This window comes from Oncorhynchus masou, chromosome 24 (assembly GCF_036934945.1).
Source record: "Oncorhynchus masou masou isolate Uvic2021 chromosome 24, UVic_Omas_1.1, whole genome shotgun sequence".
Lineage (NCBI taxonomy): Eukaryota > Metazoa > Chordata > Actinopteri > Salmoniformes > Salmonidae > Oncorhynchus > Oncorhynchus masou.
In genome coordinates this window covers 35,723,881-35,845,776 of record NC_088235.1, presented here as the reverse complement: position 1 = coordinate 35,845,776, position 121,896 = coordinate 35,723,881, and the positions used below count along the sequence as shown (strand labels likewise).

Genomic DNA, 121,896 nt, shown 5'->3' with positions numbered 1-121,896 from the left:
GATCTGATTCACGCAGTCTCCTCTAAACAGTTGATGTTGAGATATGTCTCTTACTTGAACTGTGAGGTGCAATCTGAGGTGTAGTTAATTTGGCGATTTCTGACGCTGGTAACTCTAATGAATTTATCCTCTGCAGCAGGGGTATCTCTGGGTTTTCCTTTCCTGTGGCGCTCCTCATGAGAACCAGTTTCATCATAGAAAGGTTTTAAGACACCATCAAGCGCTAAGGCAGGCGTTCCGCCGGAACCCCTCGACAACATTCCACTGAAAAGGCAGCGAGCGAAATTCAAAAATATTTTTTTGAAATATGTAACTTTTACACATTAATAACAGGTCCAATACAGCAAATGAAAGATAAACATATTGTTAATCGACACATCGTGTCCGATTTAAAAAATACAGCGAAAGCACAACATATGATTATGTTAGGTCCTAGCCAAGTAAAAAAAAACACACAGCCATTTTTCCAGCCAAAGATAGGAGTCACAAAAAGCAGAAATATAGATAAAATTAATTACTAACCTTTGCTGATCTTCATCAGATGACACTCATAGGACATCATGTTACACAATACATGTATGTTTTGTTCAATAATCTGCATATTTATATCCAAAAATCACAGTTTACATTGGCGTGTTAGGTGCAGTAATGTTTTGATTCCAAAACATCCAGTGATTTTGCAGAAATACTCATAATAAACATTGATAAAAGATACAACTGTTATTCACAGAATTAAAGATAGACTTCTCCTTAATGCAACCGCTGTGTCAGATTTCAAAAAAACTTTACGGAAAAAGCATGATCTGAGAACGGCGCTCAGAGCCCAATCCAGTCGGAGAAATATCCGCCATTTTGGATTCAACAGAAGTTAGAAATACACCATAAATATTCACTTACCTTTTGATGATCTTCATCAGAAGGCACTCCCAGGAATCCCAGTTCGACAATCAATTACTGATTTTGTTCCATAAAGTCCATCATTGATGTCCAAATAGCTTCTTGTTGTTAGCGTGTTCAGCCCAGTAATCCATCTTCATGAGGCGCAGGCACTTCGTCCAGACAAAAACACGAAAAGTTCCATTACAGTCCTTTAGAAACATGTCAAACGATGTATGGCATTATTCTTTGGATGTTTTTAACATAAAACATCAATAATGTTCCAACCGGAGAATTCCTATGTCTGAAGAAAAGCACTGGAACGAGAGCTAACTCTCTCGTGACCGCGGGTCATGAGACCAAGGCACTATGCCAGACCACTGACTCAAACAGGTCTCATGAGCCCCTCATTCAAGTTTCTAAAGACGGTTGCCATTAAGTGGAAGCCGTAGGAAGTGCAACATTATACATATCCCACTGTGTATTCGGTAGGCCAAGCTTTGAAAAACTACAAACCTCAGATGTCCCACTTCCTGGTTGGATTTTTCTCAGGTTTTCGCCTGCCATATGAGTTCTGTTATACTCACAGACATCATTCAAACAGTTCTAGAAACTTCAGAGTGTTTTCTATCCAATACTATTAATACTATGCATATATTAGCATCTGGGACAGAGTAGGAGGCAGTTCACTCTGGGCCCGCTATTCATCCAAAAGTGAAAATGCTGCCCCCTATCCCAAAAGAGTTAAAGTAATGATGGACTTTTGTTTCTCTTCGCTTATTTGAGCTGTTCTTGCCATAATATGGACTTGGTCTTTTACCAAATAGGGTTATCTTCTGTATACCAACCCTACCTTGTCACAACACAACTGATTGGCTAAAATGCATTAAGAAGGAAATAAATAAACTTTTAACAAGGCACACCTGTTAAATGTAATGCATTCCAGGTGACTACCTCATGAAGCTGGTTGAGAGAATGCCAAGAGTATGCAAAGCTGCCATCAAGACAAAGGGTGGCTACTTTGAATAATCTCAATTATAAAATATATTTTCATTTGTTTAACACTTTTTTGGTTACTACATGATTCCATATGTGTTATTTCATAGTTTTGATGTGTTCACTATTATTCTAGAATGTAGAAAATAGTAAAAATAAAGAAAAACCCTGGAATGAGTAGGTGTGTCCAAACCTTTTATTGGTACTTTATATATATTATTATTATTTTGGTTGGAAAATTGTCCGCGGGCCTACAAAAGGGGGAGGGCCACCAGTTGCCCAAACCAGTAGCCTTTAGCAGCTAGAGCCCTGTGACCGGTGCTGGCCTATCCTGTATTACCATATTACTGTTGCAGCAGGAGGAAGAACGGAGCTGTTTCGTCGCTACTCTGCCAATAACACACTATAATGACTCACTCGCTGTTTATTGATAAAGGGTTCTATATGTGGTAATGTAGGCTATAGGGTGTTTTAATAATAGTATTTTGTAGGTTTCATGAACAATAGCTGTTTAGATATCTTGCTATGAGACTTTGAAGGACAGTAACTGTCCGTCTTGGTCATTGTCTATTGGTCAGTGTAATCTCCTGGGCTAAATTTAGAAATGTCGGCTTTTGTTGTGAAGGGGAAGGGGAAGAGCAGAAGAGGGAGGAGAGGACAAGATGGGAGGGGAAAGGGGGAGGGGGCTGGAGGAGACCACAGAAATGACAGGAGAGGAAAGGATAGATATGTAGGGGTGGAGAGAAGGAGAGAAGAGGAGAAAAGGAGAGAGGAGGGAAGACAGGAGAGGAAAATAAAAGACAGGAAAAGGAGGTGGTATTGATGAAATTAAATGAGAGGAGGGGAAGGGAAGGGAATCAATAGGAATTGAAAGACGAGGAAAGTCAGAAAACCAGGTCAGCTTTTCCTAAATCTGGAATGTCGAACCCTTTTCCACTGCTACTTACATGGTCAGTTCAATACAGTCCTGAGCAGGGCCAACATATGCCGTAGAAATACGGAAAAAGTTGGTTTCTTGTCATCCAAGTAAAGCACAAATGAGTGAAAGGTCAGCAAATATATACGTTTGGTTCAGATTTGGTCCGGTCTGGACTTGATTTCAACGTCCACAGACAAATATAGACATAGACAAACATAGACGTCTATAATTGGTTCAGATTTGGTCCGGACCGGATCAGATTTGAACCAATCATAGACATCTATGTTTCACAACAGCACAATACAGTACAGTAGGGCACAGCATATTACAGTTCAGTACACAGTACAGTAAAGACAAGTACAGTACAGTACAATACAGTAGAGTACAGTAAAGTATAGTGTACTGTACCCTACTTTACTCTAATGTATTCTGCTCTACTGAACTAAACTGTACTATACTCTACTGAATTAAACTATACTGTACTGTACTGAATTAAACTGTACTCTACTCAATTACACTCTACTGTACTGTACTCTACTGAATTAAACTCTACTGTCCTGTACCATGCCATACTGTACTGTGATGTTCCAACTTGTGAAACAGCCTAAACGTCTATGATTCATTCAGATTTGGATTTCGGTCCATTTGGATATGTGTTTAATATGAATGTGTGAATAATACCCAGCATGCTTTGCATGTGTTTGTTTGTATATTTATATTTTTGTCATTCAGCAGACGCTCTTATCCAGAGTGACTTACTTACAATCAGTGCATTCCACTAAGGTAGATAAACAACAACATATCACTTTCATAGCAAGGAGAACATCTGTAACCATTACTGAGAACGTTATTGTAGTCAATAAAATAAAATAACTGATTATGGACTCTTGGAAACAGCAGAAAAGGCACACCAAAGGGGCTGCAGTGTAGAGAGTTGAGAGTGGCATGTTCCTTGGCATGCACATTATTGAGAACCTGAAATGGTCCCTCTATACTGACACTGTGGTGAAGAAATGTGTCTTGGCACCTCATGAATTTCTACAGATCCACCACTGAGAGCATTTTGTGACACTATATCACTGCCTGGTACGGCAACTGTACCGCCCACAACCACAGGGCTCTCTAGAGGGTGGCGCGCTCAGCCCAACACATTACTGGGGTCACACTGCCTGCCCACCAGTACAACTACAGAATCAAGGACCTCAGCCACCCGAGCCACAGCCTGTTCACCCTGCTACCATCTAGCAGGTGGAGACAGTACAGGTGCATCAAAGCTGGGACCGAGAGAATGAGAAACAGGCTATCAGACTGTTAAATAGCCATCATTAGCCAGCTTCTGTCTGGTACCCTGCCCTGCACCTTAGACACTGCTGCCCTAAGTACATAGTTATTGAACACTGGTCACTTTAATAATGTTTACATAATGTTTGTTGTTCTGAAATAGTTTCTGTAGTGAGATACAGATACGATTACCATTCATGCCATATTATTCCATTGACATTTTATTTGATCTCAGAGAGTTTCATCAAATTGATTACTCACTTTATACGTACATCAAATCAAATGTTGTCACATACAACAGGTGTAGTAGACCTTACTCGAAATGCTTACTTACAAGCCCTTAACCAACAATGCAGTTTTAAGAAAAATAGTAGTTAAGAATTATTGAGTAAATAAACTAAAGTAAAAAATAAAAGAGCAACAATAAAATAACAATTACAAGGCTATATACAAGGGGTACCGGTACCGAGTCAATGTGTGGTGGTACAGGCTAGTAAAGTGACTATGGATATACAGCATAATAAACAGTGAGTAGCAGAGCTCCAAATAAAAAAAATGCAAATAGTCCGGGTAGCCATTTGATTAACTTGTTGAGGATCTGAGGACCCATGCCAAATCTTTGATTAATTGTTCAGCAGTCTTATGGCTTGGGGGTAGAAGCTGTTAAGGAGCCTTTTCGACCTAGACTTGGCGCTCCGGTTTCAGCTTGCTGTGCGGTAGCAGAGAGAACAGTCTATAACTTAGGTGACTGGAGTCATTGACAATTTTTTGGACCTTCCTCTGACACCGCCTAGTATAAAGGTTCTGGATGGCAGGAAGCTTGGCCCCAGTAATGTACTGGGCTGTATGCACTACCCTCTGTAGTGCCTTAACGTCGGATGTCGAGCAGTTGCCATACCAAGCGGTGATGCAACTGGTCAGGATGCTCTCGATGGTGCGGCTGTAGAACATATTGAGAATCTGGGGAAGCATGCCAAATCTTTTCAGTCTCCCGAGGGGGAAAAGGCGTTGTCGTGCCCTCTTTCCTGACTTTCTTGGTGTGTTTGAACCATGATAGTTTGTTGGTGGTGTGGAAGACAAAGAACTTGAAACTCTCAACCCACTCCACTACAGCCCCATCAATGTGAATGAAAAAGCAACCAGACCTGCATCCTCTGTATTCTACATCTTTTCTTCATGCGAATGACAGGGATTTGGGCCTGGTCTAGTATCTGGAGTAAATGCTTTGTGTCTGACTCGTTAAAGAACAAATCGTTGTCCAGTTCTAGGTGAGTAATCACTGTTGTCACAGCAGATTTCCTCCTCTTCCTCTGAAGAGGTGAAACAAGGATCGGACCAATATGCAGCATGATAAGTGTCCATGGTATTTAATATGAAAACTTAACATGAACACAAATCCAAACCAACAAAGTGAACTGGCAACGAAACAGTCCCGTGTGACACTGACACAGGAAACATTCACCCACCAAATACCCAAAGAACATGGCTGCCTAAATATGGTTCCCAATCAGAGACAATGATAAGCACCTGCCTCTAATTGAGAACCAATCTAGGCAACCATAGACTTACATAAACACCTAGAAAGGAAACAGCCCCATAAACATACAAAACCCAGAGACAAGATAAAACACATACATCACCCATGTCACACCCTGACCTAACCAAAACAACAAGGAAAACAAAGAACACCAAGGTCAGGGTGTGACAGCTGTTTTGATATCCAGAAGCTCTTTTCGGTCATAAGAGACGGTGGCAGAAAAATTATGTACAAAATAAGTTCCAAACAACCACACAAAATAGCACAATTGGTTAGGAGCCCGTAAAACGGCAGCCATCTCCTCCGGCGCCATTCCCAATACATGCTGTATTCTTGACATAGCTCATCCTATGTAACTACTGCTGTACATACATTTTTCCTACTTACACTACCATTCAAAAGTTTGGAGTCACTTAGAAATGCCCTTGTTTCTGAAAGAAAAGCAAACTTTTTGTCCATAAAAATAACATCAAATTGATCAGAAATACAGTGCAGACATTGTTAATGTTGTAAATGACTATTGTAGCTGGAAATATCTGATTTTTAATGGGATATCTACATAGGCGTACAGAGGCCCATTATCAGCAACCATCACTCGTGTGTTCCAATGGCACATTGTGTTATGTAATCCAAGTTTATAATTTTAAAAGGTTAATTGATCATTAGAAATGATGTATTATTTTAGCACCGCTGAAAACTGTTGTTTTGATTAAAGAAGCAATAAAACTGGCCTTCTTTAGACAGGTGTGTGACTTTCCAAATCATGTCCAATCAATTGAATTTACCACAGGTGGACTCCAATAAAGTTGTAGAAACATCTCAAGGATGATCAATGGAAACAGGATGCGCCTGAGCTCAATTTCGAGTCTCATAGCAAACGGTTTGAATAATTACGTAAATAATGTTTTCCTGTTTTTTTTTTATTCTAAAAACCTGTCATTATGGGCTATTGTGTGTAGATTGATGAGGATATTTTTTTTTACTTAATCCATTTTTGAATAAGGTGGTAACGTAAAAAAATGTGTAAAAAGTCAAGGGCTCTGAATGCTTTCCAAAATGCTCTGTATGTGCAGTTGAAATTTGGTCATAGAATCAATGACCGAAAAATCGTATTTTCAACGTCTGTAAATGATGTATTTTCAACATCTGGAAAATACGTATTTTTGACGTCCGTAAAATATGTATTTTCACTTTTCATTAAGCACCTAAAATGCACCTTATTTCAAAGTCCGGAAAATGCTTATTTTCAACGCCCAGAAAATATATATTTTTGATGTCTGGAAAATACATATTTTCACTGTTCATTTAGCACCTAAAGTGCACCTGATGTCAACGTCTGTGTGTACACTATGTTTGAAACAATTGTATTGACTGTAGTCATCCATTGCCCTAGTTTGAGCCCAAAGCCTTTGTCCTCTGCTTCTTCCTGTGTGTGTCTGTCCAGAGGATTACCTCGCCTGCCTGTCCTGTCCTGTCCTCCCAGGTCTGCAGATTGGCAGCAGCGTTTTCCAATACCTAATGCACCCGTTTAGACTGTAATTACTTTTTCATAATTTAAAAGATCTAGAAGCTCTTTGCTGCTGTAACCTATTTACTCCTATTGGTGACACAGCTTGCATACTGTTTACAGTATAAGGCCAGGAATATTTCCTGTTGACGGATTCAGAAAAAAGCTCCTGTACCTTACTATATGAAATAATTAGGGCGAGGAAAACTTTTCCTGATCACATGAGCTGTCCTGGAAAAACTTCTGACCTTGTACAATTTACCAGCATAATGGCATTAATTCTCAACAACAAATCTTCTTTTCAGATTGGGCTAAGTCCTTGGTTATTACTGTCATATGGTGCATTTTAATGCCGAGAATGGCTCATAGGGAGATTGGTCTGGACAGCCTGAGCTGATGTGATTCTGCCAGTCAAATTCCCTATGAAGAGATGAGACAGTGTGTTTTTGTTTTCCCCTGATGCTAAAACCCTGTCAGTCTGTGTCTGGCTGCTGCTTCTGACCCCACATACACTCCCAACGCACACCCGCCTCACACACTCTCACCTTAAACTCACCACACACACTTGCAGCCACTCTGGACACCCACACACACTCGCCAGACACTTTGGTGGCTCCGCAGACCGCACACTTCCTACGCACACTCTTGCGGCAGCTCCTGACACATCTCATTCCAGCTTGTCTCTAAAGCCAATCCACAGCTGGTTATGGAACTAATTGGTGTTGCTCTCGGAACCTATTCTAACGAAATTCTTTGGACTATGATTCAATTACACCTCGAGACCGAAGACGAAAGCTCATTCAACGAACTCTGTGACTGTGAGAGGTCGCCACTTTTTCTCTCTTGCTTTATCTCTTCCCTTAACTCTTCCATTCTCTCCTTCTATCTGTCATAAGTATTCTTCTTTCTCAGTCGACGAGGAAGGGAAGGGCTTAATATTTATTTTTCAAATGGTAAACGTTGGGACGACGTGACAGAGGAGGTGTTTGTGTGTTCCAGGACTATCATGGGACCTCACGGCATCAACCGGGCCATTGAGAGATTGGAGTTCTGTGACTGCAAGAAAGGACTGGGTCAGTATAGAACTTCACCTCGTATGTGATGTGCATTATGAATACATGTAGCTACAGTGAGTGTATACATGTATAATGTTTTATCAGTCTATAACTGGGGCCCAGAGGTTTCCCTGGTCAGGTTGTGAAGGAAAAACTCTTGGCCCTAGCAATGAATGTTTATTATAGCAAGTTTAAGAGCGACATTTCCCCCCGCAAAAACTAGCTAACATACAGCAACTTTCTAAATAATGGTAGCTCCGATATTGTACCTCGAAATTGCCCTAAATGTACTATCTGCTAGTTAGATAGAAGACCCCATAGATTTTATCTACTGGTGGTTCATATACACTACCAGTCAAAAGTTTTAGAACACCTACTCATTCAAGGGTTTTTCTTTATTTTTACTATTTTCTACATTGTAGAATAATAGTGAAGACATCAAAACTATGAAATAACACATATGGAATCATGTAGTAACCCAAAGATTGTTAAATGAATAAAAATCTATTTGAGATTCTTCAAATAGCTACTCTTTGGCTTGATGACAGTTTTGCACACTCTTGGCATTCTCTCAACCAGCTTCACCTGGAATGCTTTTCCAACAGTCTTGAAGGAGTTCAAGACTGGGGCGGCAGGGTAGGGTAGCCTAGTGGGTAGCCTAGTGAGTAGCCTAGTGAGTGGACTGGTGAGTGGACAGGTGAGTGGACTGGTGAGTGGACTGGTGAGTGGACTAGTGAGTGGACTAGTGAGTGGACTAGTGAGTGGACTAGTGAGTGGACTAGTGACCGGAAGGCTGCAAGTTCAAACCCCCGAGCTGACAAGGTACAAATCTGTCGTTCTGCCCCTGAACAGGCAGTTAACCCACTGTTCCTAGGCTGTCATTGAAAATAAGAATTTGTTCTAAACTGACTTTCCTGGTTAAATAAAGGTAACATTTTAAAAACACACAAAAAACATGCTGAGCACTTGTTGGCTGCTTTTCCTTCACTCTGCGGTATGACTCATCTCAAACCATGTCCATTGGGTTGAGGTCAGGGGATTGTGGAGGCTAGGTTGGATGCAGCACTCCATCACTCTCCTTCTTGGTAAAATAGCCCTTACACAGCCTGGAGGTGTGTTGGGTCATTGTCCTGTTGAAAAACAAAGAGTCCCACTAATCCCAAACCAGATGGGATGGTGTATCGCTGCAGAATGCTGTGGTTGCCATGCTGTTTAATGTGGGCCTTGAATTCTAAATAAATCATGACAGTGTCACCAGAAAAGCACACACACACCATAACACCTTCTCCTTCATGCTTTATGGTGTGAAATACACATGCGGTTGATCATCCGTTCACCCACACCACGTCTCACAAAGACACGGAGGTTGGAACCAGAAATCTCCAATTTGGACTCCAGACCAAAGGACAAATTTCCACCGGTCTAATGCCCATTGCTTGTGTTTCTTGGCCCAAGCAAGTCTCTTCTTATTAATGGTGTCCTTTAGTAGTGGTTTCTTTGCAGCAATTCCATGAAGGCCTGATTCGCACAGTCTCCTCTGAACAGTTGATGTTGAGATGTGTCTGTTATTTTTGCTGCAATTCCGGGGGCTGGTTACTCTAATGAACGTATCCTCTGCAGCAGAGGTAACCCTAGGTCTTCCATTCCTGGGGCAGTCCTCATGACAGCCAGTTTCAACATAGCACTTCATTGTTTTTGCAACTGCACTTGAAGAAACTTTCAAAGTTCTTAAAATGTTCCTTATTGACTGACCTTCACATCTTAAAGTAATGATGGACTGTCATTTCTCTTTGCTTATATTTGAGTGGTTCTTGCCATAATAGGGACTTGGTCTTTTACCAAATAGGGCTATCTTCTGTATACCACCTTTATTTAACTAGGCAAGTCAGTTAATAAGAACAAATTCTTATTTTCAATGACGGCCTAGGAACAGTGTGTTAACTGCCTGTTCAGGAGCAGAATGACAGATTTGTACCTTGTCAGCTTGGGGGTTTTGAACTTGCAACCTTTTGGTTACTAGTCCAACACTCTAACCACTAGGCTACCCTACCACCCTCAACTTGCCACAACACAACTGATTGGCTCAAACACATTAAGAAGGAAAGAAATTCCACAAATTAACTCTTAAGAAGGCACACCTGTTCATTAAAATGCATTCCTGATGACTACCTCATGAAGCTGGTTGAGAGAATGCCAAGAGTGTGCAAAGCTGTCATCAAGGGAAAGGGTGCCTATTTGAAGAATCTCAAATATAAAATATATTTTGATTTGTTTAACACCTTTTGGTTACTAGATTGTTCCATGTGTTATTTCATAGTTTTGATGTCTTCACTATTATTCTACAATGTAGAAAATAGTAACAATAAAGAAAAACCATTGAATGAGTAGGTGTTCTAAAACTTCTGTAGTATAAAGTTTAACCTTACTTCTGTCCCTTGTTTCTCATCCAGGGTTGAAAATAATAGGTGGCTACAGAGATCAAACACGGGAAGAGTTTGGGATCTTCATCAAGCGGGTGTTACCGGGAGGTCTGGCTGCTCAGGATGGTACGTTAATGTCTGGTTGTTGTTGTTTTTTGTTTTGTATCATTTACTACTATGTTGATAATAGGGCTGTCAAAGATAAAGCATTATTTACAGTTAACTTTTGACATGTTTAATGCTGTAATTTTTTTTAAAGCTGTTAATGGCATCTCCATTTCTTCACCCAAGTCTGTTTACTCATGGACCCTTTTAAGCACAGCACACACACACGCTCTACTGTGCTCACCGAGGTGTAATATTAACTGGGTCCAAGGTATGGACCATCTATATCCAGGTTGCATCCAGTTTATACAGACAAACATTTTAATTTAGCACTCAGTGCGCACAGCGTGAGCAGCAACATCATCCCAAAAAATGACAGACATTGGATGAATATAACATTTTAATATCTTCGAGTGATGGAATTTTTTTTTACCTCAGTGACAATTATTTGAATAATTCAATGGATGTTTTGTGCACAAAAGTGAGGTCTAAAGTGTCTTATTAAGGAATTTTCTGACTTCTGACTTCTCTATGTGGCCGTCTATGGAAATTGTCTTTCTCGGCCGGGTGTCAGTTAAACTGCAGTACCGAAGCAAAACTGTAGGAGTAGTCTAAACCGTGCTTCTAGACCAGAACACTTGGCTGTGCTGTGTGCTCTTAGTCTTGGCAGATAACAGCTCCTGGAGAGCTGCCACTATGCGTGCAGCTTTTGAACAATTTCAAAGGAAAACTTAAAGAAAGTTCAATCAACACATTCCCAGGTATTTCTTTGAATAACAGCAAAAACATAATTTACACAGAAGTAGCTAACTAGTTATGCTAATGTTAGCTAGGTAGCTAACCAAACAAGAATGTTTACAATGCCATGGCTTCTTGATTTAACTAATTTCCCACAAATATTTTAATCAGAACAGGACATCCATTCCATTTAGCTACTGCTTTTGTTGTAGTTCTCAGGTCAAAACATTTAAAGTAACTATCCAGTGTTTCCACATTTCTATGAAATACCAAAGGAAATAAAAAATTAGAGTGATAGTTTTCCCTCCAATTTTGTATTTACTAAGTATGTTAAAATCTGCTTTTCTGTGTTGGAATGGTGTGGCTGTATCCCAACAACAGAATGATGTGGGCATATACCGGTCATAAAAAATATTAACGCAAATAAAACACTGGCCAGCTCATCCTCCTCAGGAAGATGACATTGTTAAGGTTTTCTTCCGGTGAAGGAGAGGCGGACCAAAATGCAGCGTGGTTATTTTGATACATGTTTAATAAAATATAAACACAAACAATAACCGTGAAAACCTAAAAAGCCTATTCTAGTACAAACTAACACAGAGATAGGAACAATCACCCACAAAACACTCAAACAATATGGCTGCCTAAATATGGTTCCCAATCAGAGACAACGATAAACACCTGCCTCTGATTGAGAACCACTCCAGGCAACCATAGACTTTTCTAGACAACCCCACTAACCACAATCCCATTACCTATAAAAAAAAAACCTAGACAAAACACACCACATAAATAACCCATGTCACACCCTGGCCTGACCAAAATAATAAAGAAAACACAAGATACTAAGACCAGGGCGTGACAGACATCATGAAACAGTCTGTTTGAGACCTGGGGCGGCAGGGTAGCCTAGTGGTTAGAGCATTGGACTAGTAACCGGAAGGTTGCAGGCAGTAAACCCACTGTTCCTAGGCTGTCATTGAAAATAAGAATTTGTTCTTAACTGACTTGCCTAGTTAAATAAAGGTAAAATAAAAAAAAGTTTGAGGTGGAGTTTTTTCTCCAATGTATGATTTGGCCACAAAAACGAGTGTAGGATGAGTCAACAGCATTATTTGGGTATGAGTTAACAGAATATGCACTTTTAAAAGTGTGATTTTCCCTGGACAATTACTTTAAGCAAATGATCCCAATTCTTGTAGTAGCAGCTTGTGACCTAGCTTAGGCTATATTTAATAGCTGTATTATATTACACCTGCCGAATAGTGCAGCTAAACTCTGTGTTCCTATGCGTCCCTATTGAGCAGTGAATGGGATATCAACCACATTCCCTTTTCTATGGCTTCACTAATGTGTCTAGTGTTACAATAGATAGTTTCAGGCTTTTATTTTGAAAAATGAGCCTGAACGACAACATTATGTCAGTGGTCAGCTGAAGGCTCTCAGAGTGATTTGTGCATAATAGACAAATGCGACCATTGTTTCTCTCTATCCTACTAAGAAGCCACCTGTCCCGGTTGATATATTATTGAATAGATATTTGAAAAACACCTTGAGGATTGATTATAAAAAACATTTGCCATGTTTCTGTCGATTATTATGGATCTAATTTGGAATATTTTTCGGCGTTGTCGTGACCGCAGTTTCCGGTGGATTTCTCAACCAAACGTGAAGTACAAACGGAGGTATTTCGGCTATAAAAATAATCTTATGGGACAAAATGAACATTTGCTGTCTAACTGAGAGTCTTGTGAGTGAAAATATCCAAAGCTCATCAAAGGTAAACGATTTAATTTGATTTGCTTTTCTGATTTTCGTGACCAAGCTGCCTGCTGCTAGCTAGGCATAATGCTATGCTAGGCTATCAATTAACTTACACAAATGCTTGTCTTGCTTTGGCTGTAAAGAGGAGGAGATCTGCATGAAGGAATGGGCCAAAATACCAGCAACAGTGTGTGAAAACCTTGTGAAGACTTACAGAAAACGTTTGACCTCTGTCATTGCCAACAAAGGGTATATAACAAAGTATTGAGAAACTTTTGTTGTTGACCAAATACTTATTTTCCACCATAATTTGCAAATAAATTCATTAAAAATCCTACAATATGATTTTATGGATTTCTTTCCCTCATTTTGTCTGTCATAGTTGAAGTGTACCTATGATGAAAATTACAGGCCTCTCATCTTTTTAAGTGGGAGAACTTGCACAATTGGTGGCTGACTAAATACTTTTTTGCCCCACTGTATATCACCCTCGTCACACCCTGACCTAACCAAAATAATAAAGAAAACAAAGAATACTAAGGTTAGGGCGTGATAGGGGGTCAATGTAAATAGTCTAGGTGGCCATTTGATTAATTGTTCAGCAGTCTTATGGCTTGGGGGTAGAAGCTGTTAAGGAGCCTTTTGCTCCAAGACTTGCAGCTACGGTACCGCTTGCCGTGCGGTAGCAGAGAGAACAGTCTATGACTTGGGTGACTGGAGCTTTTGACATTTTTTGGGGCCTTCCTCTAACACCACCTAGTATATATGTCCTATATAGAACCCGGTGACGTACTGGGCCGTACACACTTCCCTCTGTAGCGCCTGATGGTCAGATGCAGAGCAGTTGCCATACCAAGCGGTGATGCAACAGGTCAGGATGCTCTCGATGGTGCAGCTGTAGAACGTTTTGAAGATCTGGGGACCTATGTCAAATCTTTTCAGTCTCCTGAGGGGGAAAGGTGTTGTCGTGCCCTCTTCATAACTGTCTTGGTGATAGTTCATTGGTGATGTGGACACCAAGGAACTTGAAACTCTCGACCCGCTCCACTTCAGCCCTGTCGATGTTAATGGGGACATGTTCGGCCCGATCAGCTCCTTTGTCTTGCTCACATTGAGGGAGAGGTTGTTGTTCTGGCACCACAATGTAAGATCTCTGACCTCCTCCCTATAGGCTGTCTCATCGTTGTCGGTGATCATGCCTACCACTGTTGTGTCGTCAGCAAACTTAATGATTGTGTTGGAGTCGTGCTTGGAATACCTAGGATAGGATAAGTAATCCTTCTCACCACCCCCCCCCCCCTTAATGATTTAGATGCACTATTGTAAAGTGGCTGTTCCACTGGATGTCAGAAGGTGAATTCACCAATTTGTAAGTCGCTCTGGATAAGAGCGTCTGCTAAATGACTTAAATGTAAATGTAAATGTGCTTGGCCACGAAATCGTGGGTGAACAGGGAATACAGGAAGGGACTAAGCACGCACCCCTGAGGGGCCCCAGTGTTGAGGATCAGCGTGGCAGATGTGTTGTGCCTACCCTTACCACCTGGGGGGCGATTAACTCAATATTATTTTTTATGTCGTTTGACAGCTCTAGTTGATAAGCATCCTCTGTTGCTGATGATGGTAAAATGCTCTCTCTCTCTCTACTCCAGGACGGCTTAGAACGGGCGACCTCGTTTTGGAAGTCAATAATATGAGTTTAGGAGGACGAGTAACCAACGAGAGGTAGGTCAGTAGTGCACAGTGGTAGACTCTGAACCTAAGGTGTGAATGACGCTATACTAGATTTCTTGTTTATTCTTACTGATCCTTAACTTATTAGTCTCTAAAGCATGTTTCATTGACTTTTGTCTTTCAAACATGTTTTCAATCAATCAAATCAAATGTATATATGAAGCCCTTTTTACATCAGCAGATGTCAAAGTGCTATACAGAAACCCAGCCTAAAACCCCAAACAGCAAGCAATGCAGACATAGAAGCATGGAAATAATCTACTTGAATGCCACACGTTGCATAAAAAAACAACTGGATTATGTACATAAAGGTCTATGATGTGTATGTCTACTGTATTTACAGTGCATTGGGAAAGTATTCAGACCCCTTGACTTTTTCCACATTTTGTTACGTTACAGCCTTATTCTAAAATGGTTTAAATCGTTTTTACTCCCGTCATCAATCTACACACAATACCCTATAATGGCAAAGCAAAAACAGGTTTTTCAAGATTTTTGCAAATGTCTAAAAAAATTGTTTCCATAAGTATTCAGACCCTTTACTTTGTTGAAACACCTTTGGCAGCGATTACAGCCTCGAGTCTTCCTGGGTATGACACTACATGCTTGGCACACCTGTATTTGGAGAGTTTCTCCATTCTCTGCAGATCCTCTCAAGTTCTGTCATGTTGGATGGGGAGTGTCACTGCACAGCTATTTGCAGGTCTTTCCAGAGATGTTTGATTGGGTTCAAGTCTGGGCTCTTGCTGGGCCACTCAACGACATTCAGAGACTTGTCCCGAAACCACTCCTGTGTTGTCTTAGCTGTGTGCTTAGGGTTGTTGTCCTGTTGGAAGGTGAACCTTCGCGCCAGTCTGAGGTCAACAAGTATCTCTCTGTACTTTGCTCCGTTCAGATTTCCCTCAATCCTGACTAGTCTCCCAGTCTCTGCCACTGAAAAACATCCCCACAGCATGATGCTGCCACCACCATGCTTCACTGTAGGGATGGTGCCAGGTTTTCTCCAGATGTGACACTTGGCATTCAGGCCTAAGAGTTCAATCTTGATTTCATCAGACCAGAGAATCTTGTTTTTCATCATCTGAGTGCTTTAGGTGCCTTTTGGCAAACTCCAAGCAGGCTGCCATGTGCCTTTTACTGAGGAGTGGCTTCCGTCTGGCCACTCTTATCATAAAGGCCTAATTGGTGGAGTGCTGCAGAGATGGTTGTCCTTCTGGAAGGTTCTCCCATCTCCAAAGACGAACTCTGGAGTTCTGTCAGAGTGACCATTGGGTTCTTGGTCACCTCCCTGACCAAGGCCCTTCTCCCCCGATTTCTCAGTTTGGCCAGGCTCTAGGAAGTCTGCTGCTTCCAAACTTCTTCCATTTAAGAATCATGGAGGCCACTGTGTTCTTGAGGGCCTTCAATGCTGCAGACATTTTTTGGTACCCTTCCCCAGATCGGTGCCTCGACATAATCCTGTCTTGGAACTCTACGGACAATTCCTTCGACCTCATGGCTTGGTTTTTGCTCTGACATGAACTGTCAACTGTGGGACCTTATATAGACAGGTGTGTGCCTTTCCAAATCATGTCCAATCAATTGAATTTACCACAGGTGGACTCCAATCAATCTGTAGAAACATCTCAAGGATGATCAATGGAAACAGGATGCACCTGAGCTCAATTTCAAGACTCATAGCAAAGGGTCTGAATAATTATGGAAATAAAGTATTTCTGTTTTTATTTTATTTTTTAATACATTCGCAAAAATGTCAAACTGTTTTTGCTTCGTCATTATGGGGTATTGAATGTAGATTGATGAGGATAAAATTTGGAAAATATCAAGGGGTCTGAATACTTTCCGATTGCACTGTATGTCTGAAAGTGTTCCAAATGGCATCCTATTCCCTATGGGCCCTGGTAAAAAGCAGTGCACTATAAAGGGAATAGGGTGCCATTTGAGACACACAGTTTCCTGAACCTGGGTGTTGTGTTAAAACTGCTCTCCTCTCTCCTGTGGTCCTATAGGGCGGTTGATATCCTCCGATCAGCGTCAGCCTCCAATCACATGTCTCTGATGGTTGCCAGGGACGATGAAAGCAGGTAACCAAGGCTGACTTTATTTAATACATTTATTTATTTAATATATATTTTTTTTTTTTGACTTTTTTCTCAGAAGTTTTGCCGTTCTTGGTCTTGGTTGAAATTATTTATACTTTGGAGCATTTAACCAATAATTTCAAACTCTTCTTAAAAGTTCCAATCCTGACCTCAAAGCACAGAAAAGAAAAATGCAACACACAGTCTTGTCTGATTTGTGCTGTGTCACTGTGTGAAGGAGTAACACTATGATAATCACTGGACCTTTTTGCTCTGAAATGAACCTGAGAGACCTCAAGTGTGGAGTCTATGCCCTACTATTTTTACAGTAACTTACATGCAGCTTGGTGGCTGTATTTCACATTATAGTACACCTACTGACATTTTTTTTTAACTTTTTGGACAGGGAGGTGTCTTTTCCACATGAGCCCTGTATAGCACAACAGTGTGTAATATAAATACGGTCACTTCAGCATGTACTATGTAATGACATACAATACAATACCGTCAGATTGAAGGTATTATACTTTTAAAGAAGTATACACATAGGAGTAAAATTGGTACAGCATTCTCACTCACAGGTGCAACAAATATTGCCTCTTACAAGGCACGCCTCAATATGTTCTAAAAATATGGTACAGTACTGTGTTCTGTGGGGTGGAATTACAGTACCTTTCGAAATACAGCAATATTCTCACAATGCGCCATCATTTTACAGCATGCTGTTGTTAAACATTTTAAAATGTTTTATGGTTGATAATATCTAAAATTACGGTATAAATGACAGTTTTCCATTGCAGTGTAGTGCTTAGCCTCTGTGAGGTTGTATGTAGTAGATGTACGGTAGGGTGCACTATATCAGAGTACTTCATCATTGTTGTCACTACTGAACAAGGCTTAATCTTGTTAGGAGCTGAGTGGTGATAAACCCCTTGATTTGTTTTTGATCAATCTAAAAATAGGGTTAATACAGTAAGAACATTAAGGGGCTTTGGTAGTGTTCGCTCATAAACAGACAAGGCGTCCCAAATGGTGCCCTATTCTAAGATTGTATTGTCAAATATAATGTAATAATAATATTATATTCTTAACCAGAGCCCTGGTCAAAAATAGTTCACTATATAGGGAATAGGGTGACAGAAACAGAGAGTTTAGGGAAGAAAGGTAGAGTGTTGCGTAACAGTGTTTGAGGCCTTGATGTATAAATAATATAATACTACATGCCATTAACAAGACACTTTTATCCAAAGTGACTTACAGTCATGTGTGCATACATATGTCAAATGCGCAGATTCAGAAAAAGGCTTATGACAGGACAGATAAAGCACATTAATTCATAGCTGCAAGGGTGTTTGCTTCTATTGCATTTGGCACTCTTTTCAGAATACTTCATAGTTATATTCGAATGATGCAGTTACCAACCTGTGCCAATGAGAGAGAGAGCCAAAGTGATCTATATAAACAACTAAAGTTCATCAATCAAGACTTGATCTGAAAGCAGAGCTGCTCTGAAGCAGAGCTCAAAGCAGTGTTGTTTTTGAGACCACCTAAAGTGAGACCGATTCAAGACCAAGACTGGAGCAAATTGAGTCGGAGTCAAGACCAAGACTGGAGGGGGGTGAGACTGAGTCATGACCGAGACCAGAAAAATGCAAATTCAAGACCATGATTGCAATTTTGTCAAATCACCACCATATTAAGAGGTCAAAATGTCCAGTATTTCTGTGTTCATATTTCAGAACAACATGGATTCTTTAGACATTTAGAACTCTACAAATTATTACTAACCCAAACACAGTGGGGAACAATGGGCCTTCTACACCTGCAGAGAAGGGCTAAGGATTTATCAAACAAAAAATGATTATTATAATAATAATAATAATAATGATAATTATATTATTATTTTCAATGATGTTCTGATTTTATCTCTTCAGTTTTTGTTGGAAAGGGTTAACACTGAAGAGAGAAAAAAATCCATTCAGGAATTTCTTTGCTGGGTCTGGGGGAGATAAATCTAGCTTGGCCATCAGAAGCTAGATAAAGGCTCCTGCCATTCAACTGTATTAGGGCAACATTTTGGAGTGACAGTGGAATCAACCAACCACATTTTGACTTAATGGGTCAGACCATTTTTACAAAAACACAGTTTTTGTAATTTACCGTCAGATTTGCACTGATAAACGATGGGGAATTGTAGCCGCCTCATCCTTCTGCAGCTTGCCTGCCAATGCATGCTTGTCCCAACCAAGCACCCGAGCTAACTGGCTAAAGTTGGCTAGCTTGCTAGATAGCTACTTTTTACTGACTGTAAATAGCCATCATGAATTTGTGAACGCAAGAGATACGCTAACTGGATAACAGTCGATCAAGTTCTTGCTATCGAAATCAAATGACACCTGCATCTCTAGCTGTGTATTGCCACCAAAAAATGATATGAGGGTGGGAAAAGCCAGTCACTCACCCACTCCTCCAATGGCATGACATGACATCCTCCTAGCAGCTAGCTAGCTAGCGATCTAGCTACCATTAGGCTCCATGTTTTTAGCTTGCTACATAGATACGCTAGCATATTAGCCACATTATGACTGACTTGTGATCATTGCCCTTGCTAGTTTGATTGTATTAACATTCCCAGGATTAGTTACATTTGTCTGTTTTTGTCCAGAATATCGAGTCATTAAAACTGAAACGATGAACCATGCCAGCTATGATTTACAACCTAATAGCAATATTTTTTGGACTACCAAGAAATGTATTGGTGAATTATATCAATCATGAATTGAACTGCATCCATCTATTCTGCCAACAATGCTTTAGTTTACCTCATGGAATGTTGAATCAAACAACCTATTTTTAAAACATCTTATAAAGTTAGTTTTGTAGCATAAACTGGGAATTTGATATTTTTGACTGATATTATGATTGTTTGTTTGTTTGATATCTGCAAAGAAGTTTAAATGCTGTCAGTTCTACTTTAAACTTCAGGTCACCAGTTACTTTGTGTGCTAAACTTGACATGCTTTTTGCAATGGGAATTAATAGTTGTAAATTTCGATTGGGAAATGCTTAATGGTCATGTTTTTATATTCTTATGAATGGAACCTATTGGCTGATTATGTCTATGCTTATGGACTGCTTATCCTTTAACATCATGCTGTGTGTGACTGCTGTCTTTCCATCGGTCCTATGTAGTGGTGTAGTGGTGCCTGGAGAAGTGGGTATACTCTAATTTCGCCATAAAGTTCCCAAACGGCCTGCCCAGTGAAGGAATGGCACCCTGTGTGAAAAATCCTATGCTTTCCTATGTTTTTTCAATGTTATTTCCATTCTCAACAGCACTTTTTTTTAATAGACCATAATTTTTTTCCTTTTATGTCCACAACAATACCACAAACAACATCAATCAGGTTGGGTGGGCCTCTGTCCACCCAGGCCCATCCATGTCTACGCCCCTGATGCACGCAACGCATGATGACAATTGCGCATAAAAAATAGCCTACTAACCAACACTTTGCACTAAACTTTTTCAATACCTGGTTTGCATACTGGTATATATAATTTCCTACCCTACCGGCTACCGATGTCATTCTTCTGTGAGCTGCACACTTGCTGCCTGATAATGATATTCCGTTGAACCTAGGCTTTGTGTGCGGCGCGCATGTGAATATATTTCACGTCCTTTGCGATTGTGCGGGCTACTTTGTGCATGATTTCTCTTTTGTACTACATCATTGATAAATCGTATACCTCCACCACACTACTTTGATATGCATCCGTAAGGATTAAGAAGTATATACGCAAAGCCCACTGAAAAAAAGTGGGTATATGGTTTATAGCTGCTTATACCATCCACTAACGTTACACCATTTTGTGTTTTACAAAAAGTGCATTCTCCTACATGAGTGCGCTGATATTACGGTTGCTTTCTTTTTATAATCACGAATCTGTCACAACCCGAAGGCCTATAGGTTCGCCACTGCGCAAACGTCTATAATAGATATAACGGCTGTTTAGCTAATGCTTCAAGAAATACGAAGTTTTATGCGCTGACTGAACGGAAGCTGATAATTATGAGTTTTTTTACTCCGCTCGTCTCGGGAAGAAATTATGAGTCCTTATTGTCCAAGACCGAGTACAAATGTATCCGACACCGAGACACTCAATATGTGGTCTCGAGACTGGACTACAACACAGTCTCAAAGCCAGGTCAGTAATATTACCTCAGAATGCTGTGATGAGTCATTCAGCTGGTTAAAGTTAAAAATTTCCATAGCATCCTCTGTGACTCTAGTTCTAACTGCTGAGGAATGGTCTCCGTCCTCGGTCTCTGTCACGTCTCACCCTGCATTGTACACCGGGCCTGACATAAAGGGACCTGGCACTCTGCTAGGCTCTGTGCTTTTCATTGTTTGTCAGCCACATTACAGTCACACCCAACGGCCCAACCGCCAGACAGCTAGACATATACAAGCTGACATATTAGGGACAGAAGACTATCAGAAGACTATCCGGGCTCCTGAAGTGGAACCTTCTCATCCAGAAAAAAACAAGGTGAACAACCTACAGATTAGATAAACTAGAATGACAGTCTCATTCACCGTTGCACAAAAAGAGTTGAGTAAACCACACCCCAAAATATTCAAATAAGCTGCCACCCCTATATTTGAATTATCACGAAAAGATGAAAGAACCTGTGCAAACAATCACTGAAGGGCTCAATGGGTTCTTTGGGTCAGTATGGTTCCACAAAGAACTCTCAAGGAACCCTAATTTTTTTCGTGTCTATGACACAAAACTGAATCCCAGATCAGACAGTTGGTGGCAAGAGGTCAATCCCTCTCTCCAAGACATACTAATTAGGTTATGGCTGGGCTCCAACAAGGGCTCCAAGCACCTAGACTCTTTACCTGACAGTAGACTCTTTACCGCAAGATTAAACTGGATTAGCAGCATGATCTGATATAGCTCAAATAATCCTAATCTCAACCACTGACAAAGAAGTCACTTTTAATGAGCCCACGCCTGTCAGATGTCACTGGGAATCAATGTCTCTCTGACCATGGGAGGGAGACAGAGATCTACTGCACTGTTTCTATGGGTAAATTGACAGCGTGGGTCTGTGTTTGTGTGTGTCTTCCAGGCGGGAGTTCATAGAGTTGATGAATAAGTATGGTTCTCAAAGCAGTTTTAAAGGAAGCTCAGGGAGAGTCTCCCCTACACAGCTTTCTACAGGTGAGTTTCTGTACCTAGGACCTTTCAGTCCCAATTGGCTCCCATTTGGGAAAAGGGCCCTGGTTAAAGGTAGTGGACTAAATAGGGAATAGGGTGCCATTTGGGACTCATCCACTGTACCTAAGACCTTGTTGTCCCCCGTTCCCCTCCGCATCTCCATGTAACACTATAGTCTCTTAACCATTATCTTCCTACTTTCACACTCCTAATTCTCATTCATTTTCCCTTTCACAATCCTTACACTCATCCGTATTCACAATTGTTTTCACCTTCTCCAACTGAGTGCTGGCCCAGCTCCTCTCGCAATCCGCCTCCCTCTCCAAACATCCTTTCACCGACACTCAAATTCAACACGGCATTAATTTAAAATAATAGAGCACTGAATCCTACCTTGAGATATGCATGAGAACATTGGGCAACAATGTGGCTAACGTGTGTAGGTGTTTCTCTATGCTAATCAAAAGAGCTGTTTTTACACCTCACAATGTGTGATTCATTATTGGCTCCTGTACCAATGTATGTCATCGATCGGAAGTAACAAACCTCTTCTCTCTCTCTCTCTCTCTCTCTCTCTCTCTCTCTCTCTCACTTCCCCCCCAGGAGGCAAGACAGACACGGCCTCCTCCTCTTCCTCCTCCAGATCTACCAGTCCCACCAGCCAGCTCCTCAGCCCTAAAGAGGGGGTCACAGGACCCCCTTACACCCCTGGACCCCTCTATACCACTGGGCCCCCATACACATCGAACCCTAACACAACCCCTACACAGCACGTCTTCAATAAGTAAGTGTCAGGCAGAAATAGAACGAGACAGTTGAAGCACCGGGAATATTGCACTTGTTGTCACTGTCGGTTTGTCCTCATAATTTAAAATCCAGACAGAAGGTTTTTTCCAGAGAATCAGATAGATATATGGCCAGGTTATATATCCCTGATGTCCTTGTGTCACTAAGATAGATTGAAAGGTTGTAACAGTTTATCCTTGATATCCTTTTATATAAGATCTAGTTGTGTAACACAAAACAATATATTGAATGTGTGCATGATGCTGAACAGTCGCGTTGCTCTCTGACAGAAGAGAAACCCTCACATGTATAGAAGGAGAGAGCTAGAGAAAGATACAAATACAAAGGAAGAGAGATTTGTTCAGGGACAGCCTGAATGAAACCGATGTGTTTTTGTGTGTTTATTTAATCATGCTCACAGTCTGTGTGCTAGTCTGATATATACTGCACACTCTCACTTCTTCTCTCCCTGACAGCCCCTTTCTATCTTTCTCTCTTTCCCTGCCCTAATTATATACCTCTCTCTCGACAGCATCATTCAGTTGATATGCATCTCAAAGGGAACAGGCCTGGGCCTCATCATAAAAGGCGGAGCTAACCGAGCCGAGGGACCAATGGTGTTGATTCAGGAAATAATACCTGGAGGAGACTGCCAGAGGGTGACTTGTCACTATGTTTACCTTTTGATACAGGGGGAATCAGGTGTTATTCATGGGTTTTTACATGGGGTTTTGTGGGAAGACATAAAGTGTGAGACAGGAAATATATGTGTTGGTTCAACTGACAATGACCATGTTTATTATAGTCAAACTATAGGCTAATGATATTCTCTATCTGCATTCCAGGACGGTAGACTACAGCCAGGAGATCAGCTGGTGTCGATTAATAAGGAGTCGTTAGTTGGAGTTACCTATGAGGAGGCTAGAAGTATTGTGACACGCACCAAACTCAGGTGGGGCGCACCTGTATGACTTTACCTGAATATGTATTGACAGGATAAACCTCCTAAGGTCTACCACCTTGTTTTCAAGGGGTTCCTGTATAAAGAGAAGAAGAACAGTAGAAGAAGAGTAAACATATCTACTGTAGTAATTGTGTGAACTGTAACCTAGGATGCGTTCATGGCACCCTATTCTTTAAATAGTGCACCACTTTTGACTTGATTCCTATGGGACCTGGTAAAAAATAGTGCCATTTGGGATGTATCCATATTTACTATTTAAAAGTATTCCAATCCATTCTCATTTCTCTGTCCTTCTTCAGATCAGACCCTACGGTGGAGATAGCGTTTATGAGACACAGGTCTTCCTCCAGCTCTGCTTCCTCCAGCAGTGGCCCCCAGAGCCCTATCACCCCCCAGGGCCCAGTCAGCGGAGCCCCCGCAGTGCCCCCCATCAGGAGAGAGACCATGGCTGTGCTGGGGGCCCTGCCTCCCCCTGCATCACTGCTCCAGCACAGGAGAACCACACTCCCTGCAGCCCTCCCTGGGGTTCCCCTGGTGGTGCCCAAGATCACCTCCACCCCCAACCCCGCCAGCGAGACTCTGCCATCTGTCAACCTTAGCCAAGTTAGAGGCTGAGGCTCGAACACAAGTTCAACACACACACCCACTCACACCAGTCTTCTGTGAATATGGTTATTCCTCCTACATAGTATTAATGGTTGGTGTGGTTTGTGTGGTTGTGTCCTGCAGGTTCGAATGAGAACAGAACAGACGTGTGTCTCCTCCCCCCGTCAGAGTCCCAGCACCACAGATGCCAAGCCTGGTGAGATCTGTCTACTCCTCTATCATCTATGTGTCTCTGTCTCTGTTTTTCTCTCTTTCGCTCCTCCAATTATTTCTCTCTCAGCCTCTCTCTCTCAGCCTCTCTCTCTTAGCCTTTCTTTCTCTCAGCCTATCTCTCTCATTCTTTCTTCTTCTCTCCCTCTCTGTCTCACCTTCACAATATATATAACTATTCTGACATTTCTTAGTTGTTGATGTACATTTGGGAACATGGTGTCCCATGGCTTTAAGACATGTCCCAGTCCCACCCTCCCATACAGTACACCTACACTTTGAATGCATCACAAATGGCACTCTATTCCCTATGTAGTGCACTAATTTTGACCAGGGTCCATAGGGCTCTGGTAAAAAGTACTGTACTATATAGGGTATAGGGTGCCTTTGGGACTCACACCTCCAGGTGGGAACTATACTGGGAAACTGGTCACAGCAGGTGGTAAAGAAGAGATAATAGTCAAATGAGGGTGTGCCTTTTAGCCCTTATCTCTCTCCACAGGACAGAGCCATGTCATAAACTCAGTCAGTGAGTCAGGCAAACAACCAGCCCAAGTAATGATGTGACCTATACTTGAAACCTACATTTGAAACCAGTTCTAACATGATATCTTGTCAAGCACACACACACACCTCGCTCCACGTTTGTCTCTGTGTAATTTCAAGGGTTCACAACTGTTCTGTGCGTTGTTGTGTATCTGTTCTGTGTTATTCTTCTAGGCAGTTTTACTTCACTGAGCTGGGTTGTACAGTTCTAAAGAAATGTACTCTGCTCTACTCTGTTCTATACCACTCTAAGCAGTTCAAAGCAATTCTGTAAGGTTATGTGGGGTACCAAATTTCCCCCTTGTGAGAAAATGAAGTATATTCTACTCTGCTCTATAATGCCCTATGTTGTCTTCTAGAGTTGGCCATATGAGGCCTGGTCAAAAGTAATGCACTATATAGGGAATAGGGAGCCATTTGGGAACCCATAATCAGATATATCAGAGACTGTTGTGTTGGTACATAGAGAAGATACACAGCAAATTATCCAGTGTAAAAATTCACACTGAGAGTGTTACTATTTGATTCAGGCTTTACACTTAGCAGTGTGTTAATGTAACACTTCCAGTGCCTACATTTTCAGTGTTAATTTAACTCTGTTTGTTTTTTAACACTGGAGATTTGGCTGTGTAGACTGGTAGGACAGATGTAGCGTGGTGTGGCGTGCGGCCAGGAAGGAGGAGATCGAGTGAGGCGGGAGACGCTTCATCTGAATGTGTCAAAACAAAACATGTCTATTAGGTGGAAAAAGGCTAATCTGGCCTTGGATATTTAGTCTACACAGTCTAGGGGACATTTCGTCCCACACTTGGACCTGGAGGTGTCAAAAACAAGACACTGTCATCTTCCGGATGGAATCCCTTCTCAGAATAATGTTCTTCGAGCGGCTTCGGTATGATGAGTGATGTTGTCTGGATGTTCTGTGTTGCTCAACATGTTAATGATCAGTTGATACAGAGATGTGAATGATTGGCAGATAGTGTCACACCCTGACCATCGTTTGCTTTGTATGTTCTATGTTTTGTTTGGTCAGGGTGTGATCTGAGTGGGCATTCTATGTTGGATGTCTTGTTTGTCTGTTTCTGTGTTTGGGCCTGATATGGTTCTCAATCAGAGGCAGGTGTTAGTCATTGTCTCTGATTGGGAGCCATATTTAGGTAGCCTGTTTTGTGTTGGGTTTTGTGGGTGATTGTTCCTGTCTTTGTGTTTGTTTCACCAGATAGGGCTGTTTTGGTTTTGCACGTTTCTTATTTTGTATTATACATTGTTCAAGTTATCATCTTTATTAAAGACGTATAAAAATAACCACGCTGTGTTTTGGTCCGCCTCTCCTTCCCAGGAAGAATTCCGTGACAGATAGGCTTCCTTCAAGTGTTGCCCAGAATGTTAATGTTCAGTTGGTGCAGCCATTTAATCAGATATGACTCCTGTGCACACATTTTAAACGTTTACTGCATTTGTCAATGTAACCTAAAACTGTTTTACATACATTGTCTACCTTCTTTACCTATACTAATTACCTGAATTACCTTGATTCACCACTTTCAATTTGTTATAATAATAATAACAACATATGCCATTTAGCAGATGCTTTTATCCAAAGTGACTTACAGTCATGTTTGCATACATTTTACGTTCAGGTGGTCCCGGGAATCAAACCCATTATCCTGGTGTTGGAAACGCCATGCTCTATCAACAGAGCTACAGAAGACTATATCTGTATATGTCTGTCTTAGGACTGTTCAAAGGACTGCATATGTCTATCATCTTGCTATGTCGTGAGCTTGGTAGATTTTTAACAAATATAATGTGGGGGTTTGAAAAGCTGTGAAACAGAGCCGTCCATCAGAATAGTAATTTCCTCCCTCATTCTTTCTGTCTTTTCTCCTCTGTGCCTTTCTCTCTAATTATGCTGTCTGTTTACACCTGGAGTGTGTTCAGTTCACTTAAACGTTTGCTACATCGCTGAGCGTTTTTAACTGAACAACACATTTTCCACAAACTTTCTTGTACTGAAAAGACTTTGAGATACGTTTTCTCCTTTTGGTGGGTGTGCTGGGGTGTGGCTTGAAGCAACGAGTGATGCATTTAAAGAGCAGGTCTGCATTTTGAACCCATAACCCAACCCCTCCCCGTTTTTCAACTGGTTGTTCAGTTCAGTAACGTTTCCGTTCAATTGAACGTTCTATTCACTTTTATGTACTGAACGTAGACCTGTTCTCTCTCTCTCTCTTTCTCTCTCATGTAAATGCAATAAACATAAGTCATAAACGTCAAAGAAGAGATACATTAACACCTCACCTGTGTCCCGATACTCAGAATCCTACCCTGCCTGTCAGCCAAACAGCATCCAGCACACACCACACAGGAAGTGCTCCCTCAGCTCCATCAGTCGCCTCAAACTGGAGAGGCTGGAGCAGGTGTGTGTTTGTGTGTGTGTGTGTGTGGAAGTTTGTGTATTTGTTAGCGTGTATTGGTGAACTGTATGTCAGGTCCATAATGATTGGCACCCTTGATAAAGAGCAAAAAAGACTGTAATAAAAATGACAAACAATGAGCTATATTGTATGCACATAAATAAAGATGTTATACTAATACAATAGTTCAGAGAAAGAGCTTTTGTTTAACAAATAATAACTGTATAACTCACAGAAGGCTGGTGGCACCTTAACGGGCTTGTGGTAATGGCTGGAATGTAATGTGTGTAATGGTATCAAGCACATAGTTTCTATGTGTTTGATACCATTCCATTCGCTCTGTTCCTGCCATTATTATGAGCCGTCCTCCCCTCAGCAGCCTCCACTGGTATGACTGTATGTGCCTGTACCTGAGGATTTGTGAGTATGTGTGTAGGAATGTTTGTGATTGTCTTGGTGTGTCTGTAGATGTATGTGTACAGTATGGATGTGGTTTGATGCTAGGGTCATTGCAGTGTAATGATTGTGTTGACTTTGAACCCTCCATGCAGAGGCATTGCTCAATAAGCTATTACTGCTGCTGGCCAGTCATTTGCTCTGGCCTAATCAAATGGATGCCTACACTCTTAGAAAAATGTGCTATCTAGAACCTAAAAGGATTCTTTGGCTGTGCCCATAGAAGAACCATGTTTGGTTCCAGGTAAAACCCTTTTGGCTTCCACGTAAAACCCTTTTCACAGAGGGTTCTACCTGGAACCCTTTTTTTTAAGAGTGTACAGTCAAGCCAATGTGCATGTTACTGTGTGTGTGTGCGCACGCGTTGGGGTGCATGTTGTCCAAGCTGCTCCAATCCCTCTCCCACAACATCATTGGAAAATCGATAGGCACTATTCACATTCAGCACACTAGGTGTGCGTGTGTTTACTACTCTGTGTGTGTAGTCATGTGTGTATAAATGTGTGAGGGTAGGGTGTGTGTCTTTGATACGGTGTGTGTAAACTCTGTGTGTGTGTGTTGGCAGGCTCTGGATGCATTAGGACTGAATCCTACGGAGGCACAGAGACAGACGTTGAGGGCCAGACTGCGAACAGACCCTGCTGGGACCGTGGCCTACGCAGGTAAGACTACACTTCACCATAACCTTACCTGATCCTAACTCTAACCCTAAGCCTGCTGGGACCGTGACCTATGCAGGTAAGATTACACTTCACCATAACCTTACCTGATCCTAACTCTAACCCTAAGCCTGCTGGGACCGTGGCCTATGCAGGTAAGACTACACTTCACCATAACCTTACCTGATCCTAACTCTAACCCTAAGCCTGCTGGGACCGTGGCCTATGCAGGTAAGACTACACTTCACCATAACCTTACCTGATCCTAACTCTAACCCTAAGCCTGATGGGGCCGTGGCCTATGCAGGTAAGACTACACTTCACCATAACCTTACCTCACCATAGCTCTAACCCTGCTCTGACCGTGGCCTACGCAGGTAAGACTACACTTCACCATAACCTTACCTCACCATAGCTCTAACCCTGCTCTGACCGTGGCCTACGCAGGTAAGACTACACTTCACCATAACCTTACCTCACCATAGCTCTAACCCTGCTCTGACCATGGCCTACGCAGGTAAAACTACACTTCACCATAACCTTACCTCACCATAGCTCTAACCCTGCTCTGACCGTGGCCTACGCAGGTAAAACTACACTTCACCATAACCTTACCTGACCCTAACTATTATTCTACGCAGGCAAGATAACCCCTTACCTTACCTGACCCTTACACAGGTAACACATATCATGTCCTGCTATATCTAAACTATACTGTATAGATAAATGTGATTTTTTTTTTATTGAATGAAAGCTTTTAAATTGCTTTTGTTAAGTTCCCCAATAAGAAACCAAAAATCGTCGCTCAACAGAAATAGGGAACTACCAAATGACATTGAAAACCGAAACAGGTGGGGGTTTAAAATTGGTTCTGAAAGACATCCATGGGGGTGCCTACAGACTGGATTCTGACCAAGCAAACTTGTGTTAATGTGGTCTTAACACACACCCAGTAGATTTGCCTCATATCAGAAACTAAAGGAAAAGAAAACCCACACCAACGTAGGTAGGGGAGTGCAAATAACCCTGGAGCAAACCAAGCAGGTGAGACAAGACTTAAACTTAAAAAGGAAGAGCTAGTCGTATCGCTCTTCCAACATCTCTCATGCTAACTGGAGCACTGGGCCAGCACAGGGGAAACTAATGACTAACTAACCAGGCGACAGGGGCAACACATCCTGACCAACGAGGAGGATTCCAATCAAGGTAAACCACACCCAAACAAAACCAACATCGAAATTGAAAACCAAATCAATCTAAACCCCAAAGCCTATAACACTTTCAACACCTCATGTGCATTCACATGAATAGTGGTGGGTGCAATGTAGTGGCTGCAGCCTAAGAGATGGAGGCGTGGCCTATTAAAGGGGGGGTGGCTTTCATTTAATTGTTTGGCCACCCTTGAGAGTGAATATCATTCCAGGTAATGTCTTCTGTTGAGATGTTTTTTTTTATTGTTATAATGTTCACTGACTGCACAGAATCTTAAATTACAGTACATCTGGGTAAGTATTGTCATACTAAAGAGCCTGGGAAGGTTTCCATTGATGAGATGTTCACTATTTGGTTAGAATATTGTAACCAGATAAAGTGAAACTTCACCGTTAGACATTATTTGGGGTGTTGTTCCAGTCTCCCTACATAATTATGATTGATGAGAGGCGTTTCAGACATAATTATGTACCATAGCGGTATTTGTTTATTTTCACGCTGGGAGAGGTCAACCAATTGTGTCATCGGTTGATTGAGCCTGCTGTCTGATCTAAAAGGGAATGAGGTCGAGTTTTGTAGAAATCATTGTGGCCTTTGTGTTCACCGATTGGGATAAAAGCGCTTGCAGTGAGTAGATATGGTTGGCCTTCTTCAATAGAGCCATTGGACTTGTCTCAATGATGTTCTTATATGCCACGACATTGCAGGATATCTAGGTTGACACGTTTTACCTGGCTTTGTAAAGACTGTAACCTGACGGTAGCCCGAGTTCCTTGTCCAATTGTGTTCCCACCCTCAAAGGCAGGCTTTTCAAAACAGGGGCAGTACTAGTTTCTACGGGTTCACAGGAGCCATGTTAACGTGCACCGTCTATCCAAGATTGCTAAATAATTACAATGGCTGCTTCTGATGATTCCTCTTTCCAAGAAGAGCTTGACTACAAAACAGTCTGATTTTATTTTACATAGGGACATATAGTGCTATTCATTTGAGCTGTAATATACTGAAGCAGAGTTGAGAGAGATAAATAGAATTGTGAATGCTGAATTGCCGGTGCTGTCCAGCCATGCTGACAGAAAAAATAAGTCTGTGCTGCAACGAATTTGATCGCGGACAGTTCTTATTGGAGAGGGTCACTGCAAACCCCATGGATTGTGTGTGTGTGACAGACCATCAATGTTTCTATGCACACATGGATAGAGAGGTGCTGGAGACATCCTTCAGAACTTCCCAGATCAACTGGAGACGGCAGCATAGACCAGCTGGACCAGGAGGGCAAATGACAAACGAGTAAGTTGTTTTGCTGTCGGTAGCTAGATGGCAATATAAAATCTTTTTACACGAGGCAGTGTTGTTCAGTACAGTATAATTTTGTGATCGATTCGGCCATAACGGGGTTTGCCAGTACCATTTTCAAGCCAAGCTAGCCAAGTTGAGCTAGCTAGCTTTGTTTGCTATACCCAAAATGTACTGTAGCCTAACATTATAGCTAGCTAGCCTAGCTAGCCTCAGTGCATCTCATTAGGAGCAAAACTGGATAAATGTTTTGATGGTGATGACGAAGAGTAAAGGAATGACTTTGGCTTTATGACTCGGATTAGTCTTGGAGTAACTATACCTGTGTGCTGTAGCTAAATAGCTAGCTCACATTTGTCTGTGAGATGTCTCATATTTTACACCATGCTGCTACAGTAAGAAATAAGTCATTACACAACGATTGCCCATGAAAGTCTAATAGCGTTTTTGTCATTCTCTTACAGACAATAGATTGGTGGTTTACAGATTATTTTTGGAGTTTGTTTTACGCGGTGGAGAAGCTAGGCAGAGGGTATTGAATCCCCTTGCCTGTGTGTGTTGTTGGTGCCATTCAAGCAATTTATCCCTCACATGATGGACAGTCTGTTGGATACAATGAAGTTGATGACTTAAGGGAAGATGTGGAAGGTCCCATAACAACAATCTCCCATTGTATCAAAGTGGCTCCGAACTCCACACTGCACCACCCAAACACACCATATGCAAGTATTCCCTTAGTAGAACTGTAGTGTTTAATATAGGCGATAGTAGTATATTTTCCTCCTACTGTATATACAGTGGGGCTAAAAAGTATTTAGTCAGCCACCAATTGTGCAAGTTCTCCCACTTAAAAAGATGAGAGGCCTGTAATTTTCATCAAAGGTACACTTCAACTATGACAGACAAAATGAGAAAAAAAATCCAGAAAATCACCTGATTTTTTATGAATTTATTTTCAAATTATGGTGGAAAATAAGTATTTAGTCACCTACAAACAAGCAAGATTTCTGGCTCTCACAGACCTGTAACTTCTTCTTTAAGAGGCTCCTCTGTCTTCCACTCGTTACCTGTATTAATGGCACCTGTTTGAACTTATCAGTATAAAAGACACCTGTCCACAACCTCAAACAGTCACACTCCAAACTCCACTATGGCCAAGACCAAAGAGCTGTCAAAGGACACCAGAAACAAAATTGTAGACCTGCACCAGGCTGGGAAGACTGAATCTGCAATAGGTAAGCAGCTTGGTTTGAAGAAATCAACTGTGGGAGCAATTATTAAGAAATGGAAGACATACAAGACCACTGATAATCTCCCTCGATCTGGGGCTCCACGCGAGATCTCACCCCATGGGGTCAAAATGATCACAAGAACGGTGAGCAAAAATCCCAGAACCACACGGGGGAACCTAGTGAATGACCTGCAGAGAGCTGGGACCAAAGTAACAAAGCCTACCATCAGTAACACATTACGCCGCCAGGGACTCAAATCCTGCAGTGCCAGACGTGTCCCCCTGCTTAAGCCAGTATAAAGGATGTGAAACGGCTAGCTTAGTTAGCGGTGCGCGCTAAATAGCGTTTCAATTGGTGACGTCACTTGCTCTGAGACCTTGAAGTAGTAGTTCCCCTTGCTCTGCAAGGGCCGTGGCTTTTGTGGTGCGATGGGTAATGATGCTTCGAGGGTGACTGTTGTTGATGTGTGCAGAAGGTCCCTGGTTTGCGCCCGGGTATGGGCGAGGGGACGGTCTAAAATTATACTGTTACATTGAGGCTGTTGACCCGGATCATTGGTTGCTGCGGAAAAGGAGGAAGGTCAAAAGGGGGGTGAGTGTAACGGATGTGAAACGGCTAGCTAGGTTAGCGGTGCGCGCTAAATAGCATTTCAATCGGTGACGTCACTTGCTCTGAGACCTTGAAGTAGTAGTTCCCCTTGCTCTGCAAGGGCCGCGGCTTTTGTGGAGCGATGGGTAACGACGCTTCGAGGGTGACTGTTGTTGATGTGTGCAGAGGGTCCCTGGTTCGTGCCCGGGTATGGGCGAGGGGACGGTTTAAAGTTATACTGTTACATCAGTACATGTCCAGGCCCGTCTGAAGTTTGCTCGAGAGCATTTGGATGATCCAGAAGAAGATTGGGAGAATGTCATATGGTCAGATGAAACCAAAATAGAACTTTTTGGTAAAAACTCAACTCGTCGTGTTTGGAGGACAAAGAATGCTGAGTTGCATCCAAAGAACACCATACCTACTGTGAAGTATGGGGGTGGAAACATCATGCTTTGGGGCTGTTTTTCTGCAAAGGGACCAGGACGACTGATCTGTGTAAAGGAAAGAATGAATGGGGCCATGTATCGTGAGATTTTGAGTTAAAACTTCCTTCCATCAGCAAGGGCATTGAAGTTGAAATGTGGCTTGGTCTTTCAGCATGACAATGATCCCAAACACACCGCCCGGGCAACGAAGGAGTGGCTTCGTAAGAAGCATTTCAAGGTCATTGAGTGGCCAAGCCAGTCTCCAGATCTCAACCCCATAGAAAATCTTTGGAGGGAGTTGAAAGTCCGTGTTGCCCAGCAACAGCCCCAAAACATCACTGCTCTAGAGGAGATCTGCATGGAGGAATGGGCCAAAATACAAGCAACTGCGTGTGAAAACCTTGTAAAGACTTACAGAAAACGTTTGACCTTTGTCATTGCCAACAAAGGGTATATAACAAAGTATATGACCAAATACTTATTTTCCACCATAATTTGCAAATCAATTAATTAAAAATCCTACTATGTGATTTTCTGGATTTCTTTCCCTCATTTTGTCTGTCATAGTTGAAGTGTACCTATGATGAAAATTACAGACCTCTCTCATCTTTTTAAGTGGGAGAACTTGCACAATTGGTGGCTGACTAAATAATTTTTTTGCCCCACTGTATGTCATACATTGCCATAACTGTTCCTGCATACTGCTGTGTAAACTCATTTCGGTCATTTTTGTCTTGAATACAAGCCATGAAAGAGCAAGATAGCGCCGACAGACAGACATGCTTCTAGCTCCTAAGCAACTTCGCAGTACTAGCCGGCTAGTGATGGCACCTTAGAGGCTGCTGCCCTATGTACATAGACATGGAATCACTGGTCACTTTAATAATGAACCACTCGTCAATAATGTTTACATACTGCTTTGCTCAATTCACATGTATATACTGTATTCTACTGTATTTTAGTCAATGCCACTCTGACATTGCTTATCCTAATATTTATATACAGTGCATTCGGAAAGTATTTAGACCCCTTGACTTTTTCCACATTTTGTTACTTTACAGCCTTATTCTAAAAATGATTCAATAATTGTTTTCCTCATCAATCTACACACAATACCCCATAATGACAAAGCGAAAACAGAAATTCCTTATTTTCATAAGTATTCAGTCCCTTTGCTTTGAGACTCGAAATTGAGCTCAGGTGCCTCATGTTTCCATTGATCATCCTGAAGATGTTTCTACAACTTGATTGGAGTATATCTGTGGTCAATTCAATTGATTGATTTAAGATGATTTGGAAAGGCACACACCTGTCTATATAAGGTCCCAAAGTTGACAGTGCACCACCTCAGGGAAGTGACCAAGAACCCAATGGTCGGGACTCCCGGGTGGCTCAGTGGTTAAGGGCGCTGTACTGCAGCGCCAGCTTTGCCATCAGAGATGGCTCTGGGTTCGCGCCGGCCGCGAACGGGAGGTCCGTGGGGCGACGCACAATTGGCCTAGCGTTGTCCGGGTTAGGGAGGGCTTGGTCGGTAGGGATGTCCTTGTCTCATCGCGCACCAGCGACTCCTGTGGCGGGACGGGGGCAGAGTGCGCGCTAACCAAGGTTGCCAGGTACACAGTGTTTTCTCCGGCACATTGGTGCGGCTAGCTTCCGGGTTGGATGTGCACTATGTTAAGAAGCAGTGCGGCTGGTTGGGTTGTGTATCGGAGGACGCATGACTTTCAACCTTCGTCTCTCCCGTACGGGAGTTGTAGCGATGAGACAAGATAAAACCGATCAAACATCTCTGGAGAGACCTGAAAATAGCTGTGCAACGAGGCTCCCCATACAGCCTGACAGAGCTTGAGAGGATCTGTAGAGAAGAATGGGAGAAACTCCGCAAATACAGGTGTACCAAGCTTGTAGCTTCATATCTAAGAAAATTCAAGGCTGTAATCGCTGCCAAAGGTGCTTCAACGAAGTACTGAGTAAAGGGTATACTTATGTATACTTGTATACTTATGTAAATGTGATATTTCACTTTTTTATTTAATTAATAAATGTGTAAAATTCAGAATCTGTGTTTGCTTTATCATTATGGGGTATTGTGTGTAAATTGATAAGAAGGGGGGGGAAAACAATTTAATCCATTTTAGAACAAGGCTGTAGCATAACAAAATGTGGAAAAAGTCAAGGATTCTGAATACGTTCCAAATGCACTGTATTTCTTAATTCCATCCTTTTACTTTTAGATTTGTGTGTATTGTTAGATTAATGCACTGTTGGAGCTAGAAACACAAGCATTTCGCTACACCTGCAATAACATCTTCTAAATATGTGTATGTGACCAATACATTTTGAGTTGTCTACTTATTTGCTACATTGACAGAGTAATGTACTGTTTTTTTAAACATATTTACTTGCCAACAAATTAAAGTTGAAATGATACACCAACTCCCTGCATCATTTGTTTTAGCATTAATATTGTAGCTAGTTACTTCCAAATACCTTTAATGACTATCACAAATTGATCCAAAAGTTGAAGTCAACACTTTCTTGGTTTCTCATGCAGCTGGAACCATTTAGTCACTTGTCAGTACACTTGTAACACATTATATAAAACACCATTATATACATATGTACAGCTAGCAATATCTATACCACAATGCAGTTGTGAGTATACTAGGTTTTTTATATCAGTGTTTCCCAACCCTGGTCCTCGGGTACCCCCAACATTACAGTTTTGTTGTAGCCCATGGCAAACACATCTCATTCAACTCATTGAGGGCTTGATGATTAGTTGACAAGTTGAATCAGGTGTGCTTGTCCAGGGTTAAAATACAAGCGTGTACTGTTGGGGGTGCTCGAGGACCAGTGTTGGGCAACAACGTTCTATATTACATTACAACATCAGTCTAACTGAATATGTATGAGGTGTTGGCAAAATGTTCTTCGGCTGGTGAACCTCATCTTGTGTTGGGCAATGGCAGCTGGTCTGGCAGAACTTCATGAGTTCCATGACCTTGGACTCAGACACTTTTTGTCTCTTGCCAGCCCCGTGCGGTCTCTTCCGCTTCTGAGTCAGAGGATGTTGATCTTGTACTTGTTCCCTGCTGAAAGTCTCATCCAATGGGTCTAAATAATCTACGGTTGAAACTGGTGTCAATATAATCATCAGCAGTAGTCAGTGATTAGCCAACATTTTACTACTTTGTCCCCATCAATACACACTGAAACAAGGTACTATATATACCTATCCCCCTTGGGTCAATAGAGTCATGCATACTAACCTTCACACACAATACCCATCCCCAACAGACACCAGTCAGTCACCCACACCATCACATCCTTACTCTGCTTTTCTCCAATTTAGACTTCAAGCATAAACAATCAACTAAGCCCCCATACAGAGAGAACAACAGTAGAAGTTGTAGCCTACTTATAAACACACCAACTATGACATCAAGACACATACCATGTTGATGCCAAGCTCCAGTATATTTATTTGCTCATCATGGAGTCATGGAAAGACTTAGCAAAGGTGACTTATAAATCAGCTACACTACACGCATTGCAATCTGCATTGTGTCATTGTGACGTTCTATCTGCTACACCAGAAACCAACCAAAATCTTTTTTTTTTCCATTCACAAGATAGAATGAACGCACGCGTCATCCATCGAGAATTGGAACATCGATTCTTGACCTTGGACGCTGCTGTAGACAAGATAGAATCCAACGCGTGTGCTATGGGGCCAAATAGACAGGGGTGTCTTAGATTGTTGACAACATGTCTCCAATGTTTATTGAAAACATAAATACATTTGCGCAATGAACACGTATTGTCTCTCAAATGCATTGTTACAATTGTTGGTTAGCTGGCCAGCAATTTTTTTGCCATGTTAGCATAGACGTGACATCAGTCAAAACACCTCAAAACAAGACATAGTATCAAGAACAAGATACAACTAGCTGAAATGAGCCACCTACGATTCCCTACATGGTAGATTCTTGTCTTTGTTGCTAGCTATCTGGCCATCCAGAATCACAACAACACGGACTTCTGCCCCATTTAAAGCGAGCGTATCATTTTTGTGATGTTGACAGCTCATCTATCTATTGGGTGTGACGTAACGTGGGCAGTATAGCAGCTTTCATTGATTTCAAAGGAAGTGTTCCCTCAATGGCTGATGGCAGGCCGGACGTCCGATGGCTGGAGTGTAGTAGGGCCGTAACACTAGTTCCTGGTGCTGAGCTTGTTGTTGATGCTGTTGCAGATCTTGATTGGATCGGACTCTGGAAATAGAACACATAGACCAGTCACGTTAGCCTCTGCAGTAGTTAGTTGGCTAGCTAGCAAATGGCTCGATATGGTCCGGTAGGCTTTAGCTAACATAATCTAATATAGCTAACGTTATCTTGCAACGTAACAAATCACATTGCCAGATAGCAGCTGGCTAATTACATTGATGTGCCTTGGAATGTCTAGCCAGAGTATTATGAAAGCGAGCAAGCTAGATTTTGCTTTAGATAAACAAATGTAGTTCGCTAGTTAGTTAAATTAGCTAAATTACCTCTGCTCGACACCTTAGTAAGGTAACCAATGAAACGTTACCCCAGCAGTCTGTGCATGCTTGTAGTTTGCACATCCAAGGTACTGAGCACCAATTCATGACTAAACTTTACAGTTGTTGTCGACACAAAAATAAATAGTGCTTCGCAAGCTGATGTACTATGAACGAGTGGTTGGTCCAGCAAGTAACGCCAGCTACTTGTTGACACTCATTCTCAACGTTGTTTGCTATTGCTATAAATTCTGGATATTGTGGTTTGCTCACAACCAGGAAATGTTAAAGGTGCGTTTCTACCGGGGAGATGCAGAAATGCTCGTATTTGCAAGTAGTTAGAAAACCCTCGATCTTTATGACACATATTATAGGCCTATGTTAATAACATATTAATTGACATACACCGTGAAAGAGCAGCTGTGGTATGTCCCTTTACTGTGAAAGTCTTATGTAAAGAAAATGTTTGGAGTCCTTATTTCATGTTAAAGAACCAATGTAATATCTTGATTAACAGATTTTTAGATTGAATTGCTTGCACCACAATTGAAGCGATTTCGATAGGTAATTCCTAAGTAAAAATCAACTTAGTACAACATGAAGAAAAAAGAGGTTGTGTATATATACAGTCAAAGTTTGGACACCTAATCATTCAAGGGTTTTTCTTTATTTTGGCTATTTTCTACATTGTAGAATAACAGGGAAGACATAAACTATGAAACAACACATACGGAATCATGTAGTAACCAAAAAAGTGTTAAACAAATGAAAATATATTTTAGATTCTTCAAAGTAGCCACACTTTGCCTTGATGCCAGCTTTGCACGCTCTTGGCATTCTCTCAACCAGCTTCATGAACGCTTTTCCAAGAGTCTTGAAGGAGTTCCCACATATGCTGAGCACTTGTTGGCTGCTTTTCCTTCACTCTGCGGTCCAACTCATCCCAAACCATCGCAATTGGGTTGAGGTCGGGGGATTGTTTGAGGTCAGGTCATCTGATGCAGCACTCCATCACTCTCCTTCTTGGTCAAATAGCCCTTATTCAGCCTGGAGGTGGGTTGGGTCATTGCCCTGTTGAAAACAAATTATAGTACCACTAAGCCCAAACCAGATGGGATTGCGTATCGCTGCAGAATGCTGTGGTAGCCATGCTGGTTAAGTGTGCCTTGAATTCTAAATAAATCACAGACAGTGTCACCAGCAAAGCAACCCCACACCATCACACCTCCTCCATGCTTCACGGTCGGAACTACACATGCAGAGATCTTCGGTTCACCTACACTGCATCTCACAAAGACATGGCGGTTGGAACCAAAAATCTCAAATTTGAACTCCAGACCAAAGGACAGATTTCCACCGGCCTAATGTCCATTGCTCATGTTTCTTGGCCCAAGCAAGTCTCTTCTTATTATTGGTGTCCTTTAATAGTGGTTTCTTTGCAGCAATTCGACCATGAAGGCTTGATTCACACAGTCTCCTTTCTGAGGCTGGTAACTCTAATGAACGTATCCTCTGCAGCAGAGGTAACACTGGGTCTCCCTTTCCTGTGGCGGTTCTCAGTTTCATCATACTTGATGGTTTTTGCGACTGCACTTGAAGAAACTTTCAAAGTTCTTGAAATGTTCAGCATTGACTGACCTTCATGTCTTAAAGTAATGATGGACTGTCATATCTCTGCTTATTTGAGCTGTTCTTGCCATAATATGGATTTGGTCTTTTACAAAATAGGGCTATCTTCTGTATACCACCCCTAACTTGTCACAACACAACTGATTGGCTCAAATGCATTAAGAAGGAAAGAAATTCCACAAATGAACCTTTAACAAGGCACACCTGTTAATTGAAATACATTCCAGGTGACTACCTCATGAAGCTGGTTGAGAGAATGCCAAGAGTGTGCGAAGCTGTCATCAAGGGAAAGACTGGCTACTTTGAAGAATCTTAAATATATTAGTATTTGTTGAACACTTTTTTGGTTACTACATGATTCAATATGTGTTATTTCATAGTTTTGAGGTCTTCGCTATTATTATACAATGTAGGAAATAGTAACAATAAAGAAAAACCCTTGAATGAGTAGGTGTGTCCAAACATTTGACTGGTACTGTATATATTATTTTATATTTATGTTATTTATTAAGTTTAACCAAAGGGGAAAGGTAAGTTGCGTGTTGAAAGAAATAGGTTGCAACTAGGTTTGTTAGTAATCAAACATAAAAGTCAGAATTGAATCTTATATATGGGGCGGCAGGGTAGCCTAGTTGTTAGAGCGTTGGACTGAGTAACCTGAAGGTTGCGAGTTCAAACCCCCGAGCTGACAAGGTACAAATCTGTCGTCTGCCCCCTGAACAGGCAGTTAACCCACTGTTCCCAGGCCGTCATTGAAAATAAGAATTTGTTCTTAACTGACTTGCCTGGTTAGATAAAGGTAAAAAAAAAAAATATATATATATATACACTGCTCAAAAAAATAAAGGGAACACTTAAACAACACAATGTAACTCCAAGTCAATCACACTTCTGTGAAATCAAACTGTCCACTTAGGAAGCAACACTGATTGACAAATTTCACATGCTGTTGTGCAAATGGAATAGACAACAGGTGGAAATTATAGTCAATTAGCAAGACACCCCAATAAAGGAGTGGTTCTGCAGGTGGTGACCACAGACCACTTCTCAGTTCCTATGCTTCCTGGCTGATGTTTTGGTCACTTTTGAATGCTGGCGGTGCTTTCACTCTAATGGTAGCATGAAACGGAGTCTACAACCCACACAAGTGGCTCAGGCAGTGCAGCTCATCCAGGATGACACATCAATGCGAGCTGTGGCAAGAAGGTTTGCTGTGTCTGTCAGCATAGTGTCCAGAGCATGGAGGCGCTACCAGGAGACAGGCCAGTACATCAGGAGACGTGGAGGAGGGCAACAACCCAGCAGCAGGACCGCTCCCTCCGCCTTTGTGCAAGGAGGAGCAGGAGGAGCACTGCCAGAGCCCTGCAAAATGACCTCCAGCAGGCCACAAATGTGCATGTGTCTGCTCAAACGGTCAGAAACAGACTCCATGAGGGTGGTAATGAGGGCCGAACGTCCACAGGTTGGGGTTGTGCTTATAGCCCAACACCATGCAGGACGTTTGGTATTTGCCAGAGAACACCAAGATTGGCAAATTCACCACTGGCGCCCTGTGCTCTTCACAGATGAAAGCAGGTTCACACTGAGCACGTGACAGAGTCTAGAGACGCCGTGGAGAACGTTCTGATGCCTGCAACATCCTCCAGCATGACCGGTTTGGCGGTGGGTCAGTCATGGTGTGGGGTGGCATTTATTTGGGGGGCCGCACAGCCCTCCATGTGCTCGCCAGAGGTAGCCTGACTGCCATTAGGTACCGAGATGAGATCCTCAGACCCCTTGTGGTGCGGTAGCCCTGGGTTCCTCCTAATGCAAGACAATGGTAGACCTCATGTGGCTGGAGTGTGTCAGCAGTTCCTGCAAGAGGAAGGTATTGATGCTATGGACTGGCCCGCCCGTTCCCCAGACCTGAATCCAATTGAGCACATCTGGGACATCATGTCTTGCTCCATCCACCAACGCCACGTTGCACCACAGACTGTCCAGGAGTTGGCGGATGCTTTAGTCCAGGTCTGGGAGGAGATCCCTCAGGAGACCATCCGCCTCCTCCTCAGGAGCATGCCCAGGCGTTGTAGGGAGGTCATACAGGCACGTGGAGGCCACACACACTACTGAGCCTCATTTTGACTTGTTTTAAGGACATTACATCAAAGTTGGATCAGCCTGTAGTGTGGTTTTCCACTTTAATTTTGAGTGTGACTCCAAATCCAGACCTCCATGGGTTGATAAATTTGATTTCCATTGATCATTTTTGTGTGATTTTGATGTCAGCACATTCAACTATGTAAAGAAAAAGGTATTTAATAAGAATATTTCATTCATTCAGATCTAGGATGTGTTATTTTAGTGTTCCCTTTATTTTTTGAGCAGTGTATTTGGTTTCAACTTGGGTTGCAAAATTCTGGGAACTTTCAATAAATTCCCTGGTTTTCCAGCAATCCTGGTTGGAGATTTCTGGATTTCCTGCTTTTTTCCTCTTATTCTGGGATTCCTCCAACTGGGATTTCAGGAAAACCAGGGAATTTATTGAAAGTTCCTGTAATTTTTCAACCCTAGTTTCAACAAAAACATTTTTTTAAATGAGAACCTAATTCAAAACTAGTTGATGCCAAAAATGTTAGTTGATCCAGTCATTTTTTACAGTTGTATCCTAATTTTAACCCTGATCTTTATGCTGACTCTAACTTGAACACATACAACATTACACTAGCTCCTTAACCTTTACCTTAGCTTTCTAACGCTGACATTTACTGTACCTTACCACTTTACCTTAGCTAACACGTTCACTATCTCTGGTCGCGTTCTCCTGCTCAGACGTTGCAGCATCAACCCATGATTGCATGTCATTTCATTGACTGTGCCGTCGGGCACCAGATTGCTATAATATATAATGTGGTTAGTTGATAGGTAAAATACTTATCCAGGCATTGTAAGATCTGGCATGTGTCAGCAACCACATGAAAAAATACTACAGTTTACTATAGAATACTACAGCACTTACTATAGAATTCTATAGTAAACTGTATAATATAATCCCTACAGGTTATACAAAAGAGCAGAAGTGCTGAATTATCTGTTCAGACCCCAGTCCTACCTACAAGTTATGGAACATTTGATCTTTTAGTATTTCTCCAGTAGGTTTCCAGATGGAGAAAGCCTCCGTGTTTGTGTCAAAGATAATACAACAAAAACACGATAGTAAATACTACAGTAATGCCTGAAAAAAACACCACAGTAAATACTATAGTGTAGTACAGTCTGCAAAAACACTACAGTTAAATACTGCACTATACTACAATCTACAAAAACACTACATTAATTACTATAGAATATACTACAGTTCTTTACTACAGTATGTATACAATAGTTAACTGTAAATACTACAGTATACTACAGTAAATACCACAGTATCCGGAAAAACATTACTGTAACAGCGTTCTTCGTTTGTCGAAAGAAAGTCGGACCGAAATGCATAGTGGTGGTTACTCATGTTATTTAATGAATGAATCGCGGTACATGAAATAACTGATACAAAATACAAAACAACAAAACGGAACGTGAAACCTAATTACAGCCTATCTGGTGAAACTACACAGAGACAGGAACAATCACCCACGAAATACACAGTGAAACCCAGACTACCTAAATATGGTTCCCCATCAGAGACAACAAGAATCACCTGACTCTGATTGAGAACCGCCTCAGGCAGCCAAACCTAAACTAAACACACCCCTAATCAACCACAATCCCAATACCTACAAAAACCCCAATACGACAACACAATAACATAAACCCATGTCACACCCTGGCCTGACCAACTAATTAACTAAAACACAAAATACTAAGACCAAGGCGTGACAATTATAGTGAATACAACAGTCAAGTATGCAAAAGCACTACAGTGAATACTATTGTATTTATATTTTTTCATGTCGGTTATCTTGACCACACAAGTCTTCTGATTTTATTGAAAGAGGACATTATAATACATGTTCTTTCATCCAGAGAACTTCCTCTACAATACATACAGTTGAAGTCAGAAGTTTACATACACCTTAGCAAAGTACATTTAAACACATTTTGTTCACAATTCCTGACATTTAATCCAGGTAAAAATTCCCTGTCTTAGGTCAGTTATTTGTATTTATTTTTTTTACCCCTTTTTCTCCCCAATTTCGTGGTATCCAATTGTTGTAGTAACTACTATCTTGTCTCATCGCTACAGCTCCCGTACGGGCTAGGGAGAGACGAAGGTTGAAAGTCACGCGTCCTCTGATGCACAACCCAACCAGCCGTACTGCTTCCTAACACAGCGCGCATCCAACCCGGAAGCCAGCCGCACCAATGTGTCGGAGGATACACCGTGCACCTGGCAACCTTGGTTAGCACACACTGCGCCCGGCCCGCCACAGGAGTTGCTGGTGCGCGATGAGACAAGGACATCCTTAACGACCAACCCCTCCCTAACCCGGACGACGCTAGGCCAATTGTGCGTCGCCCCACGGACCTCCCGGTCGCGGCCAGTTACGACAGAGCCTGGGCGCGAACCCAGGGACTCTGATGGTACAGCGCCCTTAACCACTGCACCACCCAGGAGGCCCGGATCACCACTTTATTTTAAGAATGTATTATGTCAGAATAATATTAGAGAGTGATTTATTTCAGCTTTTATTTCTTTCATCACATTCCCAGTGGGTCAGAAGTTTACATACACTCAATTAGTATTTGATAGCATTGCCTTTTAAATTGATTAACATGGGTCAAACGTTTTGGGTAGCCTTCCACAAGTTTCCCACAATAAGTTGGGTGAAATTTTGCCCATTCCTCATGACAGAGCTGGTGTAACTGAGTCAGGTTTGTAGGCCTCCTTGCTCGTACACACTTTTTCAGTTCTGCCCACAAATTTTATAGAGGATTGAGGTCAGGGCTTTGTTATGGCCACTCCAATACCTTGACTTTGTTGTCCTAAAGCCATTTTGCCACAACTTTGAAAGTATGCTTGGGGTCATTGTCCATTTGGATGACCCATTTGCAACCAAGCTTTAACTTCCAGACTGATGTCTTGAGATGTTGCTTCAATATATCCACATAATTTTCCTACCTCATGATGCCATCTATTTTGTGAAGTGCACCAGTCCCTCCTTCAGCAAAGCACCCCCACAACATGATGCTGCCACCCCCGTGCTTCACGGTTGGCATGGTGTTTTTCGGCTTGCAAGCCTCCCCCTTTTTCCTCCAAACATAACAATGGTCATTATGGCCAAACAGTTCTATTTTAGTTTCATCAGACCAGAGGACATTTCTCCAAAAAGTACCATCTTTGTCCCCATGTGCAGTTGCAAACCGTAGTCTGGCTTTTTTATGGCGGTTTTGGAGCAGTGGCTTCTTCCTTGCTAAGCAGCCTTTCAGTTTATGTCGATATAGGACTCATTTAACTGTGGATATAGATACTTTTGTACCTGTTTCCACCAGCATCTTCACAAGGTCCTTTGCTGTTGTTCTGGGATTGATTTTCACTTTTCGCACCAAAATACGTTTGTCTCTGGGAGACAGAACGTGTTTCCTTCCTGAGCGGTATTGTCACGCCCTGATCTTAGAGAGCTTTTTATGTCTCTATTTTGGTTTGGTCAGGGTGTGATTTGGGTGGGCATTCTATGTTCTATTTTCTATGTTTTGTATTTCCTAGTTTTGGCCCGGTATGGTTCTCAATCAGGGACAGCTGTCTAGCATTGTCTCTGATTGGGAACCATACTTAGGCAGCCCTTTTTCCCACCTGTGATTGTGGGTAGTTAACTTTGTTTGTGGTACATAGCCCTTAAGCTTCACGGTTGTTTTGTATTGTTTATTGTTGGCGTCATCCTAAATAAAAGGAATATGTATGCTCACCACTCTGCGCTTTGGTCTAGTTCTTTCGACGGCCATGACAGGTATGACGGCTGCATGGTCCCATGGTGTTTATACTTGCGTACTATTGTTTGTACAGATGAACATGGTCACTTCAGGTGTTTGGAAATTGCTCCCAAGGATGAACCAGACTTCTTGAGGTCTCCAATTTGTTTCCTGAGGTCTTGGCGGATTCTTTTTTCTTTCTTCTTAATCTGTCTGTAAATATTGTTGGGAAAATGGCTTGTGTCGTGCACAAAGTATATTTCCTAACCGACTTGCCAAAACTATAGTTTGTTAACAAGACATTTGTGGAGTGGTTGAAAAAAAACGAGTTTTAATGATTCCAACCTAAGTGTATATAAACTTCCGACTTCAACTGTATGTATAATGTAGCATGTTTCTATTGAAACTTTAACAACAGGCAATAGTCTTTTCTTATGTGTTTTTCAGCTATACAAAATTGTGCAACGAGCATCTATATTTATAGATTGTGATTATAAAACACATGTTATTACTCTGTGCAGACTTTGAGACACTGACACGGGAGCTGTTCAAGCTTCAGTTTGAGGAGTCAGGGGCCGGAGGTCAAGGCTCCAGGTTCGTGTCCGATGACCTCTCCAGTCTCCTAGAGTCACCTACCAACACGGTAGGAGATATTAATACTGTACACTTTAGCCTCTAGGGTTTTCTTCTGTGAAGACGTCAAAGCTAATGCATTGTAGTTGGTTAAGTACATATCAGACTGCGAAATTTCAAATGGGTATGATGATTTGCAGCTCTGTCTTATGCTAAGGTGGCGATGGGCAACTCTAGTCCTCAGGGCCTGATTGGTGATACACTTTTGCCCCAGCAAACATACCTGACTCCAATAATAAACTAATCATGGTCTTTAGTTTAGAATGCAATTAATTTAGTCAGTTATATGGCTGGGTGAAAAGTGTGACACCAATCAGGCCCTGAGGACTAGAGTTGCCCATCCCTGCACTAACAGTGTTTCTCTATTGTAGCATTCCTGTTTGCTGTAGTAAACATCCATGTGTACAGTGTAGTAGTGGTTATGGATGTCGACCTGTTGATGCTCTGCTTGAAGGTGATTAATGTGTGTAGTAGTGTGATTGTACAATATATGTTTGCAGTAAAGTCTTCAGTAACCAATCTATTAGGGGTTTTGGGACACCCATCTGTTGGGACATCCATCTGTTCCATGTATTTGAACTGTTCTAGAGCTAGCTCACCTGATTCAACTTGTCAACTACTGTAATTATCAAGCCCATGTTAGGTGCACCAGGTGAGCTAGTTCAGGACAACAACAAAGTTGTGAAATATCTAGGGGTCCCCGAGGATAGGTTTGAAAACCACTGGCCTATATGCACGTGTTCCTATGTTGTAGTGTGTGTGAGAGTGCAATACAGACTGTAACTAAATCATGCCGTAACATGTTATTTTAATGATGTGTTCCTGTGTTGATGCTATACATGCTGGTAATGCCTGTTTGATGTAAAGTCTTTGACAAGTTGTTAGTCCCATGTTCTTTTGCTTGTATTGTGTGAAGTAGAGCCTTTATTCATGTCCCTCTGTCTTCCTGTCTCTCCAGATCATCCTTCACTATTAGATCAGCCTTCACTGTCTCTGTCTAATAATGTCCCTGTTGTCCTGTATCTGTTAGCCTTCACTGTCTGACTCTGATGACCTGGAGGAGATGGAGAGACTGAGGAAAGACCACATCGAGGCTCTGAGAGAGATCAAGAAACTACAGGTATCACAGGAGTTAGAGAAATCAAACATTAGTAGGTCAGAAAACAGGAACGTGTGTGTAGACTTAGAGAATATATATAGACTTTTTTATTTTCTTGCCGTGTCTCTACATTCTCCAGGAGCAGTTGGCAGAGTCAGAGAGACTTCACCTGCAGATGCAGGAAGAGCTGAACATGGTCAAACAGGTGATTTTAGTATACTTTATCTGACCTTACACATACATCTGAAGCTCACTTACTGGAAGTTAGCTGGTTTTGTTGAGGTTTTTTGGGGGGGTGCGTAGTTTGCCCATTCACCAGAGGGCGCTCTGCACAAGCATGCACACTTACATACATGCGTTTTATTCTGTAGGGTTCTTTTGTCTTATGAAGAAGCAGAGAACAAACCAGAAACTTGAGGCCATATCAGGCTGCTGAGGGGAGGACGGCTCATAATAATGGCAGAAACCGAGCAAATGGAATGCCATCAAACACCTGCAGACCATGTGTTTGATACCATTCCACTCCAGTCATTACCACGAGCCCGTTCTCCCCAATTAAGGTGCTACCAACCTCCTGTGCTTGAGTCCAACTGACGTTTTGTTAATGACCGGTCGTGAAGAGGTAGCATAAGACTAGCATGCAATCTTTTAAATGCATGTATCTAGATTACAGTTTATATTCAGCAAGCGATGGTGTTTTCTTGGTCTTAGACTGTGGACTTCATACAAGATTGTCCAGGTTTGTCTTGTGGATGACCATGTCTGAAATCTGCCTTGCCTACTACTTACTAACGACATACTGTGTACTGTACTAATCTTACTACATAATATTTAGAACATACTTTTTAGTAAAAACGCAGTAAGCAACGAATATAAACTAAGCTCATCCATACTAAGAATGCATCATGTTTATTTTATTTAACTGGGGAAGTCAGTTAAGAACAATTCTTATTTACAATGACGGCCTACCCCGGCCAAACCCTAACCTGGATGATACTGGGCCATTTGTGCGCAACCCTATGGGACTCCGATCACGACATGTTGTGACACAGCCTGGAATCGAACCAAGGTCTGTAGTGACGCCCCTAGCACTGAGATGCGCCACTCGGGAGCCCCTAATGTGTAATTGCGTTAATTCCCGCCATTCGTTTGTTTTTGAACAGCACATCCCTTTATCTGATTATCAGCTGTTTTCAAACACACGTGGGTAGAGAAAGACAATTCTCTTCCTCAACCGTGTGCAGAGAATTCTAGTAGATGCAAAGCCAAAAATAGTATGACGTCCTGGCATTTACTACATTTGACATTTCACATGCTGTAACACTTTCTATTTTTGCATACCCAAAAACCCTGCTATTTATGGTAGAATGCATCAAGGGGTATTCGGACACGGCCGATAAACTGATAACCCATGAGCATCACATACTGCATACACCCAACCACATGAGCGTCACATACTGAAACCAACAAACCCCTCATTATGAACTCCTTAATTCGCTACGGGACCCTAGAGCAGTCACACACTCTCTCAAACTTCCCCTCCATGCATGTCGTCATCAATCCTCTGAGTGTGTTGAGAACACGGGATTTAAGCCCATACTGTTTTGTAGTAGCACCATGGCAATACTCACCGTGTGTAGGAGGGAGAAATGGACGGCACCGTGTAGGGTTACTGTATGATGTGTGAGCCTACAGGGAACATAGAGGCGGGTGCACCCTAAATAGATCCTCCCTGTATTGTGAGTCATTGACACAGCACACCTCTTCTTCTATCTAGTTGCATCCCAAATGACACTCTATTTCCTATATAGTGCACTACTTTTGACTAGGCCCATTGTAGTGCAATTAGGGGATAGTGTGTCATTTGGGACTCATCCTCTGAAGCATAAAGCACACAGATCAATTTCCAAATGTAATATATCCCAACAGGCACTAGGATAGTAACATATTTATTCGGTTTCTCCATATCCCTCTATCTTCCTCCTGTACATCATGTTTGTCATGACACTGATTGCATATTATGTAGTCACTACCTGGTTATCAGATTAAGTTCTACACCAGGGCTGCCCAACACTGGTCCTGGAGGGCTGAAACATTTCAGTTTTTTTGTTTCTACCTGATAGTTAATTGCACTCAACTGGTGTCCCAGATCTGAATTAGTCCCTGATTTAAAAGGAGAGGATGGAAACCAGAAGGGTTTTGGCCCTCCGGGACCAGGTTTGGGTAGAAGTACAAGCAAACCATTTTAAATAAACATTACGAATACATGAAGAGCTTCTTGTCGGAGTCCCTCTTGCAGACCCAACATGAGCTACTGCCTCTGCAACATAAATAATTGTTGCTACTATAGGCCATATTACATAGACATGTAGGCTACACTTACACTACCGGTCAAAAGTTTTAGAATACCTACTCAATCAAGGGTTTTTCTTATTTTTTTAAACTATTTTCTACATTGTAGAATAATAGTGAAGACATCAAAACTATGAAATAACAAATGGAATCAAGTAGTAACCAAAAAGTGTTAAACAAATCCAAATATATGTTATATTTGAGATTCTTCAAATAGGCACCCTTTGCCTTGACAGCTTTGCACACTCTTGGCATTCTCTCAACTATCTTCACCTGGAATGCTTTTCCAACAGTCTTTTCCTTCACTCTGCGTTCCGAATCATCTCAAACCATCTCAATTTGGTTGAGGTCTGGGGATTGTGGAGGCCAGGTCATCTGATGCAGCACTCCATCACTCTCCTTCTTGGTAAAATAGCCCTTACATAGCCTGGAGGTGTGTTGGGTCATTGGCCTGTTGAAAAACAAATGATAGTCCCACTAAGCCCAGATGGGAATGGCGTATTGCTGCAGAATGCTTTTGTAGCTATGCTGGTTAAGTGTGCCTTGAATTCTAAATAAATCAGTGTCAGCAGCAAAGCACCCCCACACCATAGCACCACCACCTCCATGCTTCACGGTGTGAAATAAACATGCAAAGATCATCCGTTCACCCACACCGCGTCTCACAAAGACACAGCGGTTGGAAACAAAAGTCATACATTTCAACCCAGACCAAAGGACACATTTCCATCGGTCTAATGTCCATTGCTCATGTTTCTTGGCCCAAGCCAGTCTCTTCTTATTATTTGTGTCCTTTAGTAGTGGTTTCTTTGCAGCAAATCGACCATGAAGGCCTCTGATTCTCGCAGTCTCCTCTGAACAGTTGATGTTGAGATGTGTCTGTTACTTGTTCTCTGTGAAGCATTTATTTGGGCAGCAATCTGAGGTGCAGTTAACTCTAATGAACCAGTCCTCTGCAGCAGAGGTAACTCTGGGTCTTCCATTCCTGTGGCGGTCCTTATGAGAGCCAGTATCACCATTGCGCTTGATGGTTTTTATGACTTCACTTGAAGAAACTTTCAAGTTCTTGAAATGTTCCATATCGACTGACCTTCATGTCTTAAAGTAATGATGGACTGTCGTTTCTCTTTGCTTATTTGAGCTGTTCTTGCCATAATATGGACTTGGTCTTTTACAAAATAGGGCTATCTTCTGTATACCACCCCTAACTTGTCACAACACAACTGATTGGCTCAAATGCATTAAGAAGGAAAGAAATTCCACAAATGAACTTTTAAGAAGGCACACCTGTTAATTTAAATGCATTCCAGGTGACTACCTCATGAAGCTGGTTGAGAGAATGCCAAGAGTGTGGAAAGCTGTCAAGGCAAAGTCTGGCTATTTGAAGAATCTCAAATGTGAAATACATTTAGAATTGCTAAACACTTTTTTTAACTCACCGTCTCGACACTTGCATCAGAAGAAAGAGAACAAAGATAACTTGATGGGTGTTAATTTTTTGTGGAATTGAAAAAAGTAATCATTTAATACAGTTGAAATGTTTACATATTAGATGCGCTGAAATGAAGGCAACTAACGGAAAAAACACTTGGATTATAGTGATATTATGTATTTTCTTGCAAACAATGTAAAGTATGTTTAGATAGGTATAATGTAGAGCCAAGCGTGTTGATTTTGAATCTGAGAGTATCCTGCTATTAACACACTTGTTGAATTATGCAAGTGAACAAGACAACAACAGTAATTATTGAGGCAGTCTAGACAGTGCAGGTGGGGAAGATGGCACAAGTGTTTGATGGTTGCAGCCCTGTTCCTCCCCTTTATGTTAAGTTATGCATATATGCAAATATACTATATTTATGTAAATTAGGCACACATAATTATCTTTATATGAACACAGAATATATTCAAAAAATACCTGATACCATAAGAAAATGTATAAATGAGTGCATTCTAATTAAAGTAAAACTTATTATTTGTCTGTGCCAGTAAAATGTTTTATGTGTAATAATTCAGTCAATATCTGAGGATTATAACATTTCTAAAAGTTTGGAGTATCTTCACCCATTATCCAGCTGTTGCATTAATTAGAAATATATTTTTTTACTTATTACCTCTTTTTCTCCCCAATTTCGTGATATCCAATTGGTATTTACAGTCTTGTCCCATCGCTGCAACTCCTGTACGGACTCGGTAGAGGCGAAGGTCGAGAGCCATGCGTCCTCCGAAGCACGACCCTGCCAAGCCACACTGCTTCTTGACACACAGCCCGCTTAATCCGGAAGCCAGCCGCACCAACGTGTTGGAGGAAACACCGTACGACTGCCGATGGAAGTCAGTATGCATGCTCCCGGCATGCCACAAGGAGTCGCTAGAGTGCAATGGGACAAGGACATCCCGGCCGGCCAAACCCTCCCCTAACCCGGACGACGTTGGGCCAATTGTGCGGCACCTCATGGGTCCCCCAGTCGCGACACAGCCTGGGATCAATTATTATAAATGTTTTTAAAACCTTTTTAACAATTTCGATGACTGTTGCCAAGTGCACAATATAAGAAATAGGGTGCCATTTGGGATGCTGCCTTTAAGAGCTCTGTATAGTGCTCCCTGCAGCTTCAGGCTCAGAGTGTAGCAGCATTACAGAACAAAATCCCTGCTGTCATCCCAGCCAGCACACAGAAAACATTACACAAGCGGATAAAGAAAATGCATAATTTACTAGTAAAACAACTGAATTATGTATTGAATAGATCCAGGGACATGTTCTGCTGTTGCTATTTTGTGAAGGTTTACAACGCCATCTGATAAATCCATGTTTGACCAGTTTGCATGGGGTTTGGTTAGATTTTTTATTAAGGCTCTTTTATAGAGCTGAGGGGAAAAGGAGAGACACAGACTAACAGTATATAAAGATACAATAGTGAGGGCTTACTCAGTGTTTAGAGTTACAGCTTGTATGTTGCTCTGCCCCATCGTGCCCTTCCTGTGTACTGATGCTGTTGGTCATTGCTAACTCGGGCAACTCATTCACATGACTGTGAGATGTATCCCAGCTTAAGTGATCTTATCCCTCGCTCTCTAGCTCTCTCTCCTTCTGTTCTCTGAACGTCGGTTCTGAGAATATATAGATTTCCCAGTATTCCAGTCACAGGAACAGCTGGTGTGTGTGGGGGGGAGGCAAGTCAATGAATGTGTGCATGTGTATGTTCCCATTTACTGGTGTGTGTGCGTGTGTGTGTGTGTGTGTGTGCACACATGTGTTCCATGTAGGGAACACCAGGGGAGATCTAGGTCACAGAGAGTTAGGTGTTTATTTTTAGCCAACAGCAGGGATCAGCATTGACCACAAGCACACACAAACACACAGAGAAATAGTTTGTGGAAGAAAATAAATAAATCCATCAGAGACTTTATAACTGGACGGCTATATTGAGGTTTTCCACATACCTACAGATTGATAATAGAACATTGGCTAGAGGGTTTGAACTTTGAACTAACTGACAGACTAATGCATGTTATGCCACTAGGCTTACGAAACATTTTTTTTTTTTAAGTCTTCAGAGGCATTGCCATCCCATGTTGTTTTTTTAAACCATGAACTGCAACTCAATATTACGCTACAGCTTGTATAGATTGACCACAACACACGTGAGCCTTCTGTGTCAATTATCTACCGTATTATCATAGTATCAGGTACGGCTAGGAGTTCTTTCAGGTCAAGTGGTCAGGAAAAACTACTGGGAATTTTGTAGAGCATTACATAACCTTATGTAATTATGTAGGTTAGTCTGTCAGGTTGTCTCTCTCTCCAAGGTAGTCCCATCATCCGTCATGTGTCACTAGCATGTTTACTCTAGCGTCTTAACACCACTCTAGCGTGTTAACACTAGTATGTTGATTATCGTGTTGACTATACTCTAGCGTGTTGACTGCTCTAGCGTGTTGACTGCACTAGCGTTTTGACTCTGCTCTAGCGTGTTGACTCTGCTCTAACGTGTTGACTCTGCCCTAGCGTGTTGACTCTGCCCTAGCGTGTTGACTCTGCCCTAGCGTGTTGACTCTGCCCTAGCGTGTTGACTCTGCTCTAGCGTGTTGACTCTGCTCTAGCGTGTTGACTCTGCTCTAGAGTGTTGACTCTGTTCTAGTGTGTTGACTCTGCTCTAGCTGGTGATGAGTGAGGGAGACCTGCAGTGGTGTAAAGTACTGAAGTAAAAATACTTTGGAGCACTACTTAAGTAGTTTTTCGGGATATCTGTACATTACTTTGCTATTTATATTTTTCACAACTTTTACTCCACTACATTCCCAAAGAAAATAAGGTACTTTTTACTCCATACATCAGGAATAACACCCAAAAGTGTGGGAGTGTGCCCGCCTGTCCGTAAAAAAATTTAAGACAATTGTGGCGCCTGGTTTGCTTAATGAGGATTTTGATGTATAGCACTTACTTTGTACTTTTACTCAAGTATCAACACTTTTCCACCACTGTATTTAAGTACATTTTAAACCAGATACTTTTAGACTTTTTCTCAAGTAGTATTTTATTGGGTGACTTTTACTTGAGTCATTTTCTATTAAGGTATCTTTTACTTTTAGTCAAGTATGACAATCAGTACATTTTACACGACTGGAGACCTGTTTGTGGATGTCAGTGTCACACACCTCAGAACACTTTTATCCTCTAGCAGAGAATTACAAAAGAAAGCTAAAATGCCTCTGAAATAGGGCAAAATCATTTAAGAGACAAATTAAAGCAAAGCACCATTTCTAAATAAATAATGTAGAATCCTTTTCATTCATTCAAGCAGTAAAATGTTCCAACACAAGTTCAAAGTGCACTGAACTTTTACCTACAGCATATTCCTGTGCCTGTTTGACTCTCCTCTCCTCGTCACTCTCCCTGGTAGGAGGTAAAGTCTGGGACGGATGAGAGCCGTGCTCTGCGGAGCCGGATCCACCTGGCTGTAGCAGCCCAGAAGCAGGCCAGGGGGATGGAGATGGATTATGAGGAGGTGATCCATCTCCTGGAGGCTGAGATAGCCGAGCTCAAGGCCCAGAGGAACGAACAGCAGCAGCCCGGCCAGGCTAAGGTAACAGACTGGTTCTCAAATCATACCCTATAATCCCTATTGCATTACTTTTGACCAGAACCACTATTTCCCGTGTATTGCACTACTTTTGACCAGTGGAGTAAAGTACTTATGTATCTGTACTTTACCATTTATGTTTTGCCAACTTTTACTTCAAAAAGAAAATGTACCTTTTACTCAATGCACACACTTATCATGAGAACATGTGGTCATTCCTACTGCCTATGATCTGGCGGACTCACGAAACACAAATGCATAATTTGTAAATTATGTCTTGAGTACATTTTTTAAACAAGAAATGGTGCCGTCTGCTTTGTTTAATATAAGGAATTTGAAATGATTTATACTTTTACTTTTGATACTTAAGTATATTTGATCAATTACATTTACTGTTGATATTTAACTCTTTGAACCACCCATCCCGGATCCGGTATATTTGTCATCAGCAACGCTGAATAGCATAGCGCCACAGTTAAATAATATTACTAGAAAATATTCATATTCATGAAATCACAAGTGAAATATAGCGAAACATAGCTTAGCCTTTTGTTAATCACCCTGTCATCTCGGATTTTGAAATCATGCTTCACAGCGAAAGCAATACAAGCGTTTGTGTAAGTTTATCGATAGCATAACAAAACAATAAGTACACCTAGCATCAGGTAACTTGGTCACGAAAATCAGAAAAGCAATCAAATTAATTGTTTACCTTTGATCTTCGGATGTTTTCACTCACGAGACTCCCAGTTAGACAACAAATGTTCCTTTTGATCCATAAAGATATTTTTTTATATGCAAATACCTCCGTTAGTTTGTTGCGTTATGCCCAGGAATCCACCGGAAAGAGCGGTCACGACAACGCAGACAAAAATTCCAAATTATATCCATAATGTACACAGAAACATGTCAAATGTTTTTTTATAATCAATCCTCAAGGTGTTTTTCAAATATCTATTCAATAACATATCAACCGGGACTGTTGGCTTTTCACTATGACCGGGAGTAACAATGGCCGCCTCTCTCTTTAGAGCACAAATCACTCTGAGAGCCCCCACCTGTCCACTTACGCAAAGTGGTCATTCACGCTCATTCTTCAAAATAAAAGCCGGAAACTATGTCTGAAGGCTGACACCTTAGGGAAGCCATAGAAAAAGGAATCTGGTTGATATCCCTTTCAATGGGCAATAGGCCATTTACTTTGGGAACGTTATTTTTCCAAACATAAAAATAGTGCCCCCTAGCTTCAAGAGGTTAAGTATATTTACAACCAAATACTTTTAGACTTTTACTTAAATAGTATTTTACTGGTTAACTTTTACTTGAGTAACTTTCTATCAAGGTATCTATACTTTTACTCAAGAATGACAATTGGGTACTTTTTCCACCACTGCTTTTAACCACATCAACTATTCTCCATGTAGTGCACTTCTTTAGACCAGAGCTACTATAGCCTACACACTTTTTAACATAACTATTTTCACCCATAGCGCACTACTTTGGACCAGAGACTACTTTTGAGAAGCAGAATTGCCATTAAACCTGTCAACCGCCATCCTCGGCTTTAAGACCCCCTTCTCTCTTTCCTCTTTCTCTGTTGAGCATAAAACCCATGCCCAGACTGAGGTAACAGACTACACTACATTCCCCCGTTGGAATAATTAACATTCTATTCCTCAAAAGCATGTATTATTTTCTTGGTGTAAGGTATCAACCACAGGGAGCTCTGCTAGATCTGAGGGGCCTTAGTATACCCTGTTCTCTCTATCTGTATCTGTCTCTCTGTATGTGTCTTTGTCTCTGTTTCTCTCTCACACTCTCTCTCTTCCCCTGTCTTCAAATGAAGTAGTTCCTTCCTCTCCCTTCCTTCCATTTGCCTGTATTTCCTTCTGTCCATCCTGTCAACCAGTGTGTCGAGCCCACCCAAACCCTGCTGGACCCTGCTCCTGGTTCCTTCCTTTCCTCCATGTGTGAGTCCGTTCCAGGTTCCTCCCTCTCCCCTGTGCTGAGAAAAGTCTGCTCATGATTCCCCCCCTCTTCCTGTCCGAGTATGCAGGATTTACTCCTTCACTGTGTGAGTAAAATAAATGTAGACCCATCTCATCATTCTTAACTTCTCTCCCTTGCTTTCCCTCTCCCTCCTGTCACTCCTCACCCTTCCATACTGTGTGAGTCCGCACCAGATCCCCAATCCTCTGGTCTGTGATCCCGTTCCAGGTTTTCTCCATCCTGTTCGGGAGACCTTTACCTGGACCATAATTATATCACCAGTTACACTTTTGGCACGTAGCCTACATGAAACGTATCACACCTTTGGCACGTAGCCTACATGAAACGTATCACACATTTGGCACGTAGCCTACATGAAACGTATCACAGAAAAGTCAATAAAAACTTTTGCTATATTTTTTAAATAATTGAACTATCATCAATGAATGACACTTTATTGAAAATATGTAATTTTATTGAAAATTAGGGCTGTTAATCCCAGGATTTGCTGTGATTAATCAAGATGAATAACAAATTCAGATTTAGCTCAAATTGAGCTGTAATTTAAAGTTTGTTATAAAATTTGGTATATTGATAATCACTAACTTCACTGTCAACTTGATTTGACATGGTATTGTTGTTTTTAGCTGTATAGATGTATTTTGGACATTGTCAGTGTATTTTGAACGCTCTCAGACAATGCGATTTAATCACAATAATAAAAATTTATAAAAAATACAGACAATCTTTCAATTTCTGAATGAAAACCCATCCAGATGCAGGCCATTCAGTAGAACCCCTGCTGATGACCTAGTGTGGTGTCCTTCCTGATAGGATGAGGTGGAGGAGCTGAAGAAGAGAGTGGCCGTTCTGGAGTGTCAACTACGTAAGAACGAGGGGGCCAAAAAGGGCTTTGAGGTGTCCATGGGAAAACTGCTCAACTTCGTGGAGGTACTGTATGTGTGTGTACTGTGATTACTGAATGTCAACACTAACTCTCTCTAAGACCATTACTTCATATCTAGTTTACAATGTGTGAAGGGAAACAGATTTGAGAAGGAGAAACAGATTTGAATTCATTTCATTCACATGCTCAGAAAGAAAATACAGAAATATAAAGAAAAACTGATATTAGCATTTACATCTCTGAATAATGACAAGTTTATAAATAGCAGACCTGGGTTCAAATACGTATTTTCTAGTGTATTTGAGTATTTTCAAAAATTGTAGCTGAATCAACTACTTCTATTTTGAAGAATTTTTTTCAAATCATTTCCTATAAATACTACTTTAAAATATTTTCAAATACTTATTTCCAAAAACATAGCAAATACCCCTTGAACCAAACTGACCTGGATTTAAATGCATGGGAGTATTTTAATATGTGTATTTGAAAATACACTTGTCTGTGTATTTGATTATTTTCAAATACATGCCAATATTTTCCAACTGTATTTCAAAATATTAAAATCCAAATATTTACTTTGAAATGTATGTGAAAGTAATTTAAATACTTTAATAGTATTTGAACCCATGTCTGATAAATAGAGTTGTAGTGTTCAGAAAAGTGGTTGCGTCTAATGTGTCCCAAATGGCGCCCTATTCCCTACAAATAAGAATTTGTTCTTAACTGACTTGCCTAGTTAAATAAAGATAAAATAAAAAATATAGTGCACCCCTTTTGACCAGAGCCCTATGTATATGCCCTGGTCAAAAGTAGTGCACCATAGGAACGCATATATCAACTAAAATAATACGTACGTTTACATTCCTTCCCATTTAGAATGTTCAAGACTTCCTCATTGAAAACCAAGGTCCCGTGAAGAGCTGTAGGTAAGAATGTGCATTGTGTACATTTCTAGTGAATAATGTCTGCTTCTTTCTTCAATAATGGGCTATCTTTCAGATAATCTCATTCATTCACAGTGTATACACCCTTACAAAAAACCCACATGATTTCACATGATATTTCCACATGTTTTGTTCATGTGAAATAATTTGAAACAATGTGTTTGTTTCACATGTGAAGTGTTCTAAAAAACACATTGTTTCACATGTGAAGTGTTCTAAAAATGTTTTTTTTGCATTCGGCGGGGGAGAGTGAACTATTGATGGTTAATTCACCTTTGATGGAGCTGTGTCATAGTGCAGCAGATCACCTGGGGGTGGATTGGCCATCTTCTCCCCCGCAGCAGCGTTCCGGCAGGTTTGAGGGAAGGTATTTACCTCCTGTCCTTGCAGCGGTGAAACGTCACTTACCTGTTTAAAGATTTTGCCCATGAGCTAAAGACGACCTGGGATTCCCCTTATTCAGCCAGACTGATACTATCAGGTTATGGTGAGTTAATAAATGTAGAGGGTATGGAGGAGCCGGGGCTCATTTTCACACTGCCAATGGATGGAAAGCTAGCGAGTTACTTAGCTCCAGAGGCTAACAAGGGGGCTAATCCTAGCACTGTGCTTCCAAATAAACAGTGCCGGTTCTCGGCGGATCAGCTGGACAAAGTGTACCGGGTTGACGGTGTGACGGCCCGGTCGTTGAATGTGGTCACAATGCTGCAGATGTATCATATCGTTTTTCTACAGGAGCTGATTAAGACCATGGAGGTGGGGGAAGCCGGCTCCCGAGCTTCTCGATGAAAGTCATGCTATGGCTGATTTTGTGCTGTGTCTGTCCCGTTGTTCTATCCTGGCTGTGTGGGAAAGTATGGAGGCTCAGGGCCACCTCTAGTTGATGTAATCTTGGATTCCTGAGAGGGACAGTTTCACCAACAGAGTTGTTTGGCTATGGAGTCCTTACAGGCCTGTTTCAAGGACAAACAAAAGTCCTTCACAGGGGTGACGCAACAGATTCTGAGGCATAAAGGAAAGGGTCCGGGCCAGAAGCCATTGGTGCTTCCGGGTCAGCGGCAGTCGTCATGGCACAGACACCGTGCTGGGTCGAAGGAGAGCAGGGTGAAAGCGGATTATTGCGCAGTGAGGGGCAAGAGGCAGATCTCATGACCCTAGCTGGAGGCCGGGAGAAGGTGCGTGTTCTCAGGGCCCTCCTCCCCAAGCATTTACTGTAGCAACAGTGCTCCCAAGTGGCTCGGTCAATGGTGTGGTCCGGGTATCACAACGGCGGTACCACGAAAGCACATGGTTTCCACCCAATGTTCCTCAGTGTTTAGGGGTATCGAGAGGAGGCATCACGGAGGCATGAGGACTGCAGATGTGGCCAGGGCAATAAATTGCAATGTCTGTACTGTAAGACAGCGCTACAGGGAGACAAGACAGACAGCTGATCATCCTCGCAGTGGCAGACCACATGTAACAACACCTGCACAGGATCGGTACATCCGAACATCACACCTGCGGGACAGGTACAGGATGGCAACAACAACTGCCCGAGTTACATTAGGAATGCACAATCCCTCCATCAGTCCTCAGACTGTCCGCAATAGGCTGAGAGAGGCTGCACTGAGGGCTTGTAAGCCTGTTGTAAGGCAGGTCCTGACCAGACATCACCGGCAACAACATTGCCTTTGGGCACAAACCCACCGTCGCTGGACCAGTCAGGACTGGCAAAAAGTGGTCTTCAATGACGAGTCGCTGTTTTGTCTCACCAGGGGTGATGGTCGGATTCGCGTTTATCGTCGAAGGAATGCGCGTTACACTGAGGCCTGTACTCTGAAGCGGGATCAATTTGGAGGTGGAGGGTCCGTCATGGTCTGGGGCGGTGTGTCACAGCATCATCAGACTGAGCTTGTTGTCATTGCAGGCAATCTCATAGATGTGCGTTATAGGGAAGCCATCCTCCTCCCTCATGTGGTACCCTTCCTGCAGGCTCACCCTGGCATGACAATGCCACCAGCCTTACTGCTCAATCTGTGCGTGATTTCCTGCAAGACAGGAATGTCAGTGTTCTGTCATGGCCAGCGAAGAGCCCGGATCTCAATCCCATTGAGCAGGTCTGGGACCTGTTGGATCGGAGGGTGAGGGCTAGGGCCATTCCCCCCCAGAAATGTCCGGGAACTTGCAGGTGCCGTGGTGGAAGAGTGGGGTAACATCTCACAGCAATAACTGGCAAATCTGGTGCAGTCCATGTGGAGGAGTGGCACTTAATGCAGCTGGTAGCCACACCAGATACTGACTGTTACTTGATTTTGACCCCCCCCTTTGTTCAGGGACACATGATTTCATTTCTGTTAGTCACATGTCTGTGGAACAGTCTGTGTTCAGTTTGTCTCTGTTGTTGAATCTTATGATCATACAAATATTTACACATGTTAAGTTTGCTGAAAATAAACGCAGTTGACAGTGAGAGGATGTTTATTTTTTTCCTGAGTTGAAGAAGACAAGTTTTCAAACTACCAGAAGTTTATTTGAGAAGTTATGTAAAGCAATCTGTGCATTTGAACAGCAGCATAATTACACCTATTTCACTTTTGCATCTCAATAACCGAATGACCACTGCTGCACATGCTGCTGCTGTTTTGAACAGATTAGATCAGGTATTCCCAAACTGGGGTATGCGCAATGCCGTCGGGGTTCCGCCAAATAAAAATGTGATTCACATTTTTTATTAAATATATGTATAAAAAAAGACATCCTCCTCCCTCATGTGGTACCCTTCCTGCAGGCTCACCCTGACATGACATGGCCCTATATATGGAAAATATATATATATATTTTCTAACAGGGCTATACATTTGGGTGAGTTTTTTTTCTTTGCCTGAGTAGCCTCATTTCACTGCCTAAAATGAAACCATCTTGGGTTCAGCGAAATAACAACACAATGTCAAATACAGGTAGCCTAGTCAAATAATTAACATCCAATCACATTAACCGTTACTCTTTCGCAGGAATTCCATTAACGGTCTGTATGTAGCCAAACGTAGCTGCTGCTCATGTTGGTATCTGTACTGATGGTGCAAAAGCCATGACAGGGAGACATGGTGGAGTGGTAACGTGTGTGCAAGCAGTTGTTCACGACGCCAATTGGGTACACTGCAGTATCCACTGAGAGGCTCTTGCTGCCAAGGGAATGCCTGACAGCTTGAAATACGTTTTGGACACTGCAGTGAAAATGGTTAACTTTGTTAAAGCAAGGCCCTTGAACTCTCATGTATTTTCTGCACTATACACTGATATGGGCAGCGACCATGTAACGCTTTCACAACATACGGAAGTGTGCTGGTTATCAAGGGGCAAAGTATTGACACGTTTTTTTTACATTGAGAGACGAGCTTAAAGTTTTCTTCACTGACCATAATTTTAATTTGTCTGACCGCTTGCATGATGATGAGTTTCTCACACGAATGGCTTATCTGGGTGATGTTTTTTCTCGCCTGAATGATCTGAATCTAGGATTACAGGAACTCTCCGTGACTATATTCAATGAGCGGGACAAAATTGAGGCTATGATTAAGAAGTTGGAGCTCTTCTCTGTCTGCATTAACAAGGACAACAAACAGGTCTTTCCATCATTATATGATTTTTTGTTGTTGTGTGCAAATGAACTCAAGGTTATGGAAAATGTCAAATGTGATATAGCGAAGCACCTGAGTGAGTTGGGTGCGCAATACACAGGTACTCTCCCGAAACAACTGGATTCGTTATCCCTTCATGCCCTGCCTCCAGTCCATCAAAATTGCCACAAGTGGTTCTGTGAAAATTGAATTTATTCAGAAGCCATTGACAGATTTACGGATTGGGCTGCGCTCAGAGGATCCTGCTTTGGCAAATTGCTCTGTTAAGATACTGATGCCATTTGCAGCCACGTACCTATGCGAGAGTGGATTCTCAGCCCTCACTAGCATGAAAACTAAATACAGGCTCAGACTGTGTGTGGAAAATGATTTAAGACAGACTCTCTCCAATACAACCCAACATTGCAGTTATTGCAGTTGAACAACATTGCAGTTGAGTTATATGCATCCTTTCAAGTACACCCTTCTCATTAACCTGTGGTGAGTTATTCACAATTTTTGATGAACAAATTAGATTTTATATGTAAGATGGTTAAAAAAAGACAAATTATTGATTATTATTATTTGTACACTGGTCCTATAACAGCTCTTTGTCACTTCCCATGAGCCGGGTTGTGACAAACTCACACTCATTATTTTGTTTAATAAATGTATCGTATAATGTGTGTGTGGCAGGCTTACAATGATGGCAAAAAAATAACATTTGAGAGTGCGCTGACCCTGGTGCTAGAGGGGGTATGCATGTGGAGGTTGAATGTTTGAAGGGGTAGCGGACAATAAAACGTTTGGGAACCACTGGATTAGATGATACTATTTAAAACCTGCAGCCAAGATCATGAACGAACGAGTGAACCTGGGAGAACGCAACAAACATACTGATTCTGCGGATATTGACATGGGTGTTAACTAGCTAGCAATAGCTAGCTATAGCTAGCTGCTTATCAAAGGTAGATAAGTGGTTTATTTGACCCAAGAAAATCGACCTAACTATTTCTATTACTGAAGCTGGCCTCATTCATTTGATCATGCTTTGTAAAACACCTGGTTTTATGCTGTTGTAGTCGACACATGTTGCCATGTCACTTACAGTAGAACCTGATAAACAACATTTTAGTCATTTAGCAGACACATCCAGAGTGCATACATTTTCATACTTTTTGATCCTGGTCCCCCGTGGGAATCCAACTCACAACCCTGGTGTTGTAAGTGCCATGCTCTACCACCTGAGCCACACAGGACCCTAACAGTGGGAAACAATACCAAAAAATCCCTACCAGATCCACGATAATGGTTCTAGCTACTGTATCGCTCTGTCCTTCGATGCAACATGCTGAGGAGTTCCTCAATTCCTGTGATTTCATTTGGACTATTCACCCTCATAGCAAACAGCTGGCAACACAATCCAAGCAATGTTCGCACTGACAGTTCACCCACGGAGGCGGAGCTGCCACTGCTGACAGTCACTTAGGGGCAGAGTAGTAAGTATCTGAACAGCTTGTTTTGAACAATATATTTTTGAAACAGAAAAATCTACACATTTGCCACACTTTTATGAACATTTAAAACATAAACCATTAATTATACATTTTTTATTGACCAATCGCAAGTGAGGTGCCGCCCTTAATGCTCTAATGGGCATATTTTAATATACTTAAATGCTAATAAAACACTATTAAAGTTGACATTAAATGTATTAAAATGTTTTCCAATTTAGATTATTTTAAATATACTAAAGTGTATATATATTATGGACATAATTCTATATACTTAAATATATTCAAGTATGATATAAGTATATTTAAATATATTTACTTTCCACTTGGGTATTGAGCTGCATTTTGTGCAGTTTTTAGCAAACACCATGGGGTGATGATTAGTTCTGGCCCTCTGAAGACCTAGACAATGTCCTGTTTTGTAAGTCTGACTACGTAACATGCATTAGTCTGTGTCAGTGAGTAACATGCAGTAGTCTGTGTCAGTTTGAAACACTTTTTACAAAGACCCCCTGTGCTACCCCCTACCCAGTGTTCTATTGCCAATCTGTAGGTCACTGGAAAACCTCAATATAGCTGTCCAGTCAGTCTCACATGGATTTGTGACAGCAATGCTGTCTCATACCCATTTGCATGATATTATAGTTATTTTTTTATGTCCCTCCATTTTGTATGATATGTTACAAATGGTCCAGTGGTTGTACAGTATCATACATATTAGCAGTCGTAGAGTATCATACATATTTTTGTGTTATCATTTGTAGTAAATATTTTCTTAGCAATTGTGGCTAAGTTTAGGTAGTTTGGGGGTTAAGGATTAGGGGTTAGGATAAGGGTTACCTGACGTGCCAAGTAGTTGCAAAACGCTTTTGGTTGGGATTAGCTAAAGTTGCTAATTAGCTAAGATGCTAAAGGTGTCCCCGACGTGATTCGAAGACGTTCGCGTCCCTGACCAACCTCCCAACTTTCGTTTTTATGTTACAGATCCAGTGCAGTCAAAAATGTGGTTTTCCTGTTTTATATATATTTCCACACTGAGGTTGGAATTACACTGTGAAATTGTGAAAATAATGATAATAGTTGTTTGAAAAGACCGCCTGAAATTTCTGCCTGTTTTGGTGGGATGGAGTAAATGAGTTAATAGACCAATAAGAAAGGAGATTTCCAAACCTCTCTGCCAACAACAGCCAGTTTACCCTTCCCTACTCAGACTATTTTAGTCATTTAACAGACTCTCTTATCTTACAGGAGCAATTAGAGTTAAATGTCTTGCTCAATAGATTTTTCACCTAGTCAGCTCGGCGATTCAGAAATGGCTGCATTGGACTTTAAAGTAACCTTCTGTCTTAGGTAACCAGACCATTTGTTAGATAAACACTTTTGACAATATGTTTTCTTCCTAGAACTGCAGGTGTTCCTAGTCGTTTGTAGGGCAGTAGTTGTAACAGATGAAATGTAGGTTGACATGTTCTTGTTTACACCTCGGTAATGGTAAACAAAGATAATTATATCCATTGCTCATTGTCATAATATAATTACTTAATCAGTCACTGTCAGACAATTACTTTCTCTTTCTCTAATATTGATATCCCCCATTAACTGTGGCAATAACCATTTTTACAGCAACATAATTTCCATAAATTTAGGTGGCAAGGTCGGCAATATTGCGGTATTTTCTAGCAACACTATTGAATCCAATTCAGACTATGGTATTCTGTTTTGGGGGGGGGGGGGGGTATTTTATTAGGATCCACATTAGCTGTTGCAAAAACAGCAGCTTCTCTTTCCACACAAAACATGAAACATGACATAATACAGAACATTAGTAGACAACAGCTCAAGAACAGAACTACATCAATTTAAAAAAGGCACACGTAGCCTCCACATCAATACATACACACAAAATATCTAGGTCAAATAAGGAGAGTAGGTGCACCCACAATACAACTCTGCTAGTTTTGTTTGGTCTCCACAACGCTCACAGTTGTAACCAACTGCTTAACTTGAGACAAGTCTATACTCTGTTATGAAATATTAGCTATGACATGTATCATGACCTGCCATCATGCCACCATATTCCTGACCAACTGTAGTACAGCCTATGTCATCTACTCTTTAAAATAACATCCCTAAGTAAGAGTACAGTATTTTCCTGCATCACTTGTGACTTCATCCTATCTAGCCTATCCATATCCTTATTATCTCATCCTTATTTTATGTCAGACATAAATTGACAATTCCAGGTGAAAGCCAATATCCATAGAGTTTTCTCTTGCTAGATTAATGAATACAGCCATGGTAAAAACAGTGTAAAAGAGCTGTAAGCTTGAAAGGTTAACTCTATACCTGTCTGTTTCTCTGCAGCTCTGGTGACATGAAGCCCGGCGCTTCCTCTCAACCCCTGGGAGCCCGCGTGGGGAAGAAGTCCCAGTGGACGACGGCTACGCTAGCTGCAGAGGCTAAAGAACTCACACGGACTGTTAGAGCCATCCTCGAGGTGGGCTGTAAGTGATCTATCATCTTCACTCGTCGTGTTACGAGTCGACTTGCTGCATGCCTGCATATCGTCTCTATCCCTGGCCTAGCATGCAAATCCCATCAGCTCAACAATCACCACCGTAGTTTTGAAACCAACCTAAACGAACTGGATAACAGACACCAAGCCAACCAAATCACCTCAATAGTTACTATGCCAACCAAAACCAACCGCATAACCGACATCAAACCACCTAGTTGCTAAGCCAAGTTAAACCAATTGGATAACCAAAACCAATCAGCTCATCATACACCAAGCCAACCTCCATAGTTACCAAGCCAACCAAAACCAACTGGAAAACCGACACCAACCCACCTCTGGAGTTACTATACACATAATCTCAATAGTTGTTTTTTAGTGGAGCAGCCTGTAAGAAAATGAAGGACATCCTTGCACTGGAGTATTCGACAGCAGAATTAAAGACAATACAGCAGCTAAACAACCTCGAGATGTTCAGCCTCTGTGTCCAGTGGTGTTGAATGGACCAGGGACTGAGTGTTAAGCAACCTCGAGATGTTCTGCCTCTGTGTCCAGTGGAGTTGAATGGACCAGGGACTGAGTGTTAAGCAACTTCGATGTTCAGCCTCTGTCCAGTGGAGTTGAATGAACCAGGGACTGAGTGAAGCAACCTCGAGATGTTCAGCCTCTGTGTCCAGTGGTGTTGAATGGACCAGGGACTGAGTGTTAAGCAACCTCGATGTTCAGCTTCTGTCCAGTGGCGTTGTGTTCCATCCATATTTACTCAAGTTTTCTCTGTAGTCATCGTCTAGTGGATGGACACACTGATCTTTCATGCAACATGAAATGCAATGCAATGTTCTACTTCCTATAGATATGTTTGTATAAGTGTATCTAGAAATGTACAATAAGACCTTAGTCAAAACAAAACATCATCATACATACACCTGTGATCATGTTAGTAGCTAACCAATCAGTGTTGGGGAGTAAATCAAATAAGTGTATTGGTCACGTACACAGTTTAGCAGGTGTAATAGCTGTGCAGTGAAATGCTTATGTTGCTAACTCCTAGCAATGTAGTCAAATCTCAAGCAATTACAATGTAAAAAAAAATACATTGTAAAGAAAAATACAAAAAAGAATGGAAGGACGAATCCAATTAACAACCCAAATAGCAATGTAGCAGTATCAAAATGGAATCTTTACCTACAGTATGTACATCGGGGGAATTTACACCAGATCAATTAAGAATGTACAGCAGTAAACACAATATATAGTGAACTATGTCAAGAATCAAGTATATAAATAAATATGTGGTGCGTATAATCAGTGTAACTAAAATACAATGTGCAGATGTAGAAATATTAGAGTAAGCTATGTTGAGGATAAAGTATTTAAATACACAGTGTGAAACGGGAAGTGACCAGTGGTTGGTTCAATGTCTCTATAACATGATACAGCAGAGTTGGCTGTGCGTGTCGATGTGACTGAGGTCCTTGATGATCTTCTTAGACTTCCTTTGACACCGAGTGTGGTAAATGTCCTGGAGGTCAGGCAGCGTGGCCCCTGTGATGCGTTGTGCTGTCCGCACCGCCCTCTGGAGAGCTATGCGGTTGAGGGCGGAGCAGTTGCCATACCAGGCAGTGATACAGCCCAACAGAATGCTCTCAATGGTTCAGTTTGTGAGGGTCTTAGGTGCTCAGTGATGTGCACCATGAGGAACTTGAAGCTATTGACCTTATCCATTGCGGTTTTGACCCTATCCATTGCGGCCCCGTCAATGAGGATGGTGGCATCCTCCCTCTTCTGTCTACTGTAGTCCAAGATAAGCTTCTTTGTTCTGTTGACATTGAGGGAGAGGTTTTTTTCTGGCACCACTCCAGAGGGCTCTAACCTCCTCCCTGTAGGATGTCTCGTTGTTATTGGTAATCAGGCCTACCACTGTTGTGTCGTCAGCAAACTAGATGATTGAGTTAGAGTTGTGTGTGAACAGGGAGTATAGGAGGTGGCTGAGCACACGCACATGGGGGGCCCCGTGTGGAGGATCAGTGTGGCGGAGGTGTTGTTGCCTACCCTTACCACCTGGGGTTGGCCGTCAGGAATTCTAGGAACCAGTTGCACAGGGAGGAGTTCAGACCCAAGGGCCTGAGCTTAGCGCACTATGGTGTTAAAAGCTGAGCTGTCATCGATGAATAGTATTATAGATGTTCCTCTTGGGTGTCAGGTATGGTGGAGGTAATGGCCCTTGATTAGCCTTTCAAAGCACTGACAATAATGACAGATGTGATTGCTATGGGGCGATAGTCATTTAGTGCAGTGGTTTATTTTTTATAATATATATATTTTTTTAAACATCAGCTTTAATATTGCAGATAGATTAGCTTCTGTCAATGTAATTGTCTACAATCCCCCATATCTTTATATTTTTATGTTATTATTTTCCCCTAACAAATCAAATCAAATCAAATTTTATTTGTCACATACACATGGTTAGCAGATGTTAATGCGAGTGTAGCGAAATGCTTGTGCTTCTAGTTCCGACAATGCAGTAATAACCAACAAGTAATCTAACTAACAATTCCTAATCTACTGTCTTATACACAGTGTAAGGGGATAAAGAATATGTACATAAGGATATATGAGTGAGTGATGGTACAGAGCAGCATAGGCAAGATACAGTAGATGGTATCGAGTACAGTATATACATGTGAGATGAGTATGTAAACAAAGTGGCATAGTTAAAGTGGCTAGTGATACATGTATTACATAAGGATGCAGTCGATGATATAGAGTACAGTATATAGGTATGCATATGAGATGAATAATGTAGGGTAAGTAACATTATGTAAGGTAGCATTGTTTAAAGTGGCTAGTGATATATTTACAACATTTCCCATCAATTCCCATTATTAAAGTGGCTTGAGTTGAGTCAGTGTCAGTGTGTAGGCAGCAGCCACTCAATGTTAGTGGTGGCTGTTTAACAGTCTGATGGCCTTGAGATAGAAGCTGTTTTTCAGTCTCTCGGTCCCAGCTTTGATGCACCTGTACTGACCTCGCCTTCTGGATGATAGCGGGGTGAACAGGCAGTGGCTCGGGTGGTAGATGTCCTTGATGATCTTTATGGCCTTCCTGTAACATCGGGTGGTGTAGGTGTCCTGGAGGGCAGGTAGTTTGCCCCCGATGATGCGTTGTGCAGACCTCACTACCCTCTGGAGAGCCTTACGGTTGAGGGCGGAGCAGTTGCCGTACCAGGCGGTGATACAGCCCGCCAGGATGCTCTCGATTGTGCCTCTGTAGAAGTTTGTGAGTGCTTTTGGTGACAAGCCGAATTTCTTCAGCCTCCTGAGGTTGAAGAGGCGCTGCTGCGCCTTCTTCACGATGCTATCTGTGTGAGTGGACCAATTCAGTTTGTCTGTGATGTGTATGCCAAGGAACTTAAAACTTGCTACTCTCTCCACTACTGTTCCATCGATGTGGATAGGGGGGTGTTCCCTCTGCTGTTTCCTGAAGTCCACAATCATCTCCTTAGTTTTGTTGACGTTGAGTGTGAGGTTATTTTCCTGACACCACACTCCGAGGGCCCTCACCTCCTCCCTGTAGGCCGTCTCGTTGTTGTTGGTAATCAAGCCTACCACTGTTGTGTCGTCCGCAAACTTGATGATTGAGTTGGAGGCGTGCGTGGCCACGCAGTCGTGGGTGAACAGGGAGTACAGGAGAGGGCTCAGAACGCACCCTTGTGGGGCCCCAGTGTTGAGTATCAGCGGGGAGGAGATGTTGTTACCTACCCTCACCACCTGGGGCGGCCCGTCAGGAAGTCCAGTACCCAGTTGCACAGGGCGGGGTCGAGACCCAGGGTCTCGAGCTTGATGACGAGCTTGGAGGGTACTATGGTGTTGAATGCCGAGCTGTAGTCGATGAACAGCATTCTCACATAGGTATTCCTCTTGTCCAGATGGGTTAGGGCAGTGTGCAGTGTGGTTGAGATTGCATCGTCTGTGGACCTATTTGAGCGGTAAGCAAATTGGAGTGGGTCTAGGGAGTCAAGTAGGGTGGAGGTGATATGGTCCTTGACTAGTCTCTCAAAGCACTTCATGATGACGGAAGTGAGTGCTACGGGGCGGTAGTCGTTTAGCTCAGTTACCTTAGCTTTCTTGGGAACAGGAACGATGGTGGCCCTCTTGAAGCATGTGGGAACAGCAGACTGGTATAGGGATTGATTGAATATGTCCGTAAACACACCAGCCAGCTGGTCTGCGCATGCTCTGAGGGCGCGGCTGGGGATGCCGTCTGGGCCTGCAGCCTTGCGAGGGTTAACACGTTTAAATGTTTTACTCACCTCGGCTGCAGTGAAGGAGAGACCGCATTTTTCCGTTGCAGGCAGTGTCAGTGGCACTGTATTGTCCTCAAAGCGGGCAAAAAAGTTATTTAGTCTGCCTGGGAGCAAGACATCCTGGTCCGTGACTGGGCTGGATTTCTTCCTGTAGTCTGTGATTGACTGTAGACCCTGCCACATGCCTCTTGTGTCTGAGCCGTTGAATTGGGATTCTACTTTGTCTCTGTACTGACGCTTAGCTTGTTTGATAGCCTTACGGAGGGAATAGCTGCATTGATTGTATTCAGTCATGTTACCAGACACCTTGCCCTGATTGAAAGCAGTGGTTCGTGCTTTCAGTTTCACACGAATGCTGCCATCAATCCAAGGTTTCTGGTTAGGGAATGTTTTAATCGTTGCTATGGGAACGACATCTTCAACGCACGTTCTAATGAACTCGCACACGAATCAGCGTATTCGTCAATGTTGTTATTTGACGCAATACGAAACATGTCCCAGTCCACGTGATGGAAGCAGTCTTGGACTGTGGAGTCAGCTTGGTCGGACCAGCGTTGGACAGACCTCAGCGTGGGAGCTTCTTTTTTTAGCTTTTGTCTGTAGGCAGGTATCAGCAAAATGGAGTTGTGGTCAGCTTTTCCGAAAGGGGGCGGGGCAGGGCCTTATATGCGTCGCGGAAGTTAGAGTAACAGTGATCCAAGGTTTTTCCGCCCCTGGTTGCGCAATCGATATGCTGATAAAATTTAGGGAGTCTTGTTTTCAGATTAGCCTTGTTAAAATCCCCAACAACGATGAATGCAGCCTCCGGATAAATGGTTTCCAGTTTGCAAAGAGTTAAATAAAGTTCGTTCAGAGCCATCGATGTGTCTGCTTGGGGGGGATATATACGGCTGTGATACCTTGTATCCTTTTCCCTCTCGCTCTCATCCAACACTCATCCAACACTTCCCACACTGCCCCTACTCGGATGGTATCGCGCCGTCCCAACCTTCGCTCTCTCTCCCCCGCTACTCTCTCCTCTTCCATCCTATCATCTCTTCCCTCTGCTCATACCTTCTCCAACCTTTCTCCTGATTCTGCCTCCTCAACCCTCCTCTCTTCCCTTTCTGCATCCTTTGACTCTCTATGTCTCCTATCCTCCAGGCCGGCTCGGTCCTCCCCTCCCGCTCCGTGGCTCGATGACTCATTGCGAGCTCACAGAACAGAGCTCCGGGCAGCCGAGCGGAAATGGAGGAAAACTCGCCTCCCTGCGGACCTGGCATCCTTTCACTCCCTCCTCTCTACATTTTCCTCCTCTGTCTCTGCTGCTAAAGCCACTTTCTACCACTCTAAATTCCAAGCATCTGCCTCTAACCCTAGGAAGCTCTTTGCCACCTTCTCCTCCCTCCTGAATCCTCCTCCCCCTCCCCCCCCCTCCTCCCTCTCTGCAGATGACTTCGTCAACCAGGACGAAGGACTGCCCGTTCCATGATCTCGCCATCACGGTTGACAACTCCATTGTGTCCTCCTCCCAGAGCGCTAAGAACCTTGGCGTGATCCTGGACAACACCCTGTCGTTCTCAACCAACATCATGGCGGTGGCCCGTTCCTGTAGGTTCATGCTCTACAACATCCGCAGAGTACGACCCTGCCTCACACAGGAAGCGGCGCAGGTCCTAATCCAGGCACTTGTCATCTCCCGTCTGGATTACTGCAACTCGCTGTTGGCTGGGCTCCCTGCCTGTGCCATTAAACCCCTACAACTCATCCAGAACGCCGCAGCCCGTCTGGTGTTCAACCTTCCCAAGTTCTCTCACGTCACCCCGCTCCTCCGCTCTCTCCACTGGCTTCCAGTTGAAGCTCGCATCCGCTACAAGACCATGGTGCTTGCCTACGGAGCTGTGAGGGGAACGGCACCGCAGTACCTCCAGGCTCTGATCAGGCCCTACACCCAAGCAAGGGCACTGCGTTCATCCACCTCTGGCCTGCTCGCCTCCCTACCATTGAGGAAGTACAGTTCCCGCTCAGCCCAGTCAAAACTGTTCGCTGCTCTGGCCCCCCAATGGTGGAACAAACTCCCTCACGACGCCAGGACAGCGGAGTCAATCACCACCTTCCGGAGACACCTGAAACCCCACCTCTTCAAGGAATACCTAGGATAGGATAAGTAATCCTTCTCACCACCCCCCTTAATGATTTAGATGCACTATTGTAAAGTGGCTGTTCCACTGGATGTCAGAAGGTGAATTCACCAATTTGTAAGTCGCTCTGGATAAGAGCGTCTGCTAAATGACTTAAATGTAAATGTAAATTATAATCGAAGAGAATTCTCTTGGTAGATAATGCGGTCTACATTTGATTGTGAGGAATTCTAAATCAGGTGAACAGAAGGATTTGAGTTCCTGTATGTTTCTTTCATCGCACCATGCCTCGTTAGCCATAAGGCATACACCCCCACCCCTCTTCTTACCAGAAAGGTGTTTGTTTCTGTCGGCGCGATGCGTGGAGAAACCCGTTGGCTGCACCGCATCGGATAGCGTCTCTCCAGTGAGCCATGTTTCCGTGAAGCACAGAACGTTACAGTCTCTGATGTCCCTCTGGAATGCTACCCTTGCTCGGATTTCATCAACCTTGTTGTCAAGAGACTGGACATTGGCAAGAAGAATGCTAGGAAGTGGGGCACGATGTGCCCGTCTCCGTAGTCTAACCAGAAGACCGCTACGTTTCCCTCTTTTTCGGAGTCGTTTTTTGGGGTCGCTGCATGCGATCCATTCCGTTGTCCTGTTTGTAAGGCAGAAAACAGGATCCGCGTCGCGAAAAACATATTCTTGGTCGTACTGATGGTGAGTTGACGCTGATCTTATATACAGTAGTTCTTCTCGGCTGTATGTAATGAAACCTAAGATGACCTGAGGTACTAATGTAAGAAATAACACATAAAAAAACAAAAAACTGCATAGTTTCCTAGGAACGCGAAGCGAGGCGGCCATCTCTGTCGGCGCCCCTCCCGTAATTGGAGTAACTAATGGAAAATAATACTTAAACATACTACATTTCACTGACAGTATATTTTACATTAGTTATCTTTTGTTGGTTTTTAGTCCCAGCCTTGAACTACTCAACCCCTCCCATCTATCTCTGAAGACCATCCAGTTTAGATTTCTAGCTGCCATATATTTGTCTACTGTGCTGAACCTAAAATTACCATTTTTTTTACCCCTTTTTCGTGATATCCAATTGGTAGTTACAGTCTTGTCCCATCGCTTCAACAGACTCGGGAAAGTCAAATATATCCAATAATTCTGTAAGAATAATGTGCATACCAATTATTTGATGGTCTGACCGCTTTCTATCCCCTATCAACACTCTTTTATGTTTTGGTGCCAGCAAAAATGACAAAGTAGTCAAGATGACTAGCTTGATTGAGCCATTTAGTGCAGTTACCTTTGCTTGCTTTGGTACAGGAACATTGCTGGCCATCTTGAAGCAAGTGGGGAAGAGTGGTGAATTACATGTACAGTGGGACAAAAAGTATTTAGTCAGCCACCAATTGTGCAAGTTCTCCCACTTAAAAAGATGAGAGGCCTGTAATTTTCATCATAGGTACATTTCAACTATGACAGACAAAATGGAGAAAAAAAAATCCAGAAAATCACATTGTAGTATTTTTAATGAATTTATTTGCAAATTATGGTGGAAAATAATATTTGGTCAATAACAAAAGTTTATCTCAATACTTTGTTATATACCCTTTGTTGGCAATGACAGAGGTCAAACATTTTCTGTAAGTCTTCACAAGGTTTTCACACACTGTTGCTGGTATTTTGTCCCATTCCTCCATGCAGATCTCTTCTAGAGCAGTGATGTTTTGGGGCTGTTGCTGGGCAACAAGGACTTTCAACTCCCTCCAAAGATTGTCTATGGAGTTGAGATCTGGAGACTGGCTCGGTCACTCCAGGACCTTGAAATGCTTCTTACGAAGCCACTCTTTCTTTGCTTTCATGCTGAAAGACCCAGCCACGTTTCATCTTCAATGCCCTTGCTGATGGAAGTAGGTTTTCACTCAAAATCTCACGATACATGGTCCCATTCATTCTTTCCTTTACACGGATCAGTCGTCCTGGTACCTTTGCAGAAAAACAGCCCCAAAGCATGATGTTTCCACCCCCATGCTTCACAGTAGGTATGGTGTTCTTTGGATGCAACTCAGCATTCTTTGTCCTCCAAACACGACAAGTTTAGTTTTTTACCAAAAAGTTATATTTTGGTTTCATCTGACCATATGACACTCTCCCAATCTTCTTCTGGATCATCCAAATGCTCTCTAGCAAACTTCAGACGGGCCTGGACATGTATCGGCTTAAGCAGGGGGACACGTCTGGCACTGCAGGATTTGAGTCCCTGGCGGCGTAGTGTGTTACTGATGGTAGGCTTTGTTACTTTGGTCCCAGCTCTCTGCAGGTCATTCACTAGGTCCCCCCGTGTAGTTCTGGGATTTTTGCTCACCGTTCATGTGATCATTTTGACCCCACGGGGTGAGACCTTGCGTGGAACCCCAGATCGAGGGAGATTATCAGTGGTCTTGTATGTCTTCCATTTCCTAATAAATGCTCCCACTGTTGATTTCTTCAAACCAAGCTGCTTACCTATTGCAGATTCAGTCTTCCCAGCCTGGTGCAGGTCTACAATTTTGTTTCTGGTGTCCTTTGACAGCTCTTTGGTCTTGGCCATAGTGGAATTTGGAGTGTGACTGTTTGAGGTTGTGGACATGTGTCTGTTATACTGATAACAAGTTCAAACAGGTGCCATTAATACAGGTAACGAGTGGAGGACAGAGGAGCCTCTTAAAGAAGAAGTTACAGGTCTGTGAGAGCCAGAAATCTTGCTTGTTTGTCAGTGACCAAATACTCCACCATAATTTGCAAATAAATTAAAATATCAAATCAAATAAAAACATGCAACAATTTCATTGATTTACTGAGTTACAGTGAGGAAATCAGTAAATTGAAATACATTAATTAGGCCCTACCTATGGATTTCACATGACTGGGAATACAGATATGCATGTGTTGGTCACGGATACCGTAAAAATAAATGGGCCTCACAATAGGCCTCAGTACCTCATCACTGTATTTTTGTGCATTCAAATTGCCATCGATAAAATGCTATTGTGTTCATTGTCCATCGGTTATGCCTTCCCTTACCATAACCCCACCGCCATCGTTACTCACTCTGTTCACAAAGTTGACATCAGCAAATTGCTTGCCTACATGACACCATACATGTGGTCTGTGGTTTTGAGGCCAGTTGGACGTATTGCCAACTTCTCTAAAACAACGTAGAAGGCGGCTTATGGTAGAGAAATGAACAATGAACATTCAATTCACTTGCCGCCCGAGACACATTTGTTATCATTTTTGTTTAGAGGAAATGAGCATCCAGCAAAGTAATAAGTATATCCTTTGCTTGTCTTTCACGCCTGCTATGATGTGCATTGATGTCCGCAGGAATAAAGTGGTGTGAAGTAATGTCTTTCCTGTTGTAATATTACAAGGTAGTTCCACCGCAAAGGATTCCACCTTTAAAGGGGGTCTGAATGCACCAATTCCGCATGTGTTTTTCTGCTGCTCATCAAGAAAAACAAGATTTGTGTCTTGCGGTTGTGGTTCCATGTGGGTGTGTTATGTTCGCTTTATCGTACCATGTCAGTTACTGTTTGTCCCTCTTGTCACGATAGCACAACATAGACACTATCACTTCTTTAAAAAAATTGTCAATATCTAAGATAATTCAAGAAATCTGTAATTAATTTAGGATTTTTTGCAGAGGAAGTCTTAGTCACACAATTTGACCTCTAAATAAGGTGTTGAGTGCAGTATTTCTCATGTTACAAAACATACATGAAAACAAGTCAGTGCACTGCAGACAGCATCGTCTAGTCAGCTGCTGCAGACTGCGCTCAGGACTGATTTCTGAGAACGTGTCTACAACTCCATCAACAAGCTGTCAAACTATCGTAAGTAAAGCACAAGCTGCTATACGCTGTTTAACAGTGCTCAAAATCACTAGCTAGATAGCTAGCTATGTTCCATCTCTGTGTTTGTCAATAAAGCTAGATAGTAGTAGCTAGCAAGCACACTGAGCAGGCAGGCCACGTTAGCTAAGTCAGCTTTTCTTTTTAGAACTTTCTCAGAGGGTGAGTCTTTCTGACTGTTTCATAGTGAACCTACCCTAACCAGAAACCGTGGATGGATGGTGGCATTCGCGCAGAATTTAAAGCACGATCCACCGCATTTGACCATGGAAAGAGGTCTGGGAATATGTCTGAATATAAACAATGTAGCTATTCCCTCCGCAAGGCAAGCAAAATGCTATTACAGGGTAGAGTCGCAATTCAATGTTTTAGACACGAGACGTATGTGGCAGGGTCTACAGGAAACCACAGACTACACAAAGAAATCCAGCCACGTCACGGACGCCGATGTTACACTTCCAGACAAACTAAACACCTTCTTTGCCTGTTTTGAGTCTTTGCCCCCTTCTCCGTGGCTGACGTGAGTTAAAGATTTAAACATGTTAACCTTCGCTGACCCAGATGGCTTCCCTAGCCACGTCCTCAAAGCATGCGCAGACCAGACGGCTGGTGTGTTTACGGACATAAAGTTGAAGTCGGAAGTTTACATACACGTAGGTTGGAGTCATTAAAACTTGTTTTTCAACCACTCCACAAATTTCTTGTTCATTTTAACAAACTATAGTTTTGGCAAGTCGGTTAGGGTGCTGCCCTATATACATAGACTTGGAATCACTGGCCACTTTAATAATGGAACACTAGTTTGTTTCATAATGTTTAAATAATGTTTACCTACTGCTTTACTCATCTCGTATGTATATACTGTATTCTATTCTACTATATTTTAGTCAAAGCCACTCTGACATTGCTCAATCTAATATTAATACATTTCTGAATTACATTATTTTACTTTTAGATTTGTGTGTATTGTTGTGAATTGTTTTTAAATACTACTGCACTGTTGGAGCTAGGAATGCAAGCATTTCACTACACCCGCAATAACATCTGCTAAATATGTGTATGTGACCAATAAAATTTGATTTGATTTGTATTGGGACATCAACCACAGGGAAGGAAGAACTCAGGCAACAAGATGGTTGAGATGATGCAAATATTTAATCTGTTTTCATCACTAACAAGATTATTCGGGAAGTACAGTAACTGTATCAGGAACCATATAGGAGTTAACTGTTTCTGATTTGTTTCATTCAGTTCTATTCCAGCGCCATGTGTTGTTAGGTTATGAGCAGGGAGAAGCAGAGCCATGCAGTATATTAAGAGTTTGGCCAGGTTTTAGAATGGACACCATGTTAGCACCTTTATTCTCAAAATGTTGGTGATGTAACAATATGAGACCGCCTCTGACAATTCCCTATAAAAAATTTCGCGAGCCAATGCTAACTTGCGTTAGCTCAATGACTGGAAGTCTATTGGTATCTGCTAGCATGCTTTTCTATGCTAGCAGATACCCATAGACTTCCAGTGTCAATACAGGCATCCTGTTTGCAACAAGGCACTTGACCCCTCTTGAACTTTCCCAGTCAAAGGTGAAGCAGCCAATCAGCTAGGTGATCTAACTCTCACCCTTAGAGGACTCTAGTGCCCCAAAGCTTGTTTAAGCAAGGGCAGCACCATTGAGGACGTTCACCATTTTGAAGTAGTCAACTGAGTGGGACATCCTATGGGTTAAGGAAGGATCACGTACTTCCATCTAGGTCATCAGGAGGGATCAGCCAATGAATTATACTCGCGTGCAGACATTCCATAATTTTTTTACCTGTTCAAACAACACACTGCACCCTTTCAGGTTGTTTACCAACTCATAGAAGTAGTAGAATAAGAAAATGAAAAATGGAGACGGCATAATGAGACAGATACAATTTTGTTCCTTTAACAATCTCTGTGCTCTCACCTGAGGCTAATGGGTCAAATCTGATTTTTATTTGTCAAATACACATGGTTAGCAGATGTTAATGCGAGTGTAGCGAAATGCTTGTGCTTCTAGTTCCGACAATGCAGTAAAAATCAACAAGTAATCTAACTAACAATTCCAAAACTACTGTCTTATACACACAAGTGTAAGGGGATGAAGAATATGTACATAAAGATATATGAATGAGTGATTTTATTTTTTTTATTTCACCTTTATTTAACCAGGTAGGCTAGTTGAGAACAAGTTCTCATTTGCAACTGCGACCTGGCCAAGATAAAGCATAGCAGTGTGAACAGACAACACAGAGTTACACATTGAGTAAACAATAAACAAGTCAATAACACAGAAGAAAAAAAAGGGTCTATATACATTGTGTGCAAAAGGCATGAGGAGGTAGGCAAATAATTACAATTTTGCAGATTAACACTGGAGTGATAAATGATCAGATGGTCATGTACAGGTAGAGATATTGATGTGCAAAAGAGCAGAAAAGTAAATAAATAAAAACAGTATGGAGATGAGGTAGGTAAAATTGGGTGGGCTATTTACCGATAAGACTATGTACAGCTGCAGCGATCGGTTAGCTGCTCAGATATCAGATGTTTGAAGTTGGTGAGGGAGATAAAAGTCTCCCACTTCAGCGATTTCTGCAATTCGTTCCAGTCACAGGCAGCAGAAAACTGGAACGAAAGGCGACCAAATGAGGTGTTGGCTTTAGGGATGATCAGTGAGATACACCTGCTGGAGCGCGTGCTACGGGTGGGTGTTGCCATCGTGACCAGTGAACTGAGATAAGAAGGGGCTTTACCTAGCATGGACTTGTAGATGACCTGGAACCAGTGGGTCTGGCGACGAATATGTAGCGAGGGCCAGCCGACTAGAGCATACAAGTCACAGTGGTGGGTGGTATAAGGTGCTTTAGTGACAAAACGGATGGCACTGTGATAAACTGCATCCAGTTTGCTGAGTAGAGCGTTGGAAGCTATTTTGTAGATGACGTCGCCGAAGTCGAGGATCGGTAGGATAGTCAGTTTTACTAGGGTAAGTTTGGCGGCATGAGTGAAGGAGGCTTTGTTGCGGAATAGAAAGCCGATTCTGTATTTGATTTTCGATTGGAGATGTTTGATATGAGTCTGGAAGGAGAGTTTACAGTCTCGCCAGACACCTAGGTACTTATAGATGTCCACATATTCAAGGTTGGAACCATCCAGGGTGGTGATACTAGTCAGGCGTGCAGGTGCAGGCAGCGAACGGTTGAAAAGCATACAAGAGAACCTTGGCGTGATCCTGGACAACACCCTGTCGTTCTCAACCAACATCATGGCGGTGGCCCGTTCCTGTAGGTTCATGCTCTACAACATCCGCAGAGTACGACCCTGCCTCACACAGGAAGCGGCGCAGGTCCTAATCCAGGCACTTGTCATCTCCCGTCTGGATTACTGCAACTCGCTGTTGGCTGGGCTCCCTGCCTGTGCCATTAAACCCCTACAACTCATCCAGAACGCCGCAGCCCATCTGGTGTTCAACCTTCCCAAGTTCTCTCACGTCACCCCGCTCCTCCGCTCTCTCCACTGGCTTCCAGTTGAAGCTCGCATCCGCTACAAGACCATGGTGCTTGCCTACGGAGCTGTGAGGGGAACGGCACCGCAGTACCTCCAGGCTCTGATCAGGCCCTACACCCAAGCAAGGGCACTGCGTTCATCCACCTCTGGCCTGCTCGCCTCCCTACCATTGAGGAAGTACAGTTCCCGCTCAGCCCAGTCAAAACTGTTCGCTGCTCTGGCCCCCCAATGGTGGAACAAACTCCCTCACGACGCCAGGACAGCGGAGTCAATCACCACCTTCCGGAGACACCTGAAACCCCACCTCTTCAAGGAATACCTAGGATAGGATAAGTAATCCTTCTCACCACCCCCCTTAATGATTTAGATGCACTATTGTAAAGTGGCTGTTCCACTGGATGTCAGAAGGTGAATTCACCAATTTGTAAGTCGCTCTGGATAAGAGCGTCTGCTAAATGACTTAAATGTAAATGTAATGTAAATGATTTGGTTTTACTAGCGTTTAAGAGCAGTTGGAGGCCACGGAAGGAGAGTTGTATGGCATTGAAGCTTGTTTGGAGGTTAGATAGCACAGTGTCCAAGGACGGGCCGGAAGTATTGTCACGAACCGGCTCAAAGCCTGTAACAAAGGGAGACAACGTGGAGATAAGGAGTAACAAAATATATATTTATTAACTAAAGCAACTAAGGAAAATATACAATGGTGTGTGTAATCAGTAATCAGTAGTGTAAGTGAGAGTTTTGCATGTATGAATGTGATAATGCATGGTGTTGAAAGGTGCCAATGCAAACAAACAAAAGGCCACCAAGAACCACAACACAATCTACAAAGGTGTCTGCATGGAGAGAGTCTCCTCCATGAATGTGGAAGAGGTCTATTTATCCTGGGACACACCTGGCCCAGGTGTTTCCCATGTAGCTGACGACCCTCCCCAACTCTGCCCACTGGCATCCTAATAAGGAAACAAGAACAAAGACAGAATACGGCAGACAGAGTGGGAGGGTCGTGAATAGGGTGCCCATTGGGACATAGTCTTTCTCTCAGTTGTCATTTCTGATAATCACAGGTGAATTTCAGATTAAACAAAACAAATACAAATGTACTATCCTTGATTAAATGAGTCAGTGAACTAGAAAATGTATGGTAGGAATAGAGGCTGCCAGACTGTTTCGTTACACTTCTACCATTTTTCATTCCTTTTATCCTCTCAGTCTGCCTTCTGAGGGCGTTAACGATATTAAGTGCTTATGTGAAAGGAAATAAAGTCCTGTGAAAGTTATGTGAAAGGAAGTCCTTTCTGGTGTTTGATCATTTTAAAGAGGACAATCATTTTGTGTTATGTAAGCGTGTAACAAAATGTGGGAAAAGTCAAGGGGTCTGTGTATGTGTGTTGTATAAGGGTAGGTAAGTAGGTCAATAACTAGGTCAATCTAATATTGGGCGACCTCACGTGTTAGTTAGGGTTCAAAAAAATGTATGAGAGATTTTAATTACCACAGTGTGGACCACTCAAATAGAGTTTTATGACACTAAAAGCAGTCATAGACCAACATGGTACAGTACTTGATTTGGAGTCATCTATAATGCATTACAACATCTATACATTATTGGTATCAGTTATTATACATTGTCATCTAAAGGTGTATTAGATCACCCTGTTGAATGAGAACTTTTCTGCAATGCAGGAAACATAACTTGTAGTGTATTTGATGTTTTAAAAGGCTTCTGAACTTTGTCATTTCCACTTTGAAATTTCAGACTTGATTTTACATTTCGAAAAAAGTATCAACCTCTACAAAAATGTGCATTAATTATAATCCACACAATAATTCACATTTCCTGTTGTTGCAGGATTATTTTCCTTCTGTAGTAAACTGGCTCAAATTAAGATCCTACATGTTTATACACATGTATGTATAAACAAAAATCTAAGTACAGTACATAAAAGATTATTTAGGCACTTCCAGTGCATTCGGAAAGTATTCAGACCCCTTGACTTTTTCCACATTTTGTTACGTTGCGGCCTTATTAAATCAAATCAAATCAAATGTGATTTGTCACATGCGCCGGATACAACAGGTGTAGTAGACCTTACAGTGAAATGCTTACTTACAAGCCCTTAACCAACGATGGAGTTTTAAGAAAATACCTATAACATTTTTAAAATAAAATAAAATTAAGAGAAGAAAAACAAATAATTAAAGAGCAGCAGTGAATAACAAATGCAGGGCTAAATACAGGGGGAACTATAGTCAATGTGTCAATGTGCGGGGGCACCGGTGTCGAGGTAATTGAGATAATTATGTACATGCAGGTAGGGTTGTTAAAGTGGCTATGCATAGATAATAACAGAGAGTAGTAGCAGCGTGGGGGGGTGCAAATAGTCTAGGTAACCATTTGATTAGCTGTTCAGAAGTCTTATAGTTTTGGGGTAGAAGCTGTTTAGAAGCCTCTTGCACCTAGACTTGATACTCCGGTACCGCTTGCCGTACCTATGACTAGGGTGGCTGGAGTCTTTGACGATTTTTAAGGCCTTCCTCTGACACCGCCTGGTATAGAGGTCCTGGATGGCAGGAAACTTGGACCCGGTGATGTACTGGGCCGTGTGCACTACCCTCTGTAGTGCCTTGCAGTCGGAGGCCAAGCAGTTGCCATACCAGGCAGTGATGCAAGCCGTCAGGATGCTCTCGATGGTTCAGCTGTAAAATCTTTTGAGGATCTCCTGAGGGGGAATAGGTTTTGTCGTGCTCTCTTCATGACTGCCTTGGTGTGCTTGGACCATGTTAGTTTGTTGTTGATGTGGATACCAAGGAACTTGAAGCTCTCAACCTGCTCCACCACAGCCCCGTCGATGAGAATGGGGGCGTGCTCGGTCCTCTTTTTCCTGTAGTCCGCAATCAACTCCTTTGTCTTGATCACGTTCAGGGAGAGGTTGTTGTCCTTAAACCACACGGTCAGGTCTCTGACCTCCTCCTTATAGGCTGTCTCGTTGTTGTTGGTGATCAGGCCTACCACTGTTGTATCATCAGCAAACTTAATGATGGTGTTGGAGTTGTGCCTGGCCATGCAGTCATGAGTGAACAGGAAGTACAGGAGGGGACTCTGCACGCACATCTGAGGGGACTGAGCACGCACATCTGAGGTGCCACCGTGTTGAGGATCAGAGTGGCGGATGTGTTGTTACCTACCCTTACCACCTGGGGGCGGCCCGTCAGGAAGTCAAGGATCCAGTTTCAGAGGGAGGTGTTTCGTCCCAGGGTCCTTAGCTTAGTGATGAGCTTTGAGGGCATATTAAAAAATGTGCGGGCGTATTAAAAAATGTATTTAAAAGAAATCCTCATCAATCTACAGACAATACCCCATAATGACAAGCGAAAATAGGTTTTTAGAAATATTTGCAAATGTATTATCTTATTTACATAATTATTTCATTGGAGTCCACCTGAGGAAAATTAAATTGATTGGAATTGATTTGGAAAGGCTCACACAAAGTCTATATAAGGTCCCACAGTTGACAGTGCATGTCAGAGCAAAAACCAAGCCATGAATTTGAAGAATTGTCTGTAGAGCTCCGAGTCAGGACTGTGTCAAGGCACAGATCTGTGGAAGGGTACCAAAAAGGGCCTTAGTCAGGCCTTTATTGTAGAATGGCCAGATGGAAGCTACTCCTCAGTAAAAGGCACATGGCAGCCCGCTTGGAGTTGCCAAAAGGCACCTAAAGGACTCTCAGACCATGAGAAACAAGATTCTCTGGTCTGATGAAACCAAGATTGAACTCTTTGGCCTGAATGTCAAGCGTCACATCTGAAGGAAACCTGGCATCAACCCTAAGGTGAAGCATGGTGGTAGCAGCAGCATCATGTTGTGGGGATGTTTTTCAGCGGCAGGGACTGGGAGACTAGTCAGGATTGAGGGCAAGATGAATGGCGCAAAGTACATAGAGATCCTTGATGAAAACCTGCTCAGAGCACTCAGGACCTCAGACTGGGGCGAAGGTTCACCTTCCAACAGGACAATGACCCTTAGCACACAGCCAAGACAACAAAGCAGTGGCTTTGGGACAAGTCTCTGAATGTCCTTGAGTGGCCCAGCCAGAGCCCCAACTTGAACCCGATCGAACATCTCTGGAGAGACCTGAAAATAGCTGTGCAGAGACGGTCCCAATCCAACCTGACAGAGCTTCAGTGAATCTGCAGAGAAGAATAGGTGAATCTCCCCAAATACAGGTGTGCCAAGCTTGTAGCATCATACCCAAAAAGACTCTAGTCTGTAATCCCTGCCAAAGGTGCTTCAACAAAATACTGAGTAAAGGGTCTGAATACTTATGTAAATGTGATATTTCCGTTTTTTTAACACATTTCTAAAAACCTGTGTTTGCTTGGTCATTATGGTGTATTGTGTGTAGATTGAGGGAAACAAACTATTTAATCCATTTTAGAATAAGGCTGTAATGTAACAAACTGTGGAAAAAGTCAATGCGTCTGAATACTTTCTGAATGCACAGTATACTGAAACATCTCCATTGAAGGATAAGGAGGCAGGCTTTCACCATAATTTTTACCTGGTAAAATGTTGCCCAATTGATTATTTCCATCTAGAACGTGAAATGTTTTACTTTGACTGAACAGTTGATAAAAATGATCATTCTTGTTGTGGTTGTGTAACCCATGGTAAAGCAAGACATGAGCTTCTGTTTCAATGGATCTATCGTTACAAAAACAACAGACGTTTATCTAAGTGTGTGTGTGTGTGTGTGTGTGTGTGTGTGTGTGTGTGTGTGTGTGTGTGTGTGTGTGTTTGCACCTTTGGACAATCTCCTTTCCCCAGATCCAAATCTTAGTAATTTTCCCTGGGGTCAGTGTTGCTGGTTACAGTATGTACTGCTGAGAGAAAACCATCTTACCTTAGGTTTCAACCAGATGGTCTTTCTGAGACACACACACATACACACACACACTTTTTGGGTCGCCTGATATTGGATTGACCTACTTACCTAGCCCTTCTCAACACACACACACACTCAACCTAATCACACAGTGTTGTTTGCGCAAAGATTGTAATTGAATGGAGTTGACCTGAGCCCCTTACTATGAAGCAGGTTTGAGGAGTTAGCAAGCTAACTTTGGTGAACTCTGAGTTCAACTCTGGATAACCGGTCATACGAAAGTGGCTCACCTTTTTGCCAGGTAAATTTCTATGGCAACGAATCCTTCAGAACTGACCTGCTCTGGGGCAGTCTCACTGACGTCTAACTGCACTTGCTCTGATTGATAGTACTGAGCCGCGAGTTGAGGACCAATGGAATCAGATTGCCCTCCCTCTCGCAAACATTTTATTCATCAAATATATTTATTCTTTGGATAAAAACAGTCATATTAAAATACCTATCACATTACCCATTTAGTAATGACAGGATGCATTTGGAAGTTCACGCACAGTAAAACTTTCGTTTGACTTTATCAAATGATTTTATCGAAAATAAATAAAGACTGCACTTCTTAAAGTCTATTTCACACAATAACCTACTGAATTTGCAAGATAACTTTTATTTTATTTGGATTTTGGCACAAGTAGTATGGATGATGCCTTTCAAAACTAACAAAAATCCTTCCGATAAAAAGTTAATTTGCATTATTCTGATCATGACTGATTATATACATCCTGTCAATCTCAAATCACATGAAACAACCCTTTCTGATCACTCCACAGGCTGAAGCATTTATCAAGATATTGACCAATTTCATTTCACATTGGAATTTTTGAAGATTACAATATATTTCATACAATACCTTTTGGTATTAAAACATGTTTCAGTGCTGAAATTATTTTAATGACTAAAGTTGTTAATGTGGGTACTGTATATTTGTCTTGTACTATCACAAAGTTGTACATGATGCAAATAAACTACAATAACTTCTCCCTCTAAATGGGTTGTCGATCCTGTCAGTCCTTGACTTCTACCATCTGTTATTAATGATATAATGTGATAGATTTCAGATGCAAGAAGAACCTAGGGTTAGGGTTAGGGTTAGGGTTAGGGTTAGGGTTAGGGTTAGGGTTAGGGTTAGGATTAGGGTTAGGGTTAGGGTTAGGGTTAGGGTTAGGGTTAGGGTTAGGGCTAGGATTAGGGTTAGGGTTAGGGTTAGGGTTAGGGCTAGGATTAGGGTTAGGGTTAGGGCTAGGATTAGGGTTAGGGTTAGGGCTAGGATTAGGGTTAGGGTTAGGGCTAGGATTAGGGTTAGGGTTAGGGTTAGGGTTAGGGCTAGGATTAGGGTTAGGGTTAGGGCTAGGATTAGGGTTAGATTTGGAATGGAGGATACTCCTTTACAAGGTCATGTAGCATCCCAGACGATACAGGTTAGTTCTGTAGGGTTAGGGTTAGGGTTAGGGCTAGGATTAGGGTTAGGGTTAGGGTTAGGGTTAGGGCTAGGATTAGGGTTAGGGTTAGGGCTAGGATTAGGGTTAGGGTTAGGGTTAGGGTTAGGGCTAGGATTAGGGTTAGGGTTAGGGTTAGGGTTAGGGTTAGGGCTAGGATTAGGGTTAGGGTTAGGGCTAGGATTAGGGTTAGATTTGGAATGGAGGATACTCCTTTACAAGGTCATGTAGCATCCCAGACGATACAGGTTAGTTCTGTACGATCCTGTGCTGGTTACTTAGTAGCGTAGTAGTCATGAGTTTTGGCACGCCAGCCACTCCCTGTCTGTCAAATTTGTTATTCAAGTAACTTTGTTGACCAATCATGTATAAGTTTATTGGATATCACCAGCCAATGTCCACTGTGCGCTGCAGTGTTACCCCAATCCCTTGTGGTGGTTAGTGATCCTGATGAGTCTTTGCATGCCAGCCACAACCACTTCCTGTCTCCCTGTAGCCAAACACACACAGTTTACGTATGTGTGTACATGGGTCCATGCCCAAAAAAGGCATCTATCAGTTTTATGCAAATGTTTACACACGAGGTTTACCCCTAATCCTAACCCCACAGGGCTCTACGCTGACCTTTTTTCACAAAGAGCACGTGTGCACATAAGTAGAACAATTTAGGAGCACACAAAGAAATTTATTTGAGATTAAAAGCAGTTTTCTTTGAAGTAATGTTGCAAGCATGACAGTCATGAATCTGCGCTTAGTGTATTCTCCATGGTACTCCGGGACTGCGACACAGTAGTAATCATTTCAACAATTATCATCTAAGCTGTGGGTGAGTTGTCACTTGGCAGCTTTAGCTCTTTTGTCCCAGAGTGATGTTGATGGATGGGGCACCACTCCTCCAAACGCAGAGGTAGAATGCAAGGGCAGGGACCCAAACTCCACAGGAGCTTTAACACACAGAGGAGCTGTCGCCTACAGGTAGTCATCTTTCTTCTCTGTCTTTCTTCTCTGTCCCTCTGTATTTGTATATATTTCTGTATATTTCCCTCTCTATCTCTTCCTGTCTCTATCTCTAGGTCTTTTTCTTTCAGTTCTCTGCCTCATTTTCCCTCACAAGTGCTCAGGTGTAGTCCTTCTATTTGAATAGCTTTGTGTCCATCCTAACACCGACATCTTCATCATTAAACACTTGAACACACTCCCATGTTAGATCCTGCTGCACCCCTTTAATATGGTCCATGCCGCACCTCCTTAATAGAGTCAGAATTAAATATTGACACTAATAACAACAAAAGGCTGGCTTTATGTGTTACACCTACTGTGTCACTTCTCCTCCCTCAGCTGAAATATTGTAATCACCTTTTGGCATTGTTTTTCTTGGCAACCTGACAGGAAAGTGGAGAGAGTGTGTGTGTACAAGCAGCATGTTGAGTATGTGTCAGGCAACCTGCTGTGTGTGTGTGTCTGTGCGTGTGTATACAAGTGTATTAGCAACATGATGTGTGTGTGTGTCTCTGCGTTTGCATACAAGTGTATTAGCAACATGCTGTGTGTGTGTGTCTGTGCGTGTGTATACAAGTGTATTAGCAACATGCTGACTGACAAGTGTCCTGCAGCCTGGGCAGAGCGTGACCGAGGAGGGGAGGGGATGCTCACATTTTCATCAGACTCATTCTGTGATGCCAAGTGTGTGTATATGTGTTCTAACTTTGTAAGTATGGCAGCTGTTCATATTCTTCTGGAGAAGCACATTACTCAGGCCCATTATGGGCCATGCCGCCTGTGGAGGCCACAGTGACCGAGGAGAGGAGCTCTCCAGGGCTGGAGCAGAGTGAGAGGGAAGGCAATTAGGCCTAGCTGATTCCCCTCACAGGAGAGGCAGTTGGTAAGGGAAGGAGTGATGAGGAGCAGAGGGACTGGGGATTGGTAAGGGCCCGGAGGAGCCAGCAGGGTTATTAGCTGTAATATTGGATTAAGCATTCAATGAGTGACGTACTTACAGTCACTACTCACAAACATGCGCTCACACACACACACACACACACACACACACACACACACACACACACACACACACACACACACACACACACACACACACACACACACACACACACACACACACACACACACACACACACACACACACACACACACACACACACACACACACACACACACACACACGTACACTTCACAATTATCTCCTTAACCTGAACCTAGCACAATGATCCTCTATTGATCATTTCACATCCCCCCTTTCTCCTCTCCCTCTCTCCCTTATTTTCTCGATGAATCTTTCTATGACATTCTGAGGGGTTTGTTGTAAGCAGCTTTAATGCTTTATTTGATGCTTTATTTCTCAGAAACAGTCAAATTAATTCAGTCCACTGCCCCAGGATGTTAGGGGCAAAGGCCCCTGACAAAGCTAGTATTCAGCCCTCCCTGCTTCATGTGGCCAGACTCCTCTCACTACTCTTTCCGAGGCCAGAGCTTGTGCTCTGTCTCTGGGCACGAGGGACTCACTCTCCTGGTTCTCTATGTTAGAACCAGCTGCAGATACAGAAATAAAAGCCAGAAAGCCAAGTTCAATCAGTTCAAATCAAATTGTATTGGTCATGTACACATGGTTAGCAGATGTTATTGCGAGTATAGCATAATGCATATGCTTCGAGAACCGTCAGTGCAGCAGAATCTAACAGGTAATATCTAACAAATTCCACAACAAAACCTACGTAATACACTCCATCTAGTAAAGGGATGGGATAAGAATATATAAGTATAAAATATATGGATGGGCAGTGACAGATCGGCTAAGATGCAATAAATAGTAAAGAATAGATAGTGAAGGATACAGTATACCTTATATACAGTTGAAGTCGGAAGTTTACATACACCTTAGCCAAGTACATTTCAACTCAGTTTTTCACAATTCCTGACATTTAATCCTAGTAACAATTCCCTGTCTTAGGTCAGTTAGGATCACCACTTTATGTTAAATATGTGAAATGTCAGAATAATAGTAGAGAGAATGATTTATTTCAGTTTTTATTTCTTTCATCACATTCCCTGTGGGTTAGAAGTATACATACACTCAATTAGTATTTGGGAGCATTGCCTATAAATTGTTTCGGGTAGCCTTCCACAAGCTTCCCACAATAAGTTGGGTTAATTTTGGCCCATTCATCCTGACAGAGCTGGTGTAATGGAGTCTGCCCACAAATGTTCTATAAGATTGAGTTCAGGGCTTTGTGATGGCCACTCCAATACCTTAACTTTGTTGTCCTTAAGCCATTTTGCCACAACTTTTGAAGTATGCTTGGGGTCATTGTCTATTTGGAAGACCCATTTGCGACCAAGCTTTAACTTCCTGACTGATGTCTTGCAATGTTGCTTCAATATATCCACATACTTTTCCTACCTCATTATACCATCTATTTTGTGAAGTGCATCCAATCTTTCCTGCAGCAATGCACCCATACATCATGATGCTGCCACCCCAACCGTGAAGCATGGGGGTGGTGTTCTTCAGCTTGCAAGCATCCCCTTTTCCTCCGAACATAACGATAGGCATTATGGCCAAACAGTTCTATTTTAGTTTCATCAGACCAGAGGACATTTCTCCAAAAAGTATGATCTTTGTCCCATGTGCAGTTGCAAACCGTAGTCTGGCTTTTTAATGGCGGTTTTGGAGCAGTGGCTTCTTCTTTGCTGAGCAGCCTTTCAGGTTATGTCGATATAGGACTCGTTTTACTGTGGATAAAGATACTTTTGTACCTGTTTCATCCAGCATCTTCACAAGGTCCTTTGCTGTTGTTCTGGGATTGATTTGCACTTTTCGCACCGAAGTACGTTAATCTCTAGGAGACAGAACATGTCTCCTTCCTGAGCGGTATGACAGCTGTGTAGTCCCATAGTGTTTGTACTTGCGTACTATTGTTTGTACAGATGAACGTGGTACCTTCAGGCGTTTGGAAATTGCTCCCAAGAATGAACCAGACTTGTGGAGGTCTACAATTTTTTTCTGAGGCCTTAGCTGATTTCTTTTGATTTTCCCATCCACAGGTACACCTCCAATTGACCCAAATTATGTAAATTAGCCTATCAGAAGCTTCTAAAGCCATGACATTATTTTCTGGAATTCTCCAAGCTGTTTAAAGCCACAGTCAATTTAGTGTATGTAAACTTATGACCCACTAGACTTGTGATACAAAGAATTATAAGTGAAATAATCTGTCTGTAAACAATTTTTGGAAATATTACTTGTGTCATGCACAAAGTAGATGTCCTAACCAACTTGCCAAAACTATGGTGTGTTAACAAGACATTTGTGGAGTGGTTGAAACACTTAGGTTGGAGTCATTAAACCTAGTTTTGTAAACCTCCAACCTCAATTGTACATATGAGATGAGTAATGCGAGATATGGAAACATTTTTAAAGTTGCATTATTAAAGTGACTAGTGTTCCATTTATTCAAGTGTCCAATGATATCAAGTCTGTAGGTAGGCATCTGCCTCTCTGTGCTATTGGTGACTCTTTAACCTCTTACATCTATGGGGGCGATATTTCATTATTGGATAAAAAAAACGTGCCCGTTTTAAGCGCAATATTTTGTCACAAAAAGATGCTCGACTATGCATATAATTGGTAGCTTTCGAAAGAAAACACTCTGACGTGTCCAGAACTACCAAGATAGTTCTGAGATTTTCTGTGCGTGCCCTAGAACGTGAGCTTCAGGCAAAACCAAGATGAGACGGCATCCAGGAAATGAGCAGGATTTTTGAGGCTCTGTTTTCCATTGTCTCCTTATATGGCTGTGAATGCAAGAGGAGTGAGTCAACCCTTTCTGTCGTTTCCCCAAGGTGTCTGCAGCATTGTGACGTATTTGTAGGCAGATCATTGGAAGATTGACCATAAGAGACCACATTTACCAGGTGTCCGCCCGGTGTCCTGCGCCGAAATTGGTGCGCAAAAAGTCAGCTGCCAGTATTTTTCCATGCGATTCAGAGAGGAAAGCAAGCTTCCACGAACGATATATCAATGAAGAGATATGTGAAAAAACACCTTGAGGATTGATTACAAACAACGTTTGCCATGTTTCGGTCGATATTATGTAGTTAATTCGGAAAAAGTTTTACTTTGTAGGTGACTGAATTTTCGGTTCGTTTCGGTAGCCAGATGCAATGTAGAAAACGGAACGATTTCTCCTACACACAGACGCTTTCAGGAAAAACTGCGCATTTGGTATGTAACTGAGAGTCTCCTCATTGAAAACATCAGAAGCTCTTCAAAGGTAAATGATTTTATTTATTTGGTTATCTGGTTTTTGTGAAAATGTTGCGTGCTAAATGCTACTCAAAATGCTATGCTAGCTTTGCATACTCTTACACAAATTAGTCAATTTCTATGGTTCAAAAGCATATTTTGAAAATCTGAGATGACAGTGTTGTTAAGAAAAGGCTAAGCTTGAGAGCAGACGCATTATTTTCAGAAATCGTTAACGTTGCGTTATGCTAATGAGCCTGAGGCTTTAGTCACGATCCCGGATCCGGGATGGGGAGTTCCAAGAGGTTAATTAACAATCTGATGGCCTTGAGATAGAAGCTATTTTTCAATCTCTCTGTCCCAGCTTTGATGCCCCTGTACTGACCTCGCCTTCTGGATGGAAGCAGGTTGAACAGGCAGTGGCTCGAGTGGTTATTGTCCTTGATGATCTTTTTTGCATTCCTGTGGCATCGGGTGTTGTAGGTGTCCTGGAGGGCAGGTAGTCTGCCCCTGGTGTTGCATTGTGCAGACCGCACCACCCTCTGGAGACCCTTGCCGGTTGCATGCGGTGCAGTTGCCGTACCAGGCAGTGATACAGCCTGACAGGATTCTGTCAATTATGCACCTGTAAAAGTTAGTGGGGGTTTTCGGTGACAAGCCACATTTTATCAGCCCCCTGAGGTTAAAGAAGTGCTGTTGCGCCTTCTTCACCACACTGTCTGTGTGTGTGGACAATTTCAGTTTGTCAGTGATATGTACACAGAGGAACTTAAAACTTTCCACCTTCTCCACAGCTGTCCCGTCGATGTGGATAGGGGGGTGCTGTTTCCTGAAGTCCACGATCATCTCTTTGTTTGCTGACATTGAGTGAGAGGTTATTTTCCTGACACCACACTCCGAGGGCCCTCACCTCCTCCCTGTAGGCTGTCTAGTTGTTGTCGGTAATCAAGTCTACCATTGTTGTGTCGTCTGCAAACTTGATGATTGAGTTGGAGGCGTGCATGGCCACGCAGTCGTGGGTGAACAAGGAGTACAGGGGGCTGAGCAGTTTAACATTTTTAGAAACTTTAGAGTGGTTTCTATCTAAATCTATCAATTATATGCATATCCTAGCTTCTGGGCCTGAGTGACAGGCAGTTTACCTTGGGCACGCTTTTCATCCGGACGTGAAAATACTGCCCCCTATCCCAAAGAAGTTATTAAGAAGCCCTAACCAACAGCGCAATTTGTTAGTAAAAAATAGGTATTAGGTAAATAGATAGATAAGATAATAAAAATAAGTAAATAAAAAATGAAAAACAGGAAAATGACAGTGAAAGTAACAGTATCGAAACCACACCCCTCCACAAACACACCTTCTCCGATGTTCTTTACATGGCGGTACTTATTTAAATTAGGTAAAAGAATGTCATGTTATCATTGGTGTATTAAAATGAGAGTTAAGGTGATGTCACCCTAACCCCTTAATAATCCCGCCTCCTGAATCCAACTGTGAAATGTGGGAGGGGACTGTGTTCAAAATTACTTTGGCTCAGATAGGCTCTGAATCTATAAAGAGGGCTGTATTGGTGTGTATTCTCAAAAAAGTAGTTTTTCTAGGGAAAATCTAAAAAAAAGTCATAATTTGAAAACAGGTTTCTCTGGAGTCACAATATCAAGTTGTACAGTACATATCATCAGACGGTGGAGGGGCCCTGTATTAATGATTTTGACCAGATAGACAGATCACCTGCAGAGATGGAGCACCTTATGTATTCACCTATGGTTATAACTGGGTCCAGAGATTCTGATGATCCTGTACAAAATGCAAAATAACCTTGAATTATTTTCCTGCATATTTTCGTTTGAAAGAATATGCAAATTAACTGTAATTTTGATGAAATAACAGTGTCTTGGTCATTTTTTTATTTACTTAAAATTAATCATGTTTAAGGATATTTTGCCATGATTGTTGCTTCTTCCAATAGTTTCTTATTGGGGTAAAAATGACCCCCGTTGGTAATCAATGTATGTGTATTATGTTGGTAGCTTGAGGGTTAACAACAACAAACAACAAAGAAACATACATAATTAAAAGAATCCATTGAACCCCAACTACATAAATCAATCAATTGCCTATCAATGTTGTGACAAGGTTCCACAAAGTCACACCCCTTTTCTATTCCTGTCACGCCCTGACCTTAGTATTCTTTGCTTTCTTTATTGTTTTGGTTAGGTCAGGGTGTGACATGGGTGATGTATGTGTTTTTTTACTGTCTAGGGTTTTTGTAGGTTTATGGGGTTATTTACCATCTAGGTGTTTATGTATGTCTATGGTTGCCTAGATTGGTTCTCAATTAGAGGCAGCTGTTTATCGTTGTCTCTGATTGGGAACCATATTTAGGCAGCCATCTTCTTTGGGTATTTCGTGGGTTATTGTCTATGTGATGTTGCGTGTTTGCACTCAGTCATTTTGATATTTTGTTTAAGTGTACTTTGTGTTTGTTTCCATCTATCATTAAAAGGATGGATTTACGTCACGCTGCGCTTTGGTCTCCTCACTACGACGTTCGTGACAATTCCATTAGTGGGAACTTCTGTAATTATAGACGGAAACATTAAACTGCTGCCGTAGAGCAGCAACTCCAGTAAACCATAGAATATACTCACCCAAACATAGATCTTCTTTAATCTCAGTTTTACGCACACCTTTAGCCCTGCTGGCTGTGCATAAAAACATGCAGGGAATTGTGGGATGTGTTGTAATGTGCTTGATTACTAAATGAAAGACCAGGGAGTAATGTGGTAGTAGTGACATGCCCTAGAGATTGGGTTGTTTCCTTAGTACACTACTGAACAGGGAAGTAGGGGTGCTGAGGGTACTGTAGAACCCCTTGAAAAATCTGAAGAAAATGAAATCCTTTTTTTGGGGGTGGTTAAAAAATAAATTATTCACAAAAGTAGTGCACTGGGCCTTTAATAGTCCTGTATTGGCGGCTATATCTGTCTGCAGCGCTTTCACGGGCAACAAGATTACTTTACGCCATTATGGGTAACACTGGGTGTCTGTTTCCGCTTTAGTCTACTTGTTGTCTTGCCTAACAGGGATATACAGTTGCTTTGCTGATTACAGGAACTGTCAGATGCCCAGGCTTGTGAGCACCAGTATTATGTCTAACCAACATTATTAATTAACATTGTCCAATGACGCCTGTGTATTTTTACCATTGTTCAATGACACCTATGCATTCTGTAATTCTGAATGTGTCCTTCTGTCTGTCCATGTCAAACAACCCGTACCTACAGTATCTAACCCACAACATTACACAGCCCACATGAGCAGTGCACACTGACACTCACTAAACTGATGTTATTTAGGGTTAGAAGCTCATAGATGTTAAGCAGGTTGATCCCTTCAATAGAACAGCGCTCAGGGGTGATGACCTGAGAGTGATGTGTTGCTCTGTGCCCTATTTTTGCCTTGTGCCAGTTATGTGGCGCAGACAACATCGTGGACCCATCCAATGACCTGCAGCCTGGCTATGAGGATGCCTGAGAGAAAAGGGGGGCAGATTCAATAGGGTATAACATTACAGAATCTTTATATAGACGTGTATTGCAATGCATAGACTAGATACCATGTGTGTCTTGGAGTTGGAGAATAGACAGGCCTGGCAGGCATCCCTGTACATTATATTTACATCTCAACGTTCTGTAGTGGCACCTCCCCAGGAGAAGAAAAGAACACACCTGAAGGGAATCTTAAGAAGCAAGTTAGATCTACTCCGGGTTGTTAACCAGCTTCAGTTAGCTTCACATTACAGCTCAGGCTTCATCCGTACTACCACGGTGGATACAAGCATTTCGCTACACCCGCAATAACATCTGCTAAATATGTGTATGTGACCAATAAAATGTGATTTGATATTGCTCGTCCGCCTGCCACTAGCTCTAGCAAGCTTGTAACTGTGCATGCAAGTCACACATGGCTAGTTGAATGCAGAACTCTTCATTGAGACAATGCTGAAAAATCGATCCATGAGCGAGTCAGTGCCACATTTGAATTTCTGCCGAAATCAAAATGAAAGAAAAGTTATTGTGAAAATTCCGCAGGCTATGTGGGGAAATAGGCTTTTAGTGCTGTCTTTATTTTATTATTTATCTTTAATGCTGACTCAGGTGTGCTTATCAATGCAAAACCACAAGCCCCCTTTCCCCTCTCCTATCAATAAAATAATTTTATTTGCTAAGTCATACAAAACTGTTACTGTGTGTGAAGTTTAAAATGCATTCTGCCATTACTAAAAGAGTAATGTGAAAATTACTATTTTTTTTACACAGAAAAATATTTGATTTAATAAAAGATGTAATCAGTCATCTTCCTCAAATGAAGGGGATGATGATGCAATCTTTGCAAGAGGGAGGGAATCTGATTTCATTGGTTCGCAACTCGTGGCTCAATCATTTCATGCAGGGTAAGTGGAGTTAGCTGTGAGTTCTGAAGGATTCCTTGCCTTAGAAATTTACCTGGCTAAAAGGTGAGCCACTTTTGTATAAACGGTTATCGCGAGTTTAACTCCGAGTTGACCAAAGTTACCTCGCTAACTCCTCAAACCTGCTTAGTAGTATACCCCTCAGGCAGCTGTGAAACACCTGTCTTTCAGCCTGTCCTCCTGTACAAATGGAGAACCATAGAGGTGGATACAGAGAAAACTACCTGGAACCCTTTAGGTGCTCCAACAAACACCCTGTGTCCTTAAAATCATATAACTAGCTATACATAGTGGTTCATTAAATGGCATTACATTAGCTGTTCTGGTGAATATGCGGTTGGAAACATTTGTTTTTTACAGCGAAACTAGACGTAAGTGAATTATGTTCAAATGAATTGCACAAGGCTAGCTTCCCGGTTCAATGGAGTTGAATGATGATTCTTTAATATCTCACTCTGTGTTTTTTTTCTCCACCTTCCTCTCTATTATTTATGTTCTTCTTTCTTTTCCTATTAACTCTTTTAGGAACAATGACCAAACATTCTTTCTTCATCTCTCTTTCCACCTCCACCATCCATCTTTTCAAAGAACTCAAACAATGTCACAACCCCTTTTCATCCTTTGAAACCAGGTTCAGAATTAGTATTTTTGTTTTCCAAAGCAGAAAAGGTTGGTCGGTGAAGTGACTATCTTTGCTCTCGTTTTTTTTCTTTCTGTTTGCTCCTTGAGCTGCACCTTTAAATGCCATTCCGAGAGGTCCACATTCCGAACTCAGAATTGTCTCTGAGTCGTAATAGACCAGAGTTTGCTGTTGAAAGCTCAGCCTAACTCATGTTTTAATAAGAATTAAGGAATGAAAGCATATAATAGCAAGGGTAGTTTTCAAACATCATCATATTTGCTGTTGTAAGTTAACCTGTTCTTTAACCAGTACTCACTAATTGAGCTCAGCATTGCTATCTTTCTCCAGTTGCTCAACATTCTGCAATAACATGTCCATTCAGAGTCCTGTATTGCTTTCAACTCATTATGCAATCAATAAAACAGTATTTTAAAGATCTTTAAGGCTATGTTTACACTGGCAGCCTAATTCTGATCTTTTGCCACTAATTGTTTTTTTGACCAATCAGATATTTTGCCAATAATTATGGCAAAATATCATCACTGGGCTGCCTGTGTAAAAGCAGCATATTTTTTTGTTTTTATTTAACCTTTATTTAACTTCGGCAAGTCAGTAAAGAACAAATTCTTATTTACAATGACGGCCTACCCCGGCCAAACCGTACCGATGCTGGGCCAATTGTGCATCAACCCTATGGGACTCCCAATCACGGCAGGTTGTGATACAGCCTGGAATCAAACCAGGGTCTGTAGTGACGCCTCTAGCACTGAGCTGATGTGCCTTAAACCGCTGCGCCACTTGGGAGCCCCAAGTGTGTTGTGTTCATGTCTAACCAACAATTACCAGTGTTCTGCATATCATTACTTGTGTGCTACCTGTGGCCTAAACCTTCTCTAACTACATAGTAGATACAGATCTTTCCAATGATCATCCACATTTAACTGAGACTTTAAAGCAGTTGTGGTTTGTTTGTTGTCTAGGTGACTTGTAATTGAAGTTAATAAAATAAAATGTTGAAGAATTACTCCTCGTCACAGCTCTATGCAACACAGAACTTTGAATGAGAGAGAAAGAGAGAGAGAATGTGTGTGTGTGTGTGTGGTCTTGTTCTTTTATCCCTGTGGGGGCCTAAAATCCCCAAAAGTCCCCACAAGGATAGTAAAAGAAGGAAAATTATCCCTTTCCCATGGTCCCATGAGGACAAAGGCTCTTTTAAAGTTAGGGTTAGGGTTAGAATTAGGGTAGGTGGTTTAGGGTTATGGGTTAAGATTATGGTTAGGGAAAATAGTAAATAAATGTTAGGTTCCCACGAGGATAGAAAAAACAAGTGTGTGTGTATAAGTGTGTGCTACCTGTGATCAGTCTTCCCGACAGCCCCATAGTTCTATAGTGAGAGTGTTCGGGCTACTGACTGACTGACTGACTGACTGACTGACGACTGACTGCTTTAGTTGGGAGGAGACACATCTGGTCTTGCTTTACTAGAGATTCCACTAAAACCAAGAGTCAGAGTTGCCTCCCAAATGTCACCCTATGGGGCCTGGTCAGAATGTCACCCTACGGGGCCTGGTCAGGATTTCACCCTACGGGGCCTGGTCAGAATGTCACCCTATGGGGCCTGGTCAGAATGTCACCCTACAGGGCCTGGTCAGAATGTCACCCTACGGGTCCTGGTCAGAATGTCACCCTACGGGGCCTGGTCAGGATTTCACCCTACGGGGCCTGGTCAGAATGTCACCCTATGGGGCCTGGTCAGGATTTCACCCTACGGGGCCTGGTCAGAATGTCACCCTATGGGGCCTGGTCAGAATGTCACCCTACAGGGCCTGGTCAGAATGTCACCCTACGGAGCCTGGTCAGAATTTCACCCTACAGAGCCTGGTCAGAAGTAGTGGACTATAAAGCAACCTGAGTGCCATTTGGGACACATTTTATGCCAGACTGCTGCTGTTTCAGCCTTTTGTTATATTACTGGCACAGCATTTTCATTCTCTTGACAAAGTTGCTGTTATTAAAAAATGAACCATAAATATCAGTGAATGAAGGTGGAGATCAATTAGTTTCCTCAGACACAGAGAAGGTTGGTAAAAATAACTATAAAACAAAATTAATTATGGCATCTCAGAACCAAATGTAGTTTGAGAGCTGGCCTTCAGCCAGCTATGTTTTATTGTCAAATAAAGAAGCCAAATCTGTGTCAAACCACAATCGGTGTTTTCAGTTAATTTCATTGCACAACAAAGGGTTATCAGATAGCCTCGAGCAGGGCTATTGAACTCTGACCTTACAAGGTCCAGAGACTGATGGTTTTCTGTTCTACCTGGTAATTAATTGCACCCATCTGGTGTCCCAGATCTAAATCAGTCCCTGATTAGCGGGGAACAATGAAAAAAATGCAGTGGGACTGGTGTCGATTCCAGAGATAAATTTGAGGGGCCTAAAGTGTGTGTGTGCAGGGCAAAGTAGGATCAAGATCTTGGAGTACATAACAAACTGGCTGATTTAGGTCATTCTGTTCATGCTAATCTTATTTTCAATCTGTTATTGGTACAGGCAAAATATAGTGGATTAGAGTGTGTGTGCTAGGAAGATATCATAAAAACAATACTGTTTTGACCTTAAGGATATATAGGACATTCCTAATAGATTGCATTGTTCTAAATTGCCACATCTTATGATTGATTCAAACAAAATCATGTGAAAGGGCTCTGTCTGAAATGATTTTGAGTCTGCTTAAAAATTACATCTGTCCAACTCTCTGAATTTGCATTTTGGGGGGAGAGAGATGAGAAAGAAAGAAGAGATGTCACGTTCGTCGTATTGATGAGACCAAGGCACAGTGTGATATGAATACATACTTCTTTTAATAAAGACGTGACGCTATATAAACCAAGTGCTGAAAGGAAATGACACATAGACAATAACCCATAAAACCAAAATGGAAAATGGTAACCTAAATAGAATCCCCAATCAGAGACAACGATAAACAGCTGCCTCAGATTTGCAACCAATTCAGGCCACCATAGACCTACATTACCTAGACATACAAAAACCCCATGGATATACAAAAACCCTGGACAGGACATAAACACACATACCCACCCTCGTCACACCCTGACCTGACCAAAATAATGCATAAAACATAGATAACTAAGGTCAGGGCGTGACAATAGAAAGACCAAGAGAGACTGAGAGCTCAGGGGAATATTGTACATGCAGTGAATCGCCCACTCACTGTTTCAAGTGTTCAGCGCCATGCAAAGATCTTTGTGAGGGGAAGGTGCTAAAAATGACCCCGTCCACATCACCCACACAAAAAATATAATGTAATTCCTTATAATATTTCAACTGCATCTGTAGTGAATTATTTTTTTTGCACATGCGATAGGCCCATACCGAACACTTGCCACACATTTTAAGCAAGAGTAGTGACAATAACTCCTTACAGAGAAATTTGATTGACATCACTGGCACTGGTTGAAACCTATCTGTGCATGTGTCTGCAAGTGTTCCATTAGAGGACTATAGCTTGCACAATAAGAAAATGTGTCGTTGCTATGAACTGAAAATAAATACAGTATATATCAGGATTTGAAGAACATCTCCAGGTCAATTTGTTTTACTTTTAGCCCTTTTTTAACTATGTATACAGTGGGGAGAACAAGTATTTGATACATTGCCGATTTTAGAGGTTTTCCTATTTACAAAGCATGTAGAGGTCTGTAATTTTTATCATAGGTACACTTCGACTGTGAAAAACCCAGAAAAAATATGAATTGTATGAATTTTAAGTAATTAATTTGCATTTAATTGCATGACATAAGTATGTGATACATCAGAAAAGCAGAACTTAATATTTGATACAGAAACCTTTGTTTGCAATTACAGAGATCATACGTTTCCTGTAGTTCTTGACCAGGTTTGCACACACTGCAGCAGGGATTTTGGCCCACTCCTCCATACAGACCTTCTCCAGATCCTTCAGGTTTCGGGGTTGTTACTGGGCAACACGGACTTTCAGCTCCCTCCAAAGATTTTCTATTGGGTTCAGGTCTGGAGACTGGCTAGGCCACTCCAGGACCTTGAGATGCTTCTTACAGAGCCACTCCTTAGTTGCCCTGGCTGTGTGTTTCGGGTTGTTGTCATGCTGGAAGACCCAGCCACGACCCATCTTCAATGCTCTTGCTGAGGGAAGGAGGTTGTTGGCCAAGATCTCATGATACATGGCCCCATCCATCCTCCCCTCAATACGGTGCAGTCGTCCTGTCCCCTTTGCAGAAAAGCATCCCCAAAGAATGATGTTTCCACCTCCATGGTTCACAGTTGGGATGGTGTTCTTGGGGTTGTACTCATCCTTCTTCTTCCTCCAAACACGGCGATTGGAGTTAGACCAAAAAGCTCTATTTTTGTCTCATCAGACCACATGACCTTCTCCCATTCATCCTCTGGATCATCCAGACGGTCATTGGCAAACTTCAGACAGGCCTGGACATGTGCTGGTTTGAGCAGGTGGACCTTGCGTGAGCTGCAGGATTTTAATCCATGACGGCGTAGTGTGTTACTAATGGTTTTCTTTGAGACTATGGTCCCAATTCTCTTCAGGTCATTGACCAGATCCTGCCGTGTAGTTCTGGGCTGATCCCTCACCTTCCTCGTGATCATTGATAACCCACGAGGTGAGATCTTGCATGGAGCCCCAGTCCGAGGGTGATTGACCGTCATCTTGAACATCTTCCATTTTCTAATAATTGCGCCAACAGTTGTTGCCTTCTCACCAACCTGCTTGCCTATTGTCCTGTAACCCATTCCAGCCTTGTGCAGGTCTACAATTTTATCCCTGATATCCTTACACCCTCCCTGGTCTTGGCCATTGTGGAGAGGTTGGAGTCTGTTTGATTGAGTGTGTGGACAGGTTTTTTTTATACAGGTAACGAGTTCAAACAGGTGCAGTTAATACAGGTAATGAGTGGAGAACAGGGGGGGCTTCTTAAAGAAAAACTAACAGGTCTGTGAGAGCCGGAATTCTTACTGGTTGGTAGGTGATCAAATACTTATGCCATGCAATAAAATGCAAATTAATTACTTAACAATCATACAATTTGATTTTCTGGATTTTTGTTATAGATTCCGTCTCTCACAGCTGAAGTGTACCTATGATAAAAAAATTACAGACCTCTACATGCTTTGTAAGTAGGAAAACCTGCAAAATCGGCAGCATATCAAATACTTGTTTTCCCCACTGTATACTGTACAGTACAAGTAAAAAATGTGGACACATCTGCTCATTCAAGGGTTGACAGCTTTTCACACGCTTGGCATTCTCTCAACCAGCTTCATGAGGAATGCTTTTTCAACAGTCTTGAAGGAGTTCCCACATATACTGAGCATTTGTTGGCTGCTTTTCCTCCACTCTGTGGTCCAACTCATCCCAAACCATCTCAATTGGGTTGAGGTCAGGTGATTGTGGAGGCCAGGTCATTTGATGCAGCACTCCATCACTCTCTTTCTTGGTCAAATAGCCCTCACACAGCCTGGATGTGTGTTGGGTCATCTGATGCAGCACTCCATCACTCTCCTTCTTGGTCAAATAGCCCTTACACAGCCCGGAGGTGTGTTGGGTCATTGTTCTGTTGTAAAACAAATTATATTCCCACTAAGCGCAAACTGAAACACTGCCACTCTGTCTTACTTTTTATACACTGAGTGTGCAATAGACTGACCAGAAGAGAATCCAGGTGAAAGCTATGATCCCTTATTAATGTCACCTGTTAAATCCACCTCAATCAGTGTAGATGAAGGGGAGGAGACAGGTTAATTAAAGAAGGATTTTTAAGCCTTGAGACAATTGAGACATGGATTGTGTAAGTGTGCCATTCAGAGGGTAAATGGGCAAGACAATAGTTTTAAGTGCCTTTGAACGGAGTATGGTTGTAGGTGCTAGGCACACCGGCTTGACTGTGTCAATAACTGCGAAGCTGCTGGGATTTTCACGCCCAACAGTTTCCCGTGTGTATGAAGAATGGTCCACCACCTAAAGGACAACCAGCCAACTTGACACAACTGTGGGAAGCATTGGAATCAGTATAGGCCAGCATCCCTGTGGAACGCTTTCGACACCTTGTAGAGTCCATACCCCGACAAACTGAGGCTGTTCTGAGGGCAAAAGGGGTCAACTCAATATTAGGAAAGTGTTCCTAATGTTTTGTACCCTCAGTGTATAGTATGTAGCCCATGTACAGTGGGGCAAAAAAGTATTTAGTCAGCCACCAATTGTGCAAGTTCTCCCACTTAAAAAGATGAGAGAGGCCTGTAATTTCCATCATAGGTACACTTCAACTATGACAGACAAAATGAGAAAAAAAATCCAGAAAATCACATTGTAGGATTTTTTATGAATTTATTTGCAAATTATGGTGGAAAATGAGTATTTGGTCAATAACAAAAGTTTATCTCAATACTTTGTTACGTATCTGATGCTGCCTGGCCAAAAGAAGTATGCCATGCCATCGTCTTTTTGGCCAGATAGCATCAGATACATGGGCTACACATACATGTCCTCAACTATGGTATTATCAGTAGCACCTGTCTTTTTTACAAAATAAATATTTATTGTGTTACCAGATTCATACATGGAAAAACCGATAGTCCAACATTTTATCTAAAGGAAGTATGTTTGGAAGTGTCTGTCCTATATCTAAGAGATAAGAAAGCTCAGGAATTATTTCTATATTTTTCGTGGAATTTCCTGTATACCTTTTTTTACTTGGAAATTCTCTATTCACTTCCATTAATTTTCCGGGTTACCTTCAGACAAGTCCCATGACACGGAGAACACCATCGTGTTCGTGAGAGTCTCATATTTCCATAAAGGGGTCTTCATGAGAAGACCAATTTTCAGGATGTCTCCTGGTCTGACAAATAACAAGGCCGACATTGGCAGCTGCGGTGGATTTAGAGACATGCAAAAAATGTAGATCCATGCAAACAAACTGACATCTCTAGCTTAAAAAGGCAATCAGCAGTTGCTACATAAATTGTTGTTAATATTGATGTACCCATTGATTCTTGAAGAATATAACTTATAAATGCCTTATAAGCTTAGTTCAACTGTCATATCCCACAGTAACCAAAATATAAGCTTGTTTTACTCCAATGTTTGAAAACAAAGTCAATGTAAACAAACACCTCATTACATGGTTAAAACTATAATGTTGATATCATGGATGGTTAGTCCTTGCATCCGTAGCTTTGTCTATGAATTTGAGGGGTTACGTTTCTTTAGACCCATCCCTCAGCTTTTTACTGAACCAAGAGCGGGAAGCCCGCTTTGTTATTGTTTTTTTGTTATTGTTTCTACTGCTGATTGCTGCTTTAAACAGACAGATTTTGATGGGTGTTTTTGTAATTATTTATTCATTATGCTTTGAGTGGAGCATGGGCCTCAAGCAGATTAATTGTATTTATTATTTGCATTATGCCCAGGACTGAGACAATTGCCTCTTCTGCCTAAGTGTAATTCCATCAGGAATAAGGATTGCTGTGATGCAGTAGGGTGTATTCATGGATGGCAAGGCAAGACTTCCCCAAAAAATGGGCCAATACATTTTTAAAAAGTCATTTATATTTTGTCTCTCTGTGTTTTATAATGTTCCTTCAATTCACAAGAGTCTGAATGTATTTCACTTGAGGAAGGATCCAAGCGAGCAAAACAGTGCCCGTAGCATTGATTTCAAGTGAAGCTTGCCAGCATTTGGCCTCCCTTGATAAAAAAGTATATAATAATAGCCAAAATAATAGCCAACTTGAGCTAAACTTTGTGAGCTCAACTGTGAATGGTCCTGGCGCACCAAAAAAAAGTATCATGGGAAGCCAGTTTGGATTTGGCTTCACTCCAATCACATCACATCATATCAAGAGCAATACGGATTTGACAGAAACAACTTGAATTGTTGCATCTCCTCAGGTGGATAGCTAGCTAGCTAAAATTGGCTTGTTCCTAAATTTCCATGGATGGAGTTAGGGATTCGGAATTGTTGTTGTACTTCATTGTCCGTACTGGCCAATGATTATAACGCCGATTCTGATCTAACCATACATTCATACATTGTGCCCCTGGCCTGAGAGGATGAAAGTTCAATATGTAGCTAGATGTAGAAGGCTAATGTTAACTAGCTAACATTGCCCATGACAGGAAGTTAGGCAAGCGAGCAAGATTTTTAGCCAGCTAGCCTAGGACAACAAAACATAAAAGCATGTACTGTATAACAGATTCATAGATCGTTTTGTCAACATGAAAGAGAGGCGGATGGCATTGGCATTTCTCTACAAGTAGGGTGTCAACATGTTTGTTTCTACTTGCACGAACACACACACAAACACACACAGACAGAAATCAGTACCACGAACAGTCACATCATATTTAGCTTATGTTGATTGGACTACATCGTTTTTAAAATATATTTTAGTTGTCAATGTATTAGACATAGGTGATTTGATGATGTTGAAGATGAAATGGTGCTGAAATAATGGAAGCAGCTCCTGTTTTCTTTGCAACATTTGATAACTTTCCGTGGTTCTAAATCAATAGTTGTTTTAGTAGTCTGAAAATGTTGGAAACATTAACTTGCTTGACCATGCTGTAGGTCATGTAACTGTTTGTTACATGCAATATGCTTTGTGGACTTCATGGGACAGTTGCTCTCCGCTTTTGTTTTGAAACAAAGGTGTGGTTGAATTCATTCTGATACTGTGTCTTCTAATTTTCTCGGCATTAGGCCTATATATCACGATTGCAAGGCAGATGAATTACCAGGTTATAGAGCAAACAAGCAATTACCACAAAAAAAAATGTAATATGGCTTTTTTTCTGGCTTGGTTTCCTCAGTAATTTTACCCATGCACCACTACTGCTGTGATGAGATCAGTTGATCTGGTGCGGTTGAGGATTCTGGCAGCAGAAGACAGCACTCAGGTTGAGGATCCTGCAGTTGTTCATTTGTAGGCCTAAACGGCTGATTTCAAGGAGTATTGACCCTTTTTCCTTCCCCAGTACTGTGTGAGATTGAGTTGTTTTTCTCCCCGGGCAAAGGCGCATGAGGGGTTCAATGTGAGAACCGGCTAGGGGGGTGGTGAGCAGCGAGCGCAGGATATCTCGCTCTGCTATTGGGCAAAAGTAGGTCAACCGCGCCCACGCACGTGACCAATCATTCCACTCTGTTCTCGGGTGAACAGGGTTTGTTCCGTGCGTTCAAAGCGTGACCGACGAAAAAAGCGCTCTGTATAAAAAAAAATGCGCTCTCACAGTTCCTCGTTTGAAACATGACGAAAGCGCGTTTAAATAGTCTCAAAATGTATTTGTTCTTGTTCTTCTTCATGTATGTCATAGCCTAATTTAAAGCGAATCTGTCATGTGTTTCACATATGAGGATGCGTTTCTCACAGAGAACAAGGGATTTAAAACTGTTGGCACCTTGCACCTATTATGAAACAAGGGCCAATTTATGCCTACATAATGTTATAACAGTTTAATTAGATTTTCTACACACAAACTCGGATATTATGCCAATAGGCCTATTACTCTCTGTGCGCATTCTGGTGATGAATAGCCCTGCAATGTCTGCTTCTTTGAACCCTATTAAACATTATGAGAAATTATAGGCCACAGGGCATAAGACTAGGTCTATTATAATATACTGTAGTAGCACATAGGTAACTTTCACGACAGACCGAATAAAGACCGGAATGAACTTCCGAGTGGCGTTTAATCACTTTTTGACACTGGCCTCATTCATTGTAATGATGAATTGGTCGAGAAACACACACACACACACGCACACGCATACGCACACGCACACACACGAGCGCGCGCGCGCACCCGAGGAAAGAGGGGCGGTATCTCTCAGGGTTTGACGTCACATACCTCGGTTCTCACATATGGTATGAATGGAATGGGTGAACGCTATCTGTCTTCTTGAACGCTATCAGTCTTCTGCTGCAGACGACAGCCGATTTTGGAATAGCCGGTGGCACTGGAACCAGCTTTGCACGCAATCTGCCCACTGAGTTAATTTTTCTCTCCAGTTAGGCTAATTGAACAGGTTAAATCGACCTATTCTTGTGATTTAGATTTATTTGCTTTGTTTAATATTTTGTATTAGCCTATCTGCATAATTATACCCCAGGACCAGGTTTAGTGCATTTTTTTACAGCTAAAGGAAGAAGTGATGGATAAAATAATGTCCAGGCATCTCACGGTGAATCCAAGTTTTCTACCTGCGTCGAATCACTGCGTACTGAAGTCTCTATTGGAGAACCCCATGAAGCTACCCTTCCTCAAACATGAACACCAAAATGAAGGTAAGGAAATATTTTTTATTATTATATTATGTTCCAAGTCTATAGAACAACTTATCTTAAATTGAAATTATTCTAATTTGTATAGAAATATAATTTTATTTTAAATTCCATTGTTTATTTATGTATTTTTGTGTAGTTTATTTAGAGGATAAGCTACTTGTATCTACACTGTAACAGAAAGCTGTAAATTATACGGTAATTCGGGGTATTATCAACAGTAAAATACTCAAACTTTTTACTGCAGCATACTGTAAATTATAGTTAATTGTGAGAAAATGTTGTGGCCTGGGCAAAGAATTGCTGTATTTCGAATGGTACTGTAATTCCGCCACACAGAATACAGTACAGTACAGTATTTTTGGAGTGCCAAAAACCTTTTAACTACTATTGGGTGTATGGTGTTGTTGTTTCTGGCTCATTAACATATTTTTAGGCGTTCCTTGTAAGAGGCCATATCTGTTGCACCTGTGTGTGAGAAAGCTGTACAATTTGAACTCCTATTTAAATATATATATATATATATATATATATATATGTATATATATATATCACCTTTATTTAACCTTGTAGGCTAGTTGAGAACAAGTTCTCAATTACAACTGCGACCTGGCCAAGATAAAGCAAAGCAGTGCAACACAAACAACAACACAGGAATAACAATACATGGAATAAACAAACATTCAGTCAATACATTCAATTTTTAAAAGTCTATATACAGTGTGTGCAAATGAGGTAGGATAAGGGAGGTAAGGCAATAAATAGGCCATAGCTGTAAAATATTTACAATATAGCAATTAAACACTGAAGAGATAGATGTGCAGAAGATGAGTGTGCAATGTGGTTATAGTGCCCTGTAAATGTGTCTAGGAGACAGATTGGACTGGCATCTAGTTTTAACCCTCAAATGGTTAAGCATTTTGCTATGTCCTTTTGGTCTGTTTTGCCCTTTAGTCACTGCCAGTTTGGAAGCCTTTATAGTCTCTATAAGTACAAATGATATAAACACCAAATATTCATTAATATACCTACTGTAATGTGTTAATACTTTACCTAGCAGCCAACCTGCTTGCATCGATCCCATGTAATTACAATAAAATACTGTGAAATACAAACAATCCCTCCCCTCAATGAATTTCATTCATTCATCCATTTATGAATTCCGATTACGGTAGTATTGACCTTTTTATAGTATAATGCAGAATATTTTACAGTATTGTACTGTATGTCATTACACAGTACTTGCTTTGATAACATATTTCTAGAATTACGCTATACCCGCAATGACATCTGTTAATTATGTGTATGTGACCAATAAAATTAGATTTATTTATATTACAGTAGGTGTACTGTAATATGAAATGCATAATTTGACTTGCTACGAGCTGCCTGTAAGCTACTGCCAAATGTAACCCTTTACAGTGTTTGACCTGTTTTGGTACCTGGTAAATATCCCAAAGAATGCATTTAAAATATACTTTAAAGATCCCTCAAACTCAACTCTGGACCTCAAAGCCAGTTCCACTGTGTTTTTTCATTGTTCCCCTCTAGTCAGGGACTGATTTAGACCTGGGACACCAGGTGTGTGTGCAATTAATTATCAGGTAGAACAGAAAACCAGCAGGTTCCGGACCTCATAGGGTAAGAGTTGAATACCCCTGGCCTAGGCGATACATGGATTTTTAGAAATGTTCGATCAAATTGATAATGATTTTCTTCATTGTCTTTACCTGGTCACATACTTGGAATCATTTTCTGAGGAAATTCCAAGGTGTGCATATCTGTATTTGGCCAAACCATCCCCACCAGTACAGTAGCTATGTTTTCAGATATTAGTCAGCTGACACACATTTAACAAGTTAATTAGCGAGCAATTAACTATCCCTTCACTTTTTACTCCTAAATTAATGTATTTAATCATATTGCTAACACAGTGGCTGTCAGTGATGTATATTGGTACAATGGATTCATTGATTGCAAGCATGATACTTTGGGTGATAGATATTGTTATGAAGTAACATTATTAAAGCAGGTACAGGGATTCACTTCCATATACTAGCTTTTTTGCTCCTCAAAAAACAGTTATCCAAACCAGCTAACCCTGAAAATGAGCTGGTGGATACCATAGAGCCCTCAAAATGTCAACTCTGGACTCCAAAGCCAGTTCCACTGCTTTTGCTTTTTTTTAAATTGTTCCCCTCTAATCAGGAACTGATTTAGACCTGGAACACCAGGTGTGTGCAATTATTTATCAGGTAGAACAAAAAACCAGAAGGCTCCAGACCTCACAAGGGAAGAGTTGAATAGCCCTGCCATAGCGGATACTTTATTCTCCCAAATTACAGATACAATAAACTGAAATAAATGTGCTGCATATTCAATATAATACAAGCCTTGTGATAGAACATCATTGTTAAAAAAACAACAAATGTATGTCTTGGTACTAATAGTGTTCTCTCTAGGGTTTGGGAAGGAGCGAGAGAAGGAGAAGAATTTGGATGAGGAGAGGAGTGCCCCACAGTCAGCCTTCCTTGGCCCGACGCTGTGGAACAAGACTCTCCCCTACGATGAGGACAATTTCCAGCTGGAGTACATGGATCTGGACGAGTTCCTGTCGGAAAATGGCATTCCGTCTGATCTTGCCACCGCCGTCCACCAGCACCAATCACACCAATCGCAGTCCCAGCACCAGACGTCAAGTAGGTCACAAGCCCCGACCACACCGTCGCCCTCAGTGATCGACCTTAGCAGCCATGCCAGCGCATCGACGTTGGTACACACAGGCATGGGCGCACAGAACTGTCTCCGTAGTCTCACCAGAACAGGTGTGTAAAACACGCATGCACACCTCGCATACATACTAAAACACGCAGGAAAACAAGGAGGAGCAGGGGCAATAATGTGCACGCCTACAGTACTCCATAACATTCATCCTTTCCCTGCCTTTTGTCACTAGGGAAAATATTCCTGCTAAGCTCTACGATCATACTAATCTCAATCATTTGAAGTGAAAATACAATACACCTGCTAGTCACCATGTTAGTAAGGTGTTAGATGTACACTACTTTTACATTTTAGCAGGTGCTCTTATCCAGAGCAACTTACAGTAGTGAGTGGATACATTTTCATGTTCACACTGGTCCCCCATGGGAATCAAACCCACAACCATGGTGTTGCAAGTACCATGCTCTACCAGGTGAGTCACAGAGGACCACTTTTATGAGAGTTGCTATTGCAGTTCTAAACTGTATTAATTAAATGACTCAAATGTAAATGTTAATTGTCACCTCGGGGGGGGTCCAGCAGCATATTTTATTGTCACCTCGTAATTGATGAGTAAATCAATAGATGCAATGTAGAGCTCTCTGTTCATTTCATACTTGGCCTTGGGTTGGGATGAGCCAACCAATGCATTCTGAGGGTGTCAGAATTCAGAACAAATTATGTCAACATAAAAATAGACGAGAAGGAAAAAGATGACTCATGTATCCGTCACAGTCCTTAGTGTCTGTGCCCCCCATTAAAATGCAGGCCCAGTACGAATAGAGTGTAGGACTGCTTTATTAGGTTCCTTAGAAGAGGCCACAAACTCAGAATGGAAAAGGTGTGAAGTTCAACCAATGTTGTGATGGTGTGACCCGTAAGTGTGTTGCACACAGAATGCAGACACCGCTTCAGGCTGCCTGGACTTGGGCTTGTCTCTGCGTGATATCTGTGTTTTAGGTACATACTGTGCTCTACTTACCTGAACTGGGACATGATCAGAAGTATGTGAACCCAGATGAACCCAACCTCACGTGAACCCAGCTAACACACATTGTAGAATCTAATGCAGTGGTTCCCAACTCCAGTCCTCCAGTTCCCAACAGCATACATTTTGGTTGTAGCCCCAGACAAACTCACCTGATTCAACTCATTGAGGGCCTGATGATCAGTTGACAAGTTCAATCAGGTGTGTTTGCCTGGGGCTACAATAAAAATGTGTACTGCTGAGGATATTTGAGGACCGGAGTTGGGAACCACTGATCTAACCTATACGACATAACAATAACCAACCACAGAATGTAAACAGCATGTAGGCCAGTCAGACTACTCTCTTCCAACCCCTACCACCACTGCGGGAAGATGTTTGGGAGTGTGGTTTGAAATCGGATACAATTCTGATTCCTGGCCGAGAAACTTGTCTGAGCGGTCAAATCTGATTTATTTGCCCTCGAATGGTTTTTAGATTGTTATGTAGCATATCTTGTTGCTTGCTAGCTACTCTGACAGTTTGACAAGAACATGTGGTAGCTAACTAGCGTGTTAATTGTTTACAAACAAATGAGTGAATGTGCTAGAAAGCTCAACAGCCACCTAGATAGATAGTTGACTGCTGTGGCCAAAAATGACTTGTTTTAAAAGTTGGATTATCTTATCCTTCAAGGCTTTAAAAGTGTTCTTACACTATGATTTTGAACATTCAAAGCAGACATTGTCACCTTCAGCACCACCACCAATCAGCCTATACCTCTGCGCTCACACCCGATATTACTATGACAGAGTGTAGCCATGTCAGCAAATGACTGCTGTCTGAACACACACAGATCCGATTTGGTCACTTGTAACTTGCTGTTTGGACAGTCATATTCCAAAACAGACTTGAAAAACCAAACTGATTTGAGCATTAAGGCCTGCAATTTGAACAAGGCTTAATTAACTTAATTAATTAACTTAATTAAATTAACACTTAATTTGTGCAATGTTCTGTTTGTAAGTCACTCATTTGAAGTACTTCTCTTCAGAGAGGTAGTTGTTAACCCACATCTATATGGCTGCGTTTACACAGGCAGCCCACTTTTGATATTTTGCCCAATTATTGGGTAAAGACCTGACCTGATCTGACCAATTAGTGAAAAAAAGATCCGAATTAGGCTGTGTTTACACAGACAGCCCATGTGGCTCTGTCCTGATTTCAGTATGGATGCTCAGGTTAGATTTCTTTACTCTGGAGTGTTTGTTTTGCACATTACCTTCCATTACCATGACAACCACCCTAGAACAGTGACAGGAAATGAGCATTGCATCTGTGTGCTACTTCAGAGGCTAGATCAGTGTGAATGCGCAAATCTGATATTGGTCACATGTAAAACTGAATGTTGACAGTCAGAAAAAAAGATTTGATATGAAGAAAAATCTGAATTGGGTTCTTAGGGTGGCTGTGTAAACAATTCCTTAAAATGTTGGGGTATTTGAAAATATTTAAAATCTGATTCCATTTTTTATTTATTTTAAATATCAGGTATGCAAATAAAAGATCTGAATTGGGCTACGTGTGTAAACACAGCCCAAGACACTTTTCTGAGAAGCAGATTGCCTTCTCTTGATTGAAGTGAAATCTTCACCTGGAGGTCAAATCTCTCTGTGCATCCCTTTAGCTAATTAGTGTAATGTTCTGTTCCTTAGTCACTCGTCTCAGGCACTTCTGATTAGCAGGTGCATTACTCACTTCTAAGAAGCATATGTTGTCTTCTCTTGATTGAAGTGAAATCTTTATCTGCACTGAAGGTCAAATCTGTCTCTGTACATCCCTGTGTAGCTGAGCTAGGTATAGATCTATCGATACTGTAAATCTCAGACTGAATCAGTGTGATTAATCTCATCCACCAGCCGACTCTCTCTCTGGTAGCAGTTGAGCCTGAGGTAGCGGTTAGTTAAGTAGATAAGAAAGTCTTGACCAAGTAAGCCCTGTCCGAGCCAGAACAACCCATAGAGGCAGGAGGCTGTCTCCTGTTTCTGTATCACGAGGCAGCTTGAAGTACAAGTACACCTCCTGGACACACGTGTGATTATAAATTAAATGTGAATCTGAATTTGAATACAAGTGCAAATAAAAAACGCAGGTTTTCTATACAACTATTATACCTCTGCTCAGTTAGAGAAGGGCCTAGTCGTCACATCAGGTTCAGATCTGTAGGGCTTTTCTGTATCCTGTGCACTTGACCAATAAACTTTGATTTGAGAATGAGGTTCAGATGTCATTTGAAAAGGAGCAGGGCCTCTGGCACTATCTTTCTCTCTCTTCCATCTCACACCAGCTGGCCTCCAGTCTCCACTCAATGCAAATAGATGCATAATGAGACAAGAGACAAGTGGATAGAGATTTATAATGTGCTTCTGTCCAGTACTTGGTTCAGAGTTGATTTTTGGATGGGAATTGGAGGAGGAAGAGGGGAAATGTAGACACTCACACTGGTATGTTTCACACAATGGCAAATTTTGGTGTAGGTTGTGAGTGTTAGCTTTGTGTCTTGTGCCCCATGGTGGCCACTGTTTGCCACTACTACTGGATACATTATAATAACAGTGCAATTGTTTGTGGTGCTGGGAATAAAAATGCATTACTTTCAATTTGTCACTTTTCATGAATGTCATGAATGCATTACTTTCAACCGACACACCAACCCAAAAAATATGCAGAGGCAATTTCTATAATTCTATCAAATCCATTTCTCTAGCCTATTTCCATGTCTCTAACATCCTGTTGTTGTCTTCCTCCCCTTCTCTAGCCCTGCCATCCAGAAACACTCCCAGCCCCATCGACCCAGAGTCCATCCAGGTGCCGATGAGTTATGAGCCCGACCCTGCTGACCTGGCCCTGTCCAGTGTACCGGGACAGGAGATGTTCGACCCCCGCAAATGCAAGTTTGCCCCCGAGGAGCTCAAACCACAGCCCATGTTCAAGAAGGCTCGCAAGGTGTTATTCCCTGATGACATGAAGGTGTGTGTGTGTCATCTAATCTATCAGATTACTTAGCGCTGTGTTATCCCTGATTATGTAACAGGTAGAGTTGGTCATAACGCTGACTCATCTATTATTTATAGATGATAATCACAGTGAATGAATGGCATGTAGACAGAGCCATTAATACTGATTATAGTCTGGTTTCACAACAACACTAAAGCCATATGAAAACAAGGTTGTGAGTGTGAGAGACTTAGGGGATTTGCCTTTTTATGTTTGTTCACATAAAGGTGGATCCATGCATGGTTTTAGTACATTGACTGAAAGCTGATTGTGCAGACATACGAAGGTTATGGGGAAAACTCCACTAGCTGCCAGAGAGAGAGAGAGGAGGGGTCATGTTCTAATGGGAGAGCATTATGTTAGCAAATGGATGTGTTTCATTTCACGGAGTGATTTTTCACGGAGTGAACGTACTGTATCTTTGGACCTTTTGACCACTAGTGGGTGCATGGTATTGTTGTTTCTGGCTCATTAACGTATTTTGAGGTGTGCCTTTTAAGAGGCTATAATTGTTGCACCCGGGAGTGAGAATGCTGTACCAATTTAGCTCACGTGATAATGCGCCCTCTATTGAAAATGTATAGATGACAGATTAGAGTGGCAGTAAGTATTAAACCTTAAATTGTTCAGCATTTTGCTGTGTTTTGCCTTTTAGTTACTGCCAGTTTGGAAGCCTTTAAGGCCCCTAGAAGGTCAAGTGATATAAAACACAACATTCTGTAATGTGTAAACACTGTATCAAGCAGCCAGCCTGCTTGCACCAATCCCTTGTAATTATAGTAAAATACAAACCCCTCCCCTCTTTAATTCATTCATCCATTCATAATTTATTCTGATTACAGTGGCATTACAGTTTTCTACAATATAATACAGCCAATTTCATGATGTACTGTGATACTGTATTTATATTACAGTAGGTGTACTGTAATATGAAATGCATCATTTGACTTGCTACGAGCTGCCTGTAAGCTACTGCCAAATGTAACCCCTTTACAGTGTTTGACCTGTTTTGGTACCAGGTAAATATCCCAAAGAATGCATTTAAAATATACTTTAAAGATCCCTCAAACTCAACTCTGGACCTCAAAGCCAGTCCCACTGCGTTTTTTCATTGTTAAATTTTACGGTATTGTACTGTGTGTCATTGCCCAGTACTTGCTTTGATACCATATTTATATTAGAGCATTTTACTCACCAGGAGCTGCCTGTAAGACAATGCCAAATTCATGGCAACCCCTTTACAGCGTTGCTTAGGCAACTGTTTTGGTACACAGCAACAAGCCAATGGAAAGTTGGCTAAAGCTACCAATCCAGTTAACCCGCTTATATGAAATATGTGAGTTTTTTAAGATTATAGTATTGGTCATCTGGGGTCTTATGTATAACCGTTGTGTACATTTCACACTAAATATCTGCCCGTGCCATTTCTAAAAAGACTGCACACAAATATTGAGATTTATAAACTTTGCACATAACAGACATACACATGTTGCCCATTAAAAATCAGACCGGTGCTGAAACTATGCACACATGAATGAGCATTAAAACTCCACCTTTTATGGTGACAGTAATGCCCTTATTTACTGTATACTTTGGAATGACTGTAATTAGGCCAAGTTACTTTCTAAAGGAAATAGCAATGGCCAACTTGATCAAATGTCTCTGGAGGTGTTGGTAGAATGTTTGACATTTTTACAGTAACATTTGCTGTATCTGACAGTTTCTGAAAGAGGAAAAACTATTGGAAATTGCTGTGGAACTGTAAACGGATCATTTGAAATCGGTGATGTTTTGCGTTAACTTTTTCAAAATCCTAAATATACTGCACTGGCCGCAAATTTTTATACATTGTCTCGTATGTCTACTTGAAAAGAAAAAAAAAACTACTGTGATAGCCTACGCACTTCAAAGCAAAATATTAACTGTCTGTTCAATTCTACTGTATATTAACTGCGCTCCCTTTTGGATGCATAGAGCAAAATACTTGAATCAATAGTCTAACAGGCCAAATGAAATGAGAGATGCCATGGTAATTTGTTGTAGGTTAAAGCCTCTTCAAGAATATGAACCCATCATGACCAGAAAATGTGAGGAATTTATTATATTTAACCTTTTTAAAGTGGGTCCAATTAAATGAGAGATGGGACATTCTAGGCCTATAAGCTACTTGGCAAGTACGAAACCATCATAGTCAAAAAAATTATTTATTCTGCAATGATCATAGAAAGGAAATACAGTGCCCTGGGAAAGTATTCAGACCCCTTGACATTTTCCACATTTTGTTACGTTACAGCCTAATTATAAAATGGATTCAATAGTTATTTTCCCTCCTCAATCTACACACAATGCAAATGTATAAAAAATGAGATCACATTTACATAGTATTCATACCCGTAACTTGTTGAAGCAGCTTTGGTAGCGATTACAGCTTTGAGTCTTCATGGGTTTGACGCTTCAAGCTTGGCGCACTTATATTTGGGGAATATCTCCCATTCTTCTCTGTAGATCCTCTCAAGCTCTGTCAGGTTGGATGTGGAGCATCGCTGCACAACTATTTTCAGGTCTCTCCAGAGATATTCAATCAGGTTCAAGTCCGGGCTCTGGCTGGGACACTCAAGGACATTCAGAGACTTGTCCCGGAACCATTCCTGCTTCGTCTTGGCTGTGTACTTAAGGTCATTGTCCTGTTGGAAGGTGAACCTTCTCCCCAGTCTGAGGTTGAGAGCCCTGGAGCAGATTTTCACCAAGGATCTCTCTGTACTTTAATCTGTTCATCTTTCCCTCAATCCTGACTAGACTCCCTGCCATTGAAAAACTTCCCCACAGCATGATGCTGCCACCACCATGCTTCACCATAGGGATGGTGCCAGGTTTCCTCCAGACGTGATACTTGGCATTCAGGCCAAAGAGTTCAATCTTGGTTTATCAGACCAGAGAATCTTGTTTCTCATGGTCTGAGTCCTTTAGGCGCCTTTTGGCAAACTTGAAGCGGGCTGTCATGTGCCTTTTACTGAGGAGTGGCTTCCATCTGCCATAAAGGCATGATTGGTGGAGTGCTGCAGAGATGGTTGTCCTTCTGGAAGGTTCTCTCATCTCCACAGACAAACTCTGGAGGTCTTTCAGAGTGACCATCGGGTTCTTGGTCACCTCTCTGACCAAGGCCCTTCTCCGCCGATTGCTTAGTTTCGCCAGGCGGCCAGCTCAAGGAAAAGTGTTGGTGCTTACAAACTTCATCCATTTAAGCATGATGGAGGCCACTGTGTTCTTGCGGACCTTCAATGCTGGGGCGGCAGGGTAGCCTAGTGGTTAGAGCGTTGGTTGTGAGTTCAAACCCCCGAGCTGACAAGGTACAAATCTGTCGTTCTGCCCCTGAACAGGCAGTTAACCCACTGTTCCCAGGCCGTCATTGAAAATAAGAATTTGTTCTTAACTGACTTGCCTGGTTAAATAAAGGTAAAAAAAAAAAAAAAAAAAAAAAAAATGCTGCAGAAATGATTTGGTACCCTTCCCCAGATCTTTGCCTTAACACAATCCTGTCTCGGAGCTTAAGGAAAATTCCTTCGATCTCATGGCTTTGACTTGACTGTCAACTGTGGGACCTAATGTAGACAGGGTCTGTGCCTTTCCAAATCATGTCCAATCAATTGAATTTACCACAGATGTACACCAATCTAGTTGTAGAAATATCTCAAGGATCATCAATGGTAACTGGATGCACCTAAGCAAAATGTTGAGTCTGAATACTTATGTAAATAAGCTATTTCTGTTTTTTATTTTTAATACATTTGCAAACATTTCTAAAAATGCTTTGTCATTATGGGGTATTGTGTGTAGATAGATGAGAAAAAAATGTTTTAATAAATGTTATAATTAGTCTGTAACGTAACAAACTGTTAAAAGCGAAGGGGTCTGAATAGTTTCCAAATGTACTATAGATGCCTGTTTCTAACTACTTTAGAATGCAAAAAATGAATCTTCGCTGTTCTCACTAACGGTATAATATTGAATCCTGTTATTATATTTTTGTTATGAGTAAGTATGTCATCATATCCCACATTTGCATAAAATACCAGGCTTCTTGCAATACGTTAACCACAAAAAAATTGTGCATATTCTAAAGTTTGTGGGAAGCTAAGCACATGTTCAGTTTGTATAAATGCCATCTTTTGCGTGAAAACTGGTACATTAATGTTTTGGGTTTTTTGTACATACGCAACGTTTATAAATTTGCTCTCAGGAGTTTATAATTAACTGTGCCACTGGGCACGGAAGTCCGTTCGATATCTATCTAGTTTTGATTTCTAGTTTTGTCAACAAATTCACATTAAACGTAAAATCAACTAAACAATTCACCGTCATTGGATTTAAGTTCAAAGTTGGGTGAAAAAAGACGAAATGCCCTTAAGTTGATGACTATATGCAAATCCAATTAGTTTTCCATGTTGATTCAACTTCATCACAGACTTTTTGGGTTGAAATTATGTGGAAACAACATTGATTCAATCAGTTTTTGCCCAGTGGGATATTTCCCCTCTTCTAACTCTCCACTCTCTTCCCTTGCACCTCTCGAGCAGGATGACAGGTATTGGGTGAGGCGTAAGAAGAACAACGTGGCTGCCAAGAGGTCACGGGACGCCCGTCGGCTCAAAGAGAACCAGATCGCCATCCGAGCGGGTTTCCTGGAGAAAGAGAATTCAGCACTGAGGATGGAGGTGGGCGACCTGAGGAGAGAGCTGGGGCGCACCAAAAACATAGTGGTCAAGTACCAGGCCACACACGGACCTCTGTAATGGGACTGAGACAGAATACACTCAAACACAGATAGCAACTACACACACACACACAAAATATGAGGCTGAGCTTACAGCTGTCTGAGACAACCACCCAATCAATCCCCCCCATTTATCTCACCCATGTCTGTCTCTGATTGGCACTTTAGAGTGAAAGCGGATAACGTTGTGTAAAGTGTGAGTATGAAACGGAATGTGTTTCCTTTATTTCTGAGCTATGTGTGTTTTTAATTTTATTCTTTTCTTTCTTATATAAATTTATCCACACATGGCTAATGTATTTTATTTGTTATTTTCCTTACACGGTGGTTTGTACATATTGTCCACGGTGTTTACTGTGGCATTTCATTTTTTTTTTATGAATATGTATGTTGAATGTTATGTTACCTACCCTTATCCAACTCCCTCTTGATCCATAACATCTGTTATCGTCTGTTGATGATCTTGTGTCTGTGGTTGCCATGGTTTTCTATGGTTTCCATACTGTAAATATAGGTTATGTCAGCTGAGATGTCTCCACTGATGTTACCTGTCCCACTTCATCCAGCTTTCTTTTTAATCCACCCCCCCCTTTCTTATGCTTTGACAGAGATATGCTGTTTGTAAAGTGTAGAATGACTGCACTGCTCACACTTTGAAACCTCTTTAATGCCTACATACCGCTAGCCTGGGTACCCAACTGTTTCTCATTAGGCAACAGCATGTTAGCTAACGCAGAGACAGACTGGCGTCCAGGCTAGCATTCTATGATGTCAGCTTTGTCATTTGTTCATTTCGTTCATATGGCAGTGTTATGACCAGGCAGGTCACCCGTGATACAAGTCAGTATTCAACGTCTATCCATGTCTGAGGACGTCCAGAGATGATGTGGAAAACAGCCACAAGGGGCAACAGTGAGCCCTGTTACTAACAAGTAGGTTTTGGTTTTGCTAAGATGTTGCGGATGGGTGTGAGCATCTGCCTCTGATTCCAAAGTTTGCATGTTTGAATCCAGCGATATATTTTTATATTTTTGTTTTATCCCTAACCTATCCCTAACCTTAACCATTCAGAGTTAATGCCTAACCTTAACCATTCAGAGTTGATGCCTAAACTTAACCTTAAACACTTTGAAATTTGACGTTTGGAACAACTTAGAAATATGACGATTGAGAAACATGTATGAACGTTTTATTGTGACGTAAGACTGTGAGAGCTTGTAGGTTTTGACAGTGTTATTGATAACTTTGTTAACACAGGTTGTTTCAAGTTACCTGTCACCAGATCATTGTTTCACCGTGTTGTACAGATGAACTGTCAGAAGCTAAAGCAATAAGCCCATAAAGCAGTAGGGTCTTGGTCTCCTATCTACCAAGCTTACTGTCACAGACACGCATGGAACGACCCTCTTTATTTCATTTGTAATTACTTGTAGTATTTACATATCTGGCATGTTTTTATTTCCTCTTCAAGCATTCAAATTTGAACATTATCAGCATCCATGCAATAGACAATAGCTGTTATCATTTTCTTTTACTCTTCCCGAGCATGACTTTTCTCTGTCAGTGTCCGTATTAAGACAGCCTCTCAGTCCTGCTCAGATTGAAAGAAGTCCTACTGAGACTGTCCTAGTATGGATACTGCACAGATGCTCTCTGTGACCCAACGAGATGAATGTAACAGATGTACTACAGTATATAACAAACACAGGAGGTTGGTGGCACCTTAATTGGGGAGGATGGGCTCGTGGTAATGACTGGAGTGGAATCAGTGGAATGGTATCAAACACATGGTCTGCAGGTGTTTGATGCCTTTCCATTTGCTCAGTTTCTGCCATTATTATGAGCCTTCCTCCCCTCAGCAGCCTCCTCTGATAACAGTACGCTGGGCGAATGAATGGTGTTGCCTATACAGTACGGTGGAATATACCCTAATCAGTTTATATCTTTACTACAGACCAAAACATTTCAGTATACAAAGGATATATTGATATATTAAAGGTTTTGTTTATACAAAGATATTCATGTTTTTGTACAGTATTTTTCCCAACATATATATTTCTTGTGTATTTTAAAAATGAACTGTGTATATTAAGAACTTGTTCACTTTTAACAAAAGCTGTTTTTTAGATACTTTGCCTGGACATTACTAAAGACCACATTACAAATGAAACCGACAGGCCATTTTGTCTTGTATGTTTTGTTGGACTGTTCATTTGCTGTAGTCTAAGAAAATATTGATATCTGGATCTCTTTAAATTCTTACTTGTATGTAGTTTTGATATAGAATAATGTAATGTCCCAAAAACAAACACTTACAGTACCAGTCAAAAGTTTGGATACACTCATTCCAGAGTTTTTTTATTTATTATTTTTTACAATTTTCCACATTGTCTCAAAAACCAACAAGCACTATGATAAAACCTGGGACTCTTGAGTGGCGCAGCGATCTAAGGCACTGCATCTCAGTGCTAGAGGCGTCACTACAGACCCTGGTTTGATCCCGGGCTGTAGCACAACCGGCCATGATTGTGAGTCTCATAGGGCGGCACACAATTAACCCAGCGTCGTTGCCCGGTTAGGGTTTGGCTGGGGTAGGCTGTCATTGTAAAAAAATAATTTGTTCTTAACTGACTTGCCTAGTTAAATAAAAACTGGATCTTATGAGGACCGCCACAGGAAAGGAAGACCCAGAGTTACCTCTGCTGCAGAGGATAAATTAATTAGTTAACTGCACCTCAGAAATTTCAGCCCAAATAAATGCTTCAGAGTTCAAGTCACAGACACATCTCAACATCAACTATTCAACTAGATTTTTGATTCCAACCGCCATGTCTTTGTGAGACGCAGAGCAGGTGAACGGATGATCTCCACCATGTGTGGTTCCCACCGTGAAGCATGGAGGAGGAGGTGTGGGGGTGCTTTGCTGGTGACACTGTCAGTGATTTATTTAGAGTTCAAGGCACACTTAACCAGCATGGCTACCACAGCATTCTGCAGCGATACGCCATCCCATCTGGTTTGGGCTTAGTGGGACAATCACTTGTTTTTAAACAGG

At 41.8% G+C, this 121,896-nt stretch overlaps 2 protein-coding genes across 2 annotated transcripts in view; both read left to right on the top strand.

The window, feature by feature from the left end:
- The first annotated feature begins 7,822 nt into the window (after window positions 1–7,822).
- On the top strand, window positions 7,823–95,371 carry LOC135511378 (syntaxin-binding protein 4-like). The gene is given in 21 exon segments (XM_064932911.1): window positions 7,823–7,941; window positions 8,116–8,189; window positions 10,622–10,717; window positions 14,850–14,922; window positions 16,941–17,015; window positions 22,153–22,244; window positions 22,845–23,031; window positions 23,560–23,686; window positions 23,873–23,979; window positions 24,291–24,594; window positions 24,721–24,793; window positions 27,673–27,785; window positions 28,792–28,888; window positions 46,224–46,345; window positions 47,366–47,455; window positions 47,574–47,639; window positions 54,694–54,876; window positions 57,697–57,813; window positions 58,646–58,695; window positions 66,191–66,323; window positions 95,306–95,371. Coding segments are annotated over 21 exon segments (2,364 nt in total).
- Window positions 95,372–106,810: 11,439 nt separating this feature from the next.
- LOC135512087 (hepatic leukemia factor-like) overlaps window positions 106,811–121,896 on the top strand; it is a 15,667-nt gene continuing 581 nt past the window's right edge. The window contains exons 1-4 of the mRNA XM_064933739.1: window positions 106,811–107,286; window positions 109,746–110,108; window positions 113,832–114,043; window positions 118,645–121,896. The exon at window positions 118,645–121,896 is cut by the window's right edge and continues 581 nt beyond it. Coding sequence (XP_064789811.1) covers window positions 107,154–107,286; window positions 109,746–110,108; window positions 113,832–114,043; window positions 118,645–118,860 — 924 coding nt within the window. The 5' untranslated portion in view covers window positions 106,811–107,153 and the 3' untranslated portion in view covers window positions 118,861–121,896. The remainder of the gene's footprint in view (window positions 107,287–109,745; window positions 110,109–113,831; window positions 114,044–118,644) is intronic.